The sequence below is a fragment of the Tauraco erythrolophus genome, chromosome 20 (assembly GCF_009769465.1).
Source record: "Tauraco erythrolophus isolate bTauEry1 chromosome 20, bTauEry1.pri, whole genome shotgun sequence".
Classification (NCBI taxonomy): Eukaryota; Metazoa; Chordata; class Aves; order Musophagiformes; family Musophagidae; genus Tauraco; species Tauraco erythrolophus.
The window spans coordinates 7,229,629-7,368,622 of NC_141484.1; the positions used below are offsets into that span (position 1 = coordinate 7,229,629).

A 138,994-nucleotide genomic window follows, 5' to 3' on the forward strand; every position below is an offset into this window, starting at 1 on the left:
GGGTGCCCAGTCTGCCCCAAAACCAGCCCATGCCCTGCAGCAGCTGGGCTGAGGGCAGAGAGACCACGGATCCAGGCAGGGCCTGGCAGGGGCTAGAGCCCAACTCAGGCTCTGCCATGGGGGGCAGCTGCTCCAAAACCCCCCTGTGCCCCAGCTCAGAGCCACCAAAACACCAGGCATCACCCCGGACAGCATCTGCTTGTCTCTGCCGCTGCGGGGTGCCAGCAGCACCTGTGCCCAGGCACTACCCTCCTGCCTTCCCCAGGTGCAGATGCCTGGCTCGGGGACACAGCCACCCAAAAGCAAGTCATTTAGGACTGTCGGGTGGCTGCCACCCAACCTGGCACCACAGCCACCTGCAACAGCATCCCTGTGGCTGCTAGGGCCTGGAAAAGCCGTTTCCAGAGAGGTATCAACCTGCCTAAAAAACCTGCTGCCTGCAGTTAGCCATGAGGTGCCTGATATGGGACTCACCTCCCCCCACCATCCCCTGTCCCCAAGGCAGCCTGGCCACCCACTGCCTGAGTGCTGTGGGTGCCCTTGGGGCACATAGGGGTTGCAAGAAATGCCAAAAAAAGAGAAGAAATTGAAAAAAACCAGCATTTCAGGCTTCATTTTAGCAGTTGTGAAGCAGCATCTGCTCTCTCAGCCAAGTCTCCAAGGCTGTTGCGGTGTGGGGGCTCAGGGCAATGGGGGACATGGGACCTTGCACCCCTCTCTGGGCTCCCCGCTGGCCGCATCCTGCTGCCCCCACCCCAGGCAGCCCCAGCTGCCCACCGCTGCCTGGTTTTGGCGGCACTGCTTCTCTCTTGCCAGAGGAGAGGAGATGTAAGGGTTGGCAACAGGTTGCTGCCTCAAATCCTTCTCCCAGGACAACAAAAGGGTGAGTTTGGAGTTTAGTTAGGGCAAGGATCAGTGGTGACACACATGCTGGCCCCCCCCAGCCATGTCTCCTCTCCCTTGGGAATCAAAGGCAGCTAAAGGAAGAGCCAAAGCAGAGCCTGGAGCCAAGAGGAGCCACAGCCCTGGCTGGCAGCTCAGGCTGCAGAGAGCAGCTGTGCCAGGAGCTGCCCTCCACCTTCTCGGTTTTCCTGGCAAAGCCCTTCAGTGTCTTTAAAAAAAAACCTCCACAACGTTTTTCTGGGGGAAAACACAGACATTCCCCAAAGCCACCACACCATGACACAGTTTACAGAGCTGTTCTGCAACCATCAAAATACCTTATTTGTGCATTTGAATAACAAAAGTCCTTCTTACAGTCAAAAAAAGTGTCCCGATGGCTATAAATGTCCTGGCGGGAACTAAAGCCCCGATGGCATCCCCAGATGAAGACCACAACCCCGGGAGGACTTGTCCTTCTGGCTGGAAACCTCTGACCTCCCCAGCCCCTCGGTGCCACCCTCTCCAGGGATGCTGTGCCCTCTTTGCCCGGCTTTCTGGGCCGGGTGGAGATAACAGGGCACAAAGCTGCCTTTCACCCTCCTTCATACCACTGGGGTGATATCCCGGCACAGGATCCTCGACGTCCCAGTGGGTCCCTCACTCACAGTGCTGCCCTGACACGAGGGAACTCAGCCACTTCTCCATCGCCCCGTTACCTTTCCCCAGCATCTTTTCTCGCAGGAGGCTCTGAAAGCGGGTTGATGAGCACAAGCTGTCAGGCTCCGACAGCTCCCAGTGTGCAGTCACCTCCTGCAGGGAAGAGCCTGCCGGCAGCCGGGCCAGGGGGCCAAGGGAGGATCATGTCCGGGGGCTGCCGTTAACCCAGCTTTGCACTAACCAACCCATCCAGGCCACCACCAGTGCCGGAGAAGTGCCCTGAGCTCCACACAGGCTCCTTGGACCCTATCGCGATCCCACCAGCATCTCGCATCTGAATCTAGGGTAAAGCCCCACACAGTACATCCTACCCCAGCCCCCTCCGTTCCAGCCTCCCAGCCCTGTGGAGTCAATGGGAGCCCATCAGGTCCCAGCATGAACCCACACCCAAGCCCCTACCCAAACCATCCACCCCCACGGTGCACCCACAGCCAAGGCAGCATCACACATCCTGAGCCAGTGCCTTTGATATCTCCAGCTCCGCAGGGCAAACCCCACCATCAGCCCCCCAGTCTGCAGGAGAAACTCGGCTAAAGGGTTTTAACCTGAGCACATCCTAAACCAGCACTTTGGGAAGGTGAGGACCCGGGTCTGTGCACTGCCAGCACACACCAGAGCCGTCCCTGGAAGGGCAGGGTGGCAGCTGGGTGACAAGGGCACCCGCATCCCACCAATGGCATCTGATGTCAGACGGGGCAAACGCAGCACCGCGCCCACAGCTTCCTCTGCCAGAGCTGAGCCCTGCAGGTGACACTTGTGACAGGCCAGAGGTTTAGCCCCAGACCTTCACCCACCCTGGACCCGCACCCACCCCAATCCTGCCTGTTGGCAGCTAACTCACCTTCTGCAGAATTTTGGCCAAAAATTAAGACATTCTGAGCTCAGCTGCTCCTACACCTGGGCACCCACCTGCCCTGTCCCTCTGGGTCTCATTTAAAAGGCAAACCAGGTGAAGATGACCTTGCCCCCATGCTGCCTTCAGCTCCTGGGGCCATCCCCAGACACCATCCCCACCTCCCCTCTCTTCTCCATCCCATAAAGGTATTCAGGGCTTCAGTCCCTAAATAACCACACAGAGCTGTCTGGTATTGTGGATCCCAGCAGCCACAAAAGCACTTGAGGCAGAAAGCAGGGCAAGGAGAAAGGTGGGAGCGAAGCCACGGGGATGGTGCTGTGCACGGTGCACGCACGCACGGATCCGGCACAGCTCCGCTCTCATCGCATGCTACTGTCACCGCAGTTAAGGGAGCTAAAATAAACAGGGATGGTTTCATCCCTGCAGGGATAATTCCTCCTCCGGGGTGGCGTGTGTCTGCAGGGCTGCCCCCGAGGTTGGGGATGAGGCAGCCGAAGCCAGCGGGTTGGAAATGGAAATTTCCCAGGAAGGGAGGAAATCGCTTCTTTCTGGGGCGTAACGAGCCCTCGCCCTCCAACAACTTTATTTGCTGCTGTCGTGTCCCTAAATAGCTTCTCGAAGCAGCTGCTGGGAGTTTACATCTCCCTCACCTCTGCTCCCCTCCCAGCTTGGGGAAATGGCTCCTGCAGCCCCGATTCCCAACGCGATTCACCCCAAGCAGAGGGATAACCTCTGGCCCCGCGTGGCCGTCCTGCAGCCGCTGCAGGGTCCCCGTGGCGCCGCTGCCAGCCCTGGCACAGCCCTCCGGCTACGGGCCAGGCATCAGGGAGTGCAGAACCGCGGGAACTGTTGGGTCTCTAAGACCAGGAGTGGGAACCACGAGCCTCTGGTGGGGCTGGAGCCAAGGATGCACTTGGGGTCCTTTTGGAGAAGGAGTGATGTTGTGCCAGGAGGGAAGTGGTTCCCTGCGTGCAGCGGGGCTGGTAAACCCACTACAGTGACCCTGGAGTTCAGCATCCCAATCCCAACCTGTTTGCCATCGCTGCCCATGGCTGGGGATGGATGCGGAGAGAAGAGCACATGAGGTATGAGATGTGCCCAGGGGAGCAAGTGGCGAGGGGGGGTACACACGGGGCCCGATGCTTGTGCTCAGCCAAAGCGCTGAAGTCAGCACTCTCCAGAGCCATCTGTTCCCACCGAAGCCCCGGCGCAGACGGACTCACCCAGGCTCCCGGCAGCGGATGCCGCAATTCGGTGATTCATGCGGCGAGGGGCCGGGGACGGCGTAAAGCCAGACACCGCCTCTGCGGCCGCGCCAACACCAGGGCTGGAAAATTATATATTAGCCACACTGTGGAAAAGCTTTTTCAACCAGATTTCTGGTCGCGTGAGGTGGCTTTTAAACGACAGTGCAGCTCTTCGCAGCCGGACCAGAGCCCTGACTCAAGCTGGTTTTTCCCTTATTCCAGAGCACAGGTAACCTCCCGCTTCACGGGCTCTAAATGCTCGTCTAAAAAGGCCAAGTTCAGCAAACAGCCCATTAGCAAAACCAGCGAGAGCCTCCGCACTTGTCTCCCAGGTGTAATTGCAAAATGCAGCATCCACAGGAGCTCCTGGGGTGTCTCAGACCTGTTTTTTCCCTGAATTACTCCAAGCTGCCCAGCAGTCCATGCAGGGCAGGAGCCCCAGGGCAGAGCAGTCAGCCTGCACAGCTCTGCAGACCAGGGAAATTGAGGCACAGCAGCGCAAAGCAGCAGCAGGAGGTTGCGAAGACCCAACTGAACAGCACTTACTGTGCAGCCATCCCATGCCATGACGGGCACTCAGGCACCCCGCTCTGTACCCAGCCCGTTGCCTTTCAGAGTGGCACACAGACATGCAGGAAGGCACATCCTGGGGAGCTGCGGGAAGGGAACGGCGCAGCCTCGCCCGGCCAGTCTCAGCCATCCCTCACCAGACACTAATCTCCACCAGCTTTGTGCAGTCTCATTAAAGCCAAGCTGAGCTGTAACTCATCGGAGCAGGGAAGTCCACATCAAGAGCTGGCAGCGACGACTTTCAGCTTTTCAGGTCTCCTTCCAACAGCAGATGGGTGTCACTCACCGCGTCGTCTTCCCGGCTCCTCACCTGCTGCAGAAAATGGTTTGGGAGAGGCTCCTCCAGCTGCTGGGGAGAGCGGAGGGCGAGGGGGTGGCTGCCCAGCCAGGCTGCCTCGTTGACCTGCAGACCACCGCGGCAGGGACATACCTGGAGCAAACACCCACAAGGTTAACGGTGCCTGAAAGCAGCACCCGAATGTGACCGGGGCCCTGGGAGGGTCCCTCAGAGCCCAGGCTGGGACTTGACAGGTGGCAGAGCTGCGTCGCTCCCCAGCCCCAGGGGTGCCAGGACACCCCTCCATCACCTCTCAGCCCCTCTCTGCTCCCTGTTACCGGCCTCCCAGCGCCACCTAACGACACGGGGACTGGGGATAAGGACCTTCACGGGGAAGCCGGACACATCCCAGTGCCCAGAGAGAAGGATGGAGAGTGCGGGCAGCAACCGGGAGGCAGCAGGACACCGGCTGGGGCTTGGGGACACAGGCAGCAGAGCAATGGGGAGCTGGAGGTGTTGAATAAGGATTTACATAATCGTAATGATCCTTCTGCCCAGGAGGCTCAGTCCTCCATCCCTGCCCTTCGCTGACCTTGATCATCCCATGTCTTTCCCGCAGCCGGGCATTAACCCCAGGGCCTTGGCCAAGTTCTGGGTTGAGCAAGGACACTCAGCTCAGCAAGGACAGACGCTCCCCTTAATCTGTTGTCACAGCCCCAAAACTACCCTGAAGCATCACCAGTCTGGGAACAGCCGCTCAGCGCAAGCACGGTAGCCTGTACCATGGCTACAAAAGCACTCTGCCATCAACATCCAAGGTGATGTGGAAGAAAACTCCGAGGAAGAGCCGGCTCATCTCTTCGCAATACCCACAGATTTGATGCAGCCACAACCACCCCTTCACTGTCACGTTTCTGGCTGGGCTACCTACCAAAACAGTTGCTCCCTGCCCTGAGCACAACCCCCTCGCCCCCACATCCCGCTTTCCAAAGTGCTTATCCGCCTCCAAACCCAGAGCTGACGTAATCTGCTCAAGAGTTCAGCATTAGGACTGCATCAGCCATGAGACGTAACGAGAGCCACATCACACAAGCAGCTGTTCGACAAAAGCTTTATTGCTCGTTTGCGTATGAGTTCCCAGTATCGCATTTCCTGAGTTTCTTAATGAGCTTGCAAATGAGATTTAAATAGAAAAGGAAGGGGGGAGAAAAAAAAATTTAAAAAGGAAAAAAGAGAGAGGCCACAGATCCTCCTTCCCTAAGGCTGGACCAGAGATGAGGTGGGAGCAGTGCCCGGTGGGCAAGATCTCTACCCTGGGAGAGGGCTCGGCAGGGATGGAAGTTGAGCATGGACCTGAGACAACACCCCTGGCTTCATTTACCCTCTGCCTCCATCACGGAGCCTAATTTGTTTCTACACAGCCACCAGCAACTGCCATTGCCACCGTTTCAGCAGGTCAGAAAGGAGCGGTTGCAGTCCTGCAGCGCTCCGGCGGGCAGCTGGGGCCAGCAGGACGGCCAGGGGAGGGGGCCATGGTGACACGGCCCCTGCGCCACGGATAAAGAGGAGATTATGGCTCACAGCTTGTAATCTGGCTTAAAACCTGACACCGTCACCATAGTCAATTTGGGCTAAGAGAAGCATTTAATAAGCTTCAAAATACACAGGCCAAAAAAAAACCCCACCAGTGAAAGGGCTCAAGGCATCGCTTGCACCAGTCAGCACCGGCAGGTACCAACGAACACAGGATCCCTCATGATCCGGAACGAGGCAATTACACGCTTGTTATCCCAATCCACCCCAGGAGCTAGGACCCAGGCTCTGCCAGGGCTTGACTGTGGGAGGCAGGAATTAATGCCCTTGTCTGTTTGTTCAGAGCTCACGAGCAGCGGAGAGCCAACGGTCCCTCCCTGCGCGACAGGAGCTGCTTTGCCTTGGGACATGTCGCCGGAGACGCCGGAGCTGGCGGCTCCGAGATCAAGACAGCCACAAAGAAGCCAGACTCAAGCAGCAGGTCCAATTTGGCTTTCCTGGAAGGGTTTATTTAAAAAACAATTATTATTAAAAGAAGCCTGCTTGGGCACGAACGACAAGGCAACAAAGCCATTTGGCTTGAGGCTTAAAGGGAAGCAGCAAGACACAAGGAAGCTCATCTCTGCAACTCGCCATGGGGAAAGCGCCTGGCCAGGACTCCTGCCAGGTGCACATCTCCCCTCCCGGCCAATTTAACGCTCGAAGGATCCAAATGACAAGAATCCCTCCCAGGGGCAGCAGCCGGCTGCAGGGACACGGGGCCAGCCAGCAGCCTCAGATGTTTTGAAACAACCCGCTTTGGGAACCCAGAGTTCATCATCACTAGAGATGCCCAAGTGCCACACACCTCCCCAGAGCAGCCACCAGCCCCGTGCTCCCAGGCCCTGCCCGTAGCCTGCTGGCATTGCCCCAGGACAGTCCCAGCTGGCCCAGCACCATGTCCCCATCATTGCTGCTTTAGTGACCAATCAGCTGCAGCATCTCCTGAAGATCCACTATCTTCTCTCGGGGTTTGCCAGCAGCTTTGCCTCTCGCCACTTCAGCAGCATCTATCTTCTCCCAGTCCGAGAAGGAAACGGGACGGACCCCTGGGGTGATGGCGAGACATGGGAGGGAGAATTTAACCAAGTGAAAATGAGTTCAGCTTCACCTTCCCGTCAGCAGGGACCTGACGGGCGAGCAAACCCTGCCCTTTCCCGACACGGCGTCGGACTTCAGCCTCACAAAGGGAGGAGAGGGATGGCAAGTTCCAGTCAACTCAGATCTTTACGAGCTGTAACGACGGCAAGCACAGCACCACTTTGGGGACAAAACGCTTCCAGTTCACTGTTAAGCCTCAGACAAGTTAAGAGGCAAAACACGCACACTTTAACTGAACGCCTTTAAACACAGCAACAGCAAATTACTCTCTTGGGCATTTTAATCCTTCTCCCAACTTGCCTGGAAGGATTGCTAGAAAAACCACTCCGGAGCGATAGCTCGCTGTCCAGGCAGCTGACAGCAGCAGTTTACCCAAGGTCTGTGCTGCTTCCTTCCCAGAAAGTGGTCATTAACCCTAGCAATGACACCGAGTTTGAGAGAATTTTAGTCCTGTTCTCCCTGGGCTTCGGAGCAAGAAAACAGCAGCACAACACATTTCTTTGGTTTGGACTCTGCTCCCACAAGCAGCTTGCAGGACTTGCTGCCCCAGGATACCCCAATCCAGGAGGAGTTTGGCTGCATCATACCTTCATGCTGGCTGTTACAGCAGCTGTCCCACACCCCTACTGACCTCGGCTGCGCAGGATGCTCTCCACAGCCCCAAAACCTTCTCTGGAGGCAGACACGTCCAGCATGCCCACCTGGAGATCCTCCAGCACAGACTGGGCAGTGTCAAAGCTGTCATTCATGGTGGTGATGATCACGCCCGTGGGTCCTCTCTTCACCCACCCGCTGCAGTATAGACCTGCACAGGCACACAGAGCAGTCAGGTTCAGCACATGACCGTGGACCCTCCGGGCTGCAAGTCCTCGCCCTGTCCCTGGGTGTCACATCAAGCTGCAGGCAGTGGGAGGATCCACCCCTGTGGTGGGGACAGAGCGCAGCCCTTCAACGGTGCTGTGACAGCAGTTTGTGTACCTGCAGACCGGCACCACGCGGCCGTACGGGCTGTATCGCTTCAGTAACAGACCCCAAGGCCCAGTAAAACCACCGTAACCTTCAGCACTGTTTGCTGCACAACCAGACACCCCCAAGGCGAGCCGGGGACGGGCCAGGTCTTAACGCCCAACAGAGGTGGCTCGTTTCGTCAGTTCCCACTCTCTGACTGCAGCGTATGTCTGCCTTGTGCCAGTGCCCATGGGTAAATGAAGCTTCCCATCTCGAAGCCCCTGACCCACCAGCTGTGCTCGACACGCGGTCCAGCATCCCCCTGCAGATACAGACCTGGGACACCCTCCACTCTGCCCGAGCTGTTGGGGATCACGCCGCGCTGGGTGTCGAAGGGTACCACCGGGTCCAGGGGCAGGCTCCGGTAGCCAATGCTGCTGAACACCAGCCCGCACTCCAGCTCCTCCACATCTCCGGTGGGGACAGCTTTGGCAGAGTCACCCGAGCCCTGAGAGAGGGAGGAAGAGGCTGCCAACTACCAGACAGTCACCAGAGGCACAGCAGCAGCTGCCTCCAGTCCCCTTTGGCATCCTTGATCCCTGGATATTTGCTAAAGGCCTCTCTGCAGCAGCAGCAGTGTGGAAAGATCTCCCTTTGGAAGGGGAAAGGCTCTTGTCGGTGGTACTGGCTTCCCCCAGAGTCTGCCAGCAACCACTGCAACCAGCCAGGGAACATAAAGCTGTCTTTGGAGAGATTCCCAAGGGCTGCAGGGATGCAGCAGTGTCCTGCTCCATCCGCAGCCCTGCCGGGCCACACCAGTTCCCTCACGAGCCCCCTACCTCCAGGCGGGTCAGGGCCATGCGGACACCCCTCACCCGCTGCCCGTCAGCGGTGGGCAGCACCTCCTGGGGACTGCACTGGAACTTCAGCCCCCACTCCCGGGGGGCTGCTGCCCGCACTGCCGCTGCCTGCACCTCCATCTCCATCATCTTCTGCCCAGGCTTCTCCAGAGCTGTTTTGATCATCAGCTCAGTCAGTCGCTTCCTGGGTCTGGGGGCATCTAGGAGGAAAGAGAGAGCTTCAGGACAGGAACCACAGCAAAAGCCCCTCGGGGGACAGCACGGAGCCAAGGCCACCTCCAGGCAGTTTCAGTGGTATTCGAGCGTCCCTTTGGAGTTTGTCACGCCAATGGGAGTCCCATGCCTGTGAGATGACAAACTGCAGTCAAAGCGACCAGGAGAGCTCCTGAGGCTTGAGGCCAGTGGAACACACAAATCAAAGCCTGCGATTTTGCTGTCTTGCTGGTGCTCGGAGGCAGCAGCCTGTGGAGAAGAGCAAGTCTCTGGACACCCTTGAACTCAGTGTTTTCTTTTTAGCTCTACAGGAAGCTCTAAAATCAATGGCCTTGGGATCTCTCCTGCAAGGTTCCCCAGCCCTCCTGAACCTCCTGCCCTCATCACTCAGAGTAAGCATCACTCCCAAGCAGCAAAGCGGCTGCACAAACAGAGAAACAGGCTGTTTCCTTGTCTTTGTGGTCTCCTAGCACTCTGAGGACGAGTCACACCATGGTCACTCAGCTTCCACACGCCATGCATTAAGGACAGGACAAGAGTTTCTCCTGTGCACATTCTGAGCATCTCCAGATCACTCCTAGGCACTTGCCTGTCAAGGTGGGTCCCTGTCTGGAGGAGCACGGCATGCTTCCCTCACCTTTAACAGCATTTTCGAGGCCTGTGAAGTCAGCAGGGTTGAGGACAGGTCTGGTACCAGGCAGGTTTATCATCTCCCGCAGCTCCTGGGAATTGCAGGCAGCAATATTACCTCCAGCACAGAAAGGTCATCCAACAGCCCTGGGCCTCCTTCCTCAGCAGTCCAGGAAGGAGGACACCCAAGTTCATCCCTAGACCACCTCTTCCCACCAGGGACAGGTGGCCTGGGGCTCAACGCTGGCAAACACGGCTGCCCTCCAGCACCCTCAGCCTTACCTTGATAGTGAAAGCAACTTGGAGAGGCCCCCTCCTGCCAACCAGCCAGACGCGCTTCACCTTGCTGCAGGCGAGAGCTGCCAGGGAGCTGTCAGTGATGTCTGTCTTCTGCAAGACAGAGAGAGAAGAGTGGGACGAGGGCAGATGTGGAGGGAGCTGGGGGAAGGCACAGCCTCTGAAGGTGAAAAATCAGCAGAAAAGCAGGCTGTGCCTGCAGAGAGCCTGGGCAAGGAGGGAAAACAAGGCATGTCCTTTTGCACAGAGCTATTTGCACAGCTGGTCCCTCATCACTGAATGTACTATCTGAGGCTGTAATGCACTAGAGGTAACGAGCCAGCAACCCCTGAGATTGCCTCAGGAGAGCCATCCAAGCAGGTTAACCTTGGGGCTAACAGAGCAAAGCCTTCCAGTGATCTCGATCTTAAGGTGCCTTCAGATGCTATTGGGTGACTTCCCAGCTCAGCATATACAGGTACTTGAGTGAAACCCACTGTAAACCACAGCTCAAATCACTCCCTGTCCGTCCCAGGCAGCTCCAAACACAAGCATCTCGGGGCTTGACTGATGGTTGGTGTCCTGCAGCAACCCCATGCTCTGTTTCAATCTTGTGTGTGTATCTAGATTGCAAGAAGATCTTTTCCAGAGAAGACATGCTGGAAGGGACACCAGGTAACCAGGATAAACCATTCTTCTTAACAGGAAACCGCCTGCACACCCTGGCACTCATTTCCAGTGCTGTGTCCTTCACAACATTGCTTCCCAGACTGCTTTAGTCCCTGGTTGGCAGTGCCTCCAAGGTTGGTTTGTTTTTTTTTTAATTTAATTTAGATATTAATACAGGAAGTTGCTGTACAGCTGTAACAACCCTCATGGCATTTCTCCAGGAAGGAGAGCCTTTGCTACCAACATCTGGGGCAGCAGCTGCACAGAGCAGCTGGTGCACACCAGCTACCAGCTGCCTATGGGGGAGCACAGCAGCGGGAGGAGAGGTCCATCAGCTTGGAGCAGCCACCAGCACGCCCAGGGCTACCAGCAGAAACCAGGCTGCTGCCCTCAGCTACAGTAGAAAAAAAATAATCCCAACACAAGAAGCTTCTAGGTTGGTGGTGGAAAAGGATGAGCAACTCCTCCTCTGTCATGGAAAAGGAAGTGACAAAGCTCAGTCACCATCCTTTTAGGTACCAGCAGCCCAGGAGGCAGCAGCAATCCAGAGAGCTCTGCAGTGTAAGCCAAGGCACAGCCGCAGCCTTGGATCACACCCTATGGACTGTGAATCCATGGGGTGCGCCCAAAGGGCAACAGCCTTCCTTGAGGAAAGATCCCAAAGACAGGAGAGTCTGAGGTTTTGCTGAGACGGGTGGGAACCAGCATCCACCCCGCAAGAAGAGAATTTGGGGCCCAGGGTGTCTTTGTGGCATGGAGTGCCCCTGACTGACCCTGAGGAGATCCAGTGGAGACAGGAGGATCCGGGCAATATCCAGCGCCACGTTGCCATGACCCAGAATCAACGCTGTCTCACAGCTCAGGTCGGGCTTCAGCTGCAGGGAGAGAAAGACCCAGCCATGAGTGAATCCACCCGGCCTCTGCCATGTCCATCCCCTCAGATCCGCTCCCACCACCCCAATTCCCTTCCACCCCTCTTTCCCTCAAAAAGAGGTGATGCAGACAGGGAAACTCCACAACAGCCTCCTCCTCACGCAGACATAGTGACACAGCCACTCCAGGCATCCCAGCCGATCCCTCTCCCTACGATGGTATCTCTGGGAGCAGGAGTTGTTTCAGCCAAAAAAACCCACTCAGGCCAAAGCAGAGCATCACCCTCCCCAGCCTCCCATCTGGCTCGGCCAAAACGTGCTGCCAACCTACAGAGCCAGCTAATCCGCTCTCACTGATGTGCAAATTGTTCACATTTCTACCATCTAAGAAGGATTTAACATGGTGCCTGCTAATCTTGTCCAATTGCGGGCCTTTCAGGACTTAATCTGGAGCTGGATGCCTGTGTTCAGATGCGGGACGGGGAGGAAGGGCAGGGGAACACACCGCTGTACTCACATCCCGGTTCTCGGGCAGCCCGTTGTACCAGCCCACAAATGCTCGGGCTGAATAAACGCCGGAGAGGTTCTCTCCCGGGATCCCCAGGACCCGGTTATCTTCAGCACCGTAACTCTGAGGAGGGAGCAGACACAGTCAGAGATGTCACCGTGTGCAGGGTTTGATATCAAAACACAAATGTCCCCTTCCAGCTGCTGCCAGGGACCCTGCATGGCTGCCAACCCTTCCCAGGGGACAGGATACTCAACAGAGGGGCTAAACACAGCCTGAGCACAGGGGCTTCATTCACCCCACCCCACTGACCTCCTTGGGCCAAATTTGACCTCCTTGGGCCAAGGCAGAGCACGACAAGCTGAGGACTGAACAGGAGGGACAAATCCATGTCAGGCTGAAAGAGGTATTGGCCATCAAGGGAAGAAGTTCCTCAACCGCTGCCCCTTGCAGCGGGGTCTCAGGAACCTGCGTTTGATGCCGTGCTCTAGCACGTGCTCCCTGCAAGGCTTTGGACACGGCTTGTAGCACCTATGCTGTCTTGAGGCCGGGCAGAGTTTACCACGGTAATAAGGCACCCAGAAACACCTCACCTGAACCCTCTTCCCAAGACCCCAGTGGGGAATAACCCCACAGACCTTCCCCATGACTTCTGTGGAGCAAAGGCAGCCCTGGCTCTGGGACACGGTACCCACCAGCACCACAGCGTGGTAAGCCTGCTGCAGCTCTGCCACCGTGACGTCCCTCCCCACGGCAACATTCCCGTAGTAGGCGCAGCGTTCCGAGCGTGCCGTCTGCGTGAAGGCGTTGATCACGTTCTGCCGAGATCAAACAAGTGCCGGGGTGTTACGTCTGAGCCACAGCCGGGGCCAAGGCCTCCTGCTGAAAAGAGGTCCCTGTTCCCATCCCCCCAGCCTTGAGATGCTTCTCCCCCTCTCTGGGTCAGTTATTCTGAGACTCTTATCTAACAACAGCCACAGATAATTCACGGGGAGATAAGCACTGCTGTGACTTGGCACTCTTTCCACCATGCTTTGTGGAAAGGAGGATCCCTCTTTTGCACCCGCCTGGGGAGGATGGGACCACTTCAATACCTTCAGTCCTCTGAATAAATCCCTTTGTAGGAGAAAACTTCTCGAAGGGGAGGCTTGCAAGGGAGCCCTGCCAAACAAGCCCTTCCATCGAGGGTGCTGACTGCCAAACCCCCTCTCATCTCAGCCCTTCCTGACGCCCACTTCATCAAGAGAAGACGCAGGGCAGGACGGTGCCCAAAGCCTTTTCTTCTGAGCAATGGGGGCTACACAGCAGAACAACCACTTCTTCCCCCGCAGCTCCAGCCAGAGTCAGCCTCCACACTGCGGAAGCTGCCCCAAACCCACATCCAGTACGGCCACCCCTCCTCTCTCAGCTCAAAGGGATTCAGGTGTTTCAGTCTGATGATCTCCAAGGGTTAAACAGGGAAACTATCACAAGACATTGGTGTGTCTGGGTCTCCTGTGTCCTCCCACTGCAACCACCTCCCCACAGCTCAGACACAGCAGATACTCCTGGGTACAACTCGCACCCACTGTGAGGCAAAGGAAAATGTTTGATTTCAAAGAGCTCCTTGGTTTAACTTCTCACCCAGGTGTGCACCTCCCACATGGAGCCCCTCTTCATCTCCACCACCCCTAATAGCAGTTCTGTGTGTTCTCAGGCATGTAAAACGGGTATGGACTGAGCACACACAGCCATGCTCCCTCAGCATGAGGGCTGGAGTCTGTCCCAGCAGCTGCAGCAAGCGGGCAAGATCCTGCTGCCATAAAGTTTTCCGGTACAAAGAAACCCATCTGTGCTCCTTGCTCTTGCTCTAGGCCAGGCTGACCAGCACAGGGAGCACCAACTCCCATCACAAGCCCCTGTTTTGACCCACTCTCCAGAGCTGTAACGCCAGACGTCCTGTATCACCTGGCCATGGCCTTGTTGGGTCTCAGCAGGGACAAGGAGGAGACTTGGACCTCTCCAGAGTGACAGCTCCACCCCTCAGTAAGCCTTGAGGCACTATGAAGGACACCGACTGCCTGGCCTGCGCCCACCACCACCACTGTGTTCGACTGCATGAGTGAGGGGCCGAGCCAGCACTAACCTTCACTTCGGGGTGGTCTGGGGCCACCCCAAAACGGACGAGCCCAAAGGGAACAGGCAGCTTCTCATAGATGTCCACTCGGGCCCCGCTGTGGTGCTGCAGGAGAAGGAAGTCATGGTTAAGGGACAAGGACAGAAAGACCACCTGAGCCCAGCAGCTCAGGAGGGACACACATCGCTCGCTTGCTGCTGGGGCAGGACGGAGGGTTGCCCCAACATCCCATAGCCAGAAAGAGCCTCTTCCATGCACTGGATGATGCTGTATCTGCTACTACCAGCTCAGATTGCAAGGTGTAACAGGAAGCGTGACCTCAACCACCATCAAATACATCTTGTGAGGGACTCCATCCTCTCACCCACCCCACAGCCCGTCTTCCACACTAACCTGGTGGATATCCAGCACCCGGGGGGCTGACGAAAGAGCCTCCACACCAGCTGGGAAGCACCCAGTGCAGCACCCTGGGTGCTGGTGGACCTGCCAGGCCATCTGCCAGCCCCTGGCAGAGATGTCCATGCCCTGAGATCCTCCTGTGCTGAGTCGCATCAGGGTCAGATCTTTAGACAGACGTTTCACTGCAAGGCTTTTGTTATCGTGTATTTTGAGTCAGCCTCTTCCCAGAGATTAAGCAGCCCTGAAATTTGTCCCTGAGGTTTAGTACCAGCTATTTTCCAACACATACCAGAGACAACACAGCACGGTTTAATCACGGGGTTAAGCTGCTGCATCTCTGGTCGGTGCCAGCAGCCTCGTTCTGTGCTCAGGTCTCATTTCCCGACAGAGACCTGACTTCCCAAAGCACCAGCATTCACAGACACCAGCTAAAGACCACCCGTGGGCCTTAATTCAACTGGGGGAGGAGGAGGCAGGAGAGCAGGTCCTGCACGTTCCCTTTAACACACGGTTAACATCATCCCAGTTGGGTGACAACAGCTCCAAGCAAGGCAGGTCTCTGCTACTTATGTGATTCTAGAAAAATCACTTGGGTTGAACCTTCAGCAACCCAGCCTGGCCTGGGTCTGGCCAGGATGGCCCAGGGGCAGGGCAGGGATGGGGGCAGCAGTACCCACCCCAGGCAAAGGGGGCCAGGAGGACTCTGTGGGGTCAGGGCTGCCCTACGCAGCCCCCCAGCACCACAGACCTGGCTGGAGCGGGGTTGGGAGCCCACAACCCCCCCCCCCAAACCCCTCAGAGCCAGGCAGGATGGAGATGCCTCCCTCGGCAGACAGGTCCCTGCCCTCACCCGCAGCCACAGCCCACCCCGGTACCTTGAGGATGTGCTGAGCCGTGTAAAACCCCGCGGGCCCACTGCCCACCACGCAGAGCCGAGGAGCCGGGGCAGACGAGGACAGCCACCGCCTGAAACCTGGAGGCGTGAAGGACACAGAGGACGTGATGGAGCGCGAGTTCCCAAATCCCGAGCCCAGCCACAGCCCTTCCCTGGAGCCCAGCACCGACCCCGAGGGGCGCGTCCCCCCGCGCCGGCCATCGCGCAGCCGGGCGGCGGCGGGCCGGGGTTTATGTACCCGCCTGGCGGCGCGGCCCCGCCAAGAGGTTTGAGGCGGAAACGCCCCGAGGTCAAGGCCGGCGGCTGCCGCGCTTGGCCGAGCCCGCGGCCGTGTCGCTCACGGCTGGGCCGGGGCCGGAGGGGCCGTCAGCCGCCCCGGAGAAGCGCACCAGAAAGCGCCGCACCCGAGGTGCCGCTGCCCCGGCGCGGCGGGGAGCCCCGCTCCCGGCCCGAGGGGCACGGGGCCAGCACTCTCACCCCGCAGCGCAGGGCACGGCTCCTCCCCGGCACCAAGGCCTGAGCACGGGCACGGTTTGCGCCGCCGCTCGGCCCCACGGCCCCGCTCCTCCCGGTCTCAGTTCCCGCCATAGCGCCGGTTCCCGCCGCAGCCCCAGTTCCCGCGGGCTCGGGGCACGAGCTCCCCCCACGCACCGCCCCCAGGCCCCGCCCCTCACCGCGCGGGGGGCCGCCGCCCCGCCAGCACGCGCCGCCCGGCCCCATCCCGGCCGCCACCGCCTCCGCAGCCGCCGCCGCCCCGCCCCTCCTCCCCGCCGACCAATGGCGAGACGGGAGAGAGCCGTGCTTTGCATAACCCCGCCCCCACAGTGTCACCCGCCCCGCCCCTGCTCCGACAGCCAATGGCTGCGTGCAACGGCCATCAGGCTGTCCAGAAACGAGCCGTACCATAGAGAGGCAAGGAGGGAGAGGCCACTTCGCGGCCGCCCGCGCCGCTGCTCTCTATGGAAGGCCTCCGCGGTACCCTGCCCGCCCGGGGCTCCGCGCACCGGCTCCATCCCTGCGGCTGCCAACTGCGCGCGCCCCGTTATCGCCACGAGAAGCTGAAACTCAGACTGATTGTAACCACCCCCCTGTGCCGCCGTCTGCCCCTCGCCAGGAGAACCTGCAGAATCCCCCACCGAAGGGTAAAACATGAGCGCCGGAGGCAGCAGGTAAATGCTGCCGCCGGGCTCCCACCCCAGTGTCTCCCATGGTCCCTGCGTTATTTCCTCCTTAATCCCCATCACTCGGCTTATTTCAAACGCAACTACTCACACCTCCCGTGCAGGAGCACCCCATCTTGATTCGGCCCCTGCGCAATACGCCCGGCAGGGAAATCATCTCAGCGGGCCCAGGAGGCGTTTAGGGGTTGGACAGATGCCAAAGCATGTGGGCGAGCACTAACGGGGCTTTTTAAAAGCAATTAAGACCGAGAGGGGTTTACAGCTAGAAGTCGATTTTAATAAGGGTCATAAAACCCACATGCTTTCTCGCATGGTCTTGAAAATTGGTTCATGGCTTTCTGCAAAGGCATGCTGAGAGCGGCAGCTGGCCATATGCCTCCGTCTGCACCCGCTCCTTCAGGGTGTTTGTGGAGAGGACCAGGATTTCCGATGGCTTTAAAGCCTGTGCTTGTGCTCCAAGCCTCCAGCCTTAGCACAACACGGCCGTTGCCATCCCACTGCCCAGAGAGGTGAGGCTGGAGGTGCAGTTCCAAAGATCAGTGTTGATATCACCTCCAAAAAGAGCTGAGTTTAAATCTGGAGCATCACTCAAGGCAGAAATTTGGGGGGTTCAGAGCACAGGTCCCAGAAATCTCCCTTTTCCCCATTAACCTCTGCTGTATCTGTCACTTCTGACGTGGGATAATCTACGTTTCCCAAATCACAAGTTGTGTCCTGCTGACTGACAGATCTGCAAACACTTGCCTTTAGATGACACTGCGTTAAACAATATCCATGAAATCCAGCTGTGGAAAGGGCTGTTGCTCCCACCAACACTTAGAAAACATCTTAGGACTGATGTGTTTGCAACAGGGGAGGAGAAAGAGCATTTTGTGCCCACCCTGCTCCCTCCGAGCGGGGACATGTGAGGCTGAGATTACCCCTTCTGAATTGAAAGCACCACCAACACGTGCTCACCCCCCCCCTCGCCGAGGCCAGGCGCACCATTAATTCGGCAAATTTAGCATAATTTAGCTCTGATGCTCAGTTAACAAACTAATCATGGGGGCAGGAGGGCAGCTCTGGGGAGGATCTCTGCCACCCCGAGCCCCAGGTGACCCCAGGAGCACTCAGGCCCTTTGGTCCAGCCACACACCCCCCTCCAGCTTTCCCCTCACCTATGAATCCGGCATAAACCATGCTCAAAGACTGAGAATTTGCCCTTTGGATGTTTCACGATATCCTGGATCGATAAACGCGCATGGGGCCAGTTAGAGGTGACATAGCATCAGCATGCCCTGGGCGCCAGCCCAGGATAAAGCAGTAATTCCCTATTTCTGATGCCAAAGGGGTCACACTGGAGGGATCCAGGGCCAGTTTCACCCACTGCCCAGTGCTGGATCAGGGCACTGGGACATGACACAGGGACATGTCACAGCCATCCCAGCTCCGGCCCCATGTCACAACGGCCTCATGGGGACACTTCTCCAGTGGGTCTGAGGATGTCCCCATGCTTGGTGAAGGAGAATGGAATAGGTGATGCCTGTGGGAGGGCAAACACCACGGGCTGCCCGCTGCGACCCTCACCATGCCATGGGCCAGGACCAGGACAGAGCATCCCTGTGCCTCGGGACACATTTGAAATGTGGAGCCTTATAAATCCCAGTTGCGGGGCTGTGGGGAGCCCAGCCCTGGTGGGGGGACAGCAAAAATCAGGGAGCAAAACCCCAGGCTCAGAGCAAAGCCAATCAAAGCCTAGAGCCAGCGCTGGCTCTGGCTCCGGTCCCAGTTGGGCCAGCTGCCTTCGCTGCTGCCAGCTCCCCCCTGTGACACTGGGCTGGACTTTGTCACCAGTCTTGCAGCTCCGGGACAGCAGAGCACCCTGGGAAAGCCAGACACGGAGTCCCAGAGCAGGCTGGAACCAGGCGTGGGAGCATCTCACCTGGCAGCAGGGCTCAGTGGGCTGAGTTCACCTTTCCTAAACAGGGAAAACCTTCCAAGCCCTGGAGACCTGCCAGCCTTGGACAGGTGATTCTCCTACTAAACTCTTGCAACAGCAACGATTGGGTCTGGGGTCACTGCTGGCACCTCAATACAGACACTCCACATGGGATGAGGGTCTTACCCCCAGCCCTGCCTTAGGCACCGCAGGATACCAGTCTGATTTGTTCCAGCAACAAAACGCCATAATAAAGAAGATCCACTTCAACATGTTAAGGCCAAATTTGCCAAATTGTTGTTCCTGGAAGGGATTGATTTACCCCAAAGTCAGGCAAAGCGCAGGCAGCAGTGACACAGCCCCCTCCCCATGATCCACCCCTCAGCCCCAACCACACATCTGCAGCTCCATCCTACAGATCCTGGCAGCTCTCAGCCGGGAACCAGCTCCGGATACCCCAGACACAATGCCGCATCCCGCCATATCCTGCTGCAGGGAGGCCCCAGCCAGCAGACGAGGGTATCTTCTCCCCAAGCGTGAAAGCAGAGTGGAAAAAACTAAGTCCTGGCTGGGAATAACTGGGGAGAATCCCACTTTTTGTGTCCTCGGCATTGCACAGCCTGGCTCTCCTCCCACCGTGGCTCCATGCATCATTATCTAGCCAAAAGCAAGACATTGAGGAGAGATGTTTCCTACGCGACGGCTTTATGGAGGTGCGTGTCTGTGTAGCCCTGATCCTGCTAAAACCATCCCTGCAGCAAGTCCCTGCGGGAAGCAGCCCCCCAAGTCCTGGGGCCTCGTCCTCACTGGATGCCCACCAGCTCCGTTATGGGGGGAGCGTGGACCATCAGCTCCTCGTATCTTCGGAGGAAGAGCCGGAGCCTGGAGGCATAGGTGTCCTCGTTGTAGGGCAGCTTCTTCTGCTTCAGGTACTGGGAGACGATGGGTTTGATCTGCAAAGGCAAAGGCAGGGTGACCTCCATGCAGGATGTCCCAGCGTTTGTATGAAGTTCCCAGCCTGAGGCATCACCGGGTTCCCTGCAAAGTGCCCAGAAGACCCATCCCGCATACCCAAAATAGGGCTGGAGAAGGCAGCACCAGCTATAACACCTTTACCATGAAAACCAGGAGGAAGGTGGTTTCCAATTGCGCAACACAGGGAGTTGACACTGGCAAAACACCTTTGCACAGCTCTGGATTAGGAGAGATGTCCTAACGAGGCTTTTAACGAGGGCCAGCCACGCATGCTCATCACTTGCACCCGCAGTTATCCTGGCGTGCCCACGCAGCCAGTTCGGCAGCGGGGCTGGGAGGCTGCCGCCACCTTAATTACCCCTTCCCTGCAACACACCTTTGTGGGAGGCAGGTCCTACCGGCCCCGCGAGCTCGAGCAAAGGGCACAACCTGAAACCCACTGGTGTTCCCAGTCCCTCCTCACTAGTACTTATTTTTTCCCCTGACTTGAGATGGAAAATAAGCGCATGGCGTTAAGTGAGTGAAGATCCCGTGCTGAAGGGCAGCGCATGGACCTGCCTTGGGATCCCCCCGAGCCAGGGCAGTGCTCAGAGTTCATGTCCTGAGCACAGCCCACGCCTCAGAGCAACAAGTAAGGGCATGACCAAAATTATAGAGAGATTTGCCTGGACACTGGCTGAAACGAATGCCAGATTGTGCGGCCCTGGAGGTGCTTTCCCAAGAAAAGCTGGGAGGCTGCTGCAGGCTGGAATCAGGACCAGGAAAGGAGCTGGCAGTGGAAACGGGGGAGAAAGAGGAGTAAGGATGGAAGGAGGTGGGTTTGGGGCTCTTGCAAAGCAGCGGGACGTCTCTAGCATGGGAGAACCAGCACAAAGAGGCTCAGTTTGAGAAGGGGGCTTGCAGTGGTGTGGCAGGAAGATGGATGGTCTTGTTCCCATGTCATCTCCCAACACACTCGTCTACTCTGCAGGGCCATCTCACCTTCAGGCACATGTTGTCGGAGAGGCTGGGGAAGAGGTGATGCTCCACATGGCAGCTGATGAGTGAGTGGCCGAAGGACCAGTCGAGGAGGGCGTTGCGGGGCAGGTTGAGGACGCCCAGGCTCATGAGGTGGATCCGCTTGGGTTTCCGATCGGCCGCGAACATGGGGAGGCCAATATGCTGCAGGAGAGGGAGGTGGGGACCTCGCAGCACGCGCCACCACCCGCAGCCCCTTCCCAGCAGAGCACACCATGGCTCCAGCCATGCGAGGGCATGAAGATGACAGCCAGTCTGAGCCATGTTTTGGGGTTTGGCTGCCAACCCCAGAGCTGGGTTCATCCCTAAAATCGCTCCATCCTGTGCTTGTCTGTCCATAGAGCCACTGAGGAGCACCCAGGCTCTGACCCCTCAAGGCACTCACACCATGTGCCACCAGCCTCTCTCCATCCCAGGACCTTCAATACCAGCTGCACCCACACCTGCAAACACATCGACCCCCCAAGTCCTGCAAGCCACCGCAGAGGACATCACCCTCCAGCCCTTTTCACCCATCTGCCCTGATGTTCTCTCAAGGCCACCACTGTCCACCCCAAGACCACCAGCCTGACCCTCCTCATGACAGCATCAGCATGAGGGAGGTGACAACTGAAGCCGCTCGTCTTAAAGTGACACGAGCTCCAGCCAGCAGTGTCACGGCTGTGTCACCAGCGCTGGATGGTGGCTGGCCTGTCTCCAGCATCATTGGGACATCTCGGAGCTTCAGGTCCCTACCTGGAATATGTTGACATGGATGTAGGGATGGGCCAGGAGGGAGCGGGTGAGCAGCATGCAGAGCAGGGCGGACCACGGTGACTGGAAGCCCGAGACGTGGAGCAGCAGCCAGTAATGGCAGTAAAGACCCAGAAACATGCAGCAGAGTGTCCGGAGAGCTACTTTCCATTCCACGTTCCTCAACAAATCTGCGTGAGGAAGAAGAGGCAGCTCTAGGTAGGCCCAAACCCCCCCAGCCCTGCTGAACTGCTGGGTTTTGGGGCTGGGGCCTGGACCTCCCCCCCCAAGACAGTGCCCTGTGGGCTGCAGCCCCAGCAGCGGGTCCAGCTGTGCAGCATCACTTGGGGATTTGGCTGCATCTTCCTTCCTTACAACTTGCCAAGTCATCGCCTGTGTTTTTGGCGTTGCCCAGAGCCGTGTGCTCAGCCCAACAGGCTGGGCTTCCTCAGCCTCTTACTATTTTCTGGGCTTTTCTCCTCGGTCATTTCCTGGCACCATTGATTCCCCTGAGCCACTGCTTTGTCTGCCCCAGTTCCTTGTGTCCCGGCCCCTGCAGACCCCACACCTCCACCCCATGTAGTCAGCAAACACACCCTGTGTGCTGCTCGGACCGGCCAGAGACCTACGTACGACGCTGAACCCTGCTACAGCCACTGGTCTGAATTAAAGGAAAGCAAATCTGGGCACTTCAGGCTTATGATGGCTTTTGCCAGACCTTCCAACACTTGATCCAACGTAGGAAAATGTGAAGCGTTTCTGAGCACCAGCAGAAAGGAGAGATGCAGCAGATGCTTTCCCCAGAGCAGAAGCAGCATCACCTGCCTTTGCTGCAGCCCTGTGTCATACCATGGGCTGGTGTAGTTAATGTGATGCCTCCAAACAAAGCAGAACCCTTGGGTGGGGTGAGACCTGGACAGTAACAAGCTCACCATACCCAGCACCCCGTCCCAAGGCGGCTGGGACACATACCAAGTGCAACCAGAGGGGTTATGATGGGCACTGCAAGAGGTGCAATGAACATGTAGACGTAGCGGTTCAGGAAAGGAAGTTTCCAAGTGCTGGAGTCCCCCAGGCCGATGACATTGGTGTAGCCATGGTGCATCTTCACGTGGTTGTAGGTGGCCTGCTCGGCCGTGAAAGCTGAGCAGATCTGGGAGGGAAGAGAAAGGGGAGGTGATGCCAATGGCCACAGCACTAGGGTCCCTGGGAACACGCTCTGCACCCAGGGGAGATGCTCTGCACCCTGCAGGCTCCAAATCAGTCTGGAAACAGACTTCTGAAGAGTTAAGCATTGGAAACAATTCCCACTATTCCCTGCAATGCATCATCCTGCTCTGCAGCCCCACGGCCAAGGGGACCAACACAAAACCCCACAGCCCAGCACATCAGAGGGGCTGTCCCCAGCCAGGGGCTCACCCCTGGCCCCGTTGCCTCCAAGCAAAGCTCCACAAGCAGGGATATTCCTGGTGCTCCCTGGTGTACTGTTGCTTTCCATTTAACTCTCCTGCACATGGATCAGGAAGGGTTTGGATCGACCTTGTTCTCCAGTGGCTGTTCCTGAAGCGTTTCGGGTGCTGGCAAGGTGCTGATGGGACTTTTAGGGGGGCTACCACCCAAACCCCACAGTTTCACTCACCTCAATGAAGAAGATGGCCCACACTTTGCCCCAGGACTTGGACTCAGTCAAGGCATTGTGGCTGGCCAGGTGGCTGCCCTTCACGGTCAGAGTGTGATGCACCACGCCAAGGGTGAGGACACCCGCCAGGAAAGGGATGGCCTGGGCTGACCGCAGGCACAGGAACCCTGTGGAGAAACCAGCCAGGCAGGAGCTCAGCCACGCACACGTGCTGCAGCCTTCATTGCTTCTGAGCCGGGCTGGAGGTGTTGCTACACCCAAACACGCCAGCCACTGCCCTAAACCTGTTTTTCAGATGCAGTTACAGGAATTTAAACTGCCTGAGCCAGAAAGCTTCCCTCTGCACCACCCTGCATGGCCGGACCAGCCATGCTCGCCATCGTGCTGAAGGTTTGGTCACTTCCAGCCATGATGGCACTGGGCGCTGCTGGTGCCAGGTCCCATCCTGCAACTCTGGCTGAGATCCCACTAGTGACAAATACAACTCTGCCAGGATTTCAGCATCTCCAGGAGTTCAAAAGCAAGAGGAGGTACCAGCCACAACTTTCCAACCATGCTGCTGGAGCCCCACACTCGACCGAGTCCCCCTGCACCTGCCATGGCTGGGGCTATTGTCACCAAAACTCCCAGGATGTCCCTGCCCCATGGCAGCGTGTGGATGGGGCACACCACTCCCTGTCCTGCCTGTGCCCATCTGCCCAGGGAACCATCCCTTCACCCCAGACTGTACCCGGCTGCCATGGTCCCCTCACCCCAGGCTGCACCCCAGGTGCCACCGTCACCCACTGCAGGTTCCCAGTGGGGTCAGGTCAGGGTGCCCCATGGCACAGGGTTGAAGGGGTTATTGTTATTTATTACAGCTTAATAGGCTGCTAATAGCTTCCAGCACAAAGTTGTACCAACAGCACAAAAGCTTCGAGGAGACAGCAGGACCCCGCTGAACACAGTTTCAGGGGGCTGAGCCGGGTTACCTGCCGGAAGCAGGAGGAAGCTGCAGGTGAGGATGCTGATGTCCACGCCGTGCCGGTCCCACCAGCTGCTGCTCTTCACCACCTTCTGCACCAGCTCCGAGAGCTCGGCCATCAGGGCTTCCCCACGCCGCCCCGGCTCCTGCCCCTCTCTCTGCGGGGCTCTCCCGGGGGTCACGTCCCCGTCACCCGGCGCCGGCCCCGGCTCCCAGCCCGCTGCCATCGCCTCCGTCCCGCTGCCGTCGGGGGCTGGCGTGCCCCGGAGCGGGGGGTCCCCCGTCCCCCCAAGCCAGGGGGTACCGCTGTCCTCGCCGTTGACTTGCTGTCCCCTCCGCCTGGCCGGGTCCCCGTCCTCCAGCGGCATCTCCCCGCGGAGCAGAGCCCCCGCAGGGCAGCACCCAAGGCGCAGGGGAGCACCCGCAGCCCCCCGCCCCGCCGCAGCCGCGTTTCCCGGCTCCCGCTGCTGCCGAAGGACACGGGAAGGGCAGGGATGGGGGGCGAAAGAAAAATAAATAAACAATCCGAGGAGGACGCAGCCAGCGGAGATGGCGGCAAAAGCCACCCAGGCTCCCACCCGGGGACACCCCGGCCACCGCAGCCCCCTACTCACGCCGGCCCCGGCGCGGCGGCTCTCCCGGCGATGGGCGCTTCGGGGCGGGCAGCCGGTGCGGCACCGCGCACCGGGGCTGAGCAGCAGCGGGGCGGTGAAGGGAGGAGCAGGGGAGGACGGGGAGGAGAGCGAATGCAGATCAGCCACGGTAATAACCGGCCTCGGCGGCCCATTTTGGGGAGCAGCCGCGGCGGTGGGGCGGGGACGCTCGACCGAGGGTACGGGGAGAGGAGGGCGGCGGAGGAGGGAAGGAGCGGAAAAAAGATGGAGAGAGACAGTGGAAAGGCTGGGAGCGAAGGAGCCGAGAGCCAGAAATAGCTCCGAGAAACCCAAGCAGAGCAGCGAGGACGGGGATAGGGTTTCTCTTCTGCCGGGGAGGGGGAGCAAATACTGCCCGTTCCGCGAGGGAGCGGTTTTGGGGAGAAAAATGTGTTTTTTTCACAGCAAGGAGCCCGCTGCGGGAAGGAGCGGGCAGTGCCCGGCGGTGCTCGCCTGTGCCTCCCCCTGCCCAGACTGCTGCTGCGGAGCCGCTCGGCCCCCGCCTCTGTGCTGGGGGGGCACCGAGCCCAGGGGCACCCGCCAGGGACCAGGTGACCCCAAATCTGTGCCCAGCAGCCATGGTATCCGACCCGGACCCCTACGGACCCTACCTTTTCTCTCCCAACCTGTTTTCAGGAATTTCTAAGAATTTCCTCCCTTTGCCATCGCTGCCTCCCGACTCATCACCCAGACTCAGCACAGGCACCCTGAAAGGTTTTGGGATGCCCACGCGCAGACCGGGACCTCCTGAGCCCCAACAAGAAAGTTGGGGGAAGACTAAAAACACATCGCTTCTTGCTGTGCTGCTGGATTTGTATAAACAATAGTGACAGACCACCACAAAAACCCGCCTTGGAAAGCTGATGGGTGTTGCTCAGTGAAGAGAAACACATTAAAACAGCCAGAAAGGTGAATCTCCATTAGTCATCCAGCCTGTGAACAACACATAAAGCTCCATTTTGCCATACTTTTTTTAAAAATTTTAATAATCTACTATCTTCAAGTATTAAGGTGATTCAGGACAATTAAACTGCCATCTCAGATGGGCTAACTTGGCACAAAATTTTAGTCATGTGGCTAGTTCTGATCTATTCCAATCTATTCCAGTCTGATGGACTGTGTGTAGTATGACAGTGGGTAAAAATCCCCTTACTACGCTGCTAAAAATACCAGTAGCATGTTAGAGAGAAGCATTTTAAGCCACACAAAACAACGAAAAGACAAGAAAGTTAAGAAAATGTGCACGTTTCTATTCCTTGTTAGCAAAGCAAGAGCTTTGTTATTTCTCCTAACCAAAAGCCGAATCAGCTCAACCAATACGCCAAAACCTCGATGAACACTGGCATTGAGCAAACCCACAGACAGGGCAGGTTTGCTCTACCCATCGCTGGAGTACCCCAGCCCCAAACTGGGACAGGCTCAGCACCTCCAGTAAACAGCACATCACTGCAGCAACTCGCAGGGATGCAAACATGGCACCAAGGTTGCACCAAGCCCCAGGAGATTGTCATCGTACTCTGCAAAAAAAATTGATAAAAATTTAAAAATCCCACCTCCAGCAGCAGGGGCAGAGCCAAGCTGCGTTAAAAACCTGCTGAGGTTTCACTTGTACTGTAAGAGCTTCTCTTACGAAAGCTCATTCCCAGAGCCAGGGGCACTAACAAATTCAAGCAGCGTCCGAAGCCCAGCCAGGGTAAATGATTCATTCAGATACGCAGCGCAGCTTTCGTCACCCGCTCGTTAGTGAGGGGAGCCCGTGGCCAGGAGAGCACCCACGGGTGCTGCTGGGCGGGGGACAGGTGGGTATCAGAGCTTAAGGGTGTATAAGGTGAGGCTGCTGGGTCCGCGCCTGTCCAGTGCCTTCATTACTTCCATCACACCTGGGATGTCACTGCAAGGGATGGTGGCAGCACGGTGACAAAGCTCCAAGGGTGCTGGGCTGCCGTTCGGCATGGCCAAAGCTGTGGCAGAGCTGCCATTTCGCGAGCGCAGAACCAGGCAGAACTGGTTCTGTGGTGGCAGCTGAAGAGGAGGAGGAGGAGGTGGGGATCAGCCCCATGTCCAAGAGGAACATGAGACATCAGCATCCCACCACAGTCAGCAGTGAGCATGCCAGTGTGCACGGGCAGAGGCAGCTGCATGGCATTGCTCAGTCCCGTGCTACCACTGGGACCAGAGACCATGTGGGAGAAGAGGAGAAATAGTGGGTTGAAAACCACATGGGACAGGCTGAGTTTTGGCTTCTGGGGAAAGTGTGAAACCCATAAGAGCCTCTTGCTTCAGGTTGCAGCAAAGGTGGGATTTACAATGCCATAGGGAGAGTCTGCAAAGTCATAAGGAAGGTCAGAAAATTCAGGGCTATAGCCCTAAATCTGCTTTCTTGCTGCCTTGCAGAGCTCCAATTCCAAAAGACACTTTTGACTCCCAATTTACATCTGATTTTCCACCACACGCAGGCCAAGCCACCCAATCCCACTGACCCAGCTGAGATTTTAGGGATGAAAGCAAATGCTAACTTGGCCCTTGCACCATAGACGCAAACCAATTTATCAGGAAAAACACATTAAAGACTCTGAAATCCTTCGGCATGCAGCAGGGGGGCTGGAGGGGATCAGCATAATCCCCGGAGCAGCGAGCTCTCGCCGGCAGCTGCCGACCCTGCAGCCGTCCCCTGCGCCAGGCAGCACCGGGGGCCTGTGAGCAGACCCCACTGCCTCCACAGGCACCTGCCAGCCCCGAGGATCAGGCATCCACTGGTGCCCTCTTGGACCTCCAGCCCCTCTGCCCCCAGAGTGGGCTCAGTCAAAGGCCAGATCTGGTCCCAGCAGGGTCCTGCCACGCCACTGCTCCCAAATAGAGGAAAACAGGACATTTTAGTGCAGCACAAGGACACCCATGCCAGGCTGGCAGGGCCCAGCAGCCACAAGCACTCCCTGCTGATATCCCCCGGGTTCCCCCAGCCTGTGAGCCAGAGCCTGCTCCATCCCCCAAAGGGGCTGTTTCCAGCCCCAAATCCAGGAGCTGTTTGCACCCCAGGGTTGTGGGGGGGGGCAGAGCCCCCTTGGTAACCCCTCCATCCCTTCAGCCACCTGCCCTACAGACCCTTCTCTTCTTCCTCCAGTTGAGGAAGGAGCAGGTTGCAGGGCTGGCAATTGGGCACCATCAGCTCCCCCAGCCACTGCAGCCACACACCCCAAACCCACTGTCCCCCTTCCCCTGGCATCGCTAGGGCTGCAGAGATTTGCTTTTTTAATACCTGGGTTTGGGTGGGGGTTCTCCCTCCTCTTTCAGGCCAAGCACATTTGGGTAATTAACTTAATGAAGGGTTACCTCCCACCATCCACTCCCCAGCAGGGAGAGTTTAAGCACCATCTTCTTTTCCTTTTGGAGTCTGGCAGAGCCACGGCGTCCTCAAGAAGGAGAAATTGGTGGGGTTTGACACCTCACCCCAAGGCTCGCCCTGAGCCCGACGGCTGGGTGAGGAGCTCCATCTGCAGGCAAACTCCTGCTGCCGTCACCCCCAAAAGCAGCCCTGTCCCCCCAAACTCAGGCCCTGGCACAAGGGCACTTGGCACATCCCCAGCTCTGTGGCTGAGTGGCTCTCAGGGCTGCTGCCAAGCCAGGAGCTCCTCACCAACCCCACTCACCCAGCCACCCACTCCGGGGCTGCCCCACAATCGTCCAGAGCACCGTGAACCCTCCAGCCCTGGGGCTGTGGGGTGAGAAGGAGCAAAGGATGAGCTTGGGAGCCAGAGCACCAGAGGGAGTCACAGCTCCATGCAATGGCTGCTCTCGCTGTCCTTGTGCCAAAAGCACAGGATGCTCAGCCTCGGGCTGGTGGGCTCCCAAAAGGCGAGACCCAGCCTGATCCGTGCACTGGGGCGAGGAGCTCTTGGCGGGTGCTGGGGGTGGCACAGCCACTAATCCTCAGCCCACTGGGTGCAAAGTCCCCTCCCAGGACCAAGATGCTGGGGACAGCGACAGCTTCTCCCCAGGGTTCCCATCATGGTGGTGCCAGGCTGGGATGGGGCCAGAGGGGGTGGCAAGATGCTGGATCTGGCCGGGGCTGTTTGGTAGCCCACGTGCTCCCAGCCCTGCTGGGACGTGGCAAGGCCACGCTTTTAACCTTGAATAAATACCTGCCCGGGATGCCTCACTGTTTGCAGGGCACAATCAGCCACTTTAGGTGATGGAAAACTTCCCGCTTGTGCTCAGCAACTCCAGGAAGAAATTGGATCCCAGCACTGGCTAATCTGGCTGATATGTTTGCTCCAGCCGGCGTGGCACAGACCGCACAGCGGCGAGACAGGGCAGGCAGACCCGTGCTGCCCTGTCCCGTGTCTCTCACGAGCTGCCGGGAGGGCACTGTGGATGGAGACTGATGGTCTCATCCAGGCTCTGTGTTGGTCCAATGGCACCTCGGGAGGAAAGTAGCTGAATGGCAGAGCCCCACAAAGGGCCTTGCCCAGCCAGAAAGGGGGTGCAAGCCCCACACTCCCAGTGTCATTCACACCATCTTTGCATTGCTGCCGTATTTTCTTCGTCCCTGTTTGACCCCTGGACGGGTGCTGGCAAGGGGGGGTCACACATGGGGAATTTTTCTGCTAAATCTTGATGATGTTCACCCTGGGGTGAGAAGAGCCGGGATTCACCTGCCAGCACCAGCTGGGTGTGGAGACATCTGCTCAGCTCCTCAGAGCTGCAAGCTTTAGGGACCACGTGGTGCAGCAGGACCTGAGCCCTCCCGGCTCCAGAGTTGGAACAATGGTCTTCCAGGTCCTGGCCAGGCTGGTGCACTGCAGGGATGAGACCAAGAGCATCCCTCGCTTGCAGAGTGGGGTTGGACCCTCCACAGCACCTGCACTGCGGGACTGCCCATGCTGAGCGGGAGGCTCTTCCTTGCACAGGATTGGACACCTGCCTGGTGTCAGCTGCACCATGGCGGGGAACACCATCAGCTTCCTTCTCCCCTCGTCAGTAGCCACCTGTAAACACAAGAATCCCGAAGCTCAGCGACAAGCCCCAGGTGTACGTCCAGGCTGCAGGGCTGGGTGAGACCCACAGCAGCAAGTGGTGCAGGAGGTTTCTTCAAAGCCAATTGCAAACCAAACCCAGCACAAAACCCGGCCCCAAGCCCTCCAACGTGCCTTTCCAGGGCTCACAGCCGCAGCACCAAAACCCATTGCTGCCCATGAGCCCCTCAAATCCCCCTGGAGACTCACTGTGTAGTCACCACTGGCCCTTTTGGCCACCACCAGCAGAACATCTGATACCATCTGGGCTGCGTTTTCAGTTTTATATATCAGCAGTGAATAAAGCCGTTGTCATCCGCCCCCTGCTCCAGCCTGGCTTAATTTCCAAAGCCTGGCTGGAGGTGTCAACTAATCACAGACTTCCTCCACTTAGCAGCTCAGGGTGAAGGTAATCACCAGTTTGAGTGCATCTGCTCTTGCCCCGACCGAAACTGCTTGCCCCCGCCCCTCGGTCCCTGGCGTCACCACCCGGCCAGGTGTTGCCCAATGCGGGTGCACGGCGAAGATGCCACAGGCTCTGTCCAGCTCTGCTTCCAAAATGCCAAACCTGCCTCCAGCAGTGCCATGAAGGGATGGCTGAGCTCTTGTGCCCACTGGCCTGGTGCTCTTTTGTGACCCTGGAGGGCTGGAGGGTCCCAGCTCAGTGGCAACAGGAGGGAACCGGCCATCGGTCCAGCGACGGTCGCCAGCCAGCATCGGAAAGATGCCCCTGGGCACAACGCTGCACCCCCAGTCCTCAAAAATTAAACACAATTTTCCTTGTAACCACAGCACTGCCCAACCCCAGACCCCTCTGTTCCCAGGTGCCCTCCCAGTCCCCAGGCCAGAGCCACCAGGGCCGGCCACGCACGTGTTCCTGCGGGCAGGCACCTGACCTGGCAGCTCCCCAGCAGCCACCCACACAAAAATTTTACTGCTCAGCACAGGCAGGGTGACTCCAGGCTCCATCCTCTGCCCTCTCTAGGAAAGAGGGACATTACCAGCCTTCCTGGCACACGGACGGAGGATGAGGACCCTGATGAGGTTGTGCCAGGGATGGCACTACCTGGCACTTGCCACCTCAGACTCATCCATGGCTGGGTCAGGATCGTTTGCCAGAGCATCTCAGTGCTGCTACCCACAGCTGATTTTCTGAGCCAGGTCTTCCTGGCTCACAGGCCAGAAGGGAGAGGGTCTGGGAGGGATGGTAGGGCTCGGGCCAAGACCCTCTTGCCTTTTCCCCCAGGAATATCTGGACACACTCTCAAAGGGCCATTGCATTTGCCCAGTTTAAGAAACCAGAGCTAAGGTGGGCACAGACCAGTACCTGCGTCTTGACTCCGTCAGTGCTCTTTGTGGGATCAGGAGGTGTTAAATTCATGGAAACCAGGAATTCCTGCAAGACAGAAAGCTCTCTGCTCATTAAGAAGCCCATGTACATCTTTAATTGGCAAGAGAAGGGGTCGCACGATGCTGCCCCTGCACCCAGGATGGGCACTGCCCTCCGCTGGGCATGGGACCATGCTTTGCCCTGGCATTGGCTCTGCCCTGGCATGGCCAGTTGGTGCTACCCAGGGTGCGACCAGCAACTGGGAGCTGCTGTCCCTGGGCAGATGCCCAATCCCGCTCCAGCCAGAGGGGAGGTGAGGGCAGCCGGGACCATGACGTAACACATGGTGCCCAGGAGGCTGTGCCTGGAAGGGAGTGAGCCGCCCGGCCGGGATGGCAAGCCAACGCGCTGCGTCACTCCTTCGGGTTGGAAATTTGGTGGGGAGCCAAAGGGCTGCCCAAATCCAGGTGGACTCCAAGAACACAGCCCCATCTCCCCAGGTCTGTGCCATAACCTACTTCCCTGCTTTTGGCTGCTGCGGGAAGGGGACGGTTGAGCCGAGGGACTGGGCAGAGGCTCTGGTCCAGAGACACACGCAGCTGGGGCTCCATCTCCCCGCTGGGCTTGGAGACGCATCCAGCCAACACCCCGCGTGTCCGCCCTGCCCATCACACACGGGGCAGCCCCCAGGCCCAAGGGGGACTGACTTTTGGGGACTGAACTGCCACAAGCCCACCTTCCCCAGGGAAGAGCCCACCCTTCCCGGAGGGCACGGGCAGCCCACCGGAGCCCTACCCAACCTGCCATCCGAGGGTGCCACCACACCGAGGGCAGATTTTGTTTCTTCTTCCAGGCGGGCGCCCAGGAGCACCCTGCCAGCCAGAGGAATAACTCACACACCGCCTGGCAGCTATTTCATCAGCACGGCTGGACCCATAAAACCAGTTAGCTTGGAAAAACAGGCACTCTTCTAATGATACCTTTGGAGCAGTGGTGCTCTGGATCCCAGTCCACTAAAGGAATATCTGGAGGAGCCCAGAGGAGGTTGCAGGTTGGCTCTGGCTGGTATACAGCTGAGTCTCCAACCCTGCCAGCAGCACCAGGCAAAGATGACATCTCCCACCCTCAGCACCCCAAAACCCAGCATTTTGCAGCCTCCTAGGAAGACACAAATGCCAGGAAAGCTGCTAATCCTGCAACTGTTTTTGCCGCAAAAGCAAAGTCTCCCCAGCCCTGTTCCTCCAGCTTTTCTCCCTCCCACCCAGAGCCGTTGCAGGCGAATCCAAGGTGCTGCTCCTTAATCCCAGCCCGAGGAAGCGGGAGCCACCCTGACCCAAGCAACCTCACCGGGGTGTTTTATTACCGATTTTGGCGAGGCCCCGCTGGGATCGGGGTCAGCGGCCGCCGGAGCTCACCAGCGGGAGGGCAAAGTGGGGCAAGGACAAAGAGGGAGGAGGCCTGTGAAAAAAAAATAGGGCTTAGAATAGAAACCAGGTTAGGGCTAAACTGTGGGTGGTAGGAGCTGTCGTGACGGGTAGAGCGGGCCACTGCCGCCAGCCCAGGGGACCTGGAGGCCTCTGAGCCGTCCTCACCATCACCATCCTCAGCATCCTCATGAGTTTGCAGGGTTACCAGTCCTCTAATTTTGGGAGCCGCTGGTCTGAAGGACACAGGGAGAGAGGGGCCACAGGGGTGAGCCTGGGTGCAAAGAGAACAAGAGCTCAGTCCTAAAACCATCCCTTCATCTCTCAAGGGCTCTTTTGGTCCATCCGATGGCCGGGGTTCAGGACTGCTCCTCCGGAGTGTCCTTGCTGTCCCAGGAGAGCCGTATTTGGGGTAGCCAGATAGAGACCCAGCAGAAACAGAGATTCAGATAGCAATTCTGCAGAAAAAATAGAGTTATTTTTCTCCTTTCTTCCTGAATGGGATAAGAACAATCAACAATGAGCCAACCTCGGCGCAAGGCAAGATAAGACCAACCTCCCACGGTGCTCGCGGCAGCAGGACGAGCGTCACCGGGCACTTGGCACAGCCCGGAGGGTTCCCCTGAAGTGCACAAAAGGGCTCACGAGGTGCTGCTGGCACCACCCTGGTACCCGCCAGCCCGGGGAGCCCAAGGACGGCTGGATCCGCCGACAAACGCAGGAGCCATCCCGTGACCACGTCCCCGCTTGGGCCACAGCCAGCTGAGGCCAGACAGGGTTACGGCGGGGAGCTGATAGTGGGATTTACCGAGCGAGGATGGAGGTGGTGCTGGGAATATCCCCGTGGCTCGACGTAAGCCCGCTTCCCAAGCAGGATGTTGACTTCCAGCATGCACCATAGGTGATGCACCTGGTAAACTGGGTGATTTTTCTGGGAGAGGGGTGACTAAGACTTGTGTTTTGTTGGGAAAAGGGGTGAAACCAGACAACCTTGGAGCTGACGGAAAGTTTCCTGGGAGCACCTGGGATTCAGTCTGTACATGGACTGATGGCTTTCCCCAGCCCACAGACCACTTGTCACCCAGGATTTCACTTCGTCTGCTCCAGACAGAAACCCCACAGTTAACCATGTCAAAAAACATCCCCATGACATCCATTTTCCCCAGTCAGCAGGTCTCTCTTTCCTGTAATGAGAACTCCTTACCTCTCCAGAAGACAAGTCCACAGCAATATTGCAAGTGGGTTCCCATCCCCTGCCTCACTGGAAGGGCTCCGCTAGTGGGGAGCTGAGGTGGGGAGGACATCTGAGGAGAGATGGCAAGTGCCACCTGCTCCCCCTCCTTCCTTACCTGTCCAATAATTTTGGGGACGAAACAGTGTCAAAATGTGCTTTTGTTCAGCCTTTGGTCCCAACACAGCCTTATCCTGCTGTCAGGGCTGGGACAGCTCTGGCATCATTTGCCCCTGGGGTGGCAAGAAAGGGAGCTACGGTCCCCTTCAGAGGGACACGTCCCCTGTCATCCCCTCCAGCCCCTGGTGTCTGCGGGATGCCCGGGGAGGGCTGGGGACCTGCTCATTCCACCCAGCATGGTCAAAGCCACCCAAGGAGGCACGCTCAGCCCCCTCCCCTCCATCTCTGTCATGGTGAAAGCCACCCAAGGAGGCACGCTCAGCCCCCTCCCCTCCATCTCTGTCATGGTCAAAGCCAGCCCTGGCTTGGGGACCCTGTCCTTGGCCGTGGGGCTGGTCATCCCTGGGGAAAGGTGGTTTGAGCACGTGGCATTCCTGCCCAGCGGAGCGGAGCGCAGCCCCGGGCCAGTGAGTAACGCCTTTGACCAGCTGCCTCGAATACCGGGTGTTGATCCATCACTGGGTGCTGGCAGGCAAGGAGGCATGCTGCTCCACTGGCACCCAGGGCCCCTCTCAGCACCTCCAAAACGCCTCCTCAGGGGGGTCAGGAAACCTCTCCCTGCTCCAGTGAATAGGGCTGACCCAGCTCAGCATCACATGCCAGCACCATCCAGGCTCCCCTCACTCTTCTGTGCCCTCTCCCACCCACTCACTCCAGGCAAGCGGTTCCCTTGTCCTGCTCCTGCCACGGTCGCTGAGCCACCAGTCACAGACTCTGCTGTCCCCACCTCAACCACCCCCAGACGTGGCTCCTGGACACATGGACACCACCAGACCATCTCCACTCCCCTCCGGGTTGGCTTTGCCATGGGTGCTTCCCAGCCCCACCAGGAAGCCTATGCATCCCTTGTGGGTACCACTCTGGGGGGTGCCACTGCTGCCAGGTCTCTCAAAGGGGATGCCCAGTATGGGGCAGGGGGCTAGGCCGTTCCTGTAGGCGTTATCCCGGAGCGGGATCAGGGTTCTGGTCACAGACACGCTGGTGCTGCTGCCAGCACCCTGCCCGCGCGGGCTTGTATAACCTCTTACGTCAGGCAGCGCTGAGCCAGCTCCTGCTTCCCTCCCTGCCCGCACCGGCCTGGCACCGTGGCTGCTCCTGGGGCCCAGAGCTCCAGGGTCCTGCTCCCTTGGGATGTCTGTGCCTGCTGGATGCCCCATGGACCCCCCCTGCCCAGCAGCCTTCCCATGAAGATGCTGGTGGCTGCTGTCACCTGAGGATGCTCGTCCTCCACCTGGGGAACCTTTGGGGCACAATCCTGCTTCACATGGAGCAGCCTGCCCAGGTGTCTTTGAAAGCAACCAAAAAAAGGGATGGTTTCATGCTACTCCCAGGGGAGAACGGGGAGGATGGGGCCAGGGCTGCTCCTTGGCTGGCAGTGGAGACAAGCCCAGCACAGTCGACAGAGCCTCCACCCCCCAGCCCTCCCTGGCCTGCTTTTCCAAAACCCAACTGGTTGGGTTTTGGGGTGCTGGAGATGTGCCAAAGCACCAGGGCAGCAGGGTAAGGCATTCCTTGGTGCCAAGGCGGGCAGTATGCTGTGCCAAGAACAGCACACGCTGCTCACCTCCCCTTCCCAGCCCCCAAAACGCAAGCAAAACCCCTGGGGAGACATTCGCCTGTAGGTGCAACCGGCGGCTGGCTCCTGGCTGCCCACCCACGTCCTAGAGGGCTGCACGGCACCCGCCAAACCCACAACTGGGGTCCACGTGCCCCTGGACACGGGTGGCCAAGCCCGTACACTGCTGTCAAGCACCCAGCATCGCCCCTCGGGTGTCAGCCGCGGGCTGCGGAGCGCCGCGGGGTTTGCTTCGGTGCTCGGTGCTCTTACATAAGGGCGAGCGGCGCGGGTGAGCCCGGCTTTATAGGTCAGAAATGGCTGAGCGGGGCAGTGAGGGGGTTGGGCTGGGTCGCCCATGAGTCAGTCGCAAAGGAGGGACCAGCGCGGCGGAGGCTTTATTAGCCGGTGAGGGGTGGAGCGAGGCTCCGCAGGCAGGCGAGGAGCCACGCCGGGACGCGGCATCGAGCGAGCGGGATCACGTTCTCCCGCCCGGCACGTTCCTCCGGCACCTCGAGCCAGCGGCGATGTGGCCGCGGCCCCGTTCCTCCTCGCCGTGGCCCTGAGGGGCGGCCGAGCTGCTCGCCCCCAGCCCCGACGTCGCCCGTGGCGCAGCCAGGAAGGCGGTGATGGAGCAAGGTCAGTGAAACAGGTTTCTCCTCCCGGGTGGCTCGAGCAGGCGTCCTTCCCCGCGCGGGCTGCGGAGCCGCGGACTTGTTGACAGCGGCTCTCGTTAGCTCGGTTATTGAGCGGGGCCGAGGGCTGAGCTCTCGGCTCTGGAGACGGCGGCTCGGACGGGTCCGTGGTGCATCTCCCCATCCCTCTCCGGGTGGGCGGCCGTGCTGCTCAGCCTTCCCTGGCCTTGCGGGACCCCACAGGACCCCCCACCCGGCAGGTGATCTCCGAAACACCAAGGGGGCCGGGACAGCTGAAATAACAGATGTTCGCGTGGGAGCTCTGCTGTGCCGGGCATCCGGAGGGGTTTGGGAGCAGCAGCCCAGGCTGACCCCGGTGCTGTGGCCCCAGGCACTGGCGCAGCCAAGCAGCTGGTGCCAAGCTCAGGAGTTGTTTGTGGCTGTGGAGAAGGGCCAGGCTGGGGGTTTATCACAGCCGAGGTAAAAGGCACCATCCGTGCCAGGTGCCAGGATTCTTCCCCTTCCCCATTTAGGCCTTTCGCTGTCTCATTGGAGCTCCCGCGTGCTCCCCTGCGCTCCTCGCCAGCGCTGCCCACAGCTCGTGGCGCTACACACTGGGGACAGGGAAATGCAGAGGTCAGCCATCCCATCCGTGGATGCATTTCCAAAACGCAGCCGAAAAGCCCAGGGCAGTGTCCCTGGGGGGCGAGCGTGGGTGAGGGTCCCCGCTGCCAGAGCCGGGTTTCGCTGTGACACGACCGCTCCAGCCAGTCTCTGCCGCTTCCCATCAGTGAGATAATGGGTCGGGAACAAAGGGATGTTGTAGCAGCCGGATCTAACCCTGGCAGAGCCCGTCCTTGAGCCAGAGCAGTGTCATGCTCAGCTCACTGCCGGTGGTGCCCTGCTGCAGCCTTCACCTGGCGATGGGCAGGCTGTGGCCCTGCCAGAACTGGGGAGGGGTCCCCAGAGAAATCCATCCCACCAGGGCTTAAACGCTTGTGTAGGACTTACTGCCTGGGTTTGGGTGGTTTCTGGGCTGGATCACCCCTTGCTGCTCCTGGTGCTGCTCTGCGGTGGGTCGGGTGGTCCAGCCTTCACCCGGGTGTCTCCTCCGGTGAAGGCTGCTCCTGGTCCCACTGGTACCTTCGGGGCTGGGTGGCTCTGCCAGCTTTGGCGAGTGCTGTTGAGTTGGAGCTCCGTGTCCTGCAGCAGGAAAATATAGTAGTTGTCAAAGTGCATCCTTGAAGGTTAAAGCTCAGACAAAGATCAGGGACTTGGAGCAGAACGAAGGTTGTCCCTGTCCTTCCAAAAAAGCGGGAGGCTGAGAGATTGTGAAGAAAGCCAGGATCACTGCCTGCCCTCAGAGCCCAGGCTGGCATCACGGGGCTCTGCTGCGAGTGGGGAACTCCAGTGTGGCAGGGCAGGTGGTGCCACAGGGAAGCAGTGCTGTGGCACATGTGCCGATGGGCACTGGCTGACCCCATGCCAGCTGGGGGTCCCGCAGCCCCCCCGGTACCTTCACTCCCCACCTTCCTCCCATGGAAGCACGTATGGGCTGTCCAGGGCACCAATCCTGCAGCGCTGGTGTTTGCCCCAGCCCATCGCATGGTCTCATTTAGCAGCGCTACCACGGAGCTGGTGTCAGTATCATCCCTGCTGCACAGGGTGTCCCACCCGCTTCCCACCCACCGTCACCTCCAGGACTTGTGTGTCCCCCTCCCCGAGCTGATCCCTGGTTCACGCCGGAGGTGCCCTCTCCTTGGGGCTTTGCGGGGCTGCTCGGTGCCCCCACCCTGGCACGTGGAGCAGCACAGAGCCAGCTCCATCACCGAGGCTGGAGTCAAGTCCTCCTAAAACACAGTTCCCGCCAGCTTCGGCATCCCCACCAGCAGTGCTGGGCACTACCCCATCCTCATCGCTGGTTTCAGGGCCGTGCCAGAGCGAGCCGGGAGCCCGGGTGTCATGGGGGACCAGGGATGTTCAGCAGCTGGGGACAGAGATCAGAGGGTGCCTGTGCTCAGCGCACACTTATCCCCAGCAGCACCATCAACATTCAGCAGGATTAATCCAGATCCACACCCCATACCTGACCGCAGCCACAGTTGTCCTGTAGTCCCCAGCTATGAGGCTTAAATCCCTCCCTCTCTCCATGCAGCAGTGACAATTCCTTGCATGCTTTTGCAGAAACAGCTCCAAAGCCCTGCTGAGGCTGGAAAAGGTTATTGCAGCCACAACTCCCCGGAGACAGAGCAAAGCTGCGCTCTGGCCCTGCACTGAGCCCCGCGGGAGGTGCTGCCCCATTCCTGACCCTCCTGCAGTGACACTCAGGGGGTTTAGCTTAACACCCAAGAGGGAGCATCTCCCTACCCAGCACCTCGAGCTCCTGGGAGCTGCGGGCAGACTACCAAAGGCAGACGGGTCCAGGGCACTAGAGATGCCCCAGACCCTGCTCTGCCCTGGGTCGCCCCGAGGATGCTCAGTGCCGTGCGGGGAGGCCCTGTGCTCCTCTGGCCACCTTGGCTGAGTGCAAGCTGGGGCAATAGGTACTGGGATGATGGGTACTGGGGAGCTCACTCCAGCCCTGAGACACTTGGTGGCAGAATCCACAGCTTCACCTGGTATTTTGCTGATTTTTATGGAATTGCGTGAAGCAGACATGGAAAATAATTCGCCCTGTTAATACCTAAAGCCAGCATTAAAAGAAAACGACGTTCCACTTCTTCAGCTTTCCCAGCCCACTTGGCAGCTCTCTCTCAGGGAGGACATGCTGACCTGTGTCCACATTGCTGGCCTTTCGGGACACTTTGGTTTTGGAAACAGCCATGGAGGGTTCCGAAATCTTTTACAAAGCCCCTGCGAGGTGCTACATCCAACCCAGGCACTATCAGGGCCACATCCAGCCCTGCACTCGGCTGCTGGGAGAGCAGCACGCAAGGCACAGCAAAGCTGGGATGTGCTGTGGGTGACCTGCATGGAGCCCCTTCCCACTCACCTCCGTCCTGGCCGTCCACCTTCCTGCAGCCGCACGTCACTCAGCCGCTCAGCCAGGAAGTGAATGCCCAGTGGGATGGGCAGGAAATAGTTAAGCAAGTAGCGTGCAATGGCCCAGTGCTGGCCTGGCAGGTCCAGGACCCCAGCGTCACCCTCCAGTGTGGGCACTGTGGTGGCCGTCACCGGCTCCGGGTGAGGCTGGAGGAGAGCAGCAGCAGGCAGGGCTGAGGACTAGGAGCTCCAGCCCACAGGAGATGCCACCTCGTGGTGCCCTCTGTCCATAGGACCTACCTGGTGTCCCACGGCGATGTCTTTTCTTGGTTCCCATGCCAGCCCTGCATGGCATGGCTGAGCATACGTGCCATCCAAAGGGAGCAGCCAATAACCCCGGTGCTGCCGGCAGCCTGGGGGAAGCAGCCGTGCCCCCCCGGGCCAGTCGCAGGACCCAGTAGCCAAGCGGGGATGCTGTGATGCTCACTCAGTGCCTGCAAACCCGCATCTCCAACACTGCTGCTGCACACCCTCGGTCATCCCCGAAAACCTCCCTTGCCTTCGCCCTCCTCCAGACCGCGGTCTGCGGGCCCAGCCAGCTCCTAAGGACCAGGAGGCAAAAGCACCCGAGGGACAGCGAGCGCCAACACATCGCCCCCCCAGCAGCTGCACGGGGAGAAGGGCAGGGCCTGCGGATCAGCATCACTTTTGTGAGCAATGCTCCTCCAGTCAAGGAGCCGGCGCTGTCCGGCACAAGGATGGGGTGTCCGTGCCATGGCCGGACCACTGGCACGGCCCCTTGGCCTCGCTCCGCTCCCTACATGTCACCTTCTGCACCGTCGGGGACAGGGAAATACACATCCAAGCTAAACCCAGGGTTTGGCACGTGTGGCTTGGGGCGTTAAGGGACGAGCATCCCCAGGATCGCGGGTTCCTGACGGAGAGATGCTGCCATCCGCTGCCATGATGCCCGCAGAATCTGTGCCATGCCCGGCCACGGGCAGTTGGTGTTTGCCCGCTGGCAGCACCGGGTTGGGGAAACCTGCCGCCTGGCTGGGTTTCTGTTTGGGAGGGGATTTAAGTGTGTTCTCCAGGGTGTGCCAGCCCCGGCCTCCACCCTGCTTTCACAAGCACGCTCTCCGAAAGAAGCTTGTTGTTCTCGGCCGAGGAGCAGATGCAATTAGCACTGGCGAAGTGCCCCTGCAGAGGCCGGGCAGAGCAGTGACGGGGCCCATCTGTGCTGAGGACCCGGGGACAGCCACAACCCCTCCCCAGACCCAGGGCAAGCGGAGCCCGGCTCTATCACGAGCCCAGCGGGATGCAGCAGCCCAGCCGGCTGGGGGGAGCTGGAAACCAGGGGACATCTCCTGGGCCAGGAGGTTTGAACACTCCATCCTGAAAGGGCTGCGTCCTCAAGCTCCATGGGAGACAACCTGGTTGGGAACCAAGGACTAAACCCAAAGCCAAGCAACACGCATGAACTCACAGTGTAAGCTTGCTCTGGGGCTGCTGGCCCCTCCGAGAGCCACCCCTGTGCCCACAGACCATCCTCCTCACCCCACCAGGGGCAGCTGTGGGCCTGAACCCATCTCCTGGGCTCTGCAATGCTGTGTTGGTGCCACGGCTGTTTTGGTCTCTCCCTGCAGTCCTGGCAGTGACCACGTTGGTCTCAGGGCTCAGCAATCCCAAGTGGAATTTCTAGGCTTGGTGTTAGCTGCATGGGGACTTGTCCCATGGCACCTGGGTATCATCGTGTTGCCTTTTCACCAGCTCTTTGGAGGAAAGACAAGTTGGGAGGGGGGATCTCTGTCAGCATCAGCCCAACATCAGCAACTGCTTGGGTGCTCCTAAGCAAAAAGGCAAAGTCAGGGAGTGTGCAAACCCCAGCTGCTCCAGACCCCCCACATACCCGTCGTATCCCGGTGCCCCGCAAAAGGCTCCGGTAGGTGCGAAGACGATAGATCTGCTTCTCCTCGTCATCCACTGGGTAAACCGGTCCCTGTTGCACTGGAGTGACAGCGAGGCGAACCAGGGTGAATCGCTCCCCGCCTGTGTCTGGCACAAACCCAAACACCCCCGGGGGAACTGGAGCCGGTTTGCGGTGGGCAGCCGGCACTCTGCCAGTTACCCAGAGCAAGGGCAGAGGGGCTGGATGGAATCACACACGTGCACGGGGCAGGGAGCGAATTCAGCCATCACAACCTCACCTGGAAACCGGCCTTGAGTTACCGGTGATGCTCGCAGCCGGCCCTGCGCTGTGCCGCATCCCTGCTGCCCCGCAGCCCACCGGTCCCATCCTGCACTCCCAGGCCCGGTCCCGGCAGAGGGAGCTGTGACATTGGCGAGCCCGGCCGCTGCTTTCCTGCTGGGATGGCAGCCCCGGGCTTTGGAGAGGGACCAACAAAAACAGTGCTGGGGCCTCCGCGCCTTCACAGAGAACTTGCCAACTCAGCACATCTGATCACTCACCCTTTTGCCTGGAAAGCAAGCCGAGAGTTACACAGAACTTGTAAATTCAAACATAGAAACACTTTTAGCTCTAAAAAATCCTTTAAAAAGCTCCTTCTCAGTTTGCATCCATGCAGAACGATCTTAGACCTTTGGTGCCGTGGTGTTGTTTAGCTGATGCCGGAGCACCTCTGTGTGCAGCAGCACGAGGCTGGGACTAGAGATCCCACACTGCTCCCGGTGGGAATTCAGCCTCTTGAGGAGCAGTAGGACAGAGCCACCTTGCAAAGAGTATTTCTTGCTTGCAAAGAGTGTTTCTTCTCCCCTACACACAGACACACAGGGCACAACCAGGCAGGGAACAGCATGGCTTCACATCAAACAAATCCCCACCCTCCAAACAGAAAAACCACAACCTCCACAGCTCCAGAGGGACAAATGTGGTCCAGATCCCAGCCAAACCTGGGTGAGCACATACAGACTGCCAGGAGGCACCATGTTCGGGGTCATTCCTTATCATTTGCATCCTTGAGATAAGGCTGGATAAGCCATACTGGTGACACCATGTGGCATTTCTCTGATCTGGTAGTTTGCATCACAGCCTGAACAGACATGTTGCCAGCACCCCGTGGCGAGGGGCTGTTGACTCTCTCCCGTTAGGGTATGTCACTGCCCAGGTCTCCATCTCACTGCTCCTGCCACCCAGGAGCTGCCCATAGACCATGTATGTAAAATGGTGCAGTGGAGCTGGGAGCTGAGGGCTCGGACAGTGGGTGCAACCATCAGCGAGAGATGGATGGTCTGTGCGAAACACCCAACACTACGATTCAGAGCTGTGTTTTGAGCGCTGATGCAGGGATGTTTGGAAGAGGCTCTGTGCTGCAGTCTGGTGCTGTGCTAGGTCCTGGGGAGCTCCTGGAGGTGAAAGTCAAGGTCCTTTGACCACAAATCACTTATGCAGCTCAGCACCCTGGAGAGATAGGGCAGAAACGCTGCCTTCTTGTGACAGCCATTCAACTGCTGGAAGGCAACTACCAACACATTCAAACCACCATCTTCATTTTGCATTGTTGCACTCAAGACCAGACTCGTGGATGTGCTGAGCTCCTGCTGGCTGAAGTCAGGGCTGGCACATCTCAAACTGAACAGCCCCAAACCACAATAACCAAAACTCCCTACCGAAAACACAGCATCAAACAGTGTACCAGAACCAGGAGAGACACCAGGACTCCTCACTCCTCCGCTGCTCCAGCCCAAACCCCAAATCAACCACTTGCTCAAGAAAGAATGGGTGTAATTATTTATTTTGCATCTTTTTGAAAATACCATCGTATAACTACTTCCATTCATGGCTTCGTGTGGTCGCTCAGCCCATGACGGCACAGCATCCCAACTGGCTGTGCAACACACTTGTTCCTCCAGCGAGCAGGCGATCGTTGTCCCTCCGAGGCTGGCAGGTTGGAGCTGCCTGATGCCACCTCAGCAGTCATCTCTCCGTACCAGGTACCGCCTGGGAGCATCGCACAGACAGGGAGCAGAGCGAGGGAGCAGGAGGGCAGTCCAGAGGGACTGGTGGGGATGGCTGTAGCTTTCAGCTGCCCCAGGAAGAGAGTCTCTGGCTTGTGTTTTCTGGCAACTTAGAACTGGGTTTGTTTCTTGTTCATTCAAAATAAAAAAAAAATAAAAAATGCTGCTGCTGCTATCTGCAAAGGGAAAGAGAAAAATCTATCGGCACGCTGGGGGTCTAAGACCGAGCTGTACTGAAAGCCCATAAAACCAGCAAGAAAACACAGGTATTTGAAGGCTGGGAAGCCCGAACACCACAGTGGATTGGGGTGTCAGTGGATGTGACAGTGCAGAGACCCACACGGATGCCTTCCTTCACCTCCATGGCAGGGACACGGTCCTTGGAACCGAACCAACCAAACCCTGGAAACACCACAAAACAGCAACAACTCCAACACAGATATGCAAACTCCAAAGCTCTGAGTAAGATTGCAAGCATCTGGGGAAGGATTCCCAATGCCGCTGGGCACTGCCGTCAGCCCGCTCCCACTGGGAATTGCGGTTGGTTTCCTAACGCCTTCAAAAGGTGAAGAGTCAAGACAAGCCTGAGTGTGGCTGAGAATCTCAGCTACAGGGACTCAGAAGAGTCAGACCACAGTGCAGTCTGCATTCATATGGGTTATGAAACAAAACAAAGGCTTCTCGTCCTGCCCAGCCATGTTAGGGCTGTTGAGTAATGAACTAACGCTACTGCCACCTCTCCGAACTCTCATCGTTTCCATACTAGCAGGAATTTGCCCACACACAGAAGCACTGAGGTTACCTGAACTCCTACTCTTCCATGTGGGTTGAAAACACGACCTTACATTATCCACATCTCCACCTGCTGAAGGGTTTAATTGCTCAAAGGCCCAATCTCCTACTTACAGTTCAGTGTCTACAATGACATCTGGCTTCTCCAGAGTTTGTCGTCTCCTCTGGATGGCATCCAGAATCTTTTTCCTGGGTCCCAATGGGATATTGATGCTCTTCAGGTCATTGTCTGAACATAGCATGAGGGCCTCCAGGTCAATCTTCTCCTTCTTCAAGATGGAGATGAACTCAAACATGTGCAGGGAAGCCAGAAAAGTCTCCAAGGGGCTGGTGTCTGGTTCATCATCATCATCTAAACCCAGCTCCACCTCATCCCAGGGTAGCTCCTCTGCGTTCCTCTCCTGCAGGCTGTTGGCACTGCCAATGCTATCGTTGAGACTTGGCGAGCGCTGCAGGCGGCTCCGCAGTTTGACACCTACCCCATCTGCGGTGTCTTCACCCAGCGTACCAGCCTCCTCCCGGCCGATCCCAAAAAGCCCACTGCTGACGTAGTTGCGCCGGAACACCATGGTGCCCAGCCCAGGGCGGTTGAACAAGGAGTCGTGGCCAGAGTCGGTGCTGACTTCCGAGTGGGCCGAGTCCATGTGCAAACCTGGGTCACTTATGGCACGGGAGACAGTGTCTTCATCCGTGAGAAACATATCTCTGATATTACGCCGAGTCCACTCCTTGGGGCTGGCGTATGTGCCCTGCTTGACAAACATGACATCGTTCCCCAGCTGCAGACCAGATAGAGACCGCACGCTTTTCCTCCCATCCTCGTAGATCTTGAATGTCCCGTCCACCTGCTTCTTCTTCTCTAGCTTCTTTTGTATTTTTGTCTTTCCCTTGGCTGTGCCATGGATGGTGGCTTGGGAATATGGCAGGGAAGTCACCATAGACATGTGCTGGAACTTTTTGCTTAAGGTGCTACTCGAATAGCTGGAGAAGCTCATGGTATCCGAATTATCCGACATCTCCTTTCTGTACCGTTTCTCCATCCTTTCGTGGTGCTTCTTCTGCAGCTTCACACAGTCCTTAATCCTCCGTTCCGTGTCCCGAAAGGCCTTGTCCTTCAGCTTGCTCACCAGCTTGGGGTTGAGGCTGCTCTGCTTGGCAGCAATAGAGTCCAGGTAACGCACACATTCCATGTGTCCCTTCATGGCTGCCATGTCCAGCGGAGTGTGGTAGTCATTGTCCAGGCACCAGATGTTGGCCCCAAAAGAGATGAGGAAGGAAAGGCAGTTCAGGTGACCGTTGGCCGCTGCCAGGTGGAGAGGGGTGTTCCCCCAGATGTCACATTTGTCTGGATCACCCCTAGACAGCAAGGAAAACAACTGGTTAGTACTGGTTAGCATGCAGGTATGGCTGACAGACTCTACTGAGATATTCCCAGTTGTGCAGGGGCAAATCAGCACCAGGATCCGTTGCTTCCTTGAAACATGAAGCTACGCACCTCTGGCCCCAACAGCTTAAGTTTAAGGGGGTCTTCTGGAGGAGTGTACCACTGACATGGAATCACATGCCTGACATGCAAGTTTGTGATTATTCCTGTGACCTGAACGTAGCTCACAGGAGACAATGTTCCTGCATCAAACTGATTTTTGGAGGGAGGTCAGCCAGATTCTGAATAGCCCAGAACTGAGATATGGAACTGATTCTAGCTCAGCCCTTAAGCTTGTTATAAAATTTCAAATCCCAAGCATCTTGTTAAATGCTAGCCGTATTCGATCTTCAAATCTTGTCTTTGTTGAGATTCCATGGAGAGACATCCCAAAATACCTCTCCATACACCACATCCTGTGTGAATCACCACGGGGTCCCACCATGATGGTAACACCATCATGATGGTAGCACCACTACAAAACAGCCATCCTCAGCATTGGTTCTGAAACCCACCAGCTGCTGCCCCTTCCCACTCTCCTGCTCACTGGTGCCTGGGGGAATTCAGGGCACGAGAGGGCACGGCGTCGGTAGAGAATAAGAACAAAGCTGCTGGCACTGGCCTCAGGTTTGGGGTTTTGTGGGGGTTTTTGCGGTACCACGCTTGGTTTCGATTGCATGGCTTGAAGCCCATTGGTATTAGCTCATCCTGAGAATCCAGTTTCAGAGAAAGTGGAGATTAAGTTTCTGCACTCCTCAAGAGCTGGACACTCGACTAATGCCATTAGCATCTCTTCTCATGTTGTGCTGGACCCTACCCCAGCAAGCTGTGGATGGGACACAACCGCTTGTCGGCATCTCCTGCCTCCTGTGATGGGATGGACACAAACCTAGGACTGAAGGGAAGTCTGAATGGAAGCCTGTCCTCCTGACATTCCTCTGTATTTGTGATCTGCTGAAACAAGAGCTAGTTCACACCCCCGCTGGCACCAGCCTTCGCCCGAGCGCGTGTGCTAATGATATGCAGGCAGCAGCAGTATCTGTCAACAAGGCACTCTCCCTTCGTGCACATGGACAAGGCAAAGCCTTTTATTAAGGCTGGGCAGCTCCACCACCCTCAAGAGCAACTCCCCGCGAGCAGCAGGGCTCTGGCAGAGCTCTGGCTCAGCACAGCTCCTGCCCATTTTCACATCACCCTTTCAATGAGCTCCAGAGGAACCGAGCAGTGTTCCCCCACCACGAGGACTCCAGCTCCAAGCCTTCGTGACACTAGAAGTCTGGAAGGTGAATGCATGCTTGAGACCTTCAGCCCACGCTACCTTACTTTACTTCTTGCTGCTTTAGGACCTGTGTTGGCAAGAGCTGGGAGCAACAGAGCCCAGAACCATGGGCTCCATGCTTCCAAACCCCATGCGCTCAGCGCTTGTCTCACTTGAAAGAGTCTGAAAACTACTTCAGAGAAAGATCACGGAGATCACAGGAGCTGAGAGACTTCTTTCCCCTGCCAGCTTCACATCTCCATCATCACTACCCACTCACATGACCCAGCAACAGCCTCGACCAGCACATTTGCCCTCCCATGCTGCAGGCAGGCTGCCTGCTGCCCGCTCTGGATGCTGCTGTTCAGGGAGCAGCGGAGCCAGAGCAGAGTCACCCAGCCGGTGGGATGTCTAGTTTGTAGTCCTCAGGCTTTGCTGACATCTCAGCTGTGTAATACTGAAGGAAAATGACTCTGCAAAAGGCAAAGCAACAAAGACAGTGTCCAGAGGTTAAGCTGGAGATTATCTGGACCCAGAGGGTGAGCCTCCTGGCTGTATCCCCCCAAGAGCTGCTACGAGGTGCTACGTAGCACCTGATGATCTCCTTGGGGGATCATCAGCAGTTGATCCATGCAAATACAAGCAGCTCCACCATGCTTGTATTTTCACAGAATTTGTAGAAACTTAGTAAGTACAACCTTGAGCCTGCTGGCAAATTCAGCAAGTTAGTCAAAAGGTTCAAAACTGTGTAAGGGCCAAAAACACCCACAAACCCTTCAGGACTTCTGTATCCAGAGCTTCTAAAGAAGCATGGAAAGGCTTCAAAGATGGGTCCTAGGGAGGAGAAGGGCAGGAGATCACAGGATTGAGGAGCCACGAAGCCAGCAGAAGGAGAGGAGGGAGCTGCCAGCACTCTGGCAGCTCAGTACTCCAAATTTCCAGGAGCAGCAAATCCCCAGCCCTCGCCTCTACCCTCGTAGTGACATGTCCAGGCTGGGAAATTCATGGGTAGGATAAATATTTGATGAATTGCAAGAGAGGAGTAAATTATTGATAGAGCTGGATTAAAGAGCCAGTGAAACTGGAACCGCTGGGGCTGGTAGTGGGACTCCAGCGCGTGAAGGGTTGTTCGTTTGTTTACGTGTGCTCTAAATGGGCACATGTGTGCCCAACATGTGTGGGTAGATGAGCCAGGGCACCACCAGGGTCCCAACATGTATGCGGACTCATGATTTGGGCAGTGACTTAGGAGTGGACTCACCAGGAGCAATATTGCTCCTCAAGCTGAGCATATGGCTTGATCCATACAGTACATCTTGGAGCCCATTCTCTTGTTTTTCTGGTCTGGGTGGCAAAGAGCAAGGCCAGGGAGGTCTTGAGGGCTTCATATTTGAAAGTCTGCTTTCCTCATGCTTTTTACCACCTCAAAGAGCAAGTGAGGGGAAAGAGCATCAGTCAGCTTTCCCCAGACATTTCCACTGTCTGGAAGCAAAGGTATTAATGCAGAATTAGATCTCTACCTCCCTTTGCCCTACAAATGTCTGCCGCAGGCCCTAAAAACGCATCAGAAGGAAAGAGGAACAGCAACTTGCAAAGTAGAGGTGTTTGATCCAGCGCAGATAATAAACATGAGGCCCTCCCTCTGGCAGGTGTCTGTCCGAGCAAAACTTCAGCTCCAGGGCGCTGCACGCGAGGAGCTGCTGACTGCAGGGTCCACTAAGTGGGAACGTATTTTAATAACAGGTGTGAAGTGCAGCACTTTTCAACTTCAAAGCGTTTTCGAGTGCTGAGTCAACTCCTGTAATAATCATTATTAAAAACGCTGTTAATTGAGCCCCTTAGGTGGACGTGTGCATGTCCTGAGTCATTGTGTTTGCACTGTGACACGCAGACTCACTCCCTTCCTGCTGGTTTTTCCCCCTCCGCTTTTCCCATAGGATCCCAATTAGCCAGGGAATCCACCAGCACTTACATAAGTCCTTTCCTGGCTGCACGTGTGAAGTTCCTCTGATAGCAATGGGCTGGCTCAGCCCCTGGCTCATGGGTGCGTGTGAAGGATCAGGCCCTCGGACCAGGAGCCAGCTGGGTGCAGAGTATCCCTGGCTCCCATAAAACGTTTTTGGATACAAGAAGAGGAAAAAATAATTTATGGCTTGAGAAAAAAACAACCAGCTTCAGCATAGTCGGTCAGGGCAATGAGCCAAGCAAAGCCTAGAAATGAGCAGAAAATAGGAGATTTTGGAGCCAGAGCAGAGCCTTGGGTCCTGTATGCCAAGCTTTGCCCAGGTGGTGGTAGGTAGGTCAAGGATTCAGCTTTTCTCCAAAGTCCAGATCCCCCAAAATCCAGATCCCCCAAAATCCAGCATCAGACGGCGTAGGTTAGGTTCATCTCAGGGCTTTCTGGCTCTTGTACCAGCAAAAAGCTAGGCTAGCAGTTAGTGTTACTGGTGATTATTAATGCCAGCTGTACTGCGGTAGTGCCTAGGGGCACATCTACTGGCTCAGCCCTTCACCATGCCCAGACCTCACGCTGACTCCAAACAGCCAGCTCAGGTGCCGGAAGCGACGAAGCTGCAACAGCGCTCCACCCTGCTCCTTCACCTTCCCGGCAGGTCGTCACCCAGGGGAAGGTCTCCACCAACACCGCCACGCTGCTCCTGGTACCCACGTGGCTGTCAGTCCTGTGGTGTGCAGAGGATGCAAATCACCTTCACGTGCCTCGCTGCAACCTCTGCTGCAACCCTGCCCTGGCAGGGGTGATGTGACTCCCTGGAGCAGCCTGGCTCATGTCAGGAGCCATCTCATCCCCTCCAAACCACTGCTGAGCCTCTCGCACCCCTCTGCCATTAACATCCAAACCATCCATGACCCCTGTTTTTGTAAGAAGGGAAACTGAGGCACAACTCTGCCAAGAAACATCAGATGACAAAGCTGTCTGCGGGCCTGTCTAGCGGAAAGACACATCCTCACCTCTCCTGTGGTCCACTCCAAGGCAAGAAAGTCCTGGCTGTTCCCAGCCGAGGCCCCCAGACCCGTGGTTAACTGGAGCTGGACTGATGCCCACCACTGCCGCAGCAGTTCATAACGAACCATGCTGAAGAATTACCGCCTCTGAAAAGCTGCAGTACTAAATGCCAGTTAGCCTGCCTTTTCCCAGCCATCATGTTAATTGAGTTTGCTTCCCTCCCTGGAGCCCAGCCAGGAGGAAGAAAAAGGCTCTTTGTGTTGCAAACAGGAAGGATGAGCCACTGCTGATCCCTCCATCCCAAACCCTCTCTCCATCCCTGTACACAGCCCCATCGCCATTAGGAACAAAGCAATGAGCCTGCCTTGTTACCCTTTCTGTACAAGTTGAGACAACAAACTTTCCTCAAGCATCCTCAAAGGAATTTATTGTACTTTCTTTCCCCCTCCCCATTTCAGCTCTACACCACAACCTGCTGAACACGCAGGTGTGTGAATGAGGCTCCTTCAGTGATGACAGAGCCTGGATAACCCTAAATGTCCACCAGCCTGACCTGCCGTGGGGCACAACGATCAGAGCTGTGATTTTTGCCCCCAGCAGCCCCACTCCCACAGCCCTGCTTTCTCAGGGTGCCTCCAGCTGGCCTCGCTAGAACATTTCATAACAGCCTGTCCCCAGTGCTCAATCTTCTGGCTTGTCTGGGTGCCAGTAGCACCACCTGGCACTAGCAAGGAGGATTCAGTGTTTCCTGCTGCCCCAAGACCCCCATGTTTTGGGATCCCCCTGCAACCCAGTTGGAAGCTAATCAGCCCCCTCAGACGCTCAAGCTGCCTCCCATCCCATCCCATCCCATCCCATCCCATCCCATCCCATCCCATCCCATCCCATCCCATCCCTACATGGAGCCAGCCCAGCTCCGAAGCCTCCGCTCCCCCAGGCACTGCTCCATGCTGTGGTCCCACATACCCCCACCTCGCAGTGTAGGGTTCTCCATGCCAAAGGAGGAATATTTTGACAGCAGAGACCAAAGAGAAGTGCCCCGACGTTTTGGGACCCTCAGGAATCCTCCTCTTGCCTCCCAACTGTTGTAGTGCAGGTGTAATAGTAACATACCCAACACAGGATTAAGTTTCATCTCTGAACAAGACTTAAATACCAATGCACATCGTCCTAAGCACTAGCAGAAGATTACAGAGTTTGCCCATGGGCTCTCCTGGGTCCTGCATGATTTCCCCTCTCTGGCACTCCTGTCCCCAGGCTGGGGCTTTCCTGCCTCTCGCAGACCCAAAGCCTGAGCAGCGGAGCGAGACGGCTTCGTTGATCTCTGCGTGGTCCTGGGCGAGGATCTGACACACGGAGATGAATGCACGGATGTAAACGCATCCTGCAGCCCGACAGACACACACTTTACTCCACCATCCATCACGTAAAGGGCACTGAGCTTTTGTCAGGCTATTTTCCCCGTCAGGAACAAATGTATATTAGGCTGTTAATTAAACAGCAGCCAAGCTGCACTCAGACATGATTGAGCCCACAAGGACCTTTTAATCCAATGTGAATTTATAAAAGGGGCGCTTCCATGGAAAAGCCACCCTTGGGCTTTTTTGGCCATAAAAGGGTCTTTGAAACCATTTCTAACTTCAGGGTCTCATCCCCAGATCTCTTGCCCTCATCTCTCTGGCCCCAGGTGGTGATTCACCTCCTGACAAGAGCTCAGAGCAGGTTTCTGCTGGGCACATTCTCTCCTGGGAGGTACACAGTAAGTCACACTCAGCCTTTCTGACCCCAGGATCTGAAGAGAAAATGCTTTACAACAGAAGGGCAGCAAAGTATTAGGGGAAGTCCCTCTGTAAACACAGCTGGCCAGGGCTGGGGGAGCTGGCAGAAGGTTTTGTACAAGCAGACCAAAGTATCAGAAAATACTGAGAGTTCAGGAACAGGCACAGCAGAGACACAGTTGATCAGGTGTGAGAGCTGCAAACGCAGCCCAGGGTGGAGGCAGAAAATCTCTGCTTGGGAGCTGACAGCCTCACCAAGCCCCAACCCAAGGTGGAGTAGCAAAGCCCATCCAAGGAGGCACAATGTACATCCAGACTGCTGACCCCAGTGCTGTTCCTCAATATTAGAAATAAATAAATCAAAATCAGCGGCACCACCAATCTCTCAGCACAAGGCAGAGGCCACCCCACCTTGGATGCCTTTCGATGAGGTGCTCAGAAAAGCAACCAGAGTGGGAAGGAAGGGCTGGGACGTGCCCCCTTGGGAGGCTGGTAAGAACAGGAGCCACATACTGCTCAGGAAGGAACTAGGTGTAGCAGATCTTGTCTTAGCACAGACCTTCTTGTACAGTCCACCCAACACCAAGATGTAAAGCCCTCTAGTCTGACAAGTCACCTCAGTCCCACTCCCTTCTCTCCACTGCATCCACGCTTCCGGAGCCCGAGACCCTCTGAGTTGGCAGCCAGCCCTGGGTGAGGTACTGAGAGACACATCAGCATCGAGCAGCACTCGTGGGGGAGACTGAGCTTAAAGAAATCTGCTCTTGGGGAACTTGCTCCTGAATTTCCTGTGCTCCGGGTGCACATCAGTCTGCTCGAGGGTCACGTATTCAGACCCTGTTTTGGGTAAAACAGACAAGTGTTACCTACTTCCAGCTGGCACTGCACACATCCCTCTCTGTGAGCATTTCTTGGGACAGAAGGAGCAGTTATCCCCTCTGCCCCCCCATTTCAAAGGGCTTTTTTTCATGGCAGAGACCGATGTGCTTGCACTTCAGCTCTGCCTGTCTTTGCAGGACCTGACCCAGGACTGCAAAGCACTTCCAGGGGGGATCCAGCTCCACTCGGGGAGCTGCAAGTGAGGTTTGGGGCAGGAGGGGTTCAAGGAGCTGGGAAAACACAGAGCGGTTATTAAAGTGTTGGATTAGACTCAAAGCACCACAGGAGAGAAAAATAACAGAGGAGGACAGGAAGGGATTGTTATGGACTGAAGCCATCTTTTTGTGGGGCACCTGCACCCCTGCTGACCCGCAAGCAGGCAAAGGGCAAAGACAGGGTCCCAGCTACTCTGTGCCCCAAGACCAGCACCGTGCATTCGCCAACGCTCACCCTCTGCTGACAATGAGGCGCAGGGCGTCCAGGTTGCCGTGGTAGGCAGCCCATAGGGTCGGGGTCATGCCATCCTCGTCTGGCGAGTTCAGGTCCTTCTTGGTGGCTTCCTTCAGGAGGTCCAGATAGCCGTCCCGGGCTGCTCGGTGGTACTGGTCGTTCATGGTGCAGAGTGGTCCCCAGGTGAGAGCATGGGTGCGCAGGGGGGCTCAGAGGATGGGCATAGACATAGGGAAGGGGGAGTTGCCAGCTCGCCTCACTGCACCGCCGTACCAGGACACCTGAGAAGTCCTGGCCGGGGAGGCAGGAGCTCCTCCAAGCCCAGCCAGCCACGCTCTTCAGCGCTTCCCCTGGGTCCTAAGCAGCCTCCAGCCCTGACGGCTCTTCGCAACAAACCTTCCACACACCAGCTCCATGGCACATTAAAAGCTCCAATTAAGCAGCATCGCTGCGTCGGACTCAGCCAAGTGCTGTGGGCACAGGGTCATGCAGCAACAGCTCGCCAGGTCTGCGTGTCCCCTAAGCAGAGCAAGCAGCCAGAAAGGCTCCTTGGCCGTATCCTGCTCAATACCTCCACATGCCCCTCACCATAGCTACTATCTTGAATGAGGGTCGCAGGTGGAAGCGTGGGCTGACGGAGCACAAGCCCCCGCTGCCTCCACTCCCAGCGCCATCAGAGCAGGGCAGCAGCAGGGACACAGCGGGATGCTCCTGCTCCGTGCAGAGACAGCCAAGAGCAGTTTGGTGACTGCCTGATTTCAAAGCAACACCAAGGGCATTCACAGCTTAGGTTTTCCTGGTAAAAAAAAGACAATATATATATATATGTATGTGTGTGTGTATGTGTATACACACATCCATCCATCCATCTATCTCCCTAGCATCACTAGGAAGATAATAGCAGACCAAATCATCATCCCTGTCCCCCCACTACCCTGCCTGTGCCCACAGGACTCTGCTTTCTATGGAATCACACAACAAACTGTGCAACAGGAATCTGTGATAACCCAAAATAACTCGTACAGGCTAGAAAAATTCCCTTCCCCACCTTGTCTCCCTCTTTGGAGACCAAAAAATGCCGAAAGTAAACCCGCTCCTGCCTGTGGCTCAGTATTTCTGCCAGACGTGCACGAGGGGCACTATCTGGCCTCCAGCGTTTTACACTGGCACAGAACTTCTGGGTGCTGTGAGCCCTGTGGGGAGCGGTGTGGCCCCAGGACATGTTTCCAGTGCAGGATTCCTGGGCCCCGGGCACCCTCTGCTGTTGGGAGAGACAGAGACGAGCCTGAACGTTGACCAAAGCACATGGCTGTGGCAGCACGTTGCACCCAAAGGTGAATTGTATCCCCTGGGACATGCTGTCACGGAGGAGGAATTTCCTGCTCCTCTCTTATGCGTTTTGCCTATCGTCCTGGCCTATCGTCCTGCCTTTGCATCCTGGCTCTGGGGATGGAGATCTCCAGGGTTGGAATCCTGTGTTTGCCACCACAGCCCAGGGTCTGGAGAGAGGGAAGGTAGACCCAGCAGACGGGTGAAAAAGGGGGAAAGAGCAGAAAAATGAGGAAAGACTGACTGACAGCAGCAGAGAGGGTTGGAAGGTAATGAGCAGAGAGGAGGAAAGACAGAGAAACACAGCTTATTTTTGTAAGTAAAAAAAATGCTCCAAGACAGCAGGGTGGCCCTAAAGCAGTCCCAGGTGCACCCACACAAGCTGCAGTGATTAACCCCCGCGTGACCGACCCGGAGTCACCATCCCGGCTGCCTGGGGACACCTGTAAGCACACCAGAGAAAGAATCCGCTCCTCACAGAGTTTGCTCACATCAGCAGATTCGTACTCACACCTCCCTGGGCGAGTCCTGACGGGATGGACTAAACATCGAGGTATTTGGCACTGGGATCCTTCATGGTGAAAAGCAGCATAGTGACGTCTGCAATTCATTAGCAAGGTTATTTAATGATTCTTGATTATTACTAATTAAGCTTGTTACGCTGTACAGTGGCTCCCAGAGGGCATTGGGAGCATTGCTCAAGGCAGCAAACGCCTTTTCCTCTGTTGCTGGCTGTTAAGGACAAAAGAGAAAAGATAAATCAGCGCACGTAGCCCAAGGGGACTCTGAACCTCTGGCCTCTGCAAAACATCACCATTATCAGCTCAGATTCACCGCAGGGGAGTCTGGGCTTCCCCTGGGAAAGGCTACAGACTGAGAAAAAAGATCAACCACTCACCTCAAAGAGGAACCCCTAAGGATCAGCAGAGGCCAGGGAGAGCAGATGCAGTTCTGCCTGTGGCAGCCGGCTGGTGGCAGCACGGGAAAGACACATGAAGGTCTCCCTGGGCCGTACAGTGGACTCTGAGCTCTGTCCTTCGCTTTCCCACATGGTTCAGTTTGATGCTGTCCCTGCAGTGCTGCAAGAAGGAGCATGGTGGTGAGCGGGCAGGAATGGGACTGAGAAAACGCACCGCAAACAGCCCCATCTCTGTGCTTGCCCCAGAGGAGGCAAGTGGCAGGGACATGTCCAAAAGAGGCGTCCTCATGAAGAAAAGCAACTTGTCCCCATCCACTCAGAATTGCCCTGGGGCCCCCTGTCTCCCTCCACCACGACCACCCCCAAAATATAACAGCTAGGGTAAAAGAGATCTTGAGCAAAAGCTCTCCCCTCACCTCGCAAACACTCCAATCCCATCTGCACCGTGGTTTGTAACATGACTTCTTTCTCCTTGAAAGGAGAGAAGTTAAGCTCTTGAGGGCCAGAGAAAGGTGATCCCACCCTGAAAAGTCAAAGGCAGTGTGTCAGCAAAGGGGAACATGGATTCCAGTCCCCAAATCCTGCCCTGCGCTAGTGCTAAACCTTCTTCATCATTGCCACCATGGGTGGGAAAAGATTGCACCGCCCTTGGCACTGAATAGATACAAATGAAAATTTCTTCCTTTTCCTCAAAAAACATTTCAGGCATAGAGTATACTCATGGGAATAGTACAGGGTGAGGCATAATATTTGTTGTACTCAGTTAAGCAGAAAGCCAAACCCAAAATCATCAGCAAGGTACACCTAAACCATCTTCTCTCAAGGGAAGAGATCTCATGCGTGTAGGGAGATGGGTTTGATGGGGTGGCTTTGCTCTACGGAGACCGTGACCCTGCGACCGAGCGGTCTGTGCCATGCTTAGCAATGTTGTCATCTCATGCCCTCCCCAGGTAAATAACCCTTATCTCCTCATCTCTCTCCTGCTTCCCCAAAATAAGCTATTGCACAAAATGGATCACATGAGCTTCTCTGAGAAGCCCACGAAGCCCTGCTGTCAGCTCCAGACATGGTATAAATCACAGAGACAACCCGACGGATACAAATTCTTTGGCTGATCAAGCTGCAGTGAAGGGGAAACTTCTCAGACAGCCTGGCAAGAGAAGAGATTTGGATTCCAGGCAGCAAAACAGGTTGGTGGATCGGCTTTGTTTGAATGGTTTGTTTGGTTTGCTTTGTTTGAGGCTTTTCATTGAGAACAAGGGCACAGGCAAGGGGCTTTAGAGGGAGTGACAGCGGAAATAGCTCACATCCTTCTTGCAGGGACTGGTATAAACTGTGACGTGAAAGGCTCTCGGGGCTTTCTCACCTTTCGGTGGCCCGTTCCCTAGCCAGGAAGTATGACATTTTCTCAGAACGTTTAGTGGTTGACATTAAGAAATCAAACCACATTGGCCATTTGCCCCAGGATATTTGATCCTGTAAGCGCTTTTCCAATACCTTACATCAATAAACACCTAAACGTCGTGTGACAAATCAGGCATGATTTGTTAAACTGACCTTGTATCTCCCCAAGCGAAAGCATCTTGAGCAAGAACACAGCCTTCAGGGAACCGGGAAGAGAAGTGTTGAAAATGAGCTCATCCCTCTTTTTGCGCTCCTTGTCTCAGCCTTCCCCGTTCCTCTGATACGTCCTTTCCTCCTCATCACATGTCCTGCTTTGGTCCAGCCCTAGACTATTCAAAATGAAGTGACGCCTCTCATTCATGGGGCTCTCCTCCCAACAGCGTTAAACCTCAGCTAAGGCATTAGCTGAATCATGACTGAAGAGCCCGTGCGGAAGGACAGCGAGATCAGACACTCCAACTCCAGCATGGGCTGCGGACATAAGGATGACAAAGCCAGACTGGCTTCCAGCCAGATAGCGTCTTTCGGCCACCAGCCTCATCAGTGCCCCTCCACTCCTGCCTCCAAGGAAGTGTGGAAAAAGGGCGGCCGCATGTTCTCCATCCTGCTGGCTGTGCACTTAGCCCTGCTGGCCTGCACGCTGGTGAGCAGCGGGGCTTTTGAGAAGATTGCCGTGCATGATTACGACGTCTTCTTCCTGCTGACTGTCATGATGCTGATAGTCATCATATGGATCATCTTCTACCTCGTCAGCACCTCCCGGTGCCCAGACGCCATCCTCTGCAAAGACTCCCACGCTGGGCCCATCTGGCTGAGAGGTAGGAGCTCTCGGGGGGCTAGGGCTGGAGGTGAGATGTAGGGTAGACAGTTCATGTGAGCATCAGATATTACAAGAAGGGGAAACACAACCACGCGGGGCACAGTTGTCTCCTCCTGTGCTGGGGCGTAGCACCATGTGCTGCTTCAGAAGGTTTGCTCCTACTCCCTCCACTGGCTTCACTGTCAGGTCTCCCTTTATCTGCACAGGCTCTTGGTACTTTACACTGGGTTCCTTCCCAGCCTTGCCATTGCTCTTCCACGAGCTGTTAGCCCCAGTCAGAGTACAGGGTTGACTGAAAATCCCTTCCAGCCAAAATTATCATATGATTCTTTTGGTACCAAGATAATTTGGGTGTTGGGAGAGGAAAAACCGAGGTAGAAGCAAAACCTCTCCATGGCAATAGCTCCTCTTCTTCTCATCTATCTACATTAGTCCACATGTGCATACATCTGTACAACCCCAGGTATTTTGGTTTCCCAACAGGAGGCCTGATCCTATTTGGCATTTTCAGCCTTGTCATGGATGTGTTCAAAATAGGATATTACTCGAGCTTCTACAGCTGCCTGTCTGCAATCAAAATAATCTACCCCATTGTGCAAGCAATATTCGTGGTCGTCCAGGTAAAATGGTCGTGCTATGCCTCAGGGAGGGGTAGAGAGACAGAGCCACCAGGTGAAGGAGCTTCGATCTCATGGACATAGTTCAACTCCCACCACAGCAAATGGAAGTGGCTTAACTTGTCCCCCACCCAGCCCCAGCAAATATCTTCTCCCTGCAACTACAACAACTTCCAGCCGTGGCAACTTACTTTAAGGCATTGATTTATATTTGTTCCCATCCTGTGACATTTTGGCTTATGCCAGGATGGCTTGTCACAAACTCTAAGCAGCCCTCATCCAGCCAGGTCTCTTCCCATGAAGAACAGAGAGGGAGGAGGGCAGTCAGGGCAGGGATTGCCTTGCAGTTCGAAGTCCCTACAAAGAGGACCACCTGCTCTGGGACAATACCAAAGAGTGAAGAGGCTAAACAGGGACAAGTAGAGAGGAACAGAGGCAGCAGGACAGGGCAGGAGGAGCAAAGGAAGAAGAGACCACATCCAGAAAATGGCCAGGACTATGGGCTAGTAGGCTGGGCCCACATGGACCCAAGTGAAAGAGGCTCTGGCTTGCTCTCTGCTGAGCAAGGAGATCTCTACTTCAGAATGACGTGATTTGTTTTCTTGCTTTGTTGGAAATAACAATTTCTTCGCTTGCCCCTGACAGACATACTTCCTGTGGGTGTCTGCCAAAGACTGCGTCCATGTACACCTGAACGTTACCAGGTGAGCACTGCTGCTCTTTGAATCCCACTGGTCCAGAAAACCTGGGCCACTGCAAACCCGCTGCACTCTCTCGCACAGCTAAGATGCAACAAGGGGATAATCGAATCTCTCTTCATGCTGGCCAAAACTAAACCTAAGACTAAACTGAGTCTCCAGCCAGCCTTAGATCCCAGCTCAAGTAGTCGAGGTTTATGACCTCTGGATCTGGCAGGGTTGGGATTCAATTCAAGAATACAAGCATTACTCAAAGATGATTAGTATTAAATAAATAATTAGCATTAAATAAAATTATTTATATCTGATTTTTGCTTCCCTGGGGAAGACAACAATGCAGTGGGCAAGCCTCAGGCTGAAACAAGTTCTTGTTCACTTTTGCAAGACTGGATCTACTGGAGACCAACCCAGACCTATTAACCTATTCACTATTGAGAAGTTTTTCCAAAACCACAACAAGGGGAATCAGGCCTTGATAATTCTCATGACCATGGGCAAGAGATAGGAAGATAGTGAAAGCAGCAAAGGATCAGGATTTCTAGCCTCAACCACTAGAGTCCTTGCACCACTTCAGGCAGCTCCCACAGTCCCTCTGAGCATGTGCATATCTATAACATGGATCAGAGCAACACGGCCTAGAGCCATTGCTTTAGTCTCATGAACCTTCTCCTTATCCTGCAGGTGCGGCTTGATGCTAACACTGACTACAAACCTAGCGGTGTGGATGTCAGCAGTGACAGATGAGTCCGTGCACAAAGCACATTCGAAGTTGAAGAAAAATGTGACAGAGGAAATCTTCAGATGGCTCCTGAAAGGTAATCTGTCCATTCGTGGAGCCAGTTGGTCCAGAGAGGGAGCCCAAGAGCCAGAAATTGATCTGCAAGTCAGGTTTTAACCTGTTTCAGAAGACTTACCTAGAGATGAAGGTTCCTTTAACAGAGCTGGTATGTTAAAAGCCAGGTCTTAATGTTCAATTCTTAACCTGTATCACAGAGGAGTCAGAAAGGCAGAAGGGCCTGCACAAACGGGATGGGAATGAAGAAAGGAAGGAAAAAGAGAGGTTTAACCTGCCACCTAACTTCTTCAGAAAAAACATGAGCACCAGAAATCTGAGGTTGAAGTGTCCTTGTTTTCAAAGTGGCCACATATTTTTCTGTCCTTGGTCTTGTTTTTCACTGACCCTAAGTATTCAGTTCTACAAGGCTGCTAAGAAGTGCTGGTTCCGTGTTTTAATACCACTGCATCTATGTGTTTTTATCTTGTTTCAGCGGGAATGAGAAGTAGCTCACCCGAAGAATGCAACTGCAACAGCCATATCTGCCAGGTCTTCAAGAATGGCTACTTTTGGCTGTACCCCTTTAACATTGAGTACAGTCTCTTTGCCTCTGCCATGGTCTATGTCATGTGGAAGAACGTTGGACGCTTCATAGACCACCACTCCCACCACATTCACCGCCTGAAGTTCAGGCTCTTCCGAAGGACCTTCTTTGTAGGCATCGTATTGGGCCTCGTCATTCTGGTGAGTGGTTTGGGAGTCCTTATTCTTTATGAGGTGCAGGTAAATTCCAGCACTGAATCCAGCAAGAAGAGCCAAGCACTCACCATGTACTATATCTTCAACATTGTTTGTCTGGGCCTGATGTCTCTTGTCTGCATCGGTGGCTCTGTAATCTATCGGTTTGACAAGAGAGACATGGATCGGCACAAGAACCCAACCAGGACCTTGGACGTGGCCCTGCTGATGGGTGCAGCCTTGGGGCAGTATGCTATTTCTTACTACTCCATCGTGGCGATTGTAGCCAGCACACCAAGGGACGCTATCAGTGCACTCAACCTCACCTATGCCCTCCTAATGATTGCCCAGCACACCTTCCAAAATATCTTCATTATCGAAGGCCTTCATCGGCAACCCCCCAAGGAAGACCACAAGCATGATTCTCACCAGAAGGATCTCTATGGACTCACCTTCGTCAACATCAATGCAGTGTCACTCCGTATGCCCGACAGTGGCAGCACCTTGGCTCCTAGCACTGCTGCTGAAGCCATTCATCCTTCTGACCTCGTGCGGTCCCTCACTGCCCCGAAGATGATGAACTGGAGGAGGAAGTTCTTAAGGGAGATCTCCATGTTCCTTCTGCTGAGCAATATCATAGTGAGTACATGCAGAGAGAAGAGTTTGTCAGGGTTGGGGAGAGGGAAGCAAGCACAAGGGCGAAGTGGCTGTGAAGAAAAGGACTCGGCCCGTGCAAAGCCAGTCCTTTCTGTGCCTCCAACATACAGGGAGCACACTTACTTATATTTGTACGTGCTGACAGCTGCAATTCCCTCGTCACTTAAAAGCAAGAGCAACTGCCCTGAAGTTAAGACATTTTAGGCTACGCTGAGAGAGGTTGTCACTTATCACCAGAATATCAGACAACAAAATTGGTGGGTAAAACAGAAGAATCAGTTTCAGTATTTGTATTATCAGCAGATATGTAGAATAGCTTATTAAAAGCAATCAAATACATTAAACCCTTCTCTTACACCCCCAAAAAAAGGGTGTAAAGTGACAAATACCTGGGGTGAAGTCTGGGTTTTCTTGAGAAATGGCAGCATGACTCTTCTCAAAACCCATGGCCTAGGAGCCCAAACTCTGATCCCAGTTGCTGTGAGGAGAGACTGGTCACTGACAACTTCAGTTGGGGTTTCCACTTTCACGAGCAGCCAGGGGATTGCAGTTCCCTGAAAAGAAATGTAGGATTACAGCCGCTCCTCTAAAGAAGCTAAGCACATGTTATGTCTCTGAGACCCTCCAAATCCCCAGCTAGTCAGTTACATCATGTCCTCAAACAGATTTTACACGTAAATTCACAAAGAATGGGCTGACGATCCGCATGCAGCCAGATAAGCATGCTGGCCGGGCTTCCGAGTTCGATGTATGCAGTAGAGCCTGGGGACACCAAGCTGCTGCTGGCGCAGCCCTACCCATGCATGCTCCATCCCAAGAGGTTGAACAGGCCAGGTTCATGCTAACACATGACATGCTCAAGTTCTTCCTCTGATGAGTGCTTCAGCACTTGGTTCGAGCCTGTCTCAGAGCATGAATCGAAACTGGGCTTAGGGTACAACACTAGATCATACTTGATCTTAATGTGAACACAGGCTCCTGGCACAGGTCCCATCGCTCTTGTCCCATCGCTCTTTTCCCATCTCTCGGTAGCTGTGATTGCAGGAGCTTGCTGTACCATGCACCTTTCTCACTGCAATGTTACTCTCCCATTTGCTCAAACAGCTCTGGATCATGCCAGCCTTCGGTGCCCGGCCCCAGTTTGACAATGACACAGAACTGAACTTCTATGGCAATTCCATGTGGCCAGCCATCGTGGACATTTGTCTGCCCTTTGGGATCTTCTACCGAATGCATGCAGTGGCCAGTTTGCTGGAGGTCTACATCATGTCCTAAAGAACTCTCTCGCATGGAAGATGAGATCCTTCTCAACCAATCCACCTTCTTCCTACCCCAGGCCTGGGAGACTGCCCGGACATCCTGAGGGGTCCCCAGCACTGCCTGAATCATGTCCCCTTGCAGTGTTGGGGCATTTATGAACTGTCAGTGAAGATCATCCAAGCATAGTCCAGATTTTATTTTTGCTACTTGTGTGTGGATGTGCATGTATGTTTCTGAAGTTTTTAAAGCTTAAAAGAAAAAAGATCAAAAAAAGAAGGTGTGCAGAGTAGGATCATGGTAATTACCCTTGGTTCACAGAGAGACTCACCTTCTTTCCTAAAAGCCTGTTCACTCCATGCCACTGATGTACTCTCCAGCAGGTGCTCGGCACCCTTGGACAGTCAGTGCCTGCCTGAACGCAGAGACCCAGTGGGTACGAGGGGCTAGCACAGGCGTGGAAGGCAAAGAAAGGGAAACCACTTCAGCTTCTGGTATGGCCAGTCGGAAATCACTCCCCTGCAGAGATGTGAAAAACAAACCGGTGACCACCAAAGGCTTTGGGAAACATTTTAATCTTTCCTCTCTGTATTGCCTGTTTATATTGGCCCTCTTGACCCTTCCCTCTATCAGCCCCTGCTGTTTTCCTTTCTTTCTCAGGAGGCATCACTGCTGCCAAGTGCATTTGCTCGCTGCAGTCTCTCCTTCCTGAGGAGAGCTGCGTGGTTGGTCCTGGGCTGGTCCTGATATGGGATTGCTCTGATCACGCTTGTTTTCCTAGTTTTCCCGAATCAGGGCTCAAGAATCATAAAGATTGTATGGGCAATACAGCCTGTGGAATGAAAAAGAGATTTGTTTTTCTTTTTTATTTTAATAGATAATGATTTTTTTTAATATATGAACATTTTTGTATGCAAAGTTATTTATTGATTTTCACTTGTAACACTGAAATCCTGAAGGGACCTTCTGTGCCCTACAACGCAGAAATCAATCCAACGCTACGGCCAATTTGATCTCCCGTGCCCTGGAGGCACTCTTGCGCTGTGCCCTCAAGCCCATGCGGGTTTTGGGGCTGTGAGCTCAGCCCCGGCACCCGGGCAGCCTCTGTGAACATAGCACCGGGGCCCCGACGCAGGTTTCTGGGTGCCTGCAGCTCTCCATGAACCACTGTACGATTGAGGAGGCTTTCAGAGCAGGATTCCTGGGCTGCAGGAGGTAGCAATTAGCCCCTCTGCTGTACCCAGAGTCCAAGCAGAGCCTCGGGAAGCCCATGCTGCCAGGCTGGGAGATTGCATGCCAAAATGGCACAGCTGAGCTTTGTCTGTACCCTGAGATATCAGGGTTTATTGTTCCAATAAACACTGCAAAGGTGGCAGAAATCATCGATCCTTTTCCTACGGACGTGTGTGCATCCGCCAAAGAAAAATAAATAAATAAATAAATGGAAATCATGATCCTTGAAATTGAGTGATGCAATTTTCCACCCGATGGCCCAGACTGCCACCCTGGGCTTACGTGTTTCAAACCACCTTTCTCCTCGAAACCTAGATCACCAAACCAGAAGGGACCGGTGCCCTCTGGCTGGTCTGACACCAGCCCGCCTGCCAGCAGCCTTTTTCTGAGGAGGGTAGAAGATGGGATAAACCCTGATTTCCTCAGCCCCCAGCGGACTGCACCAATCCAGCACCCCTGAAGTGGGTCAATCCTTCCCTTCCTGAGCCTGGGAGCCGCGAGGCAGCCTCTCCCAGCCCCACCGACCCGGCAAAGGCCTGGCTCTATTTTTCCCATTCCCAGTAAAGATACAATCTCTCCCTATAAACTGTATCTTTCATAAAACAAAAGCCTTATTAATTTTAACTGCAGACCACGGATTAAGTCCAAAAAGAGACGTAAACAGCACACGGACGTCAGTCTTACGTACACCTCTACGTATTGTTTTAGCTCAAGCTGCTGAGCTTGGAAAGAGGCAGAAAACACTTTCAATCACCCACTCTGTTCCTGGGGGTACATCAGGTTTTCCTCGTACGCAGTCTTGCTGGTGCCTGGTCCCAGTTTCCCACTGAGCCAGGCAGGACAGAGCTTGAAGTGCTCCTCTGTTCTGGATAGAGACCATAGGGGCATTTCTGGGGCTAAATAAACTCAGGTTGGGTGCAAGGAGAACCTCACCACAGCCCAAGCAGCACTGATACAGGCAATAATCCCAAACCAACCTCTCCAGGGTGCTGGGTCAGCAGGAACCACGACATCCAGCCACACATCATCGCTTTGGGATAAATCAAACTGCTCTGGGGACACCACAAGCTCTGCAAGGACCCCTTGCTAATCTGAGGCATCTCCAGGTTGCAAGTGCAGGGGCTGCAAGGGTTTCCTGCCGAGGGCTGCGTTCTTCTTCTGCCCTCCAGCCACATAAACTGATCTTGGGAGAGGCAGCAGATGGAAAAACAGCCATCAGTGAACCCTAGTTATATACCCAAGAAAGGGGACAGAGGGAAAGTGAGCACCCACAAGTCCAAAGAGCAAAAAAATAAACCCCAAACGCTAAGGAAACTCCACTGAAAACATGGGTCCTGCTGCGTGGTCAGGATGGCCTACCAGAACGTATCAGCTTGTGGCCAGTTAGCATGCAAAAGGATGATCTCCAAGGCTGATGGAGATCAGCCAAACATTCCTGTGCAACTCCTCAGTGCAGCCAATGTCCCAGGCATGTCACCCAAAGCCTGGTGCCTCCCCAGAGCAGGGGTTGCCATGTCCCAGTCGCACAGAGCCAGGCCCTTCCCTGGCACCCCGCACTGCCAGGCGATGCAGCCGACTGATGCTGGCTCCTCCATCACTGCGTCCTTCACTACGGACCCACAACACACCTCCTCACAGCCCAGTCAAACAGGGTGACACATCTCCCTGATGTAGAGCTTTATGGGATGGGAGAACGCCGCAAACACAGAGTACCTGAGTAACATGAAGGGGTCCTGCTAGTCAAGAGCCACTTGGTCCTTTGTACATACGTTCTCATGACAGATCCCTGCAGAAAATCACTTCTGTTAGCTCCATCTTCCACACCTGGAAAGAGGGAAGCTGAGGCACAGGAGCTGGGTGAACAGAAAGGCTGTGTCAGAGCAGAAAATGAGGCTGGGTCCTGAGGCCACCAGTGGCATCCTACTGACTGATCCTGCCACTGCATCAGTTATGGAGCAGAGATCAGATCTGCGTTAGGGGATGGGGAATGGGGACAATGATGTGCCTCAGGGTGACTGTTTAAATGGCAGCACTTGCAAATGAAGAGCTACAGGAAAGCAAAGGGCTGCCCTGGGGCTCTCATGGATTGCCAGGGGCTTCTGGTTTTTCTGGCTTTGGTATAAAAGCCACCTTGGCCTGCCAGGGAGCTGAGGACCTGCTGTGCTGCAGGGGTTTGGTGAGAGGACTGAACCCCACCAACAAAAATCACTCATCAAGGGATGCCAGGGTTAAGAGCCCAGCTCCAGTTGTGCTCAGGGAGCACCTGCTCTGCAGATCCAGCCCCAGGACTCGAGCCACTATGCGAGTGCCGAAAAGGTCCTGATTCAGACCCCGGCCTGACGCACGTGGTGCTGGAGCCAGCAAGGGAGAGCAGCAAGAAGGGGAAGAGCCAAAGGGCAGGAGATCAGAAATCATTTGTCAGAAAAGAGCAGGGAAGGCCATAGCCAAGGCCAGAACTGAGTCATCATCCCACCACTACCAGGGTTTTGCATCCCCTCCTCTGCTTCTTAATCATGTTATTTGAGGGCGAGTTTTGTTTTATTGGGAAACAAAAAAATAAGCCTTTTATCTGGATGATTTACTCTGAGGTGTGTCAGGGACAGGGGAGGAATCCAAGTTAATTATTACCTGTCAATGCAGCAGCTGGAAAGCGGATGGACTGAGGAGATCACAAGGCTGGAGATGAGGGATGCGTTTGCAGCACAAGGCAAGGCACGACCCGTGAGCAGGATCAGCTCCGGGGTGTGCTGGGAGCCAGGGCAGGAGTTGGTGGCAGAGGAGGCACTTCTCAGACACCAAAGCAGTGGTCCTTGCCAGCAAGGAGCAACCCAACACTGGCAGGAGATGAAGCCACCTGCGCCAAGGGCCAGCAGGGAAAACGATAACCATGCTTCACGTGTGCAACCAGCACATATCCATGGAGCCCACCCGCTCCCTGAAGCACAGGGACAGAGCTGGGGTGCCGAGGCACAGCTCACCCTTGCCCACGTCGGATGAGGCTGCTCTTTGCGGTCGCCCAAAAGGCGCTCACTCATCAGCCCCGCGGGAGATGGGAGACGTCACCGGCGCGGTTATCGGCGGAAGAGAAGGAAGGGTGTGGGCCAGCTGGGGAGTCGCGAGGCGCATGGCATTCCTCAGGCGGCCTCTGGGCAAACACAGCAGCTGGGCATGAACCTCCTTCCTCCCCGGGTCCTGTTTACAGATCCGCTTGGCCCAGCCTGGGTGTTATTGCTGCTAAGTGCACAGATAACGCCATTAATAAGCACACTGCTGATAGCAGAGGGGCAAACATCGCTCCTAACGTTTAGCCGCTTTCTCAGCCTCTGAGTAAAGGCAGCTTCTCCAGGGCAGAGCAGGGCAGTGATTTATGTGATCAATCCAGTCAGTCCAACTCATCCTCTCCCTTCCAGCCCCTATCCTGCACGCTGCTTACTTAATGACTTGGTTAAACTTGTGTCAATATATTCAAGTTAAACAGCTGTTCTTCTTCCACATGAAGGCCAAATTAGGAGGATTAACCAGTCTCCCAGGGATTTGCAGCTCCTCTGGGTTCAATCTCAGCTCCAAAGCCAGGAGTGGGCGAGTCAGACTAGGAAGGATGCCTTATCTTTGCAGCCCAAATGCACAGTCCCATTGGCAAAACCACTGGGGCACAGCAGCCCAGCATTTTATTTCAGGCCTATCTTTAAAGAAAAAAATTCCTCAGTTTCACTCAAACTTATTTTGCCCAGGGTATATTCAGACTCCTAGCCTCCATTTCCCAGTTCTGCAGTCATCCCAATTTAGGACCACATGCACTGAAAACCAGCCAAGTTTGTTAATGTCTCACACATAAACTGCTGGCTTTGTTGAACAAAGAGGCCACCAAGTGGCTCTTGGAAGATCCCAGTTCCCTGCTAAGCTCTAGAATGGGGTCTGGAGAAGAGCCAGGCACCCAAAGGAGAGCCCGACTGCACTCAGGGGATCCCAGAGTATCAAAGCGAGGAGCAAGGACATGGTCCTCTGAGCAGGCTGGAGATGTTGATGCTTTAGGGGAAGCAGAACAAATCAAGCCACAGGTATTCATGAAAACCTGCTGAGATCAAAGTGTCCAGGCTCCCTCACAGCAGTGCAAGGGTTTGGTCAGACATTAAACATGACTGTTTTGCTGGCAGACGTTAAACACAATGGCTGCACCTGCACACACTGGGTGTTCTCACCTGGAAGCAATGGGCCCCTTTCACTCTTGTTTTCCGTCCCTTTCGTCATATCCCCACGCATGATAACCTCTGCTCCTCCACCCACTCCTACCCCTAATCAGCTTCTTGGGAAGTGTTTCATGGCTCTGAACTCCCAACTCACGTGTTTGCCAGCTGCAAGAACCCCAAGGCTTGGGGGTTCATCCTAGGACACACAGATAACTCCTTCCATGAAGAGGTCCGTCCTCTCCTGATGGACCCTCTGGGCTTGCCAGCTCAGCCAGGAATGCCGAATCTCCACTGCCAGCCACAAAACCTGGGGGATCAGCTCACCACAGAGTCCCAAAACAGAAATCAGTTTGCCCGTGCAACAGGAAAGGGAAGAGAGCCAGCACGGCTTGACCTAGAGCATCCTTGACTCTGCATGGCTGAGCCTGTAGGGTTTGCACATGAGGGTCTGACCCTGAAGTCAGCATTAACAGGTCACAGCTTTCACCTCCACAAGAAGCAACCTTTCTGCCAGAAGTGCATCGAATTGGCATCGTCTGTGCACCAAGGGTGGACTGTGAGTTTTACCTTTTGGGTCAGTTTGGGTACCTGCCCTGGATAAAGGCACAAAGTAATGACCCGCCTGAGAAAAAAAAACTTAGGATCTACCTAAAAACAAGGGAGTAGGGAACTCAAGTGGATTTTAGCCAACGCGGTGTGGCTAAGCACTCCCAGCACAAGCCCGTACCAGGAGATTAGCTCTACACTTGCCTGAGCCATGGCAAAAATTAGTCACCGCAGCTTGTGGTTTTACCAGTTGGCACATGCTGTGCCGAGGCCATCGACATGGGGCAACCCAGCAGGTGTATAAAGGAGCTGATCCCCATTGGCTGCCCTTAGCAGAGCCAAGAGCTTCTCACTGAGTAATTAATGTAATGACAATAATAGATCCAAAGTAAACAAGGTTGGAAAAAAAAAAAAAATCAATAGGCTGGGAGCAGAGGCCGCATTCAGTGGGGAGCAGTCCTGACGGCTTCTGCCTGCGCCTCCGTCCCTTGGAAAGACTCACATGCATCCCAGCAGCGCTCCAGTGAGTGGTTTTAACATCGGCTGTAACCGAGGCTACGCCGGCAGCTGCTCCCACTCGGCAGGCAGCAGGAGGCTGCAGGGAGGTAAGGGCTGGGGCTTGGCTGCCCTGGGCAGCACACAGCTACGGGGTCCACGGCAGCGGCTGCTGTGCGCAGCCTTCTCCGGGCATTCGGGTACCTCCTGACGCAGCCTGGATGCTTTTCCATCTGATCCTTCTGATTTTATCCCTCTCTCCTCCCTCCCCTGACCCTGAAGCAGAGGAGTTATGGCCCTAGAAGAGGGGAGGGCATTTGCTCGTGCGCTACTAAGTTGGGAGAATTTCAGAGCCAAATGGGGAAGATTTTGGGATCAATCTCCACTAACAGAAGTGCACTGAATCCCCAAAGACCAAAGGGAGACAAAGCACCTCGGTGCACGTGCAAAGGAAGAAAGCAGCACTGAAATTTCAACCCCTTCTCAGACAACTTTTCCCCCAAAGCCCCAGAACAACTACATATAACTCCCCCCACCCTCAAACACATCTCAGGGGTCTGCTTTCACCCCAGTCACCCCCCACCGCAGCTTTCACGCTCTGGAGTGAAAGCATCTTTTCGTGTACCAAACCTATAGAGAGGCTGATCTCGCCTGATGGCTGTACACGAGCAAGGAGATTTCTCTCTCATGGGCAATACGGTCCTACAGAGATTTTTCCAAAAGCTGGATAGAAAAGCTTCCCGGCTCTGGATGTCGATCTGGGCTAATCCTCAAACTCCTCTGCGTTAGCGTGCTCATGGCTCTGTGCTTTTTCCTCTGTGCCACAAGTAGAAAAAGAAAGAAAACCAGGTATTAACTTTGTCCCAATCTCAGCCTGCCCAGGTGGGAGGCTGGATCCTTTCCCAGCAGCTCGGATCAAAATTTACAAACTCTCTTTTTATTCTCTCCAGCTCTGCCACAATTTGCATGACCACGAGGAGCGTGGTGTAACTCTCACGGCTCAAAAACACAAGAGGTTGTACCCATCAAGCGAAATCAAACAGCTCTGAATTTCAGAGCAGTTCTGAGCTTGCGCTGTATTTCCACCTAATCCTTAGAGCAAAGGGAAAGGAGGAAACCTGAATCCAGGCCTGTACGCAGAGGAGGCACGAAAGGTGAGGATGGGGATGATTTGGGCACCTCTGGTCCCAACAGCTCCAAGTACTGGTGGGGCACGGCAGAGATATCAAATACCCATTTTAATCTAGGTGTCTGTGGACAACTTTTGGCGAAGAGCCTTTTCCCAGTGCCCTGCAATGACTGTCCACTGGGAAATTTTTAACGCCTAACCTGGGCTAAACACCCATCTCTTTTTCCCCCTCATCCAGCTTCTGGAGATGGAAGGGGAAGCTGCAAAGCCAGCAAGGGAGGTCACCACACAAGTGGCTTTTACAACAGAGCACATCTCAGCATGACTCCCACCATCTTTTGTACTTTTAACCTCTCCTTTGTTCAATGCAGCAGGTCATCCCCAGATTGACAAGCCATGTCGGACAACAAAGTCTCAAGACAAAAGCCCTGCCATCATTGCAAGAACAGGTCAGCCTCAGTCCCACCAGGCACCTCCACCATCCACTATGAGAAGTTCTGGCTGTACCGTCACTGCTCTTCAGTGCAGCAGAGGGACAGGCAAGCTCAGAAAGCTGGGCGGCTCTTCTCAGGGTTGCTGGCCATGAACGTGGTGTTTCTGGGCAGCGCCTTCATCAGCAGCATGATTTTCAACCATGTGGCCATCACGCTGGCAGACGTCTGGATCTTGCTCTCCATCCTCAAGGTCTTGTGCCTGTGCTGGCTCATCTACTACCTACTGGGCACCAGTCGGCAGCCGCATGCAGTGTTGTACCGGGATTCCCACGCTGGGCCGATCTGGATTCGGGGTAAGTTCTGCTTTGATTTATCACCTCATGCCTTTCCCTTTCCTCCCAGTGCTTGATAGAGAAGAAAAAGAAATGTTTCCCCCAGTACTAAAAGAGCTAGAAGCCACAGGAAATGTAGTTAGGGCACTGGGGATCTCCTAGTGCCCTGACAGCTTGTGGTGCAAGGCTGGGGGAAGACAGGGGCGTAGTAGATGCCACAGAGAAGAATTAGAGTATCTGGGAAAGTCTTGAACTTGGTGTCGCTTCAGCCTCCAGTGCAACCTCACTCTGTGGTCCCTTCCTAAAGCACAACCCAGGCATCTCCCAGCAACTGAGCATGGTGGGAGAGATGAAGGGAAGGTTTTAGGCGTGGCCATTTTGCAAAGTAAGAGGAGGACCACCACGCTTACCCCCCAAGGGTGTCAGTGGTCCCATGTCACCCTCCTCCTTGTTTAACATCACAGCAGTCCTGTTTCCAGGGGAAAATTCCTGGCCCGTGAGTCACATTCCAGTGACACCCAGACTTTCCTGGGAGATTTCCCATCAGTAGTTGCCCCACTTTCCAAAACGACACTTCTCCAAGCAGCCCTGCCTCTGGTCTGTTATGGAGTTTCCAATTAGTGCACAGTCTTGTTAACTAAGCACAGAGAATTAAAGGTAAGAAAGCTGCAAGGTACCTGAGTACCTAAAGAGGCAGAAAGGTATCAAAGGCAAAAGGAAGAAACAATTAAATGGTTCTAACTTCTGCAGAGTGGTGCTGCCAAGAGCCTCAGCAGACCTGGGTTCATCTCAGGTTTTCTCCACAAGGCAGAAACCACCACGTGCCATTAGCTTATCTCTGTCACTCCAGATTGCACAGAAAAGGCCAAAAACCTGGTTCCCACCTTGTATCCAAGCACAAGAAACTACCTTGCACTGTCTCAACACCTGAAACCAGCTAAAGCACGCAGCCAGGTTCAGCGACCAGGCTCCCCTTTGTTCCCTTCTCTCAAAATCATGAGGCTTCCAGACAGGAAGGTCTCCAGCTCCACCCAAACCCAAGAAGCACGAGGTCTGCAGTCCCCAGCCAGCCTCAGATGCTCCACAGATATGTCTGTTTATTTACCAGCACTTTTACTGTTTGCCCAGGGTCAGTGCTGCTGTTCGGCAGTTTCAGCATCCTCCTGAACGTGTTTCAGATCGGCTACAGCGCGATTCTCATCCAGTGCAAATCCAGGGTGGAGATTGTGTTCCCCAGCATTGAAATCCTTTTTATTTGCACCCAGGTACTGTGTGTTACTCTTCTGAAAGCTTGCTTATTCTCTCTGTCCCACTCCCAGGACCCCAAGGGGTGGAAGGAAGCAGGGAGACTTGTGAAAGTGGGTGCACATGAGGCATTCTCATGAGCATTAAAGTATCATGCATCATTTCAAATATCACTCACACTCCTCATGTGCCAGATTGAGAAACAAAGTAGTAGGATTTAGAAAGAAATCACTCTAGCAATACCTGACATACTGTAGGATCCAGGCGAGTTTCTTTAGAAGCATCAAAGCAGGGAGAGAGGAGAGGAAAATTCAGATTTTGCTAAAGAGATGTCTTTGCACCGGTCTGAGAGTCAGTCTCTTTATTGCTAATGCATCCCCCCGGCAAAATCCTTTGGGCGCAAAAACATTTCACTCCATTTGCAACTTGTTACTCTGATACCAACCCTCCTCTTCCCAGACCCAAAGCCATGTTTAAAAAGGAAACTAGTTTTCACCTCAGCAGCAAACACCCACGTATATAGAAGAGAGAAAAGCAGATCCCCTCGAGCTGCGCTAGGCACAGGCACGCACACGCTGCGGCCACCCAAGGATGCCAGCACACGCCTCACCACCGCGACGCAGGAGCACACGTGCCCCTGTACCACTCGCACAGGGGCAGGTTTGCTCCCACTCAGACATGTGCCCACGCGCCTTCTTGCTTGCCTGTCCCTTTCCACAGCCTGTGTGGCAGGCTGCCAGCTTCGCCCTGCTCACGTCGTTACTGTTATCGATTTGCAGGCTTTTTTCCTGTGGCATCACTCCAAGGACTGCGTTCAAGTCCAGCACAACTTCACCAGGTACAAAGGGGGCGGGGGGGAACCTGCCTTCTACTCCTCTAAGGAAACTCTTCCTCTGTCCGCTTTTGATGTCCGTTACTCCTGCTAGAATTGTCTTCATCTGATTTTATAGACTCTTTACACTCTGCATCACACAATCACACAAGAACCAAGCTTTGCCTTGACCAGACTCATCCTCCTTCCATTGATCTGGGCTCACCAGCTCCCTTCGGTTTTCACTTGTGCCTTAGGCTGCTGCAAAGCTTGTTGCTTCCTCCTAATCCCAAATACCCTCCTGCTGCATGGCTCAGGGACCAGTTCCTTGACTGGAGGATGAGGTGAGGTGGTTTCCCCATTGCCGTCACTGAGAGATGTCTCAGCCTTCCCACCCTCAACTGCACCCAGACCTAGGCCAGTTTCACCAGCGAGCCCGGCATTGCCTGTCCTGCTCCAAATGGAAACGTACTCAGCCACACTTGCGCATGCGAAGTCTCACACCAGAACAGGCACAAAAGCACCGGGTTTGCATGCAAGAAGCAAAGGGCAGCCCCACATGGCAGGTGGACACACAGGTCATAAGCAATCTCCACAGGCAACGTACTGTAGAAGTGTCTTTCTCTTCTCCTAGGTGTGGGCTGATGCTGACCATAGCCACTAACCTCCTCCTCTGGCTCTTGGCGGTGACCAATGACACCATTCACGTGGAGATGGAGTCTCAGCTGCGTGAGGTGGAGCAGCGACTTTCAGGCAAGGCTCCTTTTTCACATCCCTGTTTGAGTTAGGTTGACATAGATGACCTCTAGGAAGACAACAGTTCTTGATCTCAGCGATTCAGATAACATAACCAGTTCCCCCAAATGCTGCGACTTCCCTGTTATTGGAGGTTGACTTGAGGAGACAGGGAGAACATCTTCACCTGGAGTAGGGAGATCTGCTACGAAACCCTGGAACCAAGGGCTAGGAAAGGAAAAGCCCACCATAGATTAGCATTTTTGCTCACATTTACCTGACAACTGCAAGCAAAAGATTGCCAGACTAGAAGAGACTCATGTAATTGCTGTGCTTTTCTTTCTGAGGACATGGGGAAAAAAAGGGGAAAACTAATATTCCAAGGGCAGAGATAGAGGAGGCTTCACTGTGATGGAAGGAGTATCTCCAGCACCTACAGTGTTTATCCAGCACCTATGGTGTTGACCAGAAGGAGCGCTACATATTTGGGAAAAGACATTTGCTAAACCCTGTTATTCTGAATCCTCACAGCCTTGAGGACTGAGTGGTAATCACTTGACTTCCTACAGATCACTGTTCCTGAGATAGGTAAAGACAGATGTGTCTGCACACAAGAAACTCCCAAAGATAGCCACAAAATCCAGGCCATCTCCCTCTTAATTGTTCCCTTTCTCTTCTCATGCTCCAGGCAACGACACTACCTCCTGCACATGCCCAAACACAACCCTCTGCAAAGTCTTCCAGAAGGGCTACATCCTGCTGTACCCCTTCAACACTGAGTTCTGCCTCGTCTGCTGCTCCGTGCTGTACGTCATGTGGAAGAACGTGGGGAGACGCATCAGCCACCACCATGTCCCTCACATCAAGCCCAAGTTCAAGCTCCAAGGAGTGGTCTTTGGGCCACTTCTGGGTGTCATTGCTATAATCAGTGGGATCTGTGTCTTCATGGTGTACCAGGTCCAGGCCACGGGCTCAACTGCCAGCCGCCAGGTCTTCGTGATGTATTATTCCTACTATGTTGTGCTCCTGCCCCTCATGAGCATGGGTGCAGTGATTGGGACAATCATCCACGCCTTGGAAAAAAGGGAGCTGGACACACTGAAGAACCCAACCCGCAGCCTAGATGCAATCCTGTTGATGGGGGCAGCCCTTGGCCAAATTGGCATGTCCTACTTCTCCATCGTTGCCATTGTGGCCACTGACCCCAGAGACTTGTTGAACAGTCTCATCCTGTCCCAGTCGGTCCTTCTCATCTTTCAGAACATCACCCAAAATGTCTTCATCATTGATGGCCTTCACCGGCAGCCCTTTGTAGCAGCAACTGAGGCCAGACACACAGGGCACGCTGGGCAGCATGCAGTGGCTTCAGAGCTACCTGGTGAAGAGGAAACCACGACAAGCAGCAAACAGGAGCACACCCCGATGCCTCCCGGCAAAGAGGAAGAAATGAAAGAAGAGGAGATTCGTGAAGCCCATGACCAGAGATCAGTGAGCATGCTGGAGCTGGGACAGGAAATCCGGAAAGTTTCTATATCCTATATCCAAAGCTACTCTCACCTGAGCTGGAAGAGAAGAGTCTTAAGGGAGATCTCATTCTTCTTGGTTTTGTGCAACATCATAGTAAGTATTGCTCTCTCTGTTCCATCACAGCTTGGCTGAGCCATGACCACCTGTGATACAAGTGTGCTCTCCTTGTCTTTCTCTTGGGCTACTATTCCAGACAAGAAACCTGTGCCCACCAAGTTTCACCTTACTGGTGAGGCAAGTCAAGACTGTTTTTGCTGGTAATTCTTCACTCTTATAAGGTCTCTCTTTTACCCTAAGTGTCACAAATGTCTAGGTTTCCTGGGTGCAGGAAGGAGACAGCTAATAAATCCTTATGTGTCAAAGTTCTAGCCTCTGAAAAAGTTATCAAACTCATTAAGGGTGTTTCATGAGATAGGTGGAGAAACATGAGGCACCAGCAGTGAGTCTTTGTAAACATGATTCTCCAGGATTGAAACTCACCTGACAAGGTACATTGTGCTCTGGGATCTTGAATCAACATGGATCTTTACTTCGGCCTTAACCCAGTGAAAACAAATTGGCCAAGGAAACTGACATTCTGTAGAAAGATGAAGCTGGCTGAGGCGGAATGAGGCTATCATTAGGTTTCAGGAATTCGACAGGATTTGACTTACAGCAAGGAGTCAGCAGCATAACTAGGGGATTTTCCTTCTCTTCCCTGGCCGGGAGACTCCTCTGATACTCTTGAAATATTCCTACAACCACCTGAGCCAGTGCTAAGATTAGAGTGCAGGTAGGAGACAGGTTGTCATCCTCTGACTTCTGCTCTTTTTTCCTTACACCTCTTTAGCTGTGGGTCATGCCCACGTTTGGGGCTCATCCTGTCTTCGAGAATGGACTGGAAAAGTCATTTTACGGCTATTCCACCTGGTTTGCGATCGTGAACTTCGGCCTCCCACTGGCTGTGTTCTACCGAATGCACTCTGTCGGGGGACTCCTGGAGGTCTACGTCACAGCCTGAACCAAGCCGACTCCCCACCTCAGAGGCCAGGGTGAAACAACGATGCTGAACAAAGATGCAGTAAGCAGTGGATATGCACATGGAAGTTTTCAAGCTTTTTCCCCTCTGGCTTGTGCTTTGACTTCTCATTGCACAACACCTCCATGAGTTTCAGAAGAAAAGGAGGTTGGTTTTATGTTACCATTTTTTCTCCATAGAGAATAGACTCAAAGCCCATAAACAAACTGTCTTACTGCTCTAAGGAAGCGTGTGTGCTGGTACTTTTCAGTAGTCTGCGCCAGTGGATGCTGTATGGTAGCAAATGGGACTTTATCAGCTCCTACTGACATCTTCCAGGTAACAGAATGCAAGAGCAGCCTTCAACAAAAGCAACAAAGATTGACCTACACTCCACAGAAATTCAAAAATCCACAGTCAAGGACCACCAGCCCCACCACCGCTCACCAACCTGCCATCCTGCAGCACAGAACAGACCTATCAGTACCAGCCACAGTAGAAGCACATACAGCCACAGCAATTCAGAAATTAACAAAACGTACACTTTTCATGTGTAATCTTCAAAAAGATGTTGGTAGCTGCCTTAATGATCAGAACAGAGACTATTTCTGTTTGTTCCTGGTGCTGACACCTGGCACATCAACTTGTGCAAGTCCTGTAGGACCCAGCCCCAGCGAGTGCCAAGCTCTTGCAGCTCTCAGTACTGAAGAGCAGGATGGGCCTTCAGACCTGCACCGGTTCAGTGCATCTTTTCCCATTAATGAAAATCAAAGCTCCAACATTACCTTGCCTTCCTGAGAATAAACACCATTTCTCCTTACAGGCACTTGCAGAGCCTCAAGTGAGAAGCACTGGAGAAGTACTATGGTTGATCTCCACTTGATGCTACTCGTGCATGATGTTATCACCAGTGCGTACCAGCAAAGGTCCCACCCTTGCATGCAGAGCTCGTTCAAGGAAGAGCTACTGCCAAATCTACTGTGAATCCCTCCCTACCCCAACACTTTGATCCTCACTGCCGCTTTGCACATCCACAAACATTTCACAAGGTGCAGTGCGTAAGGGAACACGGTTGCACAGCATGGTGCCTGATCAAAGACCCATTGAACTTGTTCCATAGGAGATGTTTGCTTTGAAAGCACATGGGAGAGCGAGGGGGCTTGTGACTACGGGTCCCAAATACGGAGCCTGATGAATGGAAATAAAGAGAGATTGAATTTTCATGTGTATCTTGTGAAATCTCTGGGTCTGCTCTGCACTTACCAAATACAAGACTCAAAGTCAACTGGCATTGGCTTACATCACTCTTGCCTTCGGAGGTTATACGAGATGTAAGGGCAAGTCTCGTTTTACAGTCAATCAAAATCTGTCATGACTCTTAACCAAGGCTGAAGGAGCATGATACAAAAAGCATCTAAGTTATTGCTTCTGTTCCTCTATAAATCAAACCCCGAAGTAGTGTGGATTTAGGATCAGAGCTTATTTATAGTTTTTTTTTCAATCCCCTAGAAAAGCACACTCTCCCAAGTCAGTAACAGTGATCAGAACTAGAAACTCCTGACCACACACATCCCACTCCCTTTAGGATTCAGCATTCAGGCAATGATAGCACCTTTCTGTGAAACTGTGAGAACGATTCTATGACCATGAACTTTGCCCAATAAGTGCTTTTACTTAAGCCTGTGTCAACAGAAATATGTCATGAGAAATAACAGCTGGATAAATTAGGCTCCAATAAAGTTAATTATTATTCCCATGTCACAGTCTGTATGAAAGGATCTACAGGAGATACATACCAAGGTCTGGCCCTTTCAAATGATAAATGTGATCTCAAGCCTTCTTCCTGGTCACTGACAGCCTAGAGACAAGCAATGATGTACTTCGTGGGCAAACCCATGACCCGGATTTTATCTGCGGTGTAACCGATAAAACACTGTTTAAGTTACTGAGCCTCCACTAAGCAGGTGACTTTGGAGGTCTCCCACGGAGATACAAATACTAAGTCCCGTAGGTACTAGGTATGAGTATGGACTGGAAGAGACATTGGCTTGTGATTTCTTGCTGGTAAACACAGGGACTACCCGAATACACGATTAGCATGAACAGGAATGAAGCTCATCAGCTCCAACTCTCACCCACAGCTGCTACAGATCAGATAAGTAGTCAAGGCCCTCTGTGTCTTCTAACAACACCCAGTTCTAGCAGTAGATAAAGGTAAGAAATCCCACAATGGACAACATTCATGGGCAAACCCATGACCCGGATTTTATCTGCGGTGTAACTGTATCTTTTTCTCTTTCAGGCCACAGAGAAACACAGGGTCGAAGGTTTCAGCCCTTTCACTTAGGAGGGTTCTATCTCTGGACTGATTTGTGTCTACCTCCAGGAGAGGTAAAACCACGAACACACGGTTTGCATGCAATTAAAACTGCCTTTGGCTCCTTCGCAAGCTGACAGCAGGGCCAGGCACAGTAATCTGAAAGCCTAAAGAGAAGTGAGCTAGACGCGACTCCTGAATCCGACAGTCATGACGTGTCAGTGGCCCACCTGCTCCTTTATCATCTGCCATCTGTTCCACCATCTTTTGTCTTCTCACATCTGTAAATGACTTCCAGAGCTCTCCCAGTGCCAGGGTGCCTGTGTTATGGGTCTTGACTGCACAAAGGTTTTACCACACGGTTAACAAAGTCAGGAGACTTGATCCTCTTTGATCTAGTTCTTTTTTTGTACCCTTTAAGGCAGTTACCTTTGCTGACATCTCATGCCGAAAACACAGAAATGCTCAAAACCACACAGTTCAGGCTCATTTTCCAGAGTCCAATCTTCATTTCTGATTACAAAAAAAAAACCACACTCTGCAGAGGAAGCCAGCACATGGCTTCCTAGTAGCACAAATCACCCCAGCGTAAGACAAACAAGATTATAAACTTCTCTCTGGGAAAAAAAATAAGCAACCAACTGCATGTTTCAGATTATCTTTATCTCTCTCTCTGTAAGTAAGCAAATAGTTTACAGTGCAAGTTGATTTCCACAGAACAAAGATCAGACTCCAAACACCAAGAAACAAACAAAAAGGTTTCCAGAGAAACTCACAAAGAAACAAAGCAGAAAAGAGAGGACGGAAGAGATCATGAGAACCAGCAGATCCATGGGAGGGACGAGGCAAGCACATGGGACACAGGACGCCCCATTCCAGCTGTGAGGTGCAAGTGCCATACAATCAGAGGCTGGCCTCACCAAATCACATTCTTATACACGAGAGAGATTCCAAGTAAAACTGAGACCTCAGCCTGCTTACATCTGAACAGAGATGGGGTCAGGATGGGAGCAGTGCCAGATGCCAAAGTGGGTCAGAGATAGGCAGCAGGTGGGGGAATAACCTCTCTCTATTTTACATATTTCTTATCCTTCAGAAAACCATTCAGGTTTTATTTCAGCTTTCTACTGGCCTGGGACGCCAGTCCACTTTCAGTGTCCAAAGGAGGAAGCCACCTGACTACAAGTCAGCAGGAGCCCGCAGTACACCAGAGCAGCACTCTCTCTAGGAGAGAATGGTCATGTCGAGTTCGCTCTGGCTTCAAAACTTAGGCAAGGGTTACAAGACACAGAAGTGTGTGCCATACCTGTCCCCTTACTTTAACGCGTGAGACCAGTTTCCATGGAGTGATCTCACTGGTTCTAAGCTGCGGCAAACAGCTCATGGCCAGTGATCCTTCCAAGAGCCTGAATACCAGAGCACCAAGGACTAAGCCTTGGTGGAGAGGGAAGGGTTTCATTTCATGACAGGACACCTCACATTTCACTGTCTAAGACAGCAGCCCCTTTCAGTAGAACATAAAATTTGAATCAAACCCCAGGATGTCTCCGCCCATCAATGTGCAACCCCATGCTGCTGAACCAAGTCAGCAACAGCTGATCTCCCATCAATTCTAATTCTGGCTTCCCAGACTTTGCAAGCTTGGGACCCAATACATTCAAGATCTGATAACTTGGTCACTAGCAAAATGCCCTGAAGAATCGAACTTTGCCTCAGCACTCTCCACCCCCTACTGATATGGAGATGCTTTTCCTCCTACAACTTCCAAATTCCTCCTACGACTTCCCTGAGTGCCTCCCTCAATGTCCTGCCTTAGACAGTAGTGTGCAAAAGACCTTTCCACTCCCTGCATTGCATTAGCCCGCCAGGCAAAGACAGAAGGATATGGTTCCTTGCAAACCCAGGTGACACTGTCCTGTCAGTCAACGGGAGAAGACTAAAAGAGTTTAACAGTCACATCTCTTCTCCTTGCTCTTGCTGAGCCAGTCCCTTCCTCCCTGTGTGCTCACATGGATTATCCAGGGCTTTCCAAAGCGACACACACTCCGTTGCAATAGCCCACCATGAAGGACAGGCTGCTGGGCCTAGAAGCCAAGGCAAAACTTCTCATGCCACATCAAAGCACTGGCTACTACAAAACTTTCCAGGAAAGGAGTAGAGAGATTCAGAATTGAGACACAAAGTTTTCCTTTAGCAACTTCTCCTTTCATTTGGATGAGAATTTCCCTACCAATATGGAGCTGAGACACCAGGGAGATACCTGCAGCCAGAACAGATGACTCGGAAACTTTATGGAGCCACGTGAAAGTAACTGCGGTTTCCAAACACCATCTCCTGCAGGAATAGCAGCCTCTCCCTTGCACCCAATTTACAGTTAGCCTTTTTCAATTAAATGCTGACTCTGACCAAGGCAAGGACAGGGTCAGATTGGTTTCTAAACCACATCCAGGAGCAAAAGAGCAACAGAAGAGCTAAGAACGGTCTGATTTCTAGTGCAACCACAACAATGGACAATCTCTTAGACATTTTTCACTCAAGGTTCATGGTGAAGGGTGAGGGAAGAGAAGTGAGCTGGGGGGAAGGATGTCCAAGCAGGTCCCAATTAAAGCTTTAAATGACAGGGAGGTAAATGAAGTGATTGTCCTTTTGGTCTCTCAGCTGGATGTGAACGCAGGAATTAGCTGTGACGAAGCAGCACACAGCAGTCCTCAGATCCAGTGTATTTCTCTTAGTAGAGGTAAGTGCTCTCTTAGACCCGTTGAATTTCAAACAGCTTCACATCTGTATCATACCAGATAGGGGGATCCACATTCCTGAGAGAGAAAGACAAGAGCCAATTTACTCTCTGTGGCCAGGTACATGGAATTCAAATGTCACAGTCAAGACTGCAGGAGCTGGCTAAAGAACACCTTCACCTTTGCAAAAGAGGAAATCACTGGTTGTGAGACAATGGGCATTAAAGGGATGACGATATCTACAACATCCCACAAAGCCAGAGCTTTACATGAAATCTCTGCACCATCCCCTCTAAGCAGCAACAGGGAACAGAAAAGCTGTCAGTTCTCAAACAAGCAGTACTCCCAGAACAACTCCTTTCACGTCCCCGCTCAAACAAAGTTTTGGAAAAGCTGATTCACTCTAGTCTCTTCCAAGACAACAAAATCTTTCTATCCTGTAAACATGAGACAATCCAGAGCTGGCCAAATGCGTGCAATTCTCTCTACAGGCACCTCAAAAGTTTGGAAAAGAACAAGTTAGACTGCACCCAGCTTGTTTACCTCAAATAAATAACTCCCCACATGTAGGTGCGGAACCACATGGCAGTGCCCGAGTTAGCTTGGTACTTGCGAATGAGGATGGGGTGAGGGACCGGTAGCAGCCCCACCAGCGTGCCATGCTGCAAGAACTTGAGGATCTCTGACTCATCAGTGAGACCCCTGCAAAAAGACAGATCAGGAACATTCTCAGCATGTCTCACAGACACCCCAGAACTGCCGCAGCATGGAGTACCAGTCTAAACGCACACAGAGCTGGTGACCGTAGCCACCAAGAACACACACTCTCTCCATTGTAAAAAAGAGTTGAGAAGGGACCAGACAAACAAGAAGCTTGGCAAGCAAAATAACATCTCCTCTGCTGAGACTGATGTTTTCAATTATACTTTACAACGTTTCTCCTTGAGGTCCTCCAAATTCATCAAACTCTGCCAACATCACAGAGCTCTTTACACGCCACACAGGCCCTTCTCTCCAAAAATCTACTTACTTGTCAATGCAGATCTTCTCCACCTGAGGGACCAGCACCTGTAAGAGCCGCATGATTGTCTGCAAGGGAAGCTTTGACTTCCAAGACATCACCTGTAAGTAGGAAAGACCGCAGGGAAGTCAGTGTACTGCATTAGCAGTTTTTCTACAGTTACCTCCACCATCTCTACAACAAATTAGTTTTACAAAAATCACGAAAGTGGTGGATGAATTGAGTGCACAACAGCAATACAAGAAATCCTGGAGCACTACAATTATGAGCCACTCAATGAAACTAGTGGAGCATTGCTTTAAAACAGGTAAAACAAAATACTTCGTAGATAGTAGTTAGCTTCTAGAGCTTTGACCACAAGTCAAAGACATTCCCCATGAGGAAATGCTCCTCTGAGGGAGTCTCTGCTGGCCAGGGAATGGTGTATGCGTGGCAGCTCTGTCACAACTCTTTTCCTCATTACTTATTTCCTTACCCAGTCAGGAGTTGGGGTCCACTGTCCACTGGAGGATGCACTAGATAGACGCCTTCGATCCCGTCTGGAATGTGATGCCTCCTACCAATAAATATTATTTAAAACAAAACAAAACAAGCAAACAAAAGCAAATCACACTTAAGATCAAGAAATACAACTCACTTTCTGCTGACTTTCCCCTCAGCTTTTCCAGAGAACTACTGGGAAAGACAGCTCAGCCTGTCCCTAGAGATCTTCATTCACCTAAACCACACGCTTTGGCCCAGTGAGTGGCAATATTTGGTGGCATTAAGTTGTGAGACCCTGTGGCAAGGTCACAACTCCAATCACCACTGCTGACACTGCTGGAACGATCCACAGTAGGAGAGTTAGAAAGGGACTGACAAAAGCCTGTTCAGGCATGTTTCTTTCTTTTAGCACAGAGATTAAACAGCTAAAAGCCACAGCTTTTCAGACTTCTGTCTACTGAGCATCTCAGGGATTTTTGATGCCCATCCTGGAGTATCTTAAAGAGCATTTTTCCAAGGATAGGCTCTCAGCAACATCTACCTAACAAGCCCTGCCCCTTAAGGAATGACACACTCACACCCCCAAACACAAACACCATCACTAGTCACTTTTTGGAATGCTCTGGTCAAAAGTCCAAGACCCAATTCTCTCTTATTTTTCTTCTCACCATCATTCTGTTTTCTTTTATCTTATACAGAAGATGTTACTAACACCCTGGCTTTCCGTATTCATGGTGGGAAGGAAGGAAATAATCCTTTCAAATCACTGTCAATCTCTGCATGAGGTAAAAATGGAGAAGCTCTTCCCTTTTGCAATGCACCCTGACATTCATTACTACAGCCTAGAGCTGACTTTTCTACCAAACAAATGGGAACAGCACTTCCTTCTAACAGCCATCCTGCACCTCCAACACACGAGCTCATTCACACCATTCTTCCCAGCCAGAAACAGCGGGCTTGGGCCAGAGCTGCGCCACACTCCACTGGAAGCTGACAGTGCTGCACCAGTCCTTTTCTGACTGGGGAACAGTTCAAGCTAGCTGCTGGAGACAGAGATGCAATGACCCCTGACTACGTTTCATGGGCTGCCAGAAGAAGAAAACCTTGCTTCTGCAAGTTCTCAGCCAAGACTTCACTTAATGACAACATAATTAATTGTGTGTTTAAGGCATCTGGCTGACCACAGGCCTTCTTCTGGTACCAGGAAAGGCCAAAAAGGGTAAGTAAAACTGGTCCTGGGACATTCTAGAATTCTGTTCATTTCAGCTCATTCAAAGCCTAAACAGTAATATTATTTTGCAATGTTTGCAGCTACAACCTTATCGTTCAGCCTGTTCAGCTTCAGTGCCGCGTCCTCATCAAGCTTCTAAAAATAAAATCCATAAAGACATAAAAAGCTCTAATTTCCTTCAGATCATCCCACCCTCTTCCTCTTTCCTCCTCACTCTCCCATAGCCCTTGCCCCCTCACAGCTGCCATCCAAACGCTGGCAGACAGTTGACACTTTTAGGAGAGGTAAGATGGAATTACACTGAAATATGAAGGCTGTTGAACATTTCAAGAGACACTTTTAAAACGGTTATGACTGATAAGGGGAAATTTGTTACAACAGATAAAGGAAGGAAATAAATCAGCCGTAAAGGCGAGTATCCTAAAATTTATCCAGTACCTCTTACTAATTTATCTTAACTCAGTAGGTTGGAACCAGGTTGGAGCACAGAAAGAAGACAATGTTCAAATAGTCTGAAACACCACAATCCCTAGAGGCAGGTGTGCGCTACCTGAAGCACCATGTGATGGCCGTGATGACTCTCCCCACAGCATATCCCACACCCATTGCTTTACTGTCCTCCACCTCCTGTCTGCTTTTTGGCCCCCACCCCACAAACAGTCAGACATGCAAACAGCACTGCTGGAGCCAGGTGGGGCAGCTAATTCGCAACTGTCTGTCTGAGACCGAAGGCTGACATGCTCACACACACAAGCAGAACAAGCAGAGAGGATCAGGATGTAAGGGTAGAATATTGGAGTCTTCAGCCTGCCCCGCTAGATTGCAATGCCTTTGCAAACATCTCTCATTTGGACCCCACATCTGCAGTACTGTCTCAGCCAAAAGCATGTTGAGAGCAAGAGACTGAGAGATTCTTGTAGCACCACCCTAGTAGCCCATGATAAAATGCATCATCCCACACCAATTCATCAAGTCCTGCACAGTTTACTCCACATCTGGTGAGAACTGGTGTGTCAGTTTGGCCATTCCAGAGAAAAGTAAGAGAAGAGAAGAAAAGCTGGGAAAGTTATGGCTTTCACCATGAGGCAGCCATGCCTCCCTGTGCAAATGGATGCAATGAAATGGCTCAGTGGACAGTGAACGCTCAGGCAGAGCGTGAGGCAGTGCTAGATGTATAAACGTGGCCTTGCTGAAAGAGGAGAGGACATGCAGGATAGCCCTAGCAATCCACTTCCTACAAGACAGCAAGAGGTTTTTGATACTGGACAGGAAAGGACACAGACTCAGGAGTTACACCGAGTGATATAAGACTACTGCTCCGCTGAAATTGGAAGATAGCTGGTTTATAGCTCGATGGGGAAAACGAGCAAATGCCAGAAGGCTGACATTGTCACCAGAGCCTACAAGGCCAGTCCAGCCTTGATTCACAGACTGCAAAGCCTCTGTCTCATCTACATGGTCAAGCAGCTGCTGCTCTGAGGGAAGCATCTCAGCCAAGCTCTCATGGGAACACATTGTTCCACACACCAGATAGTCAGAAGATTCTGGTAGAGCTCTCCATCCCAGAAAGAAGGGAGAGGAAAAAGAAGCAGCACTGAGAACCTGAGTCGAAAGCCTCTGGTTCAGGAATACACCCCTTTGCAATTACACACTTGCTGCTCTATCAGCAGCTTTCAAGGTGGAGAAAGCTCACTCCTCTAGTGTCCTAGCCCTTGTGTCACTAGCACAAACATGAAACACCCAAGATGATGCAACAGTACTTCTGATCCACGGTGATTTTTGGCACAGCGAGCGTGTGCATATTGCCTCTAATATGATGCCTTTCCTCAGAGGGCCAACCAGACCTCTCTTTCCAAGTCTCAAATTTTAGTTCATTTCACACCAAGCCCTAGCTAGACCTTCCCTACACACCAGTATGTCTGGCCTTACCCCGCTCCAGGGGTCCCCATCGCTCACAGCTGAGGGCAAGTTACCCTCTGGCAGAGGCTGTGAAGACTCGGGCTCCAGTGAACGCATGGTCCCATCCTCTGATACCTGTGACTTCTCCGTGAGCTTGTCAATTCCTGTGTTCAAAAGAGAAAAAGCTCAGAAATACAAGGGAATTAAATACCCTTAAAAGCAGAGGGTTCTTCTCTGCCCTGCCATGCACAGAGACCCTACGTATCTGCTGACATTTGAAACGCTCTCCTTTCAACAGGAGAAGCAAGATCTAGCCTTGATTTTACCATCCCAAAGGAATTCATTTGTCTCTAGGAAAATGGCCTCTGATGTAAGAAGAACACAGGTTCACACGGATATAGTCAAACTGAGGCAAGAAGTCAAGACTAGGACAAATGGCCACGTGGACACAAAGACTGAGAGGAGAGAAATTAAAGGCAGTTTACTTTGACTTGTTTGTGATCAGCTTGGGCAAACTGATCTGAAACTGTGACTGAGAGGCAGCAAGTTATTCACAGATGTAAACTCTTAATCTCTCCCACACCCAGTGAAAGGGTGAGTCCACACCGTATCTCACAGAGAAAACAAGCCTCTCTCCTGTTACCAAGGTAAACTAAAGCAGACCTGGAGTAGCCACCAAACTTGTCTTCAGTGTCCCTGGTTCAGCAGGGGCAGCAGGACGTGATCCTTCCATGGAGATCCCATCCTGGGAGTTGGTGCGAGAAATAGGCTCAGGAGTTTTCTTCTTGCGCTGCAGACCTTTCTGGATGGACTGTGAGTCCGTGGGTAAGTTGGCCAGTTGGTGAAATACATTCCGCTTGCGGATAACAGCATAGACCAAATTTGAGTTCCCTGGGAATCAGAGCAACAAAATGAGCAGAGAAGGAAGACTTCAAGAGCTCTGCCAACACAGTACAGCTCACTGGGAACATGAACAATGACTGCAGAGACGCTGCAAGCTCAGAGAGCCATGCTTTCACCCACAAAGGTAACAGCATAAGGAAGAAAAAGCAGTTTGGTATCCTCTTATCCATTGCAAAGCAGTAAATCTAGTGAAATCCTTCCTAGGCTGGAAGGCTGACAAGAAATGGCTTAGATACTGACATTCAAACATCTGAGAAGAAAAAGTGCAGTTTAAACCACATATTAGCACGTATTTTGGAAGAAAAAGTTGTTAGTCCAGATTCAACATTTCTCCATCTTCAAAAGAGCTCACAAAACAAATCAGGGGCATTCCATTTGATGAGAAACATGCTTGAAATCAGAAAGCCAAAAGGTCAGAATTCTTACTGTCTGCAAGGTGGCAGAGGACTGAATGAAACCATCCCCTAAAACAAAACACAGATCACAGCTGCAAAGGCTGTTTTAGGGTCTGGTAACCATCACTTGCTTGATTTCCGTTAGGGAAGCAGATGGTTACTCTTGATTTGCAGTTTTAAAGCAAAACATTAAATTTTGAGCAGAGGGAAATACGAGCTCCCAGCAGGTTAAGGGATCTCACTCTATTATATCCTTGAAGTAAAAAACTGTCGTGCTTTTAAGAAGGAAAGGATAAGGCATTTCCTGGAAAGGTATCAAGTGCCTGAATTTTGTTTGGATGAGGCTGTTTGGTCTTCAGCTCCAGTGAGCTGCCAGAGCAGAACTGAGAGGCACTTTTAAATGCTTAAGGCGGTGGAAGTTGTTTTGTCCACTCACCTACATTGCTGAGCAACATGAGCAGTTTCTCAGGAGCATCCAGGCATTCACAACTTAAGCATTACACACTCACTTTCCCTTCTTCTTCCCCTCTACATATCTCATCTTCTGGTCTGCAGGAAGCTGAGGTTATGCTGATAATTAGCTGCCATCTCATTTTGCTCTAACCTAGCCTGTCTGGGTCAGAACCTAACTCTGATTACATACTAACCCAACTTCTCAATCCTAGGCAAGTCTCCATGTAGCTGGTTTCCACACTTCTCCCCTTCTCTCATCTGTCTGGATTTTCACTGAACTTCCATCTCACGTTCTCTGGACTAAATAAGCACAAACCCACTAAATACAGCAGTCTCTTACCATCAAACTGGTACTGAATGATGTTGTTGAAAACTTCCAGCAAGAAGAAAACGAGATGGTGGTTCTGGACAGCAGAGAACAGGAACCAGGTGGTGGAAAAAGCCTCCAGGAGATGCAGTAACTTGTTAGCAGCCACCATGGAGAGAGACTTCAGGTACGGAGACACTGTGGAAGGCAAACAAATGAAAACTGGAGAAAAAAAACATATAAATACACCACTAAAAATGTTGCTTTTGCAACCTTCCCAGCCTGCACTTCTTGGAAAGCCTCATAGAATAGCTGAGCCCAATAGGGTTCCACAGAAACATTTCTAAATATAGAAGTTGTTAAACAGAGATATTGCTTAGTAAAAGCAGGCATTTGTGCTTATAGAGGGTCTTGTGTAGTTTTACACTAGTAACATCATCTCTGGCGTGCCTCCTGCAAAGCTTACAAACCTGGAGCCACCTGACACTCACTAAGCCCAAGGGAAGCCACTGCCACCATGGGGAGGTGGCACTCCCTGCTGGAGAGGAATAGCACTGCCAACCACCCTCATCAGGCCTTCTGGCAAATGCCCTTCTGCCACCTCAAAGGGGCTCCGGGGACTCTGCTGTCCCACCTTCTGCACCACCTGACTGAGCCCAGGCAATAAGCCTGCAGGCAGGTCTGATCTGCAGCAGGCACCTCCAGCACCGACCAGAAAGGCTCAGTTTCCACCAGCAGTCGCTGACACTGGTCAATGTTAAGCGACACAGGTAGGACCGCAGGGAGAGGGGAGTGAGAGCAGCCAGAGCTGTCCCCTCTGCGGGCTGTGGTTTCACACACACACAGTGCTTACCGTTCACAACGATGGTGAGCAGGCAGTCAAAGAGAGGCTGCAACCGCTGATGCCCACTGGTTATGATCTTGTGAAAGACCTACGGTAAGGAAGGAGTTCTTGAGCAAGGTACCTTACTGAAAGTATCCTCTCAACCAAAACCAGCACCGCCCCCACACTAATCGCTTCCTGACACCATTCCCTCCCAGGCAGGGCCCTACATGCTCCACAATTACACAGGTGGGGAAGGCTGCTCTCACTGCACACTTACACTCCAGGAGTACAAGCATTCATTTACAAGGAATCCTTGGGGATGTGATTAGGGCTCTACAACACTGCAAATAGAAACTGACTGTGAGCTGTTCCAAAATGCACAGGCAGCCTGAAGACAAAAATAAACCACCAGGAAGTAAGAAACATCTTCATCTCCAATGGATTTGGACTCCAAACTGATGATAGTTGCTTGAAAAGCCACAGAACTAACCATTTCACATTTGGTTCTAGCGCAAACTTGTAACGCAAATGTTTGTCCTACTTTTCTTAACTATACTCTCAGACATGGAAAGACTCAACTGCCTCACAACCAGTTCAGACATTCCTAATCTTGGCCTTCCCACCTCTAGCTGGCATGCCTTTAGAGAAGATCTGAAGCATAATGAAAATACAGAGATGACCTAAATTTTATGGAATGTAATGGCAAAACACATAGTGTCAAGAACAGTTCTGTTGGGTACATTTCTTCCTACTCCTTCTAACAGGAATCTCCTTTCAGAGGTTAATCAGAAGCTGCTGAGAGATTCTTCTCTGGCAAATGAGCACTAACATGCCAGGAGGGTACCACCTGAGGCTAGTACTGCAAAACACACAGCTGTTTGTCGGCAGTATTGTGACCCTCAGCACTACAGACTGAAAGATAAATGAAACCTTGCAGCAACCCAAAGTGTAGGGTTGAGCTTGGTATCACTGGTGTTCCCATTACGACAGATGTGCTCCACACAGCTCTAGTGACTTGGGACAAAGCCAGCAATGCAGTCAGATCTCCTGCCTTCCCCACCTGCAATCAAGTCTGGCAGAGAGCATGCACCCATCCCACTCATGCCAGTCCTGGAGTCCTTTAGACACCAGTCCAGTGCCATCCAGGATCCTGTTCTTTGGGATCATCTCATGCAGATGAAACTGCATCTTATGCATATTCTCCCTACCAGATACATAACCTCAGGTTAACAGCATGCAAAGATCCCACCCATGCTTGGATGCATTCACCTTCTAACTACTCAATGGGCTGTCAATCTAGGGAGGATGAGTATATTGAAGGAGGACAATTATTTGTGGAGGTATGAAACGGGAGCTAGGAGGGACAGACAAGAACTGCTGGAGCTATACTCACTATGATAAGCAGATCTGCATGTGTCCCTGTGAAGACAGGGATGTCCATAGGCACTCGTACGGAATACGGCTTGTTCAGTCGAACCCCAAAGTTGCGCTCCCCACTGAGAAGCAGGAGGATAAAGACCCCAATGTGCATCAAGCCCACTCGCGCTGCAGAAAAAAAATAAAACAAAAACCCACACATCACAGCGAGGCCACCGGACTCCTGAAGACCACAGGGCAATGAGGAGAGAGGAGAAACGCTATGGGACTGAAAGGAAAACTGCACAGACCAGACCATACTGATAAGGGACATCTCCCACAGAGCTCCCTCCATTGCCAGTACCAGTGTCCTTCCCAAGCACATCTATGGGGCCAGTACAATGTTAAGTCTTGGATAGATCATGGTTTTCTTCATCATGTTCTTAATGTAAACCCATGACCACAGTAGGAAAGATCTGACTTCTTTCCACTACCCAGTGATGGATTTATGCCTGATTTACACCCAAGACAAGAGCAGATTGTTCATTTCACACTCTTCATGGGGTCAGGGACATAGTTTTCGACAAAAGGACTCAAAATAAGCTAACACATGGTAATGATCTCCTTTCCTTCTGTTGCAGTAAAGAGCATGTCCTGCTTCTAGTCCATTACAAACATTAACATCCAGCTAACTGGACCACTCTACTCCACACCTGCAGAAGGCTAGGAATACACACTCAAGATGCTATCGCATCTCAGCAGCGGGGAGAAAGCATCTTAGAAACATTCTAGCTCAACTGTCAAGCACAGATTATCCCAAATATTGAAAATAATCAACTTACACTGGTCTGCTCTGGCATCATTGAGAAAATACAAGATCGGGACAAGGATGTCCAAAACATCACTGCTCTTCAGCACAAAGAAGAGGAATTTCTGGAAGACAGGGGAGGATTTCACACAATCACAAGCATATTTGGTTTTCTGCACCATCTGCAGGACTAAGGTCAGGTAGCCTCACGCTAATTAGTCTTTCAAGAACATTAGAAAAGCTAGTGTATGGACCAGGTCTTCAACTCCAGTGTTATTTGTCGAGTTCTTGTAACACCTGGTCTTGCATTTACCTCAAGCACTGACCTTCAGGAGCTGCAGCCTCTCTCACAAGCTCTCCATGGAGCCAGACCCCACCAACCCATCCAGCAGGGAGCAGTGCTGCTGACCAGAATACCACAGAGTCACTGCTAACTACCTGCCCACAGCTCTTCACCAGGGCTCAGTCCAGCCAGAGTCACGCCAGGCTCTGGGCAAAAGGCAAGGTGTGGCAAAGCTCAACAAGAAGCAGATCCACACCTTGTTGAAGTCACAGAGTTTCCAGAAAAGGACGAGGAGTTCCTGATGGAATTGGATCTTCTTGGCAGAGTTTGGCAGGTAGGTCTGGACCAGCGGGTTTGATAATAAGCGGGCCACTCCTTTCAGGATGAACTGGAAATCCTGCCAACAGACCAGGAAAGAGACTGTGGTGGGCCCAGGGCTCATGCAATCAGCATGAAATCAGACAGGAAATAGTTCGGGCAGGAGCACCTTACCTCCTCTCGGTGTATTCTTGAGAGGTAATTCACAAACAGATTGTCTGGTCCGGGAGGCTGCTTTCAAAGACAAGGAGTGAGATGCTTACTGGCAAGAAGGTTTACTCAGGAAGTCAAAGTGTAACCACTGGCTCTGGGGGCTAACGTCTCTCATTTCAGCTTTCCTCTCCGAATGATCCAGTTTTAAATGCTAGGAGACAGAGCATCTCAGAGAACAGTAAAGTCAAGGGCTTTTCACTTACATGCTCTTGATTCAAACCAGTGACCAAAACCTAGTGGTTTGATCATCTACAGCTGTTTAGTGACCTACAGGAAAGAAGCAGGAGTGGGCCAGAGATAGCAGACTACAAGGACAGGAGTGGTGCTGAGCCCTACAGGCCAACATTCAATGCAAGCTGGTGTCAGAGGACCACAGGGAGTTCAGGAGAGCAGCAAATACAGATCCCAGTGTCACTCACATCCACATCATCCATGGCCGTGCCAGTGGTCGTGCCATCCACTGTGGGACTTGAACTGGTGGAGCTGTCATAGTCCAAAGTGACAATCAGCACCTGGGCTGCCTCCTCTACCAGGGGCTCACGGTAGTCAGAGAAAAGCAGGTGATTGTAGGGAATCCCATAGCCCACCGGGTCATAGGCACAGACGACGTTCAGCAGTGAGGTGAAGAGTGGGAGTGCATGCCTGGGGAGAAGAAAACATTCTCAGAAGGCAGAAGCAGGAAGCAAAAGGTGCTGCCTTGAAGAAGAACAGGCATTTCCCCAAGAGCTTGGGGTCACGACAAAACACTAGCATCTTCTCTGACCTACAACAGTGACCCATGACTGAGTAGCCCCAAGACAAGAGCTAACACTCCAGCTCCCAGCTGGTCTCCTAGACTACAGCTGAGAGGGAAAGGGAGGTGAAAAAGGCTGTGTGGCCTCCCAGAGGAATCTTGTGCAGCAATGTGAAAAAGGGGACAGGACTTTAAAGCTCTCTAGACTCTGGAAAGACAAAACTGTCTGCCTTCAGCCAGGACCGTGTACTCCAAGATAAGCAACTGTCACCTGACGAGCTGCAAGTCGCAGAGGAGACGATGCCACCAGAGGGCAGCACTCACCTGCCACCAACACCCACCACCCACTGCAGAGCCACGCCACCACCCTCACCGGGCAACAGGGTCTACAGCAGGGAACAGGATCTGCTATTTCCCACACGACAGGGACCAGTCCCACATCAAACTCCAGTGAGCACCATGCTCAGTCTCTCCTTTTGCTGCTGAGGAACAATTCTCACTAAGCAGAGATGTTACTGGGGCGTACATAAGACAGGGACAAAGAAAAATGGACAACAGCCCCTAGATATTGGAGGTAGCAAGTCCCCATTACCAACATACACCATGGAAGAGAACTGAACATATTTCTCTCCCTGGCACCCAGTCCCCCACTCTTCACCCTCACCTGTTCTCTGTAGAGCAGAAGAACTGCACCCACGGGTTGGCGTTGCTGCTGTCAGAGGAGGGAGGCAGATACATGGCCTCCGAGAAACAGGTCAGCAACAGCTTAAGCAGCTCTGTCCTGAAAGAAAGGGAGAAGCAGCCATGGCCTGGAGCCATTCAGGAGCCAGGGACTGCGTACAGGAGGCACAATCACCACAACAACACATAAGGAAGGCTCAGTCCCACCTAGAAAGTCCAGCCCATGGAGAGCTAAGCCCATTTCATTTCATAAGCAACACTGCTGTCATGGGTACAAAGCTCAGCAGAATTGCTGCCTTATGAAAAAGAAATACAGTACAGAGCTCCTAGGCATTTTCAAAGCATCAACATTTTGCCAGTTCCTGTTGCAGCCACTCTGACCCCCGTATCATACTACAAAAAAATATTCCAAAGGTCAGTTGGGTTTTTTTCTGTATCACCAGTCCTGTTAGCTCAGAAAGAAACAAGAAGAAAGCCCCCTGGGAATCACAGACACCCGAGCCCATCTGCCCCAGATCCTCCTCTCCTGAACCCAGCTTCTTTCCATTCTGCCTTTGCCTCTTACCTATTCAAGTCATGGATGTAGTTAGGCTGTGGAGAATGAGCAAAGCCCACTCCAGCCTCCCAGATGTACTCACAGCTGTCAATGGAGTGGATATCTTCTGCTGTGTCCTGTGGGGAGAAATAATAGGTCAGACCACAGAAGGCAAGAGCCAGAGTTGACAGCGCTAGAGGTGTCCAAGGCAGATCAGCACCTCTCTCTAGAAATAGCAAAGAAACCAGCACAGAAGCATCCAGACACTCATACCATCCAGACTGTCTCATAGCAGCCCCATCCATGGAGCACCCCTGATAGAGGACCCCTTATCTTCAAAAGATACTGAGCACCATGCAGAATGAGGCCTTTCCTCTAGCATGCTAAGGTGCAATGCTAGCCACCTCCACTGGGAAGGCTCACCTGATGCCAAAGGATCCAAAATACATTCTGTTCTCCTTACTGGATGCATCACCATCTCCTCTCTTTTCCTCCTTTCTCACAAAACATAGCCCAGGTCAGGGCTTTTTCCTTTGCAGATCAAGAGCATCACACAGGGGTTCAGTTCCATTTGACACCTCGACCCTATTTCAGAGCAGGTCATGCTGAGTTCACCCACATAATGGTGACTCACAACGGCTGCACCCCAAAGGCAGAAGCAGCAAATTAACCCTCACCAATAACAAAAGTGGATATGATTGCAACTTGCTTTTCAGAGAGTATAGCAAGAAGGTGACTGCAAATATGTTATTTCTCCTAGTGAGAACCTTCCCCATCCCTCGACAGGGATGGCATGACTCTCAAACTCTTGCTTTGCAACCTGAGGAGATGAACCACAGGAGTTTGCCACTCTTTGTCATGGTCAGTCAGGTCAGGGTTGAAAAAGCTTTGCAGAGACAAGCAGCCATTGAAAACCACCTGCTGACCCTCCAGGAATGACCAGGAGCAAGGGCCCAGATAAATATGTTTGCAACAAGTACACTTGGCACACTTTGGCTGTGTCTTTTCTGGGGTTTAATTAAGCAAATTCTGCCTTTTTTCCTCCCTGCACTTGGGGAAAGCAGATCAGAGGACTGTTTCTATTTGCTCTGGGTTTCCATTGCATAACCTCCCTCCCACAAAGGCACTGATCTCAGGACCTTGTTTGAGGGTAACCAAGATGTACTTATCACCCCAACCACGACTCCCACAAAACTAACATGTTGACAGCAGCTACTGCTGACACAGAAGCAACTGCGGCTTCTTCCACAATCTGGGCTTTCCCTGCCTTGCTACTGGCTTCCTACAGACAGGCTGGAGCTCACCTGCTGTCAGGTTTCTCACCAGGCTCCTCAGAACAACTCTTGATGAGACTGGAGTGCCCAAGACCTCCCTCCACAACCAAATCTTGAACATCTCCTGCCAAGCACAGGCTTCATGGAAAGAAATGCAATTACATCCACAAACCTGCTTCTACCGTGCATGGCTAAGCAGGAACACTAGGAGGAGACAGCACGTTACTAGCCATCATTATAGCAGTTCCCCGGGCCTGAAGAAGCAGGTGCTGACGTCTACAAAGAGCTCAGCCTTTGCAAGTAAGTGATAAAACACAGAGATGCACTGTGCATGACAGAGGGATCCCAAATTTCTAGCCATAATTCCAGGGCTGACTTCAGTAGGAGGGCAATCAGCAAAAGAGTATGGGTCACTCCTAGGACTTCCTTGCGATTCCCTCCCAGCTCTTACTCTTCGTCTTTACTCAATTCTGGTTCAGCAACTATCCACCACCACCTGTATCTCTGGGGCCGTATCTTCTGCCACGAGCATGAGGTGGTTGTACTCATCCCTGCTCTTAACCTGCAGTCAGACCCAAGAGCGCAGCTCAGACCAGATCCAGAGAGGGAAGAGAGTTAGGCAAAGGCTGCAGAGGCTGCAGGCAGCAGACAGGCAGCTATGAGCAAGGAACATACTGCATTCACGATCCCACCATCTAATTCAACTCGCCCAGAGCCCTGGAAAGCCAGGCTGGCTGCTGCCAAGGGAAAAATCTCAGGTGCGATGGGCGGGGGGGTCTCCCAGGAAAAACTGTTGTCACCTACACTTGTGCAATCAATCCCAAGAGACAACACAAGTCCATCACTTTCAGCCACACTCCCACTTACTCTTGGCACATACCTATGTGGCTCTGATCCAGCCTCACTCCTTCATCCCTAGGTGACAGATTTTAACCCTGTTTCTACTACCCAGAAACTTCAAGCAAGCAAATTACAACTTGGGTTTGTCAGGAAATTTTGAAGCCATCAAAATACACAGTGGTTTAGCATGTTCGTTTTTGATTTACTTCACAGCTATACCAAAAAGGAGGGCTGCCCGCTTTTGTTTATAGACTGGACCTACAACAAACACCATAGAGGAGTTGGTGAGAGGAGAGAGAGGGAGGAAGATGCCAGAATCTGTCCTTAGCACACCTGGTAGGAGATCCCCGCTTCAGGGAACTCCTCTGAAGTGAAGACAGTCACCAAAAAGATCAGAACACGTTTGTCTTTGCTGCAATGATATGAAGAGGGAGAGGAGGTGAAAAGCCACAACAGAGACCACCTACTCATTCACATCATAGCACCTGCCATCAGGCAAACAGCTGCTTCCTGGCCCAGACTGCACCAAATTGCCAGGGAAACAAGCAAGGTGCTAAAGGTCTCTGCTCTGCTGGCAACACAGAAGAGCGTTGTTTGCCAGCAGAACCACCTTTTCCTGAGGGGCAAGCTGCAGTGCGTGGGTTAGTGCCAGCAACTCCATTTGAGGCCCACCCAGCTGTCTCAGAACATCTGTTGAAACAGGCACAAACACCTCACAGCAAACCCGAAATGTTGATCAATATTAGTCACTGTGGGTTCAAGCTCAGCGACTCCGTATATTCCTGCCTGCAGGTTTGCAGGAAGCTGCTGGGATTTTCCAGGGTGGCCCCCATCATGCAGCTAATCTACCTCTGTGCCGATAATCTCATGATTCAACTTACCACCGTGCTCCTCCGGTGGCTCTGCACAGTGAAATCGGGACAGAAGAGCAGATCTGCGACAGCAAGGAGCAACGACTCAGCCAGTGGCCGGGCATTTTCATCGCCATCATCTCCCTAAAAGTGAGAAACATGGAAGAGTATTGTCAGCCCAGGGTTAGCGAAGAGCACACAGTAACACTAGTATGTTAGTTACTTCTCTTCACAGGAGAAGACACACTCCCCAAGAACACACAGGGAAGCAAGAAGTTACAAAGGAACAGGAAGGAGAAACACACAAAACCCAGCCAGTAGAGGAAAGAAATTCCCCGCTGGAAGGTGATGACTAAATAGGAGCAAGCTCTTTAATGACATCAAACTGAGCAGACAAAGGCTTAGAGATGTCAGGGAAACAGAAGAGTAAAACTGGACCTTGCCACGTGGAGGTGCCTGACTTACTGAAAACAAAAGGAAAGGGAAACATTTAAAGAGAAGAGGGTTTTACAGTTATGAAGGAGAGTGATTTGGATGGTGCACAGAGACAGCAACAAGAAGCCAGCCAGCAGCAATAAGGTGTAAAACCTCTCAAAGTCCAGCACAGGCTGCCCAGAACTGGAGGTGACAGGCCAGGAGAGGCCACGTGCACTATGCTCAGCAAGGGGCTGCCTCAGCCTGCCATGGCAGAGCAAGCATGACAGCAGAGGGGATTGTGCCATCTCCAGTGTTTAAAGCAATCACTCGAATCATGCATGGCTACTCCTCTGCAGCCTTTGCCACAGGAAACCTTGCCAGATCTTCCCTGTCAAACAGCATCCTGGATGGGAGGCCTTCCCCACCACACACTGGTGCTGGAGGGAAAGGCAGGGAGCAGGAATGGCAGGAGCTTATCTATCTCAGCCAGGCCTCTGTCAGCCTGTGCACGACACACGGCTCTTAAATCACAGCAGGCAGCTAACGGAGATAATTGCCTGTGCGGCTCTGACGTCTGTCTCAGCGACAGCAGGAACACTACTAACAGATCCCGGATGTAAGGAGAGGCTCGGAGAGGATGGATGGTGCCAGCACAGCAAAGATGCTTGTACTTGAGCTTGCAGTCAGAGATAAAATGACAAGCATTAGTGTCCAAGGGGATTTTTTTCTCCAAGAATGATCTTTGCTAGCATTGTCTTGGCTGCCAGAAAAAGTCCCTGCAGGCTCTGGGTACCACCACACCCAAAATGGGTAACACATAACAAACCAATAGATCTGTACACAATACAGACTCTCTTACAGGAGGAAGGCACTCATGCTCCAGGAGCTCTGCCATCCATCACTGCATCATGGAGGAGACAAAGGATAATTGCAGAGATATTTACTAATGGTCCAGGCATACCACCATCTTCCCCTTCACTTCCCAGGGAGAAATCGGTCTTCAGACAGAAAAGCAGTTGCCCCTAGATGAGGCACGACCCCACCTTCCCTGTTGTCTCAGGGTTTCATGTTATCTCCTGCCAGACAGCTCAGCCAGCCTTACAGCTGCTTCTGCACATGGTAAAATGATGGAGCACCCTGGACCACAACAGCTCCACTGACAGTCAGGAGACACAATGCAGTAGGAGAGCTCCCAAATTCAGCACGTATGCACTGGACGGGATTGCCTTGGGGTGACCCCACCACTCTAAGGCTGAGGAACTCTTTCCTCCAACTGCTGAACAAGGTGGAAAAACAGTTGTAACAGAAGCCTGGCTGGATCAGAGTACTAGGCACCCCGTGTGTTCCTTCCCAAAACTAGCTCCTCCATTGTTAAGCCTCTCCAGTGCTTCCTGGCCCCTGCAGGGATGAAAGGGTGGACAAACACCACCCTCCCAACCACACAGATCACATAACATAGCAAAGACTTCTCTTTCCACCACACAGAACTTCCCCTTGAAGTAGCCTCAGGTGAAATAGATTAGAGGTGACAGGCAGAGACAGCGCAAGGTGCAAGGTTTGTACCAAGGTACAACTACTGCCAATCCTTTATAACCTTCCCCAAAAATACTGCAGTACACTTAATGCTCAGGGGAAACCACGCTCTGCAGCACAGCCGCACTGACCTGCAGATTCAGAAACTCGTAGCAGAGTGCTCTCTATGCACAGAGCAGGGAGCTGCTGAGGGAGCAAGCAGGTAAATTCCTGGCCTAACTCAACTGTGCTTGCAACACTATTTCTCCTACGTGCAGGAGATCCTCAAGCACTTTCACACGTAGCGAGGTTCAGAGACTCCCCTAAGGTTATACACATCACTGACAGAGCCAGAAACAACACCTAATTCTTTAAATCTAACTCTTTAACCATCCTTGCTCAGTTGTGGGCTTCACCTATCAGGCTAGGCTCTGCTTAAAACTGTATCACTCAACTCATAAGCAGGGTATTGAGTCATGATGCTGACAGCTTCTTCGGCACTATTTGCTTTAAATGTGACATTGTAAAATCAGTGGAAACAACACTCTTTCAGTTTGACTTGAATCTTAAATCAAGTTCAGTTAACGGAATCAGGTCATTTCAGTTTTAGAAAGTCATACAGCCTTTAGTACCACTCTCATGTTTGTTTCGATTCACACCTTCAGTTATAATGGAGAAGCCTTCCCTCACATACCAGTGCTCTCCCACAGCTACACACCCAAGTGAAATATTCAGATGATGCAGGAACCTGCACTAAACAGCAGCTGAAGGTGAAAGAAAAAGCAGCAAGACTCAAAGGGAGGAAAAGGACTTAGAAGGTGCCACCTAATTTCTGACCAAACAGAAATAACTGGAATAAAGTTGCCCCTAAAAGTATACAGGGTCTCCTCGCCACAGCCTCGCCTTCACCCTCCAGAAAGACAAATAAGTGCCAAGAGACAGACCCCTCCTCGGCCAGCCCCAGGGACAGTTGACCAGAAGAAACCTCTCCAGTCTGGGTCCTCGAAGATGTAAGGCAGGATACGAGTGAGGAGCCGGCAGCAGTTCAGGACGATTTGCCTCTCCTTCTCCGTGTGGCAGCCACTCTCTGCTCCCTGCACCAGCTTCTCCACGGCCTGAAGGAAACAAAACCAAGACAGGTAGCGTTAGCCTGGACACAAGTCAGCAAGAGTTGGGCAGGTCTATCCTGTTGGTGACACCCTCACATGGAGTTATAAGCAGCTCTTGGAGCCCATTTTCCCCGAATTCAACGGTACAGGTGCTGTTGCTGTTTGAAACACTGCAGAAATAGGGTTAATGATCTTAAACTCATCTTCTTGAATTTCTACTGTCCTGCTGCAAGAGACCTCACGCATCAGGGCTAATCCATGCTGCACACGTGTTGTGCCATGTGAGACAGACAACCAGAGCACCAGAAGGCTCCTTCCAGCACTGCTCCATGACACCACACACTGCCAAGAGCAGATCAGATTAATCAGCCGCATCAGGTACACGAGATGCGGGCAGAACCGAGGCAGCAGCGCTGTGCTGCATGGTGTGAGGCACTGGCAGGGGAAGATTGCACTGAAACACACAAAATCTGACAGATCCGTATGTGCTGCTGTGATTGCAGCAGGGATCTCTCCTGACTCGGGAGGCGGGAGCTAAGCTGCTGTCTGTGACTATTAAGGTACCCTGAGAATAGGTCTGCTGCTCTGGAAAGAGCTTCGGGGCTGAGTCTCTGCAGTCCTTCCAGTCACTACTGAAACTGCTAATGGAGACAGTCACGCCGGGTTTTTCAGACTAGGAGGTGGGTCTTGCCAGGCAGCAACCATAGTCCCAAGAGGCAGCGGCCGGAGGTTTTATCCGCAGATAGAAAAAGGCAGCTCCTTCCCCGAGAAGCTGAACCCACTCGCTCTTCTTCCCTGATCCCAAGGGGAAACAGAGGGGGAATGAAAGCCAAAACATTTACCAAGGATTCACCTTGCTGCTTTTTAATTCATGAGGTCATGTGTCCCTGCTTAATTTCATAGCAGACTGTCTGGGCCACTGACTCTGCCAGCCTGCGTCATCGCCTTAATGGGTATTTCAATGCTGTTTGTGTAGTCTCAGACAGTCCACACACTACTCTGTGACTGAGCTTGACCGTTTTTTCGGGCGCATTTATGACTCTGTACAGTCTGAGTCTCCAGCCACAACTGCAAATGACATTTCAGCCATGCCTTTGTGCTCTCCATGAACACGCAGCATTGCTAAGACCAGTGGCACATTGCACCTGGCACAGGTCAGGGCACGCAGCTTGGCAAAAGCACTGCAGGAGCCCACAGGCTCCTCTCACTGCGATATCCCAACACCTAGGGCTCCTGGATAAATAGCCCTGCAGCGACCAGGTCTCCCAATAGATCTGTTTCCAACAGGGAGAACAGCCCATATTTTAGTCTTGGTTTGGGGGGAAAGAGGACACAGAGACAAACGGGTTATGTGGTCAGTACAGGTCTCCTCAGCCCTTCTCGATTCCCAAGCTGCTGATTGCCAGAAGCCAGGAGTACCAGCATTAGGGAAGAACCATTCCATTTCTCCTAATTTTTGTGTTCTTTCTCAAGTATCCACTACAGGCATCTGTCCAAGGCACAATTCCCAGTCAGAGGTACCTTCAGCATGATTCAGTGGGTCTCAATCACATTTTGTAGAGCAGGAAAGGAAAACAGGACAACAACCATCTAAAACTGGGAAAATGCCATTCCAAACATTTCCAACACTACAAATTCAAGGCTACTCTTTGCATGGCTCAAATCAGGTGCATTATTAACACCTGCACTTTCCCAGGCAGAAAAAGTCTTGGACTGTTCCCTGAGCAGCATCAGCTGCTGCTCACCAGCTTGACAATTTGCCAAACCTGGCAGGGTAGGAAACGTGAGTCAATGTCCCTTGTGCTGCTATTAAGGACGTGACAACATCAGAAGCAGCATCAGGGATGTTCTGATGTCGCAGCAGAAGGAAGAAAAGTCTTAGGATTTCCCTCAAACTTCATCCAAGCACTTTTACAGTGACAAACTCCACATCCCTCTGGGATCTGTGAGCTTGAAGCCAGACTGATACACAGTGAGGAGCAATTAGACGCAGACAGGGAATCGGATGTTTCAGCCTCGCCACAAATATGCAGCTTGGTACAAAGTCACCCAAGTAGGAAGCACTTTACACAGCAGGCAAGACCCAAGAGGGCATGGTGAGACACAGAGGGGACAAGAGGAAAAAGGCTCCAAAGCGAGCAGCTGCCAGCCGTGGTCTGTGCTAAACCAAGAGAGGAAGGGCTGAGAGTCATCATCAGGAAGCACAGCATGCAGTGCAAGGAAATAATATGGTACCTGCCTCCCCTCAGGAGCCACAGCACTACTGATCCAGGGACAGCCCGCTACAAGCACAGTACCAAGGAAGAAGGCAGCACCATCCTTACCTTATAACACAAAGTTGCCAAGTTTGAAGGGGATTCTTCTCTCACTGCTCGAATCTCTGCAGCTGGTACAAGGGCAAAGACATCCTGCACTGAAGTGGCTGTGTCTGCCCAGAATTGGTCCCAAAAAGCATCATCTGTTGCCTCCACGGGCTGTGGAGAGACAAACAAGGTTACATATGCAGAGCTATCATTCTGTGAGGTCCAAACATCAGTGATTATGCCTGGCTTGGGAACAGGACCATGCCACTGTTGGCAGAGAACAGAAGAGGCTAAATAAAACATACTAGCACTGGGTTTATATCTCAACTTTTGTTACCAGGGCTTTGGTAGACTTGATCTCCTAAACAACACACCCTCAGCAAGAGGGTGAGCAGCAAGATATTTATGTGACCAACTGCATCAGACTGGGACTATCCAATTCTTTCACGGAGTTAAAACATACATGAGGCCTCCTGCTTGTCTGCAACCGAGGGTATGTATTACAAGGTCTGTACCAACATGCATGGGCCAGGCTGCTGTCCTTCACTCTGTCCCCTTCAGAGCAAGCCAAGGATGCCCTGAGCATGCACTGAAATTACTTCTGTTGTAACCAAAAGTCTCAAGGAAGCAACCAGGGACACACCTCACATTAGGGCACGAATAGACCCACGGAACCGAAAGACCCACCGCAAAGCACTTACGGATGCAACGGAATTGATCTTTCTGAATCAAATATTTATGAGGAGCTGGACTCAGTGCAGCCGGTCACTGCCAAGGCTTTGTTCTTAAAAAGCACTGTGTGCAATTCAAAGAGGAAGATGGAAGGAGGAGGCTGAGATACCAAAAGAAAGCAATCCATTTCAGACCTGCGGTCTGAGAAGCCCATCCCGCATGTCTGGGAACATACCTCTCCCCATTACCTTTTCTGGCTCCAGGTGCAGACAACTCCCTCTTTTACCAGCACTGTTGTCCCTTTTTCACAGTGAGAGAACAAGGATTCTCCTCAAATGCCCCCTGAAAGCCCAGTGCTAGGGATGCTGGCCACAAGGACAGTCTGTTTGCCACACTGCAGCTGGAAAGATAACGCTGTACAGCCAGCTGCAGAGTCCCAGTGTTATTTCCCCCAGCTTCCTCCTGACAGCGTGGCACCAACTCAGAAATCAAACTAACAATGATGACAACCTGGGAGTCAGGTTATATGTGGCTGAACAAAGCAGACTGGACCTCGCTTTGCCCTTTATGGCTTTGCAGAGCCAGAGAGCAGCGCTGGCCACTCAAGGTGAAGCGGAGGCTCAGACACACAGGGCCAGCGGTGCCTCCAACCCTGCGGAAGCACGGCAATGACCTGCCACTCCTCAAAAGGTGAAAACACCAGCACTGTTTGCTGAACAAGAAGGCACCTCCATTACACAACATCTCAGCCATGCAAAGCCTGGGAGCTTTGAACAACCAGGAAAGACTTAACTTTTCATCCAGCCTGGAACTGAGCACAGCTCTTCCCATCTAAATGCAGATACTTGCCGAGAGACAGGCATTGCCCAAACAAGGCTGGAAGTGTTCATCCAGCCCAAGCGTCCTGCTACAGAAGTGAGATAAATACATGTGTATTTATGCTGAGCAGTGCAAAAGAGAGGATCCACAGTTTCAGTCAGAAGAGGAAAAGGGAAGCTTTTCCAGAGGAGTTTCCCCAGCGGTGCTGAGGCATGGTGGCACTTTCGGCAGGTCAGAAAAGCCACCTGCCCGAGCACCCCCAGCCCTTGGCAAGGGGCAGCATCCTGCCTGCAATGTCCAGCAGCTCTAAAGCAAACAGCAGCTCTCACTGTGATAATCAGCCCCGTGGGTGGGTCTACCACGTCAGATCGGAAAGGGGCAAAAAATATGAATGAGTGTTTAACTTAAACAATTCCTGCCCACTCTGAGCTCTGCTGTAGTAGGCAGAAAACGTGCCCAGCTCTATGCTGTTTCTAAATGGAGCCAAGACATGACTCTGAGAACAGCTCATTCACAGCTCTGACACCAAGTGCTGCATTTCCTCCTTTGCCATCACCTCTGGAATTAACAGCCAGACTCTGCAAGCAGGTGACGTGTCACTATCACCCAAAGGCCAAAAAGTCAGAGGGGCAGGCAGGCAGCCCACTCCCCAAACTGGTATAGCAGGTTACTGCCCTGCAGCTCTCTTCCTTCACGCTCCAGTGCCACAGAGGCTGCTTATTGCTTGTCCTGGTCCTTCCAGCCATGTAATGAATCAGGCCAAGTGACTCCCCAGTCTTTAAAAACAAAACCAGAAAAAAAACAACCACAACATACATGTTTAGACATCTTCTAGCACTCTGTTCTAGTGCTGAAACACTCTTCATTTTATCACCTGGCCTCCAAAGCACATTTCCACCAAACCCCTTTCCAAGGGAAGAGCAACTTTTTCCAAAGGGTTCAAGACCACAGCTCCTCAGAGGGGATCTGTAGGAACAGCCGAGTGTTTACAGCCTGACTTTCATCTTCCTGAGAGTTTGAAGGAGCTGTGCTCTTTGTAACCTGGGCATGAAACACTTAAATGGAAGAAAAGCTATTTTGCAAATCTCATCTCTAATTACACTCCTCAAAAAGAGCCAAGTATTTGGAAATCTGACATATGTAATGCACGAAACGTCCTACACTTCCTACATCCCCTTTCAAACCACATACCACAACCGCACACATAATTGCCACATATACCTGCTGGCTGCCTGCCACAGCCACTCCCACCAACAACAGAGAGCAGCAATTGCTGCTAATTGGAGATCATGCATAAATAATGGGCTTCACTCTCATCTAGAAGGGAAGGAGGAAACCATTTCCCTCCAGCAGACACAGATCCCTTTACCTCCTGCTAGCCTGAGGCCTCCTCAGAGTTTGAACACAGCCGCTATTTTACAGATGGCAACACAACAGCTAAGACGCATTGAAGAACATGGTCTCCGAGTAAAATTACATGGAGGTAGAGGAGCGTAGCAGCAAGTACTAAAGCTGCAACATTGGATGCTGCAGCCACATTAATGTCACGACTGCCATCTTGGCATTACAGTAAAACACCGTTTCTGTCATTTTTAATAGCTGCAGCAAGTCAGGTCTTCATCCAACAGATGGTATCCTGTGTACAATCCCAGGACACGGATTCAGTATTGAGTCACTCACATCCCCACAGCCCCCCTGTTTTAATTAACTGTCTGGCATCATGAAGCCACTCGATCCACATAATATTCATCTCCTTGATAGAACATTACTGGATGTTTTTAAGCTGATTGTACTCTGCACACAGCATCTCTGGGGATCTAAATATTCATTTCCTCATGCTGAGCTCACCCAGCAGCCTGTATCTGCATATGGGAAATACAGAGACCTACAACAGTCTTGTTCACCAGTCATGGTTATCTTCATTCAGAAACATTAAGATTTAGTTACAAGTGTTGGTGTTGCACATGCTGCCGTAACAAATCCTGCAGCTAGCCTTGACAGTGCTTTAGCCAGAAGAGCTCACGAGCAGCTGAATCCTCACCAGCAATGTTGTGAGCTGGGGCCGCTCCAGATCCTCCAGATCAGCACAGATGTGTTCTCTCTTGGTGAAAGAGCTGCAGCACAGATAAGAGCGAGCCTGATGTTCCTCCAGCACAGTGCAGGTGACCAGCTCTGCACCCGCGGTGCAATGAGAACGAGAACTTCATCATTGCCACAAGAATCAAGGGATCGGTAGCTCAACTCTACTCTGGAAACACAACCGGCACGTCTGGAGAGCAAAGGAAGTTCCTGACCCGCCGCGGCGGAGGCTGGCCATTTACAGAGCCAACTGGCAGAGAGAGACGCTGCTGCCCGAACCAAGGTCTTCGCAGCAAAGGGAAGAGACAACTGCAGCACAGAGAGGTTGCTGAGAACACACTGGGCAGAGCTGAGGCGATGTGACATCTCAGAGGGGGCAAGGAGGGAGACTTTTGCCTTCAGCTCACCTGGGCGAGGTGTAAAGACCTCCCACCTGCACTCTGGCCACACAAAGGTGGAACCAGTCCTACTGGACACTTCCAGTCTTTATTTCCCAATACTTATAAATGTTGGGTTTCAGGTTCTTTAGAGCACACCACGCACACACACTGCAGGAGTCAGAAAAGGAAGACACTCAGTTTGCAAGCATCTCACCAGTTACTGAATGGAGAATCACAGCCCTGAGCAGGCAAACACCAGGCAAACAGGATACGTCACAGGGAACAGGAAAACAGAGCTGAGCTGACTCTGTCCTATAAACAGGAAAAGGTCCCAAGGCACAGCCTCCCCCCATTCCTTACTGTCCTCAGCCTGACGCTAGTACCGCCTTCGCTTTCTTGTTCCGATACAGCCCCTCACACACCCAGGCAGGGTGAGTGTTTGCACCCTCCTCCCAACCAAGAGCTCTCTGCACTTACACCTTTACATTGAATGCCCGTTCCCAACAATTCCTGCAACATGTCCCTGCCAGGGACTGTCCTTAAACCAATTCTGAGGTTTCTGCAAATCACCAGCCAAGAATCAAGGGGCCAAGCAGCCGCTAGTCTTGCTCACTGCATTCTCCTTTTGCTTCTTGCCAATGCACCAACTGAGCATCCCACCAGCCGAGACAGTGACGCACTTGGGGCAAGGACTCTCCTTTTTCTGGGACTTGACAGCAGAGCAGGGGTCTCATCCCTCACCAGGGTTTCTAGCCAGTACTAGGCAAGCTCAGATAATACGTAACAGCATGCTCATTTCCACCCCAAACGAGGCAGAACCATGGAGTCTAACGACCACAGAGCCATTCACGCAGCTCTTGATTGAGCTCTAGAAGATCAGGCAACCCTGCAGAGCCAGTGGATCAGTTTGAGGCAATTCACACACTTTTGTAGTACCTCTTTGTGAGCCACCGTGCAAAAGGAAAGTCTGAGGGCAGATTTATTCAAAACGTTAATAACGAGCAAGACTTCGTTCCTGCTGCCAAGGACAGCAGCTCCACACAAATTTCAGAGCAATAGTAATTTTTCCTATAGGATCTTTGTGGTCAGCAGTGCAGAATCAAGGAGAGGCTCCGTACGAGTCTGTCTCCAGTTCTCCGCTCCCACAGCAGAGATCGTGTTGCAAAGGAAACTGGAAAATGAGATTTGTGGAACTCTGGCAGGGAAAGCCTAGGACAAAAGTCAGCTGGGTGAACTGTTAGTTACAGCTTTGCTTTATGACAACAACGTTTCTTTTGATCAACCTGAGAGACTTGGATACTTGAATCAGGCTTGAGTATTATCAGGAACAGGTTACCAGAAACCAACCTCTCTCTGAGCACGAGATGTACTTTCATCAGCCTCAAATGAACAGCCTGTTGTGCTACTGCATTTGCACATCAGGAATAAAGAAAGGACCGGAGTTTGTCCCTGGTGTTTAATCCTTCCTGCCTCTTTAAAAGCAGAGGCATAGCTAGCATCCAAATATAACAAGCTGGTTCACAAGATCAAAATTTCTTATCTTCCAGTCAGTTGCTTGCAGGAATTGTTTACTTGCCAACTGGCTGAGAAAGTGTGTTTCCCCAGCAGTTAAGACTCCCAGCTTCAGCTCTCTGCTCTGCCACAGCAGCTGTCATACTCACAATCTATGTTTCCCTTCACCTGTTAAGCAGACAGTATTTTTATGGGCAATCTGGGAGGGCTCGCACATTTTCTATGATAAAGCACACCTGTTTTACTATTAAAAGAGTGGGCCTTATCATTTTAAAGGTGTGCAATGTAATGTAATATATACATATCACATAAAAATCCTAAAGCCCATTTCTCCATATGTGACTATAAATACACATCTATAGTGTAAATTAATTCTTTCCTTCTGGTATTACTGCCCTTTTTTAATCACTGAAATCATTCTGAAGTGATTTTTCTTTTTCAATACTCTTACACCTTCAGAGTGTCTCTTTGACAACTAAAAAAATCAGTTAAGTCAGTTTCATTTGTGTCTAGACTTGGTTCAACTTTCAAGTTCTGTGCTCCACATGTGCTACAAGCATTCGAGTGTTATGTTCTTCACAGATTTATCTAATTTCTTTTAAAATGTTCACATGGGAAAGCTCATATTTTTTAATTAATGAAAGCTTAAGAGATTATAAGAATTTATTTTTAGGAAAAATCTAACTTTGGTATCAACTCTGAACCTTCACCAGAGAGTGAAGAGTGCTTTCTCCTCAACCCTTTCCTTCCATCAGAGCCTTAGGAAACACCGCATAGTGCGTTACTACGCTCACGGTTTCATGTTACCGATGACTTGACGAAAATCTATTTGTCCAGCTACCTAATGTCAGAGGAGAAGGCTGAAAAAAAGGAGACACGCTGCTGAGAAAGCAAAGTGTATTTTGAGCCAATAGCTTTGAAGTGGGGATTTGTCTCCACCCATTATCGCAGCCTGGTCTGAAATCAAGGGTCTCATGGACTAGGAGGTTACAGGGAGGTTGCTGCTGGTACCGGCTCAGAAGGCTCCGGGAGAGTCCAGTCACGCATCCTGCACAAGCAAACACCAGTGCCCTTCTACGGTATGTAAATATGGGAGCGCCAACACCCCACCCTTTTTCCACATGGCAGTTAGTCTCACCTAGACCACAAAGATGTGAAGTGAACCCAGCCAAGAATGAAGCTTTTTCTCCTTCCATTATTCGGGGCCCCAGTGAACCTTCTTTCATTACACACGTCAATAAACTGGGGGAGGGGAGCACTCTCTTCTTGGCTGGCGATATGAAGGATTGCCTCATACAGGATTTTCTCTGTGAACAGTAAACTGAGAGTATCCCTATGGGCTTAATTTCAAACCCCCCCCATCTCACTTTGCAAGAATGTTTCCCAGTGGAAGAAGAACAGTCCAAAGCTGAAGGCACTCTGAACTACCTGGCATCCAGAAGACACTTTGGAAGAATCCCTTCAAATGTTAATTTATCCCACTTCTCTTTTTGCCTGGGGATGTAGTGGAACATCCACAATTGGAGGTTTCTAAGAACATGTTCACAAAAGCCATTTCTGAGCGATGCAGATAGAAGTGATACTGCTTTACAAAGCATAAACATGATTTCTTCCAGCCTTTCTTTCTATAATTCATTTCCCAGTCCTAGTCTTCATCTCTTGAGTTCTCACAAATTTTCTCCTATTGCTCTTTACCCCTTTGCATCCATACCCTTTTCTTCTGAATTCATTCCCTATCATTAAATATGTGATGTGATATCTCAACAGAGCAAAATCTCTGTTCCTTAAACAGAAGGACAGTCTACTAATTTTCTGCCCGTGTGCTGCTGCTGGGCTCCCAATTTAAGACACAAACTAAACTAGCTCCCAGGACATAAGCAACATCTGTTGGACCTCTGGGCAATCACCTTCCCTATACATAGCCCTGACTTCTTTTCACTTAATTCCTTCATTTCTACAGCCTACAAAAATAAAACATTATTTCACAGGTCACAGATGGAAGCTGCTTCTGCTGCAAAAAAACTCACCCAACAGCATGGTTGGCCTTTCAATCGGCTATTACCCCCAAAAACAGGGCAGGATTCTCCACCAATTATTCAGCGGAAAAAAAAAAAAAAAAAAGACACAGAAAAGGGGGCACTGGCAAACCTTGCGGTGATGTAAACCTGCAGCTGAACACACGAGGAGCTGTGGACATCCCTCACGCCAGCAGCGACTCGTCTGCCACCCCAGGACGCCGCTCAGCGAAGCGCACGATGCCCGAGGGGGCGAGTGCCGCGATCGGGCACGGCCCTGCCAGACCCGACAGCTGTCCCCGGGGACCGGCCGCTGTCCGAGGCACAGCACGGCCTCACGGCGCTACGCGCCCCTCCACACACCCGCGACACGGCGGACAGGACCAGCTTGCCCAGACCCCCCCATCGGCTCCGCAGCCTTAGGCACGGCCCCACCGCCAGCGCCCGGGCCAAAGCCGGCCATGGCCGAACCGCCGGCGGTGCTGTCACCTCCGCCCCGAGCCCCGCGGGCCCCCAGCTGTTCCCAGCCCAGCGGGCTCGGCTCTTCCGAGCACCCCCGGCCACTTCATAGCTTGGGGGGGGGGGGGGGGGGCGCGCCTCACAGCAGGTGGGCATCTCCCGACATGGCTGCCCCCCCTCACCTCACCCACCTCCCGACATGGCGGCCCCCCCCCACCTCCCGACATGGCGGCCCTCACCTGGGTCTTGGTGGTGAGCTGGATCACCGCCTTCCTGAAGTTGAGCTTGGAGTCGGCGCTGCCCATGGTGTGCGGCGCGGCTCGGCGGGGCTGCGGCCTCCGGCAGGGCCGGGCAGGGCCGTCCCCTCACGCCGCCGATCCCGCCTCCCCTCCCCGCGCCGCCGCTGCCGCCATCCCCCTTCCCCGCACCGGCGGCTCTCCCTCTCTCCCTCCCTCCTGTCAAACCCGGCCCTCCCTCCCCTCCTCCCGCATCCCTTCCTCCGCCCACGGCCGCGGCTCCTCCTCCGCCGGCCGTGCCGCCACCTTTCCGCTCCGTGCCCGCATCACTCCCCTTTTTCCCTCCTCTGCAAGCACCTTGTAACAAGCTCGCTGCGTGTGGTGGACATTAACCCTGATTAAATTCCAGCTACCTGCAAGGAAAAGATGTTTTATAACCCCGGGGGCCGGGAATTCAGGATTTGGCCCTCACCGAACACCTCAGAGCAGCTGTCGGAGGTGATCCAGTGTTGCCTTTGAAGCTGTTGTCACCGTTTTCATCACCGAGCAGCTCTCTGAACGGCACGCAGGTCTTTTCAGTGTCACTAAGTTACATCTCAGCTCTGCAAACCTCCTTTCTTCCGAGGAAAAGAGGTAATTCTAATCATTCTGCAGAGGAAAGCCACGGGGCAGACTGTGGGAATTCTTATTTCTTGGCATATAACCTGTACGGAAATCACAAATGTTTGGTTATATCGAGTGGCGGGTCAGATCTGAGACATTACTGTAAAACCTACAGGAAAAAAATATTTTCACAAAATCATGTCACCTGGCTTTTGCTGCCAAACAGCCTAGAGCTTTGCATTCAAGCACTCGCTCACTCAATGTGGCTACACTATACAGATAAATGATAACAATTTATGGTTAGGAAGAGAATACTTTTCACAGGCTGTTATTTTTCACAACTAACAGAACAGTTCAGCTGGAAGAGACCTACAACGACCATCCAGTCCAACTGCCCAACCACTTCAGGGCTGACCAAAAGTTAAAGCATATATTAAGGGCATTGTCCAAATGCCTCTTCAACACTGACAGGTGTAGACAAATTAAGATTTTCCCACTTCTATACTAAAATGACTTAGACAAAGATCTAGAAGCCAGTGAGAGGTGGCTTTCTACCAGACACACCAAAAGCGTTTGATTAACTTTGCTGAGTTATAAACGCCACGTTAAAAGAGACTCCTTGGTTCTGGTCTGCAACAGCGTTAAGGCAGAAGACTTTCCAGGCAGTTACTGAATTTTGAGTGTGTAGATGTGTACAGAGAGGTCTGTGAGGACAGCAGGGGAGAGGAATGATCTGCAATTTCTCTCTTATTCCCTGATTTATCTCCCTCCTCTGCTGCTGTACACGAGAGCTGAGCACTAGCCATCAATTTCATCATCCAGGAGCTCTCAGCTGCCTGTCACTGCAGGATCAGACGAGTTTTCTGACACAGATCCCATATTTTCTGGATGCACAGTCTGCTGCTCTTGCGTAAACATCTTATATTGCCTTTTCTGTAGGCACCACTGCAAGGTAATGCAATCAAGTATAAATCCAGAGAGTTCCATCGTGCAGAAGGTCAAAAAAAAAAAAAATCTAAACCCACTGTCACACAAGTTAATTTGGACCTTAGGGTCTCAGATGGATTCCAGAGCTGACAAGGACAAATAAACCCTCTTGGATCAAACTCCACACTAGCAAGCAGGAGAAAGGCCACCTTCTCTAACCCTTATTCCCTTAACAAGTACCAAAATCCCAAATCTTTTCTGAACCTACTTGTATGGGAAGACTTGTATGAGTTTCTTCCTCAGAACTCTACAAATCGTCATTTCTCTCATTTTAACCTCCTTCCATCCTTCAGAAAGACAAGAATTTGTCCTCAAAAATAAGAGGGAAACTTGAGTCAGAAGCACTGATTTCTCATCAGGGTGCAAAACAAGGAGAACAAAGAGGCAGAGGACGAGCCAGGGAAGACACTACGCTGAGGTGATGCTTGTGGGGCTGTTCGTATGGAGCTTCCCCTTTCACAGCCCCAGCCAGGTAGCTTAGAAACACCTACACCTTGCAGAACAACTCATCCAAACTCACTAAAGCAGAGGGAAGGCACTGACATCCCCACCGAAGGGTCCGGACACTTGCCCAAAGTCAGAGAAGCCCATGGCAAAGCCAGAACATCCTCCACATCCCACCCGGAGCTGGACGCTGGAGCAGGCCCTGCTCCTGGCTGACCTCCCGGGGGTGCAGGGACCCAGCCGGAGGCATCACGGCAGGGGGGACCCTCCGCCGTACAGCCCGGGTCACCCCTACCTTGCCAACCGCGAACCCCGCTCCCTGCAGCCCCATGCCCGCGGCAGGGCTGGGCGGAGAGAAGAAGGAGGAGGAGGAGAAGAAGGAGGAGGAGGAGAAGAAGGAGGAGGAGGAGGCCAGTCTCGCCTCGCCTCCCCCTTCCCTCTCGCCGGGTTTCCTTGCAGCATTTCCATGCTAGAGGTCTCCACCGAGCTGCGGAGAGAGGATCTGCCTGGCTGCGCCGGGCCCTCTTCCTTCCTTTGTGCATCCCCCAGCCCCGTTACAAGCCTTGCCCCCCCCGCCCCGGCCGCCACGTCCCCGCGTCACCCCCCACGCCCCCCCGCAGCCTCCCCCGGCCCTGGAGGCAGGAGGAAGCCGCCCCCCCAGAGCAGGCAGAGCCGGGGCAGCGGCGAGGCTCCGGGTGCCACGTCGTGCCACCCCCCTTTTCCCGGCCCGGCCGGGGCACCGAGGCCGCATCCCCACCCGCATCCCCGCTCCGCATTTTCGGCGGCGGCGGGGTCCCCTTTGGCGGATGCTGCGCGTCTCCCCGGGCCGCTGGTGCTAAATGCTGAGCGCCGACAGGATGGAGGAGTTTCAGAGCGAGGAAGAGGAGCCCTGGTACGACCAGCAGGACCTGGAGCAGGGTAAGGATGGGGACACCCCACCAGCTGCCGGGGATGGTGGGCCAGGAGGATGCAAGGACAGAAAAGGGGGCAAATCCTGGGTGCAGAGGGATGGGATACCTTCTCTCGAGACTCGTATTTGCTGCGCCTCGTCCTGCAGCAGCACCTCCGTGGGAATCTCGGCTCCGTTACTCCATGCCACAGTCCAAGTTTAAACCCAATGGATAGAGGCAGGGAGCCCAGATCTGTCCCGAGCACCAAGGGGGTAAAAAATTTGGTGCGTTATATCCACGAAGAAACTGGTTCCTCTGAAAACTTGCTGCAGGCAGAATCAAACATGGGCAGCTACAGCATCGCTTTCATCGCAGAGCAGTTGCAGGTAGAGTTAGCGAGCACGCTAGTTCAAAATTAATACATTAGAAATAATGTGTTGCTAAGCTGAGGATGCTGAAAATGCTTCCCCAAATCTCTTGCTGTTCAAGCCTAAAACCAAAGGGATCTTCAGCTTTTTAAGTCACCCAATTACTTCGGGAGATTTTTCCAATCAGCTATAAAAGCAGGAGAAATTGGGAAGGAAGGGGGGGGGGGGGCGGGGAAATAAGAAAAAAATCAAGGCCAAGTTTCAAACAACAGAAATAGCTTTGTTAGAGGATAAACATTCACTTGTGTAGTTTGTTTTGAAGTAACTGTACCTACGTTTGCACTAGCTCTGTGGAATGTTTATCCTACAGTTGGACAGTTGGTGGCTGAGGGTATTTGGGGCTTCATTTGGTGGTTGGTTTGGGTTTTTTTGCTTATCTTAATATTTTGAGTCAACACAAAATAAGTAAGTAACTGAAAGAAGTCCTTTTTCAAGCCAGTGGCCTGGGAATGAACTAAACTGCTATGCCAATGTGCAGGGAAAGTCATTCCTACCTAAATCCAGAACCCCTCCAACACGTTGCACTATAGGTACGGTACGGCTATACGTTCACTTTAGCCAGCTGACTGTCAGCAGGGACGTGTGTTCCAGCTGCAGTGCCTCTGCCCACTGTCGCTCCAGGACATTATGTCATGATTTAAAGTTTACACAACTTCAGCTGCAGGGCAGAGGCCCAGCAAGGAATAATGACCAGCCCCCCAGGGATTTTTGCAGCTGGTTTTTAACACAAATTTCTCAGTTAACAGGAAGTAACAATAGCTGGATACTGGGCCCCGTTCTTTGAAACACAACGCTCAAATTAAACCAGGGCAGAGCACGGAGATGGAGCTATCAGCTGAATAAACAGTGCAGCCTTTGAATACTCAGAAATTCACATTTCTGGGTGACGTCTTCCCGTGGCTCACAAGGGGCCTGGGCACTGGTCCAGGGGCAGGATGCAGGCTGAGGAACAGCAGAACTACGGATGAATATAGGGAGTGAACAGCATGGGACTAACTGATTTTTTTATCCTAACGCTGTCCCTGGTGTCAGGTTCATGAGTCAGCACTGGCACCGAACAACTGGCTCACAACAATAAAACCACCTTCCCGCTGCAGGCCAGGTTCTCAGTTCTGTCCTGGCAGCGTAAATGCAGAATAACTGCCTTCGGATGATGGATTGATGCTAGGGATAGACTCCACCTTTGAGCACATACAGGACTAGAGGAAGCCACAGACCCAAAACAAAGCCCAGCTATGGGGTTTGCAGCCTCCCGTACAAATGAGGGCTTCTCAGGCTTGCACAAACTCAGAAGGAGAGATGGGGAAGGCTTTAACTAGAATCAGCCAACTGGAAAGGTCCTATGGGGTAATTACAACCGTAATTAATTTGCATGGTGCACAAAGCATCATGAAGGACAGTGCTTGACTTTGTCCACATACACTGTGCCATTGCATTACAGCCATAGCAGCATCCAGAGGTCTTTGGTGACGGCACAGCCATGGAGCTGTTGGTTTGGAAATGGGGGGTGGAAGACCTCCAGCGTAGCACAGATTATGAGGCAGTTGCAGGCCAGCATTACTAAGAGGATTGGCATGCCAACAGCCCGGGGTCTTGCAGAAACCCACGCCTGGCAGTAGTGCCAGGAAGGCGGAGGACAAAAGCACAGGCTTAAAGACTGTTCCTTAGGAGCAAGGGGTGGGAGAAATGAGAAGCAACCTAAGCTAGGAGAGTGAAGAAGGTTCTTCTGTGAACCACTTGGTTGCTGGGCCTTTATCATCATTTCACAGCATCATCAAATATTTATTACATTTACATCCAAAACTGTTTGCTAAGCAACGGATGGCTTAACTGGGAGCTTTGTGATGATTATGTTAGTTAACCATTTTAGCACCACAGAGGAAATCATGCCTCCTGCTCCACTCCAAGCACCTGTTACTTTCCTCCCTATCCTCCATAGAGCTTTGGCTTGCTGAAATAACTCTTTTTTTTTCAAGAAAATAAATGCCAATCGCGCTTTCCACCCCACCCCCTGCCGAAGTGCCCACAGCAACTGACTGCATCCACTGCTTGCCTTGGAGTTAGCAAGATCTGGTCCCCAGCCTCAAGGCCCTTCCAGCCTCATTCAAATGAAGCTGGTGCCTTTTGGATTCCTTTACCTGTTTCCCAGCATGCTGTCAACCTGTGTGGTTCAAGGCATTGTACTGAGATGCCTTAGCTCATAGAAACAGAGACCCAAATCCCAGCTAGGACACTTGGCAGTGACATGGAAACAGTAGTGGTGTCCTCTAAGGTGTTTCAGTCTGATGATGTTTCCTCTGGGCTTTCTGATTTAAAGAAAGTGGTAAAAATGGAGCTCCGATTGCTTGGTAGCATGGCTTTGCTTATTGCCAGGCTTTCCAAGCGTGAATAGATGTCAGCACTGCTTTGGTTCAGCCACAGCCTCACCTTCCATGAGCTGGGGAATCTGTGCCTCTAAGTGCTAAAAGCAGAATACAGTGACTGTGAACCTTTTTCCAACCTTTGAGAACTGATGATGTGGCTACAGTTGCATCATACCCTGTGTACAGGATGTACGTGCAGTCAGACCCCAAGAGAATGAATGAGCTAAAATTGGAGAGTCTGAGCTGGGGATAAGTGGGGACATCTTTTCTGTTCATCAGAAGCATTTGTGTTCAGAACAGCTGCATCTGGATCCAAACAGAGCAGAGTCCAGACCCAGCAGCTATCTCTGCATCAGCCGCTTTCAGCCTTCATCTCCCCCACAGCAGTCTCCCAAGATGAGCCCTCCTTGCAGCCACCCGCTGCATTCTCTGATCTTCTCAGCCTCCCTATCCGCCCCCCCTCCAGCATTCAGGTCTAAGCCAAAGAGCAGAGTGCAGCCCAAGAGGGGGGCTCTCAAAGCCACCCTTGCGATCCCCGGAGCCTAAATAGAGCTTAAGTGCTGGGGCGATTCCTCCCACGTAAATAAAACAGCCTGGCACTGCTCTGAGTTAGCCAGCAGGACCAGAGGTAGTACAAGATCCAGTACAGCTTCTCATTGCTACTGCGAGACTGACAGTCCTCTCCTCCTGGGCAGCCATAGAAACTTTTGGGCCAAACCATCTGCAATGCAGGCTTAGGACTTTACGGCTGTAACCTCTAAAGGTCTCCAGATTTAAGGATCTTATTTTAATTCCTCCTCCTGCTGCCAAGCATCTGATTGCTTGCATGCTAAGAAGGAAAATGACACAAGGTGCTGAGCTTGCACCGATCCCAACTCACCCGTGTAAAGACACAGGGTCACCAGCACTCTGGTGATCAGCTCCTGACGTTGGGATGAACCCAGGGGATCAGCGCTAGCACCCATACCTGCCCGTTTTCTGCATCTCCCAGCCTATGTGGGGTGCCTATAGAGCTGCAATTCACTGTCAGCTCACCCAAAGGATTCACTGCAACAGGAGGCAGGTGGTACCCCAAATTCTGTCCCTCATGATGCAGTTATCCCAGCAGTCCAGCTCAGGGGACAAACCACACAGCTTGCCTGTCCTCCAGGAGCACAGTGGTTAACTCGCTGTCCTTCCTCCCCAGCGACAAGCCAGAAGGATGGGGGTTTGCCTGCAGTAGCTGAGCCACTTACTTATTTAGCAGCGCAGTACAGCAGGTAGCTTATGGAAGTGGAAAGTTTTCAGTGACTAATTGCTGAGCTGCTTGGGAATGACAAGAGGGACTAGAAAAGTCCCAGGAGAAAAGGAAATAAGATGACAGTTAGGTTAGTCTGAGGAAGGGATGAGAGCCTCCAAATCTGGGGAGGAAAAATAAGAATATATATAGATGTCTCTTCCTAGGATAAAAATTCCCCTGAAGGCAGCAAGAAAAAAGGGCATAAGAGTCCCACACGGCAACTTCCAGGATCTCCCTCCTGGTGTCTCACAGAAGCTCCTTTCTACATCTGCTGAACCCCAGGCACATACTTCCAGCTGTGGGAGGGAGCAGAGTTAGAGGAACTGCTGGAAAGGGAAAAGGAGAGGCAAAGGGGAAAAAAACCCCAACAAAATGAGAGTTTTCCATATCTCCCATCCTGAAACAAGCAGCTAACAGTAGTATTTCTCCTTGGCAAGGCCGTGCACAAAGGATTTACAGCCCGAGTCCTGAAGGACGTTCCCCCCATGGCAGCCCCGAGCCCGAGGGACGGAGAGCCAAGGCACCGGCTGCTGGCACCCTGCACGCAGAGGCTGTCCCCCCACCCCAGCATTTTCCAGTCCTCCCTCTTTCCCCCTGTACCAGCTAGCACTGGCTGGTGACAGGGTGGATGCACTGACTCAGTGTGACAGTCAGGAACCACTTAGAGCTGTGACAGCACCGGGGTCCGATCCTGCTCCTGCCAAAAGCAGTGCCAGTGCACAGGCTGAGGCATGGCTTGCTCACTCCCGCACACACTCCATCTCCTCTGCTAAAAGGCCTTTCCCAGAGCAGCACAGTGCTATATTCCCATCTCACCCAACTAGTATGTCTGTGTGCTCACACCAAACACACCATCAGGGCTTCCAAAGCTTCTGCTTAACCTGCTCAAAAAACACATATGTGGGCCAAGAATTTAGGAAAATATCTCCAATACAAAATACCCTGGAAGACTGAGACCAGATGTTACACAACTGCCTGTCTTTGCACAGCTGGGAATTTAAAAGTTATTTTATGTTAGAGTTGGTTCTTTGCTGAGCTTTTTTTTCCATGCATATTTAACAAACAGTTGTAAACCTTCTCTCCAAAAGGTGACAGTTCTTTTAAGAGGTTAAACAGCCCATTCCTCTGCAGCCTTCTGGGAAGTCACTCCAGTTTATCCCTTGTGCAGTGCAGCTGCCCTGGCACTGCTCAGTTAACTTGTCTCCTCCTTGAGGATTTCAGTCCTTCGAATGGGTAGTATCCAGGTCTGTGCTGACGTCTTCCAATTATGCAGCTGCAGCGATGGCAGTTGGAGCTAGGACATTATCACACCGTCCTCCAAGTTTTCTTGCCTGCAGGCAAGTGTTGAGTCCTGGGAAGCCACACTGGGCTGGGAGGTGGTGGCTGAGCATGGGTCTCTGCAGGAGGAGGCAGAGCAAGGAGCAGCACAGCCCATCATCCTCTCAAGCATCGGTCCTTACAGCAGAGCTGCTTTGGGGACACTGGTTTTGGTGCACTGCATCTGGCTCAGGACTAGTGATGGACATAAATAACACCATCTTGAGAGCACATCAAGTATTTCATCACCCTCTTTCCTTGCAAACTCAGACTGGAAGGCTGCAGCACTGTGTTCAGTGACTGTTGCAGCTGCAAGTGGCAGTTGTGCTGGAACTTGGTTGCTCCTTGAGAGACCAAACTGCTCGGGCTCGGTGGTCCTGCTTGCCTTCCCCCAGCAAGAGGACAGCGAGGGCGGCCGAGATGGCTGGCTCAGAGTAGAACACGTTGTGTGAGCACGAGCAGGGCTGGAGAGCTGACATGGTTGTGGCAGCCCATTGCTGTGGGCGCCGTGCCCTGCCGCACTGACCTGTCCTTCGCAGGTCGCCTTTGCTCAGGGCTCAGCACATGCACGGAACTGTGGTGCAGCAGCAACAAACGTGTAAAGTCTCCCTGCTGCTCATCCTCCTTGTCCATGCTGGGCCAGTTAAAACCTCCTGCCCCCAAAACACACCGGGGACATGAGATTCCCACATGGCATCAATACACATGTCTGTGCCTTTAGCTTGAAAAGAGTAAAAGCCTCTATTCATGGCTCTCTGCATCCCAACATAATTAATTAGTCGGAGCTTTGCTGCATGGAGGAGGAGTGCATGCAGGAAAGCAGTGGCTGCGTTTCTCACTCCTCTTTTCTTGCTTCTCCTCCCCAGCAACTCCACTTGTATTTATTTAGGACACTTTCTGAGCCAGGTGCACTATCAGAGCCTCTAGCCACCAGTCACCAAGCTTTTTGAAACCATTTTAGCCTACAAGGCAAACACGGGCACTGAGGCTGTTGAGATAAGAGAACAGCAGGGAAAGACGCAGATGGGGCCCAACCATGGTCTAATAACACACTCTGTGTTATCATGCTCTAACAACTTGGCAAAACGCACCTTGATTGCTGTGGGCACGGGATGGGACTGCTGTGTATGTGCTTGAATGGACATATACAGCTTATAAGCAAGAGGGAACCATTCTAGATCTCAATCGTTAACACATCCCCAAATTCCAGAGAGGTTGTGGGGCAGAGGGCAGAAAGAAAAAGGTGAGCATCAATTAAATCAAAAGAGCCTGATGAGCATCTGAAAAGAATGAAAAAAAAAAGAAGAGCTGATAGAAAGGAAATACTGAATAGGACTGAAAGATGCAGAAAGCAAGGAAGGGAGCAGCAGGGGCTGAGAAAGCTGGAGGGCTTCCCTGCAGCACAGCACGGTGCAGACTGTGCACCCCTGAGCCCCTTGTCTCAGAGCTGCTCTCCTTGCACTGTGCTGGCCTCGACCCCCTGCAAACCACATGTCTCTGCCACCACCCAAGCTCCCTCCCTACCAGGGATGCTTGCAAAGCCAAAGGCAGCCCAGGGATACAGAACAGATTATGCAAGAGAAAGTAAAAGGAAAGAAAAAAGAAGAAAAAAAAGCAAGCAGGAAATGGAGCAAATCTCATTAGGCTAACAGAAATGCCCGTGTGCCCAGCATCAGCTCAGCCCAGCTAGAGCCAGGGTTTGAAACGAGGAAGGGAAGAGGGAGGACATGGCTGTGCTGCCAGGGGCTTCACGCACGGCCCTCGCCTGCCCTCACCCAGCCCTGCCGGAGGGATCTCCCCTTTGCCATGCTGGGCTGCTCTGCAAAGCCAACTCTGCCTCTGCCATACGCCCAATTACACCAGCACGGCAGGTCCCCACGGAAAACACACAGAACATCAAGCGCAAAGTTGATTTGTGTAGGAATGTCCAAGTTATGCCAGTGTAACAGGGATGGAGAATCCACTCCTCAGCAGTAACACTGGAGGCTCTCTGAAAGCTCTGCCTGACTATAGGAAACACTATCATCCATGGAATGGGCACATTAAAAAGACTTTTCCACATCCAGACTCACCTGCAGGTTGTTTGCAAGGAGCTTTCAGATGGCACTTGCTTCTCTGCACCCCAGCACGTGCCATTGCAAAGGTTTATAAGGGCTAAGTACACAGATTGCCTTCATCACCTGTCGTGGAGCAGCAGTAAGTGATATACAAAAGCTGATCTTTATTGTAACATACTCAGATAGTACAATCCCTTGCAACTAAGAAGAAAAATGAATGAGCAGCAAGTACACCCGACCCTGGAGTAAACCAGCATAGCATCATTTGTTTAGATTTTGAAAGGAATAATTGCACCTACTCTTAAATCTAAGTACCCGTGTGTAATGGAGCGGGCAGCAAATGCAATTAAATTAAACGTCAACAGCATTAAACATCAGTTCTTAACTCTTAACCTACCCCATCCATCAGCTAACAAGCATCCTGAACTTCCTCCAGAGACCTCCACACCAGAGCTCTGCTCGCTGCTCCTCCCCGCTCTTTAGCGGGTGAATTCACCGTCCGCAGCAGGAGAGGAGCAGCCTTTTCTGCAGACCCAACCCAAACCCTTTAGGGAGGGATAAGTAATTCCTTAGTAGATGCTTACTTGCAAAGAACCTGCAAAAACATGCTCCATGAAACCCTGTTTTTAGCTCTACGAGCCAAAGGACTTAACACCCCTCTTACAATCCTGCCTGTCTCGCAGGATGGGGTGAGGGTTGGGTTATTTAGAGGTGAGAAGCAAAGTCCAGTATCCCTCACGTGCGCTTGGAGCAGCGGGCATGTTCTCTCACAGCCTAAACACGAGCCCCTCAATGCAAGAGAGACAACAGGGGAAAGTCCAAAGCAGCTGCTCCAGGTGGTGGCTTCCTCCAGAAAGTCGTATTTACAGGGACTGTCTGAATAGAACCACAGAATGGTTTGAGTTGGAAGGGACAGTAAAGACCATCCAATTCCAACACCCCCTGCCACGGGCAGGGACACCTTCCACTACATCAGGTTGCTCAAAGCCTCATGCAACCTGGCCTTGAACACTTCCAGGGATGGGGCAGCCACAGCTTCTCTGAACAACCTGTTCCAGTGCCTCACCGCCCTCAGTGTAAAAAATTTCTTCCTTAGATCTAACTGAAATCTCCCCTCTTTCAGTTTAAAGCCATTGCCCTGTGTCCTGTCACTACACACCCTTGTCCAAAGCCCCTCTCCAGCTTTCTTGTAGCCCCTTTAGGTACCGGAATGCTGCTAGAAGGTCTCCCCAGAGCCTGCACTTCTGCAGGCTGAACATCCCAAACTACTTACTGGATCACCATTGTGCCAAGAGCAGCCAAAACCTCCCCTGCCCAGCACCAGGCTTATACTCCCCCAAAGCCACAACCAAGAGATGCTGGTGGGGAAAAAAAAAAAAACCACCTTCAGAGAGTGGCTGTGGCAAAGACTGCTCTGCCCAAATGGATGCAGACCAGCACCGGGAAGGCAGAAACGGCTCCAAACCCTCTTTGTGCCTCGTTGCAAGCTGCTGGGGAAGCGCTCAGTTCTGCAGCAGCCCTGTGCAGTGCACATCTGCCTGTGCCAGCATTGTCATGGGATGCTGCAGCGGAGGAACACCCTGCAGTTTATTCCTCAGTCTCTTTCAGTCAAACACAACCTGCTGCAGCTTTTGGATTAGGATTTTTTTCAAGTTTGCCAGCAGAATTACCACTGGGCTGATGATGATCTCCGCAGCTTCGAAACAGCTGCCTCCTGGATGCACTGTCTGACCATGCTCCCCTGTACCAAGCAGTGCTTGGATTCAACTCCTGCTCCCTTCCCACCATATGGTCTCTCTTCTCTTCCCCTCCCTCCTTGCTCAGGCGCCTTTCCCGCGGAAGCTTGCAGGGAAACACAGCCTCCGTCCCTCCCTCTGCTTTGCTCTGTAGGCGCAGCTCTTTGTTTGGGGACGCAGGGTGTCTCCTTGGCTGGTGTTAATTAGAAGGGTCACATCAGCACTTGCAGTACCAAGAGCCAGAGGGCACCGAGCTGGTGCTGCCCAGGACAGTTTGCATCCACAGTCCTCTCCTAAATAGGATTTGGGCAACACCAAGACCCTCATTTTTTAAGGTGAATGTTGGGCATTTAACAGCGGTGCCTTCAGCACAGAGACCGGGCACATCGAGCAGACGCACAGCACAGCCGCTCCCCACCACTTTGTTTCTCCTTCTGCCTCAAGAGGGGAGGGGGAAGGGAGGCATCCGCATATCTGCTAAATTAGGGCAAGTCGTACAACACTGGCTGGCTGATCTGACAGTGGAAAAGCAAAAAGGAATATAAAAAATTGTGGGGAAACCACAGTGCTATGCAGAGAGTATCCCCAAATTCTTAAATAGTTATTCTCCTTCTCCGCCCCAACAACTTACTGAAATTTCACATTCAGCCTCAGGTTTCCGAGGTCTCCAAGGAGAGGAGCTGTGTGCTCACCTAGCCTATGCAGAGCCACAATTAGTGCAAAGAACAAGAGGGATCTGATCTGAAGATGACATTAAAGCACTTGAACATAGCATCCCCTCCCTCCCCACAGTCCCACAGCCTGGGGGAGACCAACAGGTGGGGAAGAGGACTCAGGCGCGACAGGGATGGATGAGATAGGATTACTGAGGATGCTTTGGCTGGCTGGCAGAGAGCGAGTGTGTGTGATGATGGCTGAGGCAGTTAAAAGACACTGAAAGAACCAACTCCCCTGTGTCCTTTAAGCTGGGAGTCTCCCAGGCCCTTATGCTCAAAACGGAAACGAAGAATCAATTTCCTCCTCAGAGCTCAGCCCCGTTCTTTCCTCTTTCCCACTCGTCCCCAAACGCTGCCCATTTCCCCCATTAAATTATTGCTGACAGAGCCCTTTAAATTACAATGCAGGATCTCGCACTGCCTAATCCACTTAACTCAACCCCAGCTGATTAAATTGGATGCCATATGGTGGGAGAGCACGGGTGTAATCCGCAGGGACGGGGACGCACTTGACTCATTACCTGGAGCACAGCACGGAGCCTTCTCACTACACACCCCTGTACTGGGACCCTGCTTGCTGCAAGGGATGCAATTTGCAAGGTGCCAGTCTCCAGCAACGACACCGGCTCTGGCAAGGTGACAGTGCCATTAAATACAGCCCCAAGCAGCTTAAAGGCACAAATTGTCCTCCAGCTCTGCTGGCATCTGGCTGTTCCCCCATCCCCAGCTGGTGTAGCAAACATTTGGTCTCCCAAGGGCACTTTGGAAAATGGGGAAATTTGGTGCTTGGAAAAAAAAAAAAAATAGGTGAAGGAGGTCTGTCCATGGGGAAATGCGCCAATATCTTGACTGCAGTGATAGCTGGGATTGCAGCCCTCAGACCAGGTCACTGTGCAACAATGAGGATTACAATCAAAAAGGGCACAGCCTGGAACAGCACCCTGTGATGCAGGCCACAGCTAGAAAGCACATTCCCATGGTAAAGTGGAGATTCGAGGACACACTGAGCAGCTGTTGGCTGGACCACGTCTGGGAGCCAGCCCTCCAGCACTGCTAGAGCCACACAGAAAGAAACACAGCCATCACCTGAACTGATAACACATCAGCACTTCCCACAGCACAGCATTATCCGTGAGGAAAGCCCCATCCCAAGCACTAACAGCACTCCCCCAGCAATTACTCATGTCCCAGAGGTCGGTGTTAGCCTCGATTTGTGATGTGCTGTTTGAAGTGCAAGAGATCAGTGATTTTCCCAGGCTCAGAACACATCCTAAGCGTCCTTGTTCCCTTCCTTCTTGTCCTAGTGACCTAGGACTGCTGTTTCCCAATCAACTGCACAGCCAAATTAACGGCTGGAAGAAGTTAGAGCTGCTCTCAGCCCTGGCAGAGCCTTTGCAAAACACATTGTTAGCTGCAGAGTAGAGAGGAGCATTACAGAGGGCTGAGAAAATGCTGGGGCAGGAGACACAGGTCCCCTCACGCACTGCAGGACCACCGCTCCTTAATGGGCTAAAACTGCGTGAGAACCACACCAGAGAGAGAAAGAGCAATAACACTCATCAGGAGCTGTTTCCTTACCTTTTTTGAAGGCTTACGGTCAGATTTTCAGTCTGCCACTGTGAGAGGTAGAAACTCACCTCTGAAAGCACCAGGGGAAAAAAAAAAAACCACAGGAACCCACATGATCACGGGAGGTCGGGCTTTAAGAAGACAAGCAATTTCGGTGAAAGCAAAGGGATGTTATCAGAGCCAGCTGTGCCACTCCAGGCTCAAACAGCATCACCTGGGGTGCCCAAGCTTTGGCCAACACAGGACTCACAGGGTCCTGGGGCTTTTTCTTTACCCAGAAGGCAGCAAACCCAGTATTTTAAGCCGACCACACTGTCAACCTCTATTTTTCCCTGTGTATCTCCTAAAGTCCAACTATTTCAGTAGCTTCCTAAGGGCGTTTAGAGGTGGCAGAGAGTGAATACAACGTGGTTTGTCCTCACCCTGGAGCTGCCCCAAGGAAAGAGCCGCAGACCCGGCCGGTGCAGCGCTGCCGGGGCGGCAGATGCAGGAGGTGCTTTCAGCCCCCTCGGGCCACGCGTGGTTTTATTACTCATGTCAGTCTATTAGCGGGTGATGGATGGAGCCTGACAGGGAAGGCAAGGCACTCCCTTCATTAGAGATAATAATATAATTTACGGAGCATCCCCAAGTCCCTGCAGGGCTTTACCAACCCTCGCTCTCGTTCTCATGGATGCTGAGCCCCTCTCAGCGCCGCAGGTCTCAGCTATGAGGGATGGAGGTGCTGAGCACCTGCTACAGCCAAACCCAGGGCCTCATCCTGGCTACACAGTGTGTAGTGCAATGCAGAAGGGTTATGCAGCCAGCTAGGCACCAAATCCTCATTGCATAGGAGAGCTGCAGATGTCCTGAGCTTGGCCACCTCTTGCTTCTGCAGCCCAAGATGAAAGAGAGCAGATCCTGTATGTGCCATGAGCACTCATTCATATCAAAACCTCCCAATAACACCAGCACCATGCAAAATGCCCCATTGAGTTTGGTGCGGTGGCATTTGGGGACCCCACCACATACCCCTGTGGAGCTGCAGGAACTGCAGCAGCTTTGTCCCACCTGCTTTTCAGACTTGCATTTGGCCGCGGAGCTGGGGAAGACACTGCTGGAGCGCAACAAAGAGCTGGAGGACTCCCTGCAGCAGATGTACGCCACCAATGAAGAACAAGTGCAGGAAATCGAGGTAGGAACACAGTGGGGCCAAGCGTGGGGATGGGAGCTGCTTGGCCACTGCTGTCACCTAAGAGCGACAGTGGGGATGGGACACTTCCACCAACACCAACAGCTCAGATGCCAGGAGAAAGGAAGGGGTGTGCCATGGGGTTGGGAGTTAAAGCCCATCCCAGCCCTGGAGAGGATCTCCTTTCCCCACTAACTGGGATTTACCCCCTCTCACATCCCCACCTCCTGCCCAGATGTGCACACCAGATTTTGGCACCAGGTTGCAGCTGGGGCACGTTTGGCCTTTCCCTGCCCATCCACCAGCCTTCACACTCACTTTTCTTTGCTCTGCTGCTGCTTTCCCTTGGTTCCAATTAGAATCGCATTTGTTCCCAGCTGGCCCCTCGACACCCCCATAACACAGCCCCTTTTGTTAGAGGCATAAAATAGCTCTTTATCCAAGAGCTGCAATCTAACCCACTGTTTCAAGCATCCTTTGGGGTCAGGGCAGTATTTCTAAGAGCCCTCAGAACTGATCTTAGAGGCTTAAACCTGCTGTGCCAGGAGGGTTTTCATCCACTGGAAAACTTCTAGGAATCTATGAATTAAAAAAAGATCAGAAACCCTCTGATTTAAAAGGACGCAGGGCAGACAAGGGCTGCGAGTTCACAAGAGCCACACGCAATGGCTGCAGGGATCTGACAGCTGATGTCTGAGGAAACTGGTGGATGGATTTAGCTGTCCCCCCCAGCAGCCCTTCAGGAGCATGTCCACCAAAGGATTTGGGATCTGGTCCCAGCCAAAGGTGAGCTCTTGGGTAGATGTCTCTCTGCCAGGATAAAATCTTGCAATGACAGACTCACAGAAAGGGGTCTTTGAACACGCAGAAAACGTGTCTCCTCACATTTCGCTGACTCAGGGTTTTAGCCTGAATTCCCAAGGAAACGCAGCTTCTGCAATCAATCTGTCAGACGATCCGGGAACCGACTGGCCAATTTCAGTCAATTTTGGTGAAGGATCATAGTCCCAGGGATATCAACTTTCTTTGGGTACTGGGAATAAAAAAGCAGCTGTATAGAGAGACTGAGGTTAGTGCCCTTCACAGAGGGCAGGGAAAGTTCAATTAAATTTCAGACACAGAAGTATTTACAGTGGGCAGGGGTATGAATATTTCACCTGTGCCGAAGGGTTCAACCAGGTAGAGGATAAATCAGCCACAAAACACATTATCAGAGGAAGCGAAGGCTGTAGGAATTTCTGCCTGTGAAACAACCTGGGTTTGGGATGTGAAGCGTTTCTGTTTCGCTTTTTTCTTGCAGTACCTGACCAAGCAACTAGAGATGTTGCGGCAGATGAACGAACAGCATGCGAAAGTCTATGAGCAGCTGGACCTGACAGCACGGGACCTGGAGCTAGCTAACCAGAAGCTCGTGCTGGAAAGCAAGACATCCCAACAGAAGATACAGTGGTATGGCCTCTCTCCTCCTCCCACCGCGGTGATGCTGTGCCCAACAGACCTTCATCTCACCCTTCCCCTGCCCCAGAGCACAGCATGTCCTTGCTATCGAAGCCGTTCTCTTATCGGTCAGGTTTTGCAGCTATTTACAACACAAGCTCATTGCACCGGTGCTGGTTAGCAGAGGTCAGCCACAGCACAGACACCCCTGGGACGAGGGCTGGATAAAGGAGCATCTGTAGCTGCCAAGAGAGAGGCACAGCAGCCTCTCCTCCTCCTCCTCCTCGGATGAGTTTCCTTGAAGAGGAGGCACATAATCGTATCAGGGAGGTCCCCAGCACACAGCTCAGCAGAAACACTAGGCACAGATCCAGCGTTTAGTGAAACCCTGGCTAGTCCATGCTGAAACACCAGTTTGTCGATAGCTTTTTCTTTCCTAAAACAGGCCCACGATCAAGGTCATCCTTGGAAACAACAGACTAAGCCATGTCCTTGCAATGCAGCAAACAACTGTGCAGAGAGGGAGTTTCGGAGCAAAGAGGTTTACAAACTGCATTCACAGCCAGAACAAAAACACAGAGAGACCAGGGAGAGATTTAGTTATCTCTACACGAGAAACAGGAGGAAGAGAGTAACAAGCTCACTTGCTTGCTTTCAGTGCAGAGATATTCCAGGATAGTGCTTCCATCCCAGTGCTTCCATGACTGTTTTAGCCAACTGATTTGAGGACAGAGGGTCTTAAATTAGTACGATCCCTTTCCACTGCTTCAATCCCCCACATTTTTCTATAAACATCTCTACTGAAGAGTGACCATGCAGAGAAAGACCAGCCAATGCCATGAAAAGCAAGTGCTGTCATACTCCCAGGGCACACGCTAGAAACTGGAAGCACCTTCCATAGTCTGGCTTTGTCTGTAGAGAAAAAAACTCCTTTTAAGGACCTGTAGTGTCTGTCTCCTCATCCGTGCTCCCTCCTCTCTCCGCAGCTTGACAGAAACGATCGAGGGGCTGCAGAACCAAGTGGAGGAGCTGCAGAAGCAGGTGGAGGAAATGCGGAGCTTGGAGCAGCTCCGAATTCGGCGGGAGAAGAGGGAGCGGCGCCGAACCATCCACACCTTCCCCTGCCTTAAGGAGCTGTGCTCCAGCCCCAGGTACCAACCCTCGCCTTTAGCCACCCCTCCAACCTTCTCCGCCACCTCCTCTGCCCATGAACAGGGGATGCAGTGGGATAGTCCCTCTGGGGTGCACAAAACCCCACGTACACGCCATAGAGATCTAGGCTCTGCATCAGAGCCTGAAACTCAGTGCTGGAGGTGCAGGGAGGACATCCCTCTCTCCTACCCGCCCGCCTGTGCAGGTGGCATTGGCAAAGCAGAGCCTTCATGACCCCAGCATCAGCCATGCCTCAAATGGGGAGACATAAGCTCTTTTTTGGAGGGCAGGAGGAGCTGGATGCCCCAGGCAGCTGCGCTGGGCCAGGCTGCAGGGGACAGGCATTGCCTGGAGGGGCTGGGACTGTCCTGGCGTGGTGGCAGGGAGCTGTGCAGGAATGCTCACCAGGCAGAACTCATTGCACGAGCTCTAGATCACCAGTACAGTACAGTACCAGTCTCTCCCAGTACAGCCCACTCAATAACACATCATGTGAAGAAGACCCTTGCCTCAAGCTGCGTATGCAGCTTCCCTTCCCAAATGTTTTCCCTTTCCAGCCACCTGGACCAGCATCTCTAGCACACTGAAACCAGCTGACTGGTGCATCTTGTCCCGTATGACTCCAGTACCCCCCAGGAGCACCAGTCACACCACAGGATACGCCATGTGCTGCCAAGTGCTGTACAAACACCTGCAGCACTATTGCACACTTGATCCCCCGCTGTGTTAATTCACTGACCTCGTGAGGGCATTTCTTGCTCAGCTTTGTCCATGATAGAGGCTTCTTTAAATAGATAAGCGATCGATAAAACTTTGTTAGTGAAAGCATCCTCTGCCAGAGGATACGGACAAAAGACACTTTAACTGCAGCAGCAACGAGGATGTTATGAGGGCATAACCTAACCCCCAGCAAAATCCACTTAATGCTTCCATGGTTCTTTTCCCCCCAGTCCCCCAATCCCACTCTCCTCCCAGTGCCTCAGGACCTGGGTTCGGCTTGCAGCTCTGCAGTGGGCTCTGAAGGTCAGGCTGCCCTTCAGTAACTTGGAAACGTGTTCGATACCCCCCGCCACGAGCCATGCCTCCCAGGGGAAGCCATGGTGCTCGCTTGTTTTCCAATCTGTTCTAACCAGATAGGATGCCATGGGCACTTCACTGAGGAAGAGAAAAATCTGATTTCCCAACAGCAACACGAGGGAAAGGGGAAGTGTGTGTTATCGCTTCCCAGGCGGTGAGCAATAACGAAGGGGTGACTGTCCAAAGTCTCTTTCTGCCTCCCTTGCTGTATAAATCTTCTCCCGCTCTCTCTGGAGCACCTCCCAGACACAGGACAGCAGAGCCTGCGCTTCTGTTTTTTGGCTGGGTGGGGTTTGGGGCTGTTGTCAGACACAGCGAGTAGCTGATGAACTCCATGATACAGTGAGTGGCTGATGAACTCCAGCAGGAAAAACTCAAAGCTGCCTACTTTCAGCTGTTGAACTGGTAGCACTTGAACATTCCTCCTTGCTTCACGACAACGTTGGTGGCTTGTCCATTAGCCAGATGAGTCTTTTACCTTTTAAGGTTTCGTTTTCCTCCTGTCTTTCATCACTGCTACCAAACAGGACTGCAGGTTCTCTGAAACAGCCTGGTCTCTCTGTCCAAAAGAGCCACAGCCGTACCTTCTGATCTCCTGGCACATGGGAGGAGGCATATCTCACTCCGTGAGCTCAGGTTACCTCCTTTCTGGGCACCAGTGGAATTACTTACAGGACGATAAGACACAATCCAAGTACCTTGTGTGCACTTGGTCAGACTCTCTCAAGGGTCCTTCTTCTCTTTCAGGTATGAGGACGCGTTCCAGGTCCACAGCTCTTCCACAGAGTTCAATCAGAAGCCACTGGAGAGGGAGAATGAGCGTCTCCAAGCCATGGTGAACTCCTTGAGGTCCCAAGTCAACCAGGAGAAGCAGCGGAAGGAGAGGGTTGAGCGAGAGTACACCTCCGTAATTCAGGAGTACTCGGACCTCGAGCAGCGGGTGTGCGAGATGGAGAACTGCAAACTGCGCATCAAGGAACTGGAAGCAGAGCTGCTAGAGCTACAACAGATGAAACAAGTCAAGAAGTATCTGCTCAGCAGAGAAGACAACCTGTCCGAAGCCCTCCTCGAGCCGCTGAATAACGCCCCAGAAGCAGACTACATCGACCTCTCTGAGGAGGAGGGAGGAAAAAGCCATGGGCCATCAATGACCCCTTCCCCAAACCACCCTGTCCGGAAAAGCTGCAGTGACACAGCCCTCAATGCCATCGTGACCAAGGATGCCGTGAGTCGGCACGAGGGCAATTACACACTGCACGCAAACAACGTGCGCAAACGGGGCATGTCCATCCTGAGGGAAGTGGACGAGCAGTATCACGCCTTGCTGGAGAAGTACGAAGAGCTCCTGAGCAAATGCCGGCAGCACAAGGACAGCGTGCGCCACACAGGAGTCCAAACGTCACGGCCCATCTCTCGTGACAGCTCCTTCAGAGACTTCCGGGGAGAGGGACACGAGTTGGAAGAGCGGAAAACCATGGAGAAGACCATCAGCAAACACGTGGAGGCTGTGGACAAGCGGCTGGAGCAGAGCCAGCCCGAGTACAAGGCCCTTTTTAAGGAGATCTTCTCCCGCATCCAGAAAACAAAAGCAGACATCAACGCCACGAAGGTGAAAAACAAGAGCAGCAAATGAGTCCTGCCGCTCCGCAAACTCCCACATGCAATCGCAACAGCCAAGTCTTCTCTTCAGCCCCAGGAAACACCACGTGGCCCCACTGCTTTGAAGGTTCGAGAGGTCTACAAGCAAGAAAACGTCACAGAGACTCAACTCGCTTTTTTAAGCTTGGGCTCTGGACAACTCCTTGGGACAATTGTACATTGTAGTTAGAGGATTTCAGAAACTGTATGACGGATCTCTGCATGAGTTGCTGCCGCTGCCAGACATCACAACAGCAACGTAAACCACACCACGAAAAAAGAAAACTGATCACCTCCTCCACCCTTTTCAGCTTGTCTTACAGCCCGATTATCTGCAAGCAAAAGCCTGGATGTCCTCCAGCATCCTGCCACAGCTGGAGCGCAGTGTTTCAAAGTAAAACAAAAAGCCATCAGGACTTCAGGGGCTGCTCCAGCACACCAGCCCAACCCTCCACTTTGGTTTTATGGCTAAGAATCTACGCTTGTACCCCAGAGACTTCCGTCTATGCCTTCCCCTTCCCCAAAGGGCAGTATGTTCTTGCTATTTAAGCCATTCTCTTACCAGTCAGGTTTTTCAGCTATTTACAATGCAAGCTCATTGCAACTGGAAAAACTTGAAGAGAAACATAAAACTGACTGTTCTGTCTTCATCAGCGTCGCTTAGTATTTCAGTCCATACTCTCTAGACTTTGTCGGCATATGGGATTTCCTGGCTTTAAATCTGCCCCAGTATTTCAGCCTAGGTGAAGCACTGTGCCTGGTAGGAACTTGATGACCAGGGCCTTCCCGTAAACTAGAGAAGAAGTGCTATTACAGTATCAGAGACATGCGTTCATCTTCAAGAGGTTGTCATTGCCCCATTGTAGCAAACTCCTCAAATACAGCTTGCATGGGCTTGCAAAACTGGCTACCAGTGACTCGCGTGCAAGCGGACGGATAAAGCATCACACTCGTGCAGCGTCAGGAGCTCCAGCCCTGGCAGTAGCGCTGATCACATATGGCGCCACGCTTTTGCTCTGAACATCTCTCCAGTCGAGAGGGCAGATTTCAGTTTTCTGCTGAAAATAATCTTTCTTGGCTGAGATACTGTCTCCAAAGGTTTTCACCTCTTACGTTCCAGTTCACTTTCCAGCACTGAAATCTCCTCACTTTTGCTTCCACAGACACGCAAACACACAGCCAAAAGGCCTCTGCAGTCTCAGGAATCACCAGTTTCCATTTTTCATGAACTAGTTGTTGACCTTGTACGGTCAGACACGCGTTTTAGGCAGAGAAGCAGCATTTCATTACAGCTTAGGCAACACTCTGAGCATTGAGCCACAAGAAACAAGCAGTTCAGTGTAAGCTACCTATTCTTTACCTGTCTGGAGACAAACTTCAGGCCAGATTTGGATTGTATTTTCACCAGCTTACATCCCAAAATCTTCGGGAAATGGTTGGGATTTTTTGCAACATTGAGATAAATAAATGAGAATCTGGCTTTGGAGGGGGAAGACTGTTAAAATGTAATTATCCTCCGAGTCTAGGGCCTTGACATTACGAGGAGCTACCTTTCTTTCACTTACCACAGAATTAATGCAAAAATACCCCCAAAAATACCCTCTTTCGTTAAGCTGAGTACCACAGAGGTAAATTGGCAGGAGTGCGATGCCCAAACCTTACCTGCTCCAGAGGTCTCCTCCTCAAACCACATACCACCAAGCGCTCCGCTCTTCCATGCTCTGCATTTTCAGGTGCCCTATGGCCCCAAACTCAAGAAACGTTGGGAGCCATACGCACAACTGTGGCTACCAGCTCTGTAACAGTATGGAGAACCTTCATGCCTTATTTATTTATAATGGAAAGCAGTTGTCTAATAAAATAAAATAAACAAAAATGAACAACAGCAACAAAAGCATCGTTGTTGATTTTCGCAGGGCACTCACCGCCCTGTTACATCGGTGTTTGTGGCAGGGGATATCTGAAGCAATGTTGGTTTAAGTCAGCCAGTGTTTACTCTTGCGGTCATCTGGTTGCTGCAGAGGTGTGGGAAGAGGATCGCCCTCACTTTCTGTTTTAAACAATCCGGTGTGAATCAGCATCACAGTTAAGCGTACAACAGATTAAATATATTTTCAAATGCTTTATTCTCTTCTCAAATAAAAAAGAAACATTGGTATTCTCAAAGCCGAGACTTTCTTTACAGCTCTTTTTACTTTTAAGAACAGCAGAAGATTTATTTCTTTGATTTTCATGTATGATTTGGGTCAAGAAAATGCTTCAGGCTCCTTTGCAGAAAGCAGAGAGAACACGCCGAACGATGCTGCTGCATTATTTATATAACATACATTTTATGCACTTGGACTACTAACACTCGCCACACTATAAAAACCCCTCTTTTGTCAGCTCTGGAGTCTCTGTAAAACCACACAATTTCTAAACTTGCAATTCAAATGCTATTTTTGTTTTGGTCTTTCTTGAAAACCACACGTCCAAAAATTACTGATGTAAGTAAATAACACGATATTAGCACTTGGCTGAACAAAGGAACAGCTGCTGTGTAGCAGCAGTTTGTTCAGCAAAGTGCTGAGGGCATTTTTTTCTGCATCCAAAAATATTAGTGGCCAGATATATACATCCTGATGACTGCGTGAGTCAGAGTCACTTGATTTTTTTCTTAAGTGAGGCTTTCAGCGATCAAAGGAGGAAAAAATAAGCATCTCCTGGCCTTTTATCCCACCTTCTATCTAAACTTTTCAAATTGCTTTGAAAGCACCAAGGAAAACTACACAACTCCATTAAGAGGTAAGGAGAGAGGATTAAGCAACCACACTGCTGACCACAGAAACTGGTCTAATAGGGAGCAGCAGCTATTTAATAGCACATCCCCAGGATGTGAGGCAGAAAGAAAAATCCTGCATGCAATTAAATGGACAAGAAAAAGTACGATATAATAAGAAATAATGATTAATTTCAGAATTTGGCAAAAATAATGACCCTCTTCAGCTCACACTGTTAAAAACAATAAGGGCACAGCTTGTCAAGAATTCAGTTTCATGCTGTATTTGAAATATGACATTTAGACAAGTGCCTTTCCATCAGATCTAGTCTGGCTTCTTACTTTACCACCAGTTTGAACGACCCTTCAGAAAAGCACTCATCATTACAAATAGGGATGGACCACTTGAAGCACAAATACAAGAGTTTTACAGAGCTTGAACTCTCACGGGGAAGGAGATTTCCTGATTCAGCAGTCTTCCCTCTCTTACAGGAGCTGAGACCTTCTGGAAGGTCCCTCAAAGTCGTGACTTGCTCCTACACTAATGGCTTGTGCCCTCACTCTCACAAGGAGCAACCAGCTCCTTGGACACATCAGCTTTTGCATCACGTTTCAGGGACGGCTCCTTACAGCTCTTGCTCACCAGTGACCACCATCACCAGATGGGGTGAGCTTGCTTTCTAAGCCAGCGTGAGTGCTGAGGCAGCTCGTTTCTCCAGCTTAAAAGTCAAAAACTTGGCTTTCCTTGCGTCACGCCAAAGGAAGACCTTGTCATCCCAAACCCTGCCTGCCGGGGAGAGCCGTTTCCGACCATCCAAGTGGAGATCATTCTACTTTTTACCAAGACTCTTTGAATGTCTGTACCAGCCAACACAGTGTGGGAACGAAGCAAAACCAGAGAGAAATGTCCTTTTAGACGGGTCTGGCTTTGACTGCGTGACCTTCAAGCTCCTTTCCCAGCCCGTGTGCACTGTACAGTGACACTGTCCTTGGCGAGTGTCACCAGCACAATGACAACGCAGGCACGTTTCACAACAGTTGGTAAAATGAGTCATCCTGCTTTGGATATTGCACCCATCCTTCTGGCTACAAGTTACAAACATTTACCTGTTCCTTTTTAGAAATTAAGGTCACCAGATGGCACGATTTGTCTCTGATAGTTCTTGGTTTTTTTTCCTTAAAGCTTTCACTTTTCAGCCGAGTTTGGACGGGGGAAGCAGAGCAGAAGAACCCCGGGATACAGAGATTCAATTAAAACAAAGCATGGAGGCCTCCTTTGCCCCAAGCACTGCTCAGCCCCAGTCAGGGCAGACTGATCATCAACATCCAGGGCCTGCTCCTTTCCTGAGGACTGACTTTCCTGATTTAGTGGTGACTATCTAGAAGGGACCCAGCTCAGATCCTCAACCACACACCGTCTTTATATCAGCTTCGAAACACCCATTTTGACTTCACCCACAGTTATAAACAAAAGATCGTCAGCTCCTGCCAAAACACCAGAGCTGACGACAGCCCCATCCCTGCCCAGGCATTTATTTTCCTGCTGCCAGAAATAGCAATCCCTGTCCCTCTCGAACGCTCACCATTCTTGTTAAGCCAACCTGACAGCTCCAACAGGAGTAAGAGCTGAAGGGTTTCCACAAGTTCTTCACTCCCCTGCATCCCCCATCCACCTCGGCATCTCTCTTACAGACTTGGAAATACGTATGTGCTGCTGTATCAGCACTCCAGAAAAATTATTATGTACATACATGTATATATAGCTTCTTAGCACCCTTGAGCAGATAAAAACCTGAAAGCTGAAGCATCCAAGGTGCAAAAACTAGACAGTACACAAAAAATGCTGGATGTATTTTCACTTTCACCGCTGGCTGTCACTGCTCAGCTGGCGAAGGCGTGGGGTGCAGGCAGGAGCACGCTGTGCCCCACTGCTGCCTGCACCATGAGGAGCTGGAAACGACCTGCCCAAACCTGCCCCTGGTACCCACCCCGGGGTCCCCCGCACCCCACACTGTGCCCCGCCACGGGTCACACCAGGACACCGCACGGCCACCTCGTCCCTTGTCCCCAGCCATCCCCCCACCTGCCTCAGTGCCCACAGACCCCATATACCCCTCAGATGCCCCTACTCAGCACCCCACAGAGCCCAAATACCCTCCCAGACCTCCAACATCCCCCCCCCGGTACCCCACGGACCCCATAACCCCCTCGCACTTCTCACATCCCCCCCACGGTGTCCCTCAGAGCCCATATAACACCTTGAGACCTCCTACACCCCCCGATAGCGCCCCCCATAGTGCCCCGCAGACCCCGCCGACCCCACAGACACAACACCCCGGTCCCCACGGGCATCTCACACCCCATAGCGCCCACGCACACCCCCCCCCCCGCCCCGCACCACACGTACACCCACGGCCCCCACACAGCCCCTCCATCACGCCCGCCCCGCCGCCCCCGCAGCCCCGCCCCGGAACGCGGCGCGCGGCCGCCGTTTCCGCGGGGACGCCGTAGCGGCGCTGCACTGCCGGAGCCGCCATGGCGGCGCGCACGCTGCGGGGCCTGTGCCGGCCGCGGCCGGGCCCTCTCGCCGCCTGGTACGCGCAGTGGGCCGCCGCTGGGACCGAGTACCGGAGCGCCTACAGCCTGGACAAGCTGTACCCGCCGCGGCAGGACGGCGACGCCGCCGCCAGCGCCCCGGTGAGACGGGGGGGGGAAGGAGGACGGGAGGGGGCGGGGCTTAGTGCTTGAGTGACATGGAGCGGGTGGGCGGGGTTATCCCAAGGGGCGGTGCCATCGCGGGTGGGCGGGACTTAGTGCAACGAGCTTGTTAGAGTGGGTGGGCGGGGCTTACAAGAAGGGGCGGTGCCGTCGCGGGTGGGCGGGGCCAGGCGGCACTGTGTCCCCCCGGGCTCTCCCAGCGCCTCACGCGGGCACCTGTACCGTGTGTTGCAGGAGGAGACGCGGCCGGGCAGCCTCGACATCCCCCTGGGTGAGTCTCCCCTCTGCCCCCGGAACGGACCATGCCCGGTGCTCCGCTGGGCCCGCCCGGGGTTAAGTGCCCAGAGGTGGGTTAGACTCTGGACTCCGGACCCCGTGCGCAATGCACAGAGCTAAACCCAGGGCGGGAGCAGCACTGGGTCATGGGCATCCTTCAGCCTGGATCGGCCACATTCCTTGCTGCCCACTGCAAAACCAGCTTGGGGAACGTGTCTCTGGGTCAGCACGCTGCTGCTTTTCTCTTCCAGATCGCCTGACCGTGTCCTACTGCCGGAGCAGTGGCCCTGGGGGGCAGAACGTGAATAAAGGTGAGGAAGAAACTTTTTAAAGAAAAATCTTAATCTTTAAATTGATTCTTTAAACTTTGTGGTAAAATATTGGGAGCTTGAAATTAAAGAGCACCCCTGTGCTGCCCAGTGCTAATTTTTCATTATCATTACCCCTCGTTTTAACAGAACTTCTAAGTCTTCACAGTGCTCGAGACCAGTGGTCCCATAGTGGATTCTCCTAGAAACACTATTACTGGGATTGTTGCTGCTACACGCCACACAAACCACCACTTCAGTCTAATCTGTTTTCATTGATCCGACATACAACAAGCCAACTGGATTCTGAAACTTCACAGTGCAATAAATTCTCAGCTTAATTCAAATAAACTAAAAATACTTCCTGTTCTGCTATTGCCATTAATAATAAGGTAGTTAGTGACTGGCAATAGCAATAAATCTTGTAGAGCCTAGAAAGGCAAATACCCATGACAGATTCTCCATAAAAATTTCAAGTTTGCCTTACAGAGCAGTATATAAAAACATAGCAAGAAAAAAAATGTGATCTTTAGAGAAATTAATACTGGAATCATCTTGTGTTCAAAGCCAGCAGTGAACACGCTGGATTACCTCATAAAACTTAGGAAGGTGAGCTATAACATTGCAAAAAAAGAGATCCTGTTTTTCCTCCCAGTGAATACCAAGGCAGAAGTTCGGTTCCACCTGGCATCAGCAGACTGGATTCCAGAAGCTGTGAGACAAAAAATGGCATCCATGGTAACTACCCTCCTCCTTCCATCCATGGTTTAAATGTCACTTTCAGCCAGAACATGACAAGTCTCATGAGGTTTTAGTGATGACATCACATTTTCCCTTCTTTAGCACAGGAATAAGATAAACCGAGCCGGTGAGCTGATTGTGAACTCTGAAGAGAGTCGCTACCAAATGAGGAATCTGGCAATTTGTTTGGAAAAAATCAGAACCATGGTCACGGAGGCTACTGAGAAACCCAAGGTGGTGTCTAAGGAGACTACACAGAAGCTGATTGAGAGGTATCTTTATTGAAATGGTCTTTATTTGAGATAGATTCAGATTATCACGTTACATAATTTAGCTTGCAGCATCTTTAAACAATCTTCTTCATACTCATTTGAATTTCCTTTTTGAAAAAAAAAATAAAAAATCACTGGTCCATTAGGTCTGAACTGCTGCCCTGGGTAGCATCCCAAGAACAGGGACTGTTTTTCTGCCTGTGGACATATGTTAGCTCTTCAAATCTACATTATAACTGTGCTCAAAGTTGAATATGTAAATGTTTTCTTTGTACACTAAAGGAACTTTTCATTTCGTTTTAGGGTGGAAAAAATGAACCGTGAACGACTACGACAGAAAAAGATACACTCGAATATAAAACAGAGCAGGAAGGCAGACTTTGACTGAGAACAGCAGAGATCGAAGTCCTTGTCACACCGTCTTTTTTTTGAAGAAATGACATTGGCAGCTGTAGATGATGCGAAACTCATGAGCTGTATTGAATAAAAATGGTCTAAAAGTGTCAATAAAAAGATTTAATGTCTCCTTTTGAACCTAGTGATACAGTGACAGCTTGTCAATGATTTTGCAGAAAAAAAATTACTGTTCATGTTTGAGAGAAACTAAAAATTCAGATTTTTTTCAGCTACTTTTTTTTTATTCTTTGTCCCCTTCATCCAGCCCTCTGCTCTATGGGAACACCCTCTGCTGCTGAACACAAAAGCAGCAGTAGATTCTGAGTGAAAGAAAGGGAAGAGTAAAAAGAAAGGGAAGAGTAAAAGCAGTCGAACTACATACATAAGTAGCAAATAGAGTATTCGCCATTTCAAGCAGATTCCTTCCATTGTAGCTGATTTTGTCCTAACAAAAAAAAAGTGCATGTCATTTTGTTGAATTAACCTAAAGCCATGGCAGGAATTTGACAGGAGGCAGTTGCTCTCTGTTAGTGCTAAAAGACAGAAACCACCCTGTAAGTACAGGGGGCTTCTGGCCCTTGAGGTGGAACACCAAAAAACCTCAGGTTGAGCCTTAGAGGCTTGAAGAGTCACTCATTAGTGAACCTTGTTTAAACAGAATGAAGTTCTGTGGTGTCATGTTGTGGATTTCACCACCACCAGACTGGTTCACTGAGGAGTGGGGGGGGGGAGTTGTCTCAAGATACTGAAATTACACTTTTTTCATCATCTTGTGGGGCCCCAGTGGCCTAATGGATAAGGCACTGGCCTTCTAAGTCAGGGATTGTGGGTTCGAGTCCCACCTGGGGTGAGGAGAAGTGGTTCTGTTTTAGGCAAAAACCCAAATAAGAGGTGAAAGTGCTCTCTGGTGGTCCTTGGAGTTTAATTGGGGCACAGCAAGGTGTGGGGGGCTCCGATCTGGACAGTTATGCCTCTGCTACGGCCAGTGCCCGGTCTCATTTGGAAGGGGAACTTTTGAGTTCTCCCCTTACACAGTCCAAATCAGCATTTACATCTGCAAAAAAACAGCTCAAATCCCACAACCTCCCCCAAATGAGCTGCCTGGGGGGTGCAGGAGCACACAGATGCATCCTGACATCCCTGCCAGGAGACCCAGCCCCAGCCTGGCCACCTCCACCTCCATGCATGCCCTGCCCAGCAAGGGAAGTAAAGATAAACTTTTCTCCTGCCTAAAGCTTTTCTGCA

The 138,994-nt window shown here is 52.5% G+C and overlaps 8 protein-coding genes and 1 non-coding gene across 13 annotated transcripts; 5 read left to right on the forward strand and 4 right to left on the reverse strand.

Annotated features, from left to right (window-relative positions):
* Window positions 1-6,880: 6,880 nt before the first annotated feature.
* FDXR (ferredoxin reductase) lies at window positions 6,881-15,809 on the reverse strand. The gene is made up of 12 exons (XM_086623946.1): window positions 15,779-15,809; window positions 15,589-15,686; window positions 14,324-14,419; window positions 12,894-13,016; window positions 12,208-12,321; window positions 11,592-11,693; window positions 10,156-10,263; window positions 9,881-9,965; window positions 9,010-9,230; window positions 8,507-8,678; window positions 7,854-8,027; window positions 6,881-7,170 (listed from the first exon to the last, which is right to left on the reverse strand). The coding sequence occupies exons 1-12, from the start codon at window positions 15,807-15,809 to the stop codon at window positions 7,040-7,042; spliced, it is 1,455 nt and encodes a 484-aa protein (XP_086480072.1). The 3' UTR covers window positions 6,881-7,039.
* Window positions 15,810-19,510: 3,701 nt separating this feature from the next.
* FADS6 (fatty acid desaturase 6) lies at window positions 19,511-24,402 on the reverse strand. The gene is made up of 6 exons (XM_086623947.1): window positions 24,042-24,402; window positions 23,071-23,237; window positions 22,404-22,584; window positions 21,435-21,622; window positions 20,664-20,843; window positions 19,511-19,660 (listed from the first exon to the last, which is right to left on the reverse strand). Exons 1-6 carry the CDS (start codon window positions 24,400-24,402, stop codon window positions 19,511-19,513), a joined length of 1,227 nt encoding a protein of 408 aa, XP_086480073.1.
* A 19,511-nt stretch (window positions 24,403-43,913) lies between these two features.
* USH1G (USH1 protein network component sans) lies at window positions 43,914-52,720 on the reverse strand. Its single transcript, XM_009985737.2, has 2 exons — window positions 52,557-52,720; window positions 43,914-45,159 (listed from the first exon to the last, which is right to left on the reverse strand). The coding sequence occupies exons 1-2, from the start codon at window positions 52,718-52,720 to the stop codon at window positions 43,914-43,916; spliced, it is 1,410 nt and encodes a 469-aa protein (XP_009984039.2).
* A 3,900-nt stretch (window positions 52,721-56,620) lies between these two features.
* OTOP2 (otopetrin 2) lies at window positions 56,621-61,788 on the forward strand. The gene is made up of 6 exons (XM_009985736.2): window positions 56,621-57,026; window positions 57,512-57,648; window positions 58,291-58,349; window positions 59,025-59,158; window positions 59,612-60,495; window positions 61,618-61,788. The coding sequence occupies exons 1-6, from the start codon at window positions 56,621-56,623 to the stop codon at window positions 61,786-61,788; spliced, it is 1,791 nt and encodes a 596-aa protein (XP_009984038.2).
* A 7,968-nt stretch (window positions 61,789-69,756) lies between these two features.
* Window positions 69,757-75,444, forward strand: OTOP3 (otopetrin 3). Its single transcript, XM_009985735.1, has 6 exons — window positions 69,757-70,147; window positions 71,255-71,391; window positions 72,151-72,209; window positions 72,817-72,935; window positions 73,606-74,537; window positions 75,274-75,444. Exons 1-6 carry the CDS (start codon window positions 69,757-69,759, stop codon window positions 75,442-75,444), a joined length of 1,809 nt encoding a protein of 602 aa, XP_009984037.1.
* A 5,063-nt stretch (window positions 75,445-80,507) lies between these two features.
* On the reverse strand, window positions 80,508-109,485 carry HID1 (HID1 domain containing). Of its 4 annotated transcripts, XM_086624135.1 has the most exons (20): window positions 109,420-109,485; window positions 101,266-101,415; window positions 98,777-98,947; window positions 95,934-96,047; window positions 92,969-93,075; window positions 92,387-92,503; window positions 91,409-91,631; window positions 90,951-91,007; window positions 90,715-90,855; window positions 90,210-90,300; window positions 89,405-89,556; window positions 88,039-88,117; window positions 87,219-87,383; window positions 85,791-86,018; window positions 85,158-85,291; window positions 83,316-83,363; window positions 81,990-82,070; window positions 81,524-81,615; window positions 81,037-81,195; window positions 80,508-80,571 (listed from the first exon to the last, which is right to left on the reverse strand). In XM_086624135.1, the coding sequence occupies exons 1-20, from the start codon at window positions 109,483-109,485 to the stop codon at window positions 80,508-80,510; spliced, it is 2,439 nt and encodes an 812-aa protein (XP_086480261.1). The 4 variants fall into 4 exon arrangements, with proteins under 4 accessions (XP_086480261.1, XP_086480264.1, XP_086480263.1 ...); XM_086624138.1 differs by lacking the exon at window positions 83,316-83,363 and having other exon boundaries at window positions 85,185-85,291; XM_086624137.1 differs by lacking the exon at window positions 83,316-83,363.
* Window positions 109,486-112,289: 2,804 nt separating this feature from the next.
* CDR2L (cerebellar degeneration related protein 2 like) lies at window positions 112,290-130,275 on the forward strand. Its single transcript, XM_009978212.2, has 5 exons — window positions 112,290-112,368; window positions 124,867-124,979; window positions 126,277-126,425; window positions 127,400-127,564; window positions 129,390-130,275. The coding sequence occupies exons 1-5, from the start codon at window positions 112,290-112,292 to the stop codon at window positions 130,273-130,275; spliced, it is 1,392 nt and encodes a 463-aa protein (XP_009976514.1).
* A 5,298-nt stretch (window positions 130,276-135,573) lies between these two features.
* On the forward strand, window positions 135,574-137,867 carry MRPL58 (mitochondrial ribosomal protein L58). 2 transcript variants are annotated; one of them, XM_086624150.1, is made up of 6 exons: window positions 135,574-135,735; window positions 135,991-136,027; window positions 136,284-136,343; window positions 136,996-137,078; window positions 137,184-137,353; window positions 137,657-137,867. In XM_086624150.1, the coding sequence occupies exons 1-6, from the start codon at window positions 135,574-135,576 to the stop codon at window positions 137,739-137,741; spliced, it is 597 nt and encodes a 198-aa protein (XP_086480276.1). In that variant the 3' UTR covers window positions 137,742-137,867. The 2 variants fall into 2 exon arrangements, with proteins under 2 accessions (XP_086480276.1, XP_086480277.1); XM_086624151.1 differs by having other exon boundaries at window positions 135,994-136,027.
* Window positions 137,868-138,526: 659 nt separating this feature from the next.
* On the forward strand, window positions 138,527-138,599 carry TRNAR-UCU (transfer RNA arginine (anticodon UCU)). Its single transcript has one exon. It is a non-coding gene; the product is annotated as a tRNA-Arg (tRNA).
* The last annotated feature ends 395 nt before the right edge of the window (window positions 138,600-138,994 follow it).

Coding starts and splice junctions, on each gene's coding strand:
- FDXR (XM_086623946.1), bottom strand. CDS start 15,809: ATGGCCGGCGCGGGGGGACGCGCCCCTCGGG. Junction 14,420..15,588: donor CGGCTCAGCACATCCTCAAG/GTACCGGGGTGG, acceptor CTTCTCCTGCAG/CACCACAGCGGGGCCCGAGT. Junction 12,322..12,893: donor CTTACCACGCTGTGGTGCTG/GTGGGTACCGTG, acceptor CTCCCTCCTCAG/AGTTACGGTGCTGAAGATAA.
- FADS6 (XM_086623947.1), bottom strand. CDS start 24,402: ATGCCGCTGGAGGACGGGGACCCGGCCAGGCGGAGGGGACAGCAAGTC. Junction 23,238..24,041: donor CTTCCTCCTGCTTCCGGCAG/GTAACCCGGCTC, acceptor GTTTCTCCACAG/GGTTCCTGTGCCTGCGGTCA. Junction 20,844..21,434: donor TCCATGTCAACATATTCCAG/GTAGGGACCTGA, acceptor CCTCTCCTGCAG/CATATTGGCCTCCCCATGTT.
- USH1G (XM_009985737.2), bottom strand. CDS start 52,720: ATGAACGACCAGTACCACCGAGCAGCCCGGGACGGCTATCTGGACCTC. Junction 45,160..52,556: donor CGCCTCATTGTCAGCAGAGG/GTGAGCGTTGGC, acceptor CTTGCTGTCTAG/GGGTGATCCAGACAAATGTG.
- HID1 (XM_086624135.1), bottom strand. CDS start 109,485: ATGGGCAGCGCCGACTCCAAGCTCAACTTCAGGAAGGCGGTGATCCAG. Junction 86,019..87,218: donor CATTCAGTACCAGTTTGATG/GTAAGAGACTGC, acceptor TCTGATTCCCAG/GGAACTCAAATTTGGTCTAT. Junction 85,292..85,790: donor AAGTTTGGTGGCTACTCCAG/GTCTGCTTTAGT, acceptor TTTTGAACACAG/GAATTGACAAGCTCACGGAG.
- CDR2L (XM_009978212.2), top strand. CDS start 112,290: ATGCTGAGCGCCGACAGGATGGAGGAGTTTCAGAGCGAGGAAGAGGAG. Junction 126,426..127,399: donor TCCCAACAGAAGATACAGTG/GTATGGCCTCTC, acceptor CTCTCTCCGCAG/CTTGACAGAAACGATCGAGG. Junction 127,565..129,389: donor GAGCTGTGCTCCAGCCCCAG/GTACCAACCCTC, acceptor CTTCTCTTTCAG/GTATGAGGACGCGTTCCAGG.
- OTOP3 (XM_009985735.1), top strand. CDS start 69,757: ATGTCGGACAACAAAGTCTCAAGACAAAAGCCCTGCCATCATTGCAAG. Junction 70,148..71,254: donor TGGGCCGATCTGGATTCGGG/GTAAGTTCTGCT, acceptor CTGTTTGCCCAG/GGTCAGTGCTGCTGTTCGGC. Junction 71,392..72,150: donor TCCTTTTTATTTGCACCCAG/GTACTGTGTGTT, acceptor ATCGATTTGCAG/GCTTTTTTCCTGTGGCATCA.
- OTOP2 (XM_009985736.2), top strand. CDS start 56,621: ATGACTGAAGAGCCCGTGCGGAAGGACAGCGAGATCAGACACTCCAAC. Junction 57,027..57,511: donor TGGGCCCATCTGGCTGAGAG/GTAGGAGCTCTC, acceptor GTTTCCCAACAG/GAGGCCTGATCCTATTTGGC. Junction 59,159..59,611: donor CTTCAGATGGCTCCTGAAAG/GTAATCTGTCCA, acceptor ATCTTGTTTCAG/CGGGAATGAGAAGTAGCTCA.
- MRPL58 (XM_086624150.1), top strand. CDS start 135,574: ATGGCGGCGCGCACGCTGCGGGGCCTGTGCCGGCCGCGGCCGGGCCCT. Junction 135,736..135,990: donor ACGCCGCCGCCAGCGCCCCG/GTGAGACGGGGG, acceptor CGTGTGTTGCAG/GAGGAGACGCGGCCGGGCAG. Junction 137,079..137,183: donor GACAAAAAATGGCATCCATG/GTAACTACCCTC, acceptor TCCCTTCTTTAG/CACAGGAATAAGATAAACCG.